This window comes from Ceratotherium simum, chromosome 1, assembly GCF_057802395.1.
Source record: "Ceratotherium simum simum isolate JZ-2026a chromosome 1, ASM5780239v1, whole genome shotgun sequence".
NCBI lineage: Eukaryota > Metazoa > Chordata > Mammalia > Perissodactyla > Rhinocerotidae > Ceratotherium > Ceratotherium simum.
Window position 1 is genome coordinate 59,790,737 of NC_141900.1, and position 121,896 is coordinate 59,912,632.

The 121,896-nt window shown below is 36.8% G+C and overlaps 1 protein-coding gene across 1 annotated transcript; it reads right to left on the reverse strand.

The window, feature by feature from the left end:
* Positions 1-9,947: 9,947 nt before the first annotated feature.
* HIBADH (3-hydroxyisobutyrate dehydrogenase) lies at positions 9,948-121,424 on the reverse strand. Its single transcript, XM_004418886.3, has 8 exons — positions 121,272-121,424; positions 110,518-110,678; positions 102,435-102,544; positions 99,803-99,924; positions 24,912-25,045; positions 22,681-22,757; positions 15,420-15,576; positions 9,948-10,914 (listed from the first exon to the last, which is right to left on the reverse strand). Exons 1-8 carry the CDS (start codon positions 121,360-121,362, stop codon positions 10,756-10,758), a joined length of 1,011 nt encoding a protein of 336 aa, XP_004418943.1. The 5' UTR covers positions 121,363-121,424; the 3' UTR covers positions 9,948-10,755.
* Positions 121,425-121,896: the final 472 nt, after the last annotated feature.

A 121,896-nucleotide genomic window follows, 5' to 3' on the forward strand; every position in this document is an offset into this window, starting at 1 on the left:
TCTTGCCATCTCTCAAGCAAATGGCTGCTAACTAGTAGAAATTTCAGAACATGTGCTTAAATTGGCTCAACTCCTTTCCTTTACTGTTCCCATTTCTCCATAACAGTAGGCTCTGGAAGGTAGGCTCCATAAGGGCAGGGCCTTTGTCTGCCTCGAGCACTGAGGGATGGGAGGCCCCTAGAACATGGCCTGGCTCCAAGGAGGTCCTCCATAAACATTTGCAGATAAATAAATATTTGCGGTCTGAGTCTGCAGTCCCGTGTTTCCTTTTCTATTATAATTCGGATTAATCCTCCTTTATCTCTCAAATAACAGAGAAGGGGAGGAAAACCTTTCTGTAACCAAGTTTTAAACTCATAACTTATTCCCTTCATTATATCCCTCACCATTTGGAGCAAGCAAAACAAGTCTCAGGTCATCATTTTCTCATTAGCTAAGGACAGCAAGGGTTCCCTTTATATGAATATTCTTTCCCTTTCCCACAAAGTAATTACCTAAGATTTCTAGCTAGAAAAAAAACTAGCGCAATTTCCAACCTGCAAATGGCATTGCTCATTAAGGTTGAAAAAGTGGGGCTCGCTGAATCCTATGCAAATCAGTCCTGATGAGCCCTTAACTAATCTGTTTACAAACCAGACCTGCTAGACAGGCCTCAGTGATTTTCTATCAAAGCAAAGCCCTGCTCTTTATGGGCATCTGGCTGTCCCTGAATGGGTAGTTTCAACATGGACTCTTTCCTTCAAAGTAAGATCAAAGGCTTTATTGCTCCTAAATGAGTGCATTATTTCCACTTACTACCTTCTTGTTTGCAATTTGTGTTTATTAACAGCACTGTCTCAGGTTTACTTTGTGAATTACTAGTTTCTGAAAACAGTATGGCAGTTTTACGGACCACAGTATACATTTGTGGAGATTATGTAGCATATAATACATAGAATGACCCATCAGATAGGACATTAAGCAAAGAAAATTCTCTGCAAAGATGACAATACCTGACCATGCAGAATTCATTTATGATTTTTTTTTTTTTTTAAGAAGGATAATAGGGCTAACACAAGAAAAGATTCCCCCACTCTGAAGGGCTGGAGATAACAGTTCAACAGCCTTGAGGTGAATTTTCTTTGAAAATTTAATTTTATTTCTTCCAAAGAGAGCGAGTACGTAAAGCTGTACTGTGGATGAGGGATGCCATCAGTACTGTTTCAGGAGAAGCACAACCAGGCATTTTCAGAAGAGAACAAGCAGATTGTTTAAAAAACAAAAATTCCAGCATGTGACTAATACCACTAGCGGAATCCTCTTTCACAGTCCTTCAGCCAGTGGTCTCCATGGGGCCTGCGTGAGGGAGGACAGAGGCGTCCGCCCTCCCTGGTCCTAACTCGGAGATTAGAATCCTGTCCTTCACTCTCGCCTCCAATTCATCTTAGGAGGATGAAGCTGCCAAGAAAATTGCACCTTTTAAGATTTGTGGTGACACAGGTATACAAGCTTAAGGGTGTCACTGACCTATAAAAAGGGCCAGACTAAACTGCTATGAGTACAGTGCAATGCAGGCAACATCCAACCTCGGAAGGGGCTGCTTTTAATGTTGCTAGTTGGTCCAGCCAGAAATTAAATGGAATGGCCAGGAAAGGCCATAATCAGGGGTCAACCCACTGTTCAAAGCCATATCAGTTTTTAATAGTTTTTTTTTTTTTTTGACACTGAAGCAAGCATAAATTCACGAGGATAAAAACACATTTGTCAGAAACCCATGGTCACGCCCCCACCAACCTAAAATGAGTTGGGCTAAAAGTGGTAACCCAGAAAACAGGGAAACTAAACCTATCATAAATTTCTTTAAAAGTCTCTTCCTGCTTATCACCTTCTAAGCATTCTTGATAGCCCAGTTCTGCCACTGCAACATTGAAAAAAAAATCAGATAATATGTATCAAATAACCAAGTGAAAAAGCATTCCTGCACACACAAACAGTATCAGAAATTATGTTATAGAGGCTGGAGAAATAAGACATTCAGAACACAAAGTCACAAGCACGAAAATTTTTAACTTGGAGACGTTATGACTCCTAGAAATCAGAAGAGGAAAGTGGTTCTGAGCAGCGGCTCATTAGGCTGTTAACTGCACAATAAAATATGTTCTTAACGACCATGTACACTGTATCTGTAATATGACAGTTGAGGTACAGAATACAAAGACTCTCTTCTTCTCCAGCAGTTCGCTTTATCCTGCATTCCAGTGTAGTGTCTGTCTCCTGACTCGCTTGTTAATGTTAACTGTTTGTACCTCCTTTGTCTAAAATATGGACTTTTCATCCCTGAGACAAAGGGTCAATTCTAGGGAAAAGTAAAAGCCAAATAAATGAGTTAGGAGTTAACTAGTAGAGCATACTTACATTAGCACAAATAAGCTATCAGGTCTCCCTGGTCATCTTGGCTCATTAAAGGGACAAAACTAAACCAAGCAAGGAGAATGAATCACATTTGGCACTTACAGAGAGCAGGCCTGGGGTCAGGGTTAAGGTCATTAAGAGGAGGAGACAGACAGGGATTAAAGCTACATTTGCTCTTAGGGTGTCTGAGATCAGAACTCTTAAGGTGAAGTTTCTGGAAAAGGTCTCAAATAGTTTAAAATTACCATAGAATATTTCAAATTCGATCCATAAATGGAGTGAAAATTAAGTTCAACAGGCACAAACCAGAAGAATAGTGAACTTGATATCATCTGAACTCTGCTCCAAGGGGCTGAAAAGCTCCAGCTGGAGGCAAATTAACTCTTTTAGGGCACAAGGCTATCTCTTAATGGTGTTGGGAGGAGTAATTCACCTCCAAAAGGCCCAGACCATTCATTTTTATAAGGAGAACTGGCAACAATTATGCCCAATTTCATATGATTTAAAGGGAAAATAATGAAGGATTTTTAATTTTATGATTTGACAACGACAGGGAGAAGTTTTCTACTCTGATTCTGTTTGGTACTGAAACAATATTTGTTCTAACCTACAATAATCCCAACTCTAAAGCATTTCAGGCATTTATCATTTTTAATGACTATGGCAAATGCCAAATTTTGTCCTTTTGAAGATAAAATGCTACACTCCAAAAGTCATAGGATTTGCATATACAGCCAAGGCTCAGAAACACCCCAAACCTGCCCTTTGATTTTATGAGTGTGGCTATGAGGAAGGTTTCCATAGTCTCTCCCTCTGCCAATGTCCTTATTCTACAGAGAGGCCTGCCAAAATGCAGCTCGTAGCTAAGCTTGTGTGTCAGGTTTATTCAAGTGGCTCATTCTAGATGAGCTCTCTTGCCATCTCTTTACCAGGCATGACGGACTATCATTAATAAAAATGTATTGATCTCTGAATCTATTCCCAGCTATAAAAAAAAAACCCTAATAAATGAGATGGCTATATGAGCAATAAATAATACTTAACTAGAGAGAGTCTAAAAACTGTCAGAAGCACATGCCTCCCATTTTCTTAAACCTTTAACTAAGAGGAATCAGAATTTTAGAGCTAAAACAAACCAGGGAGATCAGCACAATGCCCTCATTTTAAAGAGAAGGAAACTAACCCACGATATTGCACAGGTTAGTGCTGACCTATGGCTAGAACATGGGTCTCCTGTCTCCCAGCCAGGGTTAGTTATGGTAACCAAGACACTCAAAAGCACTCCCTGCAGGCTGGTTGCAAAGCGCTTCTGCTTTCCTCTATTTTCCTATTAACGTTCTGAAAGAGTCTAACTCTAGTCTGAATGCAGAAGTCCTCACCCCTTTTAGGTATTCTTGAATTATTAAATGATGAATACAATTAAATAGTAAAAGGTCATCTTCAATCTCTCTGCCACCCACGAGAGATGATTCCATGCGCGCATCGGTGCGATGGACGTGCTAGTTTATGGGTCTGACACCTTGCATAGAACATTACAAATCCCTATGATGTTCTTAAGCTCCCTCTTCAATTGAACTGAAAGATGGCTAAAAACCCCACTTGGGCAGACAACTCCCCATTGGCTGGCCATTTGAGAATGCTCAAGGGTGCAGTTACTGCAGCTGAGGCTGGTAGTAACTTGTGCTGTTTTCCTGAGCAGCAGCAGGCTTCTGACAGTAGCCTGGGTAGAATTTATGCACACGGATAACGCTACCTCGTTCTCTGCTCAGATTTGCCTTTCTCCCCACATAGACAGTGGACAGATCACACACATTTTCTGATTGCTTAGAAAACAAGTCAAGATCAAAATCCGTGCAATGAGAAGAATGGCCAAAGCACAGGCCCAGTCCATTTGGGGTTCACTTAAATATGGACACAGCTGTGGCTGAGCATATGCTCTATTATCATGGTGTCAGATCAATAGGATAGCAAAAGAGTGTCTTAAACACCTAACTATTCACAGAATCCCTTGAATAAATCAAACCTGTGTTATGGTGAGATTCACCTTATGCCTCAAGGTCTATGTAGCATGTTATAAAGTATCACATTTGGAACTGCTGTGCTCCATCACGGGAAATATGGGCATGCTTTATCTGCATGCAAGTTGATATTTAAAGTACATAAAAAATGAGAATAAAGCTTACTACCAAAAATGCATATTTTTCCCCATAAGTTTCTTCAGTCAAACAGCGTAAGCTAACCCTTTGACTAAGAAAACTTTGTAAAAGATCTACATTCTTCAAGACTTCTTGGGCAGCTGTGTGTAACAGACTGCATCATTTATTACCCAAAATAAAATAAACTTGATCTGCTGAGGAAGAATCTTTAAGAAAAAAGTTTATGCAGTTAGTAGATCACTGAACACAAATGCGATCCTGTAGCTTCCACTCACTCGGTCATTCACACATTTATTGAGCTCTTACTAACTGCCAGGTGCTGAACTCAACACAGGGACTCAAAGCTGAATATGATACATTCTGTGCCCTCAAATAGCTCACAGTCTAGTGTGGAAGACAGACGGGCAAACCGGCAAATATAATGTAATAGGGTAAATGCTATGATACAAGAGGTATCAACGAGGAGCTATGGAAACAGAGGGCAAATGACTCAGCCTGAGGTGGCTAAGGAAAGCCTTTTAGATGATATGGTGCCTGAGCCAGCCGGCCAGGAGTGAAGAAGGGCATTTCAGACGAAGGAAGTGGCACGTGCAAAGGTACTGAGGTGTGAGAAGCATGGCGTGCTTGGGAAATGGCAAGTGCTGTGATTCACCACCTTTGGCATACAGGGTGCCATAAAGGAAGTGAAGGGCAACTGTGCTGGTGAAGAAAAACAGCAGCCAGAGCACAGAGGACCTGAACACCACGCTGAGGAGCTCAGACTGCAACCGAGCCTAGAGGATTTTATACAGGGGAATAACTGGATTGGATTTCAGTCTTAGAAAGACTTCTCTTATAGCTGTGTGAAGGATGAATTGAGGAAGAACCAGATTGCTAGCCAAGAAGCAGCTGCAAATCTATAGAGACAGAAAGAGCAGTGGTTGCCTTACAGCTGTGGGGTTGGGGAAGGAAGAGAATGAGGAGTGACTGCAAACGGTCTGGAGAGATTTTTCCGGTGGGGGGGGGGAGGCGATGGAAACGTTCTAAAATTGGATTGTGGTGATGATTATACAACCCTGTAAATTTACTGAAAGTCATTGAATTGTACACTTAAAATGAGCAAATTTTATTGATGTAAATTATCTCAGTAAAGCTGTTAGAAAAAAAGAGAAGCAATTGCAAAGATACTGAAGTATGCTAGACAAGAATCGATGAGTGTCTGAAGCAGGCACTAGAGATTTAGAATTCACTACGGGTGGGTGGAGGAGAGAGAGGAGTCCGAGACAGTTCCTGGGAACCTGAATTGGACAGGGACCAGGAGAAGCAGGTCTGCTGGGGAGGATGGGGAGCTCAGGTTTTGATACGCTGAATAGCTACCTGTGGAACATACACCTGAGCAGGGTTTTGCAAACTCCACATTATCGATATTTGGGGCAGGATAATTCTTGTTGTGGGACCTGTCCTGAGCATTGTAGGATGTTTAGCAGCAGTGGCCTCTACCCACTAGATGCCAGTAGTATCCCCCTCCCCCAGTATGACAACCAAAAATGTCTCCACACATTGCCATAAGTCCCCTGGGGGCCAAACTGCCCCAGTTGAGAACCACTTATCAAGAGAGAAAGATCTTAACTCAGGACTTTTCCTTAGTTTTTCTTTTTCATGGATATTTCACACATCATAAAATTCACCATCTAAAAGTGTACAATTCAGGGGCCGGCCCTGTGGCTTAGTGGTTAAGTGCGCGCGCTCCGCTACTGGCGGCCCGGGTTTGGATCCCGGGCGTGCACCGACGCACCGCTTCTCTGGCCATGCTGAGGCTGCGTCCCACATACACCAACTAGAAGGATGTGCAACTATGACATACAACTATCTACCGGGGCTTTGGGGAAAAAAAAGGAGGAGGATTGGCAATAGATGTTAGCTCAGAGCCGGTCTTCCTCAGCAAAAAGAGGAGGATTAGCATGGATGTTAGCTCAGGGCTGATCTCTCTCACCTAAAAAAAAGTGTACAATTCAGTAGTTTTCAATACATCCACAAAGTTGTGCAACCATCACTACTATCTAATTCCAGAGCATTTTCATCACCCCAGAAAGAAACTCCTTACCTATTAGCAGTCATTCCCCATTTCCCCCTCCTCACTAGTCCCTGGAAACCACTAATTTACTTTGTCTCTGCAGATGTGCCTATTCCTGCATTTCATACAGAATCATATGGTATGTGGCCTTTCGTGACTGACTTCTTTCACTTGACATAATGTTTTCAAGGTTCACCCATGTTGTAGCATGTGTCAGTACTTCATTCATTTTTATGGCCAATCTTCCATTGCATGGGTATATCACAGTTTGTTTATGCAATCATCAGTTGAGGGACATTTGGATTGCTTCACTTTTTGGCTATTATGAATAATGCTGCTATGAACATTCATGTACAAGTTGTTGTGCAGACATTATGTTTTCATTTTTCTTGAGTATGTATCTAGGAGCGGAATTGCTGGATCATGTGCTAACCCTGTGTTTAACCTTTCAAGGAACTGCCAAACTATTTTCCAAGGTGGTTGCAATGTATGAGGGGTTCCACTTTCTCCAGATGCTCACCAACACTTGTGATTGTCCTTAACACATATTGTTTCAAGTTTCTAAGCAAGCATTTAACATTAGACTATATTGTTTACGACAACTTTATAGATGAGAAAACTAATGGTCAGAGGAGGATGCCTTAATATAGGTCACGCTTAGAGGTCAGGAAAGTCCTTTCCACCACTAACATTTATTATTCTATGTTGAAAAACTGTATAATTAACTACAATACTGCTCTATTCTTCATATAAGATGCTGGCATCTGACAGATGATATTTGTGCTGGTTTTTAGTTTTCAAAGATCCACCCACCTATACCTTTCTCCTCTCAACTACTCAAAGATATCACTTAGCAAGTGTTCTCTTTCGTGCATCATTAATTTTTCTCTATTTGATCATTCCACGTCCATCAGGATAACCCCATATCTCCCATCTTAAAAATATAACAAAACTTCCCTTGATCTATATTCCCTGCCAGTATCTATCCCATTTGTCTGTTTTCTTTAACAGCAAAACGTCTTGCGAGTTGTCTCTACTCATTGCTTCCAATCTCTCTCCTCTCATCCTCAATCTTATTCCCAACACTCCAGCAAAGCAAAACACTTGTCAGAGTCACCAATGACTTCTATTTTGCCACATCCAAATGATTCTCGGCCCTTATATCACTCAACTTACCAGTAGCCTTTGATAGAAATAATCATTCCCTCCTTAAAACACTGTCTTCATTGGCTTCCAGCAGGACACTGCTCTCATTTTTTTCCTACCTTACTGGTCACTCCTCCTCAATCTCATTTGCTGGTTCTTCCTCCTTTTCCCAACCACTAAAAGTTAGAGTAACACGGGGCTTGGCCCTTGGACCTTTGTTTTTCTCTACTTGGATGTCTACTGGGCATCTCAAATAAACTCCTGATTTTTTTTCTCATAAACCTCCCCCAATTCTCCCTAAACCCTTCTCCCACAATCTTCCCCACACGGTAAATGGTAACTCTTTTCTTCCACTTTCTCCACCAACCTTGACTCCTCCCTTTCTCTCTCACTCCATCCATCAGTTACTGGCTCTTTTATGTTCAGAATCTAACCACTTCTTGTCTCCTCCATCATTATCATTCCAGTCCCAGCTGCCACCACGTCTCAACCGGATTATTACAATTGCCTCCCAGCTGGTCTCCTTGCTTCCACCCTTGCCCCTACAGTCTATTTTCAACACAGCAGCAGGAGTCATCCCTTTAAAAAGTAGGTCAGAGGGGCCAGCCTGGTGGCATAACAGTTAAGTTCACGTGCTCCGCTTCGGTGGTCTGGGGTTTGCAGGTTCGGATCCCAGGTGCGGACCAACGCACCACTCATCAAGCCATGTTGTGGCAGGTGTCCCACATATAAAGTAGAGGAAGATGGGCATGGATGTTAGCCCAGGGACAATCTTCCTCAGCAAAAAAAAAGAGGAGGATTGGCAACAGATGTTAGCTGAGGGCTCATCTTCCTCACACACACACACACACACAAAAAGTAGCTCAGAGCATATCAATCCTCTGAACAAAATCTTCCATGGGCTGACTGTGGTAGGACCACCTTGCAAAATGGTCACCCTGATATCCCTCTCTATGTCCACACTCTATGGCTCCATGTTGACTCTGGGCTTGGCTAGGTGGCTTGCTTTGGCCAATGGTACAGTACAGACATGAAGCAAGCAGAGGCTTGAAGAGTGCTGGTTCATCGGGGCTTGTCCTATATTGCTGCTGGGAGCCCTTCTGCCACCATGTGAACAAACTTGGGTTAGCCTCCTGGAGGATGAGTGACCATGTGGAGAGAAGCCCCAACCATCCCAGCTGTCCCAGCTGAGTGAGGCCAAACTAGACCCTCCAGCTCCGGATGAGTTGGCCCAGTGCAGAACAGTAACACAGTCAAGCTAAAGAATCTTGAAAAAAAATAAACATTTATTATTTTAAGCCACTAAATTTGGGGGTAGCAGTGTATCAGTTAGCTTTTGCTGATACATGGCCTGTTTCACTCAGAATAGAAGCCAATGTCCTAACATACCCTCCAAGGTCCTACATGATCTGGGCCCCCTCATCTCATGACACTTCACTTACAGCCTCCTTGTTATTCCTCATATCTAGTGCTATCCTACCTCGGGGCCTCTGTACTTTCTGTTCCCTGTGCCGAGAATGTTCTTTCCTCAGATATCTGCATGGCTTGCTCCCTTACTTCCTTCTTATTCCTGCTCAAATGCCACTTTATCAAACAGAACTCCCCTTGTCACCCTAACAAAATACCCCTGGCACTCCCCATCCATCCCCCTTATCCTGCTTTATTTTTCCTTTTAGCCCTTATTATCACCTGGCATAAGCATTAAACATCTATTTTCTTCACCTCCTCACATATACACACAAGACACCAGAAGTTATGATCTACAAAGGCAGGATTTTGTCTCGTTTGTTCACCACTGTAGCCCCAGCACTTATAAAAGTGCTGGGAATTACTTATCACCAGGAAAATGATGGAAGTAGTAGTACTTTCCGCCAAATTTGGTATCTAGGTCTATCACCTGGAATATTTCTACGGGTTGAGGTAGGGAGAGTGGCAACTGTGCTCCATATTGGGACATATTACATTTAATGAGGCTGAATTCCTATAACACCCACAACCTAGAAAACAGTCAAATGAACGTCCATTAGGATTCAGGTAGAGAGACAGGATGCTGGCTTGCCACTGTCCCATTCAGAGCTTGGTTCCTTTTGACCTCCTCTCCCTTCCCCTTCTTCCCATCCTTTCCCCATTAGTCAGCAATACCAGTTTGTCAGAGCATTTCATTGTTCACCAAATGGTTGAGAAAACACAAAAACTCTAAGTAAAGTATTATCAGCATAGAAATTTATTTGAATTCAAAATAATATGGTTATATTTAGAATAATGTAATAATTATCTAAAGCAAATATCATCTGCTTGGCTCTGAAAGAGGTCTAAAGATGTCATTCACTTGAAGTCAAAAAATATGTAGTAAGAAAGTACAAGGAAGCAAAATATAAGAACAAGTTTGCTGAGTATTGGGAGTTGTTACAAGAGGGACACACTAAGATACTGTAACGGAACCCAAATTATAAGACATGCAGCCAGGAGTTCTCTTCCTCTGTCAACTCCCTGGAAAGTAAATCAGCAACCTCAGTAATGCAAGAATACCACCACTTGGTTAACAGGACAAACTTCCTGAGGAGGACAGGTAGTAATTCACTAGACTTCTCCTTTCCCTAACTCCTTTGCTCACACCAATTTCTTTTCCTTCCTTTAAGATAGGTTTCATCCCGTTGAAAGAGTATTTGGTTTTATTTATAAAGTGGAGTAAATAATATCCTGATTGAAGTATGCAATGATTTAGTTGAAGACATTCAGGGATCAAACTTTTGAGAAAGGTCAGTCAGCTAGTTAGCAGAGACCATCAGTGGCTTGCAGAAAAAAAATTATAGATAATATATGTTTGCTAAATAGATAAAAAGAATAAGCAGTTAAAAGTGGGTGAAAAATCCTGGGGTTTACTGTGACCTAGACAATCAAAAGCAGGCAGGTGACCTTTGATTAAGCCCATTTACTTGTGGAGTGAGCTCTAAGGAGGCTCTGAGACAGAGTTTGGTTTCCAACAGTGTCCACGGCCAAGGTGCAAACTCAGAAGGTCTCCTCCTCTCGTAGAAACTGGAACACGGACGAGAAGTCTTTCTTTGAGTAGCCCTTTGCACACATCATCCTGTAGATCTGATGGGCTTGACTTCCCAGAAAGATTGGGCTCTTTGTGTTGGTAGCAGAGTCTTGTGCTAGTCCCAGATCCTAAATCAAACAAGGGCAGGAGGAAACACGTTGAGACTGGTAGTCAGGGCTCACTCTGGAACTGTGGCTCCTAATGCTTTGGTTTCAAAGAAGGAAAAATGAAGCCTGAAAAAACAAGATACTTAGAAGCACTATGGTAAATTATATATATTTTTATAAGTGCTTTCATAGGGCTGCAAAACTGCTCCAGACAGAAACCTTGATTCCCAAGCGTCCTCTCCACTCCTCCACCCTCCACCAGACCTATTTGTCTTGTTTTGACCTTGCACAGGGGTTACTATACAGGTGAGATCACATAGGGAAATGCTTTCTCAAATCTGCAGAAATCTGTAAGCCTAAGACAAACCCCATTATGGAACTACTGAATATCCATTCAATCTCTCATTCAACAATATAAATATTTAGCAACGTCTGTGTGCTGGGCACTGTTCTAAATGCTGGTGACAGTCATGACAAAACCAAGTCACTGTTCTCATGAAGCTCACTGTCCAGTGGAAGAGTGACAACAAAACAAATACTAAAATTTCAGACAATGACAAGTGCTATGAAGAAAAATAAAGCAGAGTAAGGGGTTAGAAAGTGATGGACAGCAAGAGGTGGGCTGGAAGGAAGAGAGTTCTGTTAGATGAAATGTTTAGGGAAGACCTCCCTGAGGCGAAGACACTTGACCTAAGATCTGAATATTAGGCAGTAGTGAGCTCTTTGGAGAGCTGGGGGAAGAGAGTTTCAGGCAGATGGAACAGCAAAGTAAAGGCTCTGTGGTGGGACAGGGCTTGGATATTCAAGAAATAGAAAGAAGGCCAGTGAGGCTGAATTAGAGTGAGCAAAGGGGCTGGGGAGGAAAAATAGCGTGGGGATGGGCAGAGGCAGAACACGGAAGCTTTAATATGTTTGGTAAGGAGTTTGGATTTTATTTTAAGTGCCATGGGACAATCATCTTGGCAACAACCCTTTAACATCTCAGAAAGCTAATGCTTCATTCCGAGAGTTTCAGAAAAACTACAGCTGTTTAAATACAGATAAAAGTTAACATTATAAATCTTTTATAGTTAAGCTGTAGCTAATGTATATGTACTACCATAAAAATGGAATCTTGTCCAAACTTGAAATATCTGGGATAAATGGAAGACAATGAAGACATGGATAATTGAAACAATATTCCTACATTTCATTTTATTTGTGATTTTATAAGAGCTGCAAACAAGTGGAAAAACCAACTAGATTTTCTTCTTACCATTACCACCCTCATTTCCCCCACCAATGGAAAAGTCAACAAGCAATGAAAGGGGAAGATAAGAAGCAAGACAAGAAATATTTCTACTCTTTGGGGAACATCCTTGATAACCAAGCAGTTACTGATACCATCCACTCAAAGGAGAAAATAAATCAAAGAAAAAATAAGGAAAATTTAAAGAATGACTTAAATCTCTAGCCTCTTGAATATGTACGATGCTACAAGTGCAAACATTATTTTGTGCTTATTTGTATAATTTTCATCTGTAAACATATAGATTTGGAAAATCTACTTAACCTTAAATTGTTCTATAGGTTCCACTTAAAAGCAAGTTTAATTAATACTCACATACCTAACAAATGTGGACAGCTACATTACTGCTTATACCCAGCCAAGCAAACGAGCCTCTTTCGTCGACATCATTTTGCAGCACATCTGCAAGGTGCACTTATTTTTAAATGACAGAGAGAAAATCTACATAGAAAAACTGCATTTAATTTTTAGCCTAGTAATATAACTAGAATATAAGAACTTAGAGTAAGCATAACATACTGAAGAGAAGAAAACACTATCGAGAAGAAAAGTCTAATAGAGTTTTTTTTTAAAGGGGCAAGTAAATATACCAAATAAGAGCTAATAAAACCAAAAAAAAAGGGAAACTAAAATAGCTTTCGTGGCTGCTACCTTAAAGGATGGACATTCTACAAAGAGTAAGGTGATTAGTCTATAAAAGCCTGAGTAGCTTGTCAATCCTGAAATGTTAGAAAAAGAAAGCATCCTTTGAAGCTTATAATATATAATTTAAAACAAACAAATACTCCACTAATCAAAATATTTATGAGCTCACTGGGTGGTTCAAAAAAAATATAAAGCAACTGCAAAAAGGTTTCAACAAATTAATGGAGGACCGATTTGTTATGTTTTACAAGGAAACAGTATATTGTGGGAGTACCAAGAGTTGTCATGATTTTCCATAAGTCGTTCCTTAGTGTCCATCAGAAACTGACTTCTAGGTTGGAGAGTTCTGAAGAATGATCTACTTTTTCTACTAATTATGTTCTGATTATACATACATAATATGTTAGAATTTTATGATGTTAAGACCTAGACATAATGTACAAGCCTCTTCCTCAATGACATGCTAACATCATATCCTCCAGCACAATGAGATTCAATGGCAGTTGAGCAAAATATCTCTTAGTAAGTAAAGCCTTGATCTGCCCAAGCAGGTACAACTGCTTTAATCACTGTAGCACCAATGTGGGATTTTAAAAATCTCTATCAATTTCTCTACACAAATCTAATTAGCTATGGTGTTTTTGCTAACAGCTATCTGAGGTGATGAAAGATTTTTAAAAGTTCGTTTCTAAGTACTCTCATTCTTAACAAAATTAAGAGATCTTCTTCTTTCTAAGGGAAATGACAAGTGCATTTCACAGAGGAAATGAAAGTAAAAGAGAAGAGTAAATATGTTTTACTACTGCACTGTCTTATGCTATTAGTTGAAAAAGCTATACTGTATTATCAAGAAAATAATTTTAAAGGAAGGACATTCACAGTGGCAGAACACTGGAGAAAACAACTAAAGGAAAGGTGTAACGCAGAGTAGGGGACAGCTAACGGTGGAGAGTCCCAAAGCAAAGCCAGCCCTACAGAAGGGCAAGAGCTGGACAAATTCATCCCCTTCTGATTAGAAGCCTCTACTTCTTATTACACTTGACTTGTCAGCTGTTTCTTCTGTTTGAGCCATTAGCAGTATTTTAGGAAACAAATAAGCTAATAGGTCTCAACCTACTTCATACAGATACGTAACGGAAACTGGGCACAAACGTGATTCTCTCCTTCTTCCATGTGCCCTAATAAATCACCCTGCAGCTTTGATGAAAACAGTACACTTAAGGAGCTACTTTCTGTTTCCAACAACAGCCACAAAGCACAATTATAAAAGCCTGTGTAGAGGATATGCAAACCTAAATACAAGGTACAGATTGGCATAAAAATAAATACTTTCTTAAATGAAACATGAAGAGAAAGAAAACTGCAAAATAAGAAACATAGTTTCAAATATTGCTTCACCCAATAAATATTTAAAGTGTGCCGACAATGTGACAGGTACTGTGCCAAAAGCTGGGGTCGGGGGACAAGGACAATCCAGGCAGGGGGAACAGCAAGCACGGAGGTTTGCAAGCGGGAGAGAACAAGAGGCAGAAATGAGTTCAGTATGGCTGAAGCAAGGAGAGGAGGGTGGGAAGGCAAAAATGAGCTGGTGAGGCAAGCCAGGGCCAAATCATGGAGGGCCTTGTAAGACAGCTGGCAGAGATGGACTTGAACCTACAAGCAATTGCAACCATGAAAGAGACTTGGGAGAAATGACATAATCAGGTTTTTACATTTTAGGAAGCCCACTCTTTACCATGGTGTGGAAAATGAACTGGAGAAGACGAGGATGAAAGGGAAGGAGACAAGTTAAGGGCTGATGTGGTCTAATCTAAATGAGGCTCAGCCAAGACACTGGTAGTAGCAGAAGGAGGAACTGGATGAATTCAAGGCCTATTCAAAAAGTAGAATGGACAGAATGTCATGGGGAATGAAGGACAGTAAGCTGAGTATGGTATCCACACGTGTGTGTTATTACTTTTGTAACCCAGGGGAAAAAAGTCAATTGCGGGGGTGGGGCACGGGGAATAAGCTCTATGCAGAAATCTGAAAGTCTGTTCATCCAAAAAGTATTTCCTAACGTTGAGATCACAAACGAGAGGAGGCCAACAATTTGCTTTTCAAATGACTTTACACACAAATACATATATATTCTTAAAGCAGGAAGATGTATTTAGAAATCTAGTATGATGAGAAAGATCCTCTCTTCTTTTGTGATAGGTATATCCAATGTCAATGTATTATAAACCATCAGAAAATTCTTACTGCTTCCATTCTAAGGACTTGGTAAATTTATGATGAAGAACAAAATTTTACCAGCTCAAATTACAAACAAATCCAAGCACAAAAGAAAAATCCCAGCCCATTCTTCTCATCTGAAAGGCCAGGAATAAAAAAATGAGTAAGGTAAGGATTTTTATCTAAGCTGAGTTTTAACGCATTTCGAATGAGAAAGTGAGTAACTATTTTAGTAGTCTTGCCTTTTAGGATAGACATACGCTTTGTTAAAAGGGAACAGGAGGGGGAGAGAGAGAGAGGGAGGGAGGGAGGGACAGGGGGAGGGGAATTAGACTATTAAACATTTTTTCTTTTGGGTAGTCTGCATTTATCATACCTTAGCCATGAGTGTTGTTCCGAATCCACCCTGATAGTTATTAGCTGAAGGAACTCCATCCATCACCCCAGGTACAGGATTGTAACTGTCACTTGACCAACACCGTCCTGAGCTCATATTTAGAATTTTAGCCAATAGTTTTGGGTCAAGCCCTAACCTGTCAAAGGTCAAAGAAAAGAAGTGTTAAATGTCAAAATGTACAAGTCATGCGTGACTTATTTACATATGAGGATGCTCCATCTTCTCTCTCCATTTGTTATATGTCTTCAAATATCAAAGCAGTTTGATGAGAGTGAAGAATCCAATCTTAAATTATAGGGTATTAAAAGCTAGTGATTACACATTTCTGAGCCAGGACATTCTACACTGAGAGAAAACCTTCTATACTATCCTACTTTCAAGAAAGAATACACAATCACATAAAAGTGCTATTGGTTTATCACACACATGGGTCTTCTAGTCTTTTGGACATTACTGCATTTATGTGTCACATATGAACCTTAAACCAATATGATAATCTAAATTATACATTCTTTACTCACAAATGATATATTTCAGAAAGAAATATGGACAGAATAACTATGTATCATGGGAGTCTGTGTGGATGCATTTATATGTATATTTATTCTACTAACTTTTATGAGAATAAATTCAAGAGATGAGTCATGAGCAATGAAATGAGCTTGAGAAGTTATCATTATAAAAGAAGACATTTCTTGCTGCAAACTTTTCCTTATTTATTAAATCTTCATTAGACAATCTTGCTTATGAAGCAAGTCTGCACCAAGTTGTGACATATGCTATCTATTCAGAGACATGCATTATAGTTCTGGGTCAACTGCTGATAAGGTTACTGATCCTGATAAAACAAAGCTTGCCCAAGCGGAAACATCATTTGTTCTATTACTGAGCTGATGGCATAAACGGCTGTTCAATGTGGACCCAGAGAAAAGTGGAACCCAATTGCTATATTACATTGATTTTAAGTATCTTAATGCTGTTTGGGAAGCACAGTTTTGCTAAGTATCACTGAATCAAGTTTCAAATAAAACTTTATACCCAGCAATTTACTGGTTTCTTTCATACAAAGAGCCATTATAAAACAATTGTCATAAAAGCTTTCTGCCTTTTCTTATAACCAATCTCTTCCAGAACAAAAAAAGATTGAAAAAAGACACATATAAATGTTAAACGAATGGTGCATTTTGGCATGCTTAAGTTCTTATTTACTTTATGTGTTCAAAATATACGTCTGTTTATTTCCAAATCTGAATATCACGACCAGTAAAACATTTTTCCAATGCAGAATATGGGGCTAGAGCTAACAGCCAGGGCATGTATGGACTTCTCATGTAATACAACTGTTATGTAATTAGGCTTTCCAAGAGTAGCTGTGGTTCAAGGAATACTATATGGCATGCCACGTATATGAATTCATATGGTGGGCCATGATATAATGAGGGGTTTTTACTAAAGATTATAAGAGAGACAGAAGATTCAATTTAAATCAGCTATCATACATTCTGTTCAATTGTAGAATGCAGAAAGAAACTCAACAGTTTCATTCACTCTTTTACAAAGATCGAAATTTATCACGTGTAGTTTGCTACTGATGCTTTCTTTCCTCTTTAAATAAAATTAGGCTATCAGTATGCTGTTGTAACAGATGACTTAGGAAAAGATAAAGCCAATGTGCTTAGGGAATAATTGTGAAAAGTAAAAACACAAATTAATAATTAGTTAATTTGCTGTAAACTGAAAATATATTCTCTAAGCACAAATGTTCAAGAATATATATGTATTCCGTGAACAGGGAATATTTTTAAAGACTCCAAAATATCACTTTTCCCTTCCATTTGAAATATAATTTAGGGGCTTCCTAATTTAGATTTTCTTTTAAAATGGCACATCACATTTAAAGCAGCAGAGTTACTTCTCTCTATGTATGTATCCAATACATTGACATTGCATATACTCTACTAGGTTATACTTGGCAGTACCTCACAAGTCTTCGTTGCTAAAGAAATTCATGATCTGTCTAAAATACTCACCAAAATGGTGAGCAAAGCTTATTATCCTTTGTAAAACCCTACATTGCATTTTTCTTGAATGTTCGAGGAAAAATACCGGCACTGATTTATGGAAGCCTTTTTGGTAAACACATGATTATTTAGAAGCATCCTGAAGGGCACACAAAAAAATGAGGGGGCAGTTGTTAATGTGCTCACTTTTCAAGTTTGATGCTTCCCCACCGTGCTGATTCCCTTCAGGAGATGGTTACTCCCTCTCCGCTTTTCCTCTCCCCACCCTACAGCAAAGTGTATCATTAAAAAGAGCAAGTTAGAAGTGTTTTGCATTTCATCTTTCTGAGGATTCTTTCACTGGCACACATATAACTGACAGTTAAAATTAGACATGGTATTAAAATCAGTTACTAAAGTCCTCTGTCTTCCACTGTGCCCAAGGCTTGTAATGGTCTGAAACCAGCTAGAATACACAGTAATTGTCATTCAGAGTCTATCCTAGAACGTCATGCTTCACTGGAGAAGACTGAGTTTCCATTTGAAATCAACAAATTAATCCAAGACAGGTATCTGAAAGGGCAAGTTTAATAGGAAGCAGCTACTGGGCTCTCAACCATGATAAAATGTTATTGCTGTTTCCCTGTAAATTGGCTGGGAACATATGATACTTTCTGCATAAGAGCCCCATTGCTGCTCAGGAGATATACAGCTCAAGCCATCAAAAGGATGACAGTCTGTCAGTCCCCATAATAACTTGCCACTGGATATGGTTTGAGAGTGCGCGTGTGCGTGCATGTGGCTCTACAATTGCTGGAATGTTCTCTGATACAAACAGAATGAATTCATCACTCTGACCGCATATATAACGCAACTCAAATAAACGTCACTGTGTCAAATCCACTCACCTTTAAAACACAAGAATTTTAAATGAACTTTTGGGAGAAGTAAAAACGATGCATAAACTATAACAAAATTAAAGAGAATCCAAACATTTGCCTTCACTATAACCAAGGCTTCTAAGGACCAAAAAAGTTTGTTCACTTTATATTCTCTATAAGTATCTATACTACCTGTAGCAAATTATGTCACTAAACTGAGATGTTTGTAACACAGGAACAGATCTGAAAATGACACATCTAAGATCGTGTCAGTTTTAATCAATCATTCGCTCATTCACCAATGTTTACACAGATCTGCTGTGCTTGGAGCCAAGGAGACCACAGGAAAGAAGCTAAGAAGAGGCTGTACCTGCCCTCCAGGAATGGGCCAGTTATGACACACATCCAGGTACTGTTACCTGAGGCAGGAAAAGTGCCTCTCTCCCTCCCTCTCTCCTCTCCTCATCCACTTGACAAATCTTCCCTGAATGCCTTCTGTGTGCCAGGTATGTTCTTAAGATAGGGCAATGAGCAGACAAAGCCAATCCCCATCATGGAGCTTGCATTCTAGTTGGGGAGACAGGCAATAAACAAACAAATAAATATATAACGCCAGCTAGTGAGAAGTGTTACAAAGAAAAAAACTTTAAAGGACAATTCAGGGCCGACCCGGTGGCTTAGCGGTTAAGTGCGTGCACTCCGCTGCTGGCAGCCCGGGTTCGGATCCCGGGTGCGCACTGAGGCACCACTTCCCCGGCCATGCTGAGGCCGCATCCCACATACAGCAACTAGAAGGATGTGCAGCTATGACATACAACTATCTACTGGGGCTTTGGGTGCAAAAAATAAAAATAAATTTAAAAAATATTTTAAAAAAATAAATAAATAAAATAAAGGACAATTCAATTCAAATACTAACCACCACCACCATCACATCAATAACTACCACGTACAGAGCATCTACTATGTGCCAGGAACTGTTGTAAAAGATTTACATGGATTAACTCATTTAATCCTCACAACAACCCTTTGTATAGGTACTATTATTTTTGTCATTTTATAGATGAGAAAAGCCTAAGTCTGTGGCAAAGCTGGGATGCAGGCATTGATAGACATCCAAACTCGCACCATCCTGAGTCTCACTGGGTCATGTGGATAGTGAACTTAACAGTCAATCAGCCAGTCTGATGGCATTTCATCAGGTTATTAAGAAATTTGGTCAAACTTTTATTACGCACCTTTTGCCATTTGTTATATCTATTAAAGTATCAACTAAGAGGCTTCATCATCACCTAAAGGAAAAGACATCTTCTTCTAAGGGCAGCAGCCAAGAAACTAAAATCATGCTTGTGGGATAGTTCTCATCCTGAACAGCCTTCCAGAAGTTCAACTGTTCTAAGTTTCTTATAGTGGAAGAAGACATGATGGTTGTTGCTGGAGGGGCCTGGGCCCCGGTTGGTAATGCAAATAACTTGTTATGCCACCAATATTGAAAAACCAAAAAAACAATTTCTGGTGGAGCAAAAATAAAAACAAAACAACAAAACCCACATTATCAACATTGTTCCTATGTGATGCACAGGTGATGCAAGGAGGGCACTCTCAGTGCCATAAAATTATGTTCTGAGTCCTAACTAAAACCCAATTAGAAGGCAGAAAGGTCTACTAAAAAAGATTCTCAGACTAGAATATGTTGTGTACTAATATTTTTTACGCTTTTTTTTTACAGCATTTTAAAATTTCACTAACATCCATAAAGATTCATGTGAAAGATCATAGGGTCAATAAAAATTCCAAACTGTAAGATTTTATTCTTCTACTTTTAAAAAAAGGGAAACATCAGTGTCCTGGAAAAAACACTGACTTATAGAATGAAATTAATCAGAAATGGTCACTTCATAGGAATAGGTGACTCAATTTGTAAATGTTGACATTAATGCTCTAAAAAAAATTTCACTTCACAGTGAACAGAACATAAATGTGGCTGAACCACTTTGATGCTGTACTACTTTGTGGGAATTTACTACTTGGGAATTTATGCTTGCTGATGCCAATTTTCTCTTTCACCTTGCAAAGCTCAATAAATCGTGGCCGCTCTCTATACTCTATTAGAGAACAATCCTGTCATTTTAAACCACGTCTGTAAACCATGGAGAAAAGACAATAGCAGAAGCAATCATTTTTAGGACTTTCAAACCACTGAGAATCTTTGTAAGATATACTGATAAAACCCTAATGTTATGAAAATAAGCAATTCATTAGTACAATCTGAAGCACCAGAAATTTACAAAGTATTGTAACAGTTAAGTAAAACTAGTGATTTTCTGCTTTGTGTTCAAATACTTTTTTATATATATGTAAATATTATATATATAAATATATATATCAGTACCAGTAATGTATGTAGAGTTTTGTGTTAAACATTTAAAAGTTTCATCTTTCTAAGCATTGTTTTGATCATAGTGGATCAAGTCCAACAGTAAGGGAAAATCTACTTATTGTTTCTGCTCTTAACATTTCTATTTGGAATTTCATCACTGCTCATCTTCTCTCTGATAACAAACCCACTCTAGTAGCCAATGTACACATTTCATTGTATACATTTTATTCATTTGATTCAACCGATTTTTACACTATTCTTTATTAGCTAGTGTTTGGAATTAAGAATTCCACAAGCACTTACCATACAAAAACTTCATTTTAGAATGGCAAATGATCATCTAATAAGAGTTTTGCTAGGAAAATTATCTGAGGAATGCCAGAGGATGCATCACTATGCCTAAGGAACATCCTGATCCAGTGATGCTCAAAGTAAGAAGCAGAATACAAAATAAACTGGAAAAGATAAAGAGGGAAATCTCAGTATAGTATAACCTAGATTCATCCAGGCTTTTACTTTTTCATTATATATTCATTTACATCCAGAAAAATGAAGATAAAATTCTAAAGATGCGTATGCATACTAATACTCTAATCCTACTGTCAACATCAATTAATTTTGTATGCAATTTTGGTGCCAGAAATTTACATTTTCCTCTTCCATGAAATTAGCCTACAGGATGGACATAAAAACAAGTTAGTGGTAACTTGTTTTTCAATTATGATAAGTGACCCATACCCTAAAACCGGCTACAACACAGACATAACACTCTGAACAGCTTCCTATATACTACCAGTTTTATTAAGGCTTTCTACAGATATGCCTTACCATCTTACAGACATTCAATTTTAAAATGTAAATGGTACAGGATATTGATAAACCAATTAGCGCTGATGCAAAGCAAATTCCTCTTTTATCTCAATTACAACATGACAACTTAATAGGTCAAGATAGTTTAACATCTGAGACAAGGGCAATTCAATAATACAACAGCATCTTGATATGGTAATTAAGAGGAAATGTGAATCCATTACTGTGTTTTAAAAAATATCTCAAGCACTTTGGCTCTTTTTATTGCTTTTATCAAAAGCTGTGATAAGAAACACTACTCTGATTTGTGATATGTTTGGTAAGCAGTTTTGGGAAGCATGAAGAAAACACCTGAATAAAGTATCTTGCTCACTAAACATTTTCTAAAGTAAGAAATGTGTATTTATTATATTCATGAAACACAAAACATTCAAAAACTTAATTAGGTGATTAATCATATGTAGCATTCCTAACTCAAAAGATTAAAGGTTAAAATTAAGACATTAACCTTAAACATTCTAAAGGATGATCATCATCGTAGGAAAAACAGATTCCTGATTCACTTTAAGCAAAGTATAAATGCCATTTTATTTTAATGGAAAGATATATCCTTAATGTAAAGTAACAAAACACAGGCAAGTTAAAATGAAAGAGTTAGGCACATGAGTTGCAGCTTTACGAATGCCATCCAGTTTACCCTGAGAATAAACAACCAAGAGTCCTTTTAGTGTAGATTTTGAGGACTATATTTAAAATAGAGACATAAAACCAGTCACGTGGTAGCATATTACTTGAATTGACTATACATTAAAACTGTGTTTTACACAAATTTGTCCTATACTGCCAAAGTATGTTTAAATTTTATAGTAAAAGTGTTTCTTGCATTTCAACATAACAGAAGAAATGGAGCTCCCATATAAAAAGGATAATGTAACTACTAACATACAGCGCAATACATTTTACGGCTATGGCAAAGAGTATTCACGCTCTTCAGGGTCCTATTGGTCATCAAATAAGCAAAGTCTATGAAAGTTCAATAATGAAGTACTTTCAAAATGTTCCTCCATCAACTCATTTATTTCTCATGAATATTTCTTTTCAACATCAGAAAATCAATTAGGAAAGCTCATAAAAATTTTTAGTGTATGAAAATGTGCTATTCAACAAACCTGATTCCAAGATTCATAGCTTCAGCAGTTCCAATCATACTAATACCTAACAGCATGTTGTTGCAGATCTTTGCAGCCTGAAAATAGAGTACACGTTAAATATGTTTATTTTCAAGTTATAACTTATAGGAAGTTGTTCTTTACCCAATTCTACAGGCTTCTTTCTAAAAGTAAGAGCATTCAACTGTTGATTCTCTCAAATGGGGAAAGGAACATGGTACCGTATGCCTCCCTCCCAGCCTAACACGTTATCCCAAAGCAGACTGGGGAGTCTCTTCCACTAGGTAAGAGCCCTGCAGTGGTGACCAAGCTCCTCCTGTAGCCTCAGTCCTATAGGGAATATTGATCTATGTGGCATGACTGCTCTTTTTTTTTCCCCCAGTTTTATTGAGATATAGTTGACATACAGCACTATATAAGCTTAGGTTGTACAGCATAATGATTTGACATACATATATCATGCAATGATTACCACAATAAGTTTAGTAAACATGAATCATCTCATATAGATACAAAAAATATATGTGTGTATATATTTTTTTCCTTGTGATGAGAACTCTACGGTTTACTCGCTGAACAATATATCACAGAGCAGAGTTAACTACAGTCATCATGTTGTACATTACATCCCTAGTACGACTGCTCTTTAAGGAATGGGGCTTACATTCTAATTGGGGAAATGAGAGTACACACTGAATGCAAAGGTAACAAACAAACAAAAACAATTAAGTGGCAAATTGTATGGCTACAAGATAGAGAGCAGGAGTTCAGAGAAACAAGATCACTGAGGGCAGGAGCAGAGAGGAAGTGGAACCTGAAACCATCTCTCATAAGGCCAGGCAGGATTTAAATAGGCAAGAGAGAGAAAAGAGGAGAGCAGGGAAAAAGGTAAATATATAAGAGGGATTAAATATATAAGAGCATATACATTAAACATATATGGTATTAAACATAAGGGATGTTCCTGAGAACAGTAAGAAAATGGACTCATGTGCATATATTTTAAGGAATGGTGAGAAATTTGATAGTTAAGACTGGCGCAAGAGCTATGACAGCTGGGGTGGAGAGTTAAAATTTGAAATAGACCCCTAGGACATAGGAATCTATTCCAAGTTTCAGAATGGGGAAGTCTATGATGATAGAAGCATCTTGATGGAGTTGGTTTTGGTACAGTGTTGGGCAGAGCAGTAAACCTGGCAGCCAGAGACCCATTAGGTCCTCTGAGCAGTAAATGAGGTGAGATGATGAGAGAAAGACTGGATTGTAACGTATGGAATGGACAAAACAGTCAACAATGAGAGGCACTGAAGCAAAAATCAATAGAACTTGGAGACTGACTGGACAAGGGAATGGAGACAATAGATATATCTAAGATAATACTGAACTCTTGAATAAGATCAGAGGCTGCCAGTGACCAGGACAAAGCATTAAGAGGAGTGACGGAATGAATGAGAGTATGTGTGCTGGGTGGGAGGGGGATAACTCCTTTTTTTTTTTTCTGGTGAGGAAGATTACCTCTGAGCTAACATCTGTTGCCAATCCTCCTCTTTTTTGCTCAGGAAGATTGGCCCTGGGCTAACATCCGTGCCCATCTTCCTCTACTTCATATGTGGGATGCCTGCCACAGCATGGCTTGATAAGCAGTACATAGATCTGCACCTGGGATCTGAACCTGCAAACCCCGAGCCACAGAAGTGGAGTGCACGAACTTAACCACTACGCCACCAGGCTGGCCCCAGGATAATGCTTTTGATGTCAGAGTTGTCATTCACCTCTATCTGATTAGAGAATTGATATAACATATTTCTAAATGAAAATTATTTGGTTTTCAAGAAAAAGATTAAAGTGCATAGGTTACTTCTACATGACTGTACTATAAACAGAGTAATTACAAAATTAGATGGAGGATAACAGCAATTCAGACAACATGAGCACTTCGTATAGAAACAATTTTAAGGATGATTTCAGTGGTTACTGGGATGATTAGTCAAAATATGAATGATGGAACTTTTGATATCTTTTTTAAATTAGTTAACTGGCCGATGTCTATTTAATTCCACCAGGAATGATGGAAAACTAATTTATTCCAAATTAATTTAAGAAAATCTGAGCAAATAAAGAATCGATAGATTGAACAGAGTAAGAAGGAATAAGAATGTGCTCAGGAAAGAGAAACGAAGGTTAGCCGATTTTTCATCATCAAGTCAGGGTCATTAGTGTGAAAATGTTACCTGCCCAGTCCCAACAGCTCCACAATACACCACATGGGAGCCCATGCACCCCAGCAACTCTTGGGCAGCAGCAAATTCGTCTTCAACTCCTCCCACCATAAACGTGAGGTTCCCAGACCGAGCAGCTCCTACACCTGAATGGTTTGGGGGTAAAAGGTTAGAAGCAGAAGGATACATTTCTCCAAGTGTTTAAGTAGATAGTAAAATTAGAGAAAATCCCCAAATCAAATGAAAATATCTTGCCTCCAAATTGTATTTATGTCAGACATATGTAAGATACTCTAAATCCCTCCTGGAATATTTTAATAATCAAGTATCATGCAGGTTAATCATAAACCAAGAGAAATATACAGATTCAGTCAAACTCTCCTTCTCAATTCATCTCAAATATTTGGCGCAATCACGGCATGACAGATATGGGAATTTGAAATGTGAATTTTATTATTCCCATGCATCTATTATTCTCCTAAGAAATCTATTTAGTAAGAGAAAGTATGAAAAACGTTACTTGTGCCCTGACCAGCACAGGAGCAGCCAGAGGGGTCTGCAGGCCAAATTTGAATTCGAGGTCTCTGGCTCACTCACTAGCTCTCTGCATACTATCTACAGATGAGATGTAGAAAGAGAGAGACCTGGCTCTTTCTCCCATAAATAAGTAGCATTTCAGCATAAATAAGCATTTCAGACAGTAAGATTCTTTTTTAAGGTAAAGAAAAGGGTTTTTTATTTAGACTGATTATTCCGAGGTGCACTTTCTGATATTATTTGATTTTTCTTTTCCCTCCTGCTATACGCCTTTTGGGCAATTCACTCCTAGCGATATGAGCAGGAAGAAGAAATAAACTTTGGTCTGGCTACTTAGTAATTTTAACAAAGGTTTGATGCATGTTCATTGACTGAAATGATTGGAGAAAACAACTTCTACTTTAGCCCAGAAAACATGGCCTAGACTTGTCCTAAAAAGGGAAGAAAGCTTCATTCATTTAAATTTTTATTAACTATAAAATAAAACCCAGAGTATTATTAGTATTTTTAGTATTAGAGAAGTCTTAATTCATAATTTTCAAGTTAGGTTTTGCTGATCAAAACTAGGAAAGTATGTGGAAGAGTTATATGAGTACAATTTTTGCCTTTACACCTTATTTTATAGTATAGCTAGGAATAAAGAAATCGTAATTGTGTGTACTAGGTATCAAACCTGACCACTAGAATAGACAGCTGCGAGTAAGGGCCTACTTTTGAATTTAATTTATTCAATGAAATACACAGTTTTTACACATAAAAAGCCTAAGTGAGAAGATCCCTATTTCATTCAAATTGTATTTTGCTATTGCCAAATCAAGTAGCCTTTCTATTTTACAATGCATACTATTTTTATCTAATTATTAAAAGCAAAAGAAGTCAGGGGCCGGCCCGGTGGCGCAAGCGGTTGGGTGTGCGTGCTCCACTGAGGTGGCCCGGGGTTCGCTGGTTCGGATCCTGGTTGTGCACCGACGCACTGCTTGGCAAGCCATGCTGTGGCGGCGTCCCACATAAAGTGGAGGAAGATGGGCACGGATGTTAGCCCAGGGCCAGTCTTCCTCAGCAAAAAAAGAGGAGGATCGGCAGATGTTAGCAAGGGCAGATCTTCCTCCAAAAAAAAAAAAGCAAAAGAAGTCAGCATGATGTTAGCCAAACAATCTTGGAAAAGGGAGTGCCCACATGTTATGAAAGCCTGAGATGCTCACACATATGGTTAAATTACATTATTTTGCATTATTTTCAGACACACTTTGGAATTATGTACAGAAACTCAATTATAACAAACGCTTTTAATTAGCCAATCTGTGTCATTTGAACATTTGTGATAACGCGGAAGTTTAAGTGACTGTCACTTTGTTAGTTTCTAATTTACTTTACCAAGATGGTGGATCATTAACATTTTACAATTATTTTGCTCAATTTCTACAGCCATTTTTATTCAAACCACATAACCACCCTTACTCCTAATCCCGTTGATCTGACCTAGAGAAATTAAGTAGACGATTTAAGTCAAAGCTTACAAACAAATCCATCACTACCCATCATAGGTCAATAGCTTTGTATCTAGATTACAGACTGCTAAATAGCTTCAGAGAGTCATTTATTAAAGGAAAATTAATGCTGACAATGGCTGTCAGCTGGTTTTTGTGTGTGTGTGTGTGTGTGTGTGTGTGTGTGTGTGTGAGGAAGATCAGCCCTGAGCTAACATCCATGCTAATCCTCCTCTTTTTGCTGAGGAAGACCGGCTCTGAGCTAACATCTATTGCCAATCCTCCTCCTTTTTTTTCCCAAAGCCCCAGTAGATAGTTGTATGCCATAGCTGCACATCCTTCTAGTTGCTGTATGTGGGATGCGGCCTCAGCATGGCCGGAGAAGCGGTGCGTTGGTGCGCGCCCGGGATCCGAACCCAGGCCGCCAGTAGCGGAGCGCGCAATTAACCGCTAAGCCATGGGGCTGGCCCCTCAGCTGGTTAACTTTTTGACAGGTATACTTTCTCACTTGTTCAAACATATATTTCAAAAAGAATAAGTAAGTTATTTAAGCAAGAGAAGAACAGAAAGGAAACAATAATTCATCTTTTAATTCAGAAGTCTGTGGTATTTCCACTCTCTTCCTCTCAATGTGGTGGTGTAATTATTCCAATTTTATCATAACCTACATTCCAACGTAAGGGTCTGACTAAACTGGGTAATTCTAAGACCAAATCATATCTTTCTACACATATTCTATTCCTCTAACCGTATGACACTATCAAGCCTAGTCCCCTTGCAAAGGCAAAATTAAGACCTTAGTAATCCTAAAATAAATGTACTATTTTGAGCTTAGGAAATAACATCTACAAAGCTGGAACTCTAAAGCTGTGCAAGACATCTTATGGATTTCAGAAGATACAGTATAGATTTTGATGTCTATCAATAATATACAATAAATTTATTCCATTGCCATGCCATTTTTATTCAAGTCCACTTCCTAAAATAAGAAAACATGGAATACACCCTCAGGCAGCTGCTAGAATACTGGGAGAAGTATTTATTTTACCTTATATTGTAGTAATTGTATATAGAAAACCAAAAAATATCTTGTGCTTAACTCTATTACAGGATTTACAAACCTTATTAAAATCTTTGATTTTCATACCGGATTCCTCCACTACACTATCAGCTGCTACAAGATCACCACTGGGGTCTTGTTTATGTCAGCATTCCCATTATCTATCATGGTGCATGATACATTCAATAGATGGTCGTTTGATAAATAAATTTATGAACACAGTAGAAAGAATAAAGGATCTGAAAATGGCATATCTGGTTTTGGGAATGTGCCACTTGCTGGCTATGTGATTATAAACAAATTACTTAACTTCTGAGTCTAAGTGTATAAAACAGGAAAAGCATTAATTACTTCCTCATAGAGTGACTGTGAATATATGAGTGTATATATGCTGTAAAATACAAAATGCTACGGAAATTAAGGCCTTACTACTTTATAACTTGAGTTTGTGAAGTGGGAGTTTTATCTTTACCTTGAGTCCTTTCCTATTTGGTTATCTAAGCTGTTGTCTTCTCTAGAATAATTTTAGCCTCTTTGGCTAAATATTAGCTCATTTGGGCTGAATCTATAAACAATGGAAGTAGGCAGACCCAGGTTAAGAAGTACTAAAGTGGCCCATGGCCAGTGATGTTAAAATTACAGTGAAGACCTCTTGTAAAACCTCTCAATGGCAGCTTAGTGTATGGAAAAGTAACAAGAATGCTGCATTTGTTTTATTCACTTAACGAAATTAACTGGGAACCTATTAAGAATCAAACCCTGTGGTAAGCCCTGAGGTTATGGATGAATAACATATATCCCTGCTCCTAAGAAGTTACACACTTGTGATCCAGCCACCTCACCATCTCTCACCTGGATTATTGCAATAGCCTCCCACTTGATTTCCTTCAGCTCTTGCCTCCATAGTCTATTCTCCATGCAGCAGCCAGAGGGATCCTTTTAAAACATAAATCTCGTTCATGTTTCTTCCCTACTCTCAAGCCTCCAAAAGCTTCCCATCACTCCCAGTATAAAATCCAAAGTCCTACAAAGCCTTCTATGATGTGGCCCTTCATTACCTCTCCTATCTCATTTCATACCATTGTCTTCATTGCTCACTGCTTTCCAGCCACCCTGGCCTCCTTGCTGTGCCTGAAACAGGTCAAGTATGTTCCCACCTCAAAGCCTTCCATTTGCTGTTTCTTTTGCCTGGAATGTTCTTCCCCTAGATATTCATGACTTGTTTCTTTCACTTCATTCAGGTTTCTTCTCAAAATTCACCTCTTCAGAGTGGCCTTCTCTGACCACTCAATCTAATAATCTAGGATGGCACCCCACCACTCTCTATCCCCTTTTCTTGTTTTAATTTTATTCAGAGCATTTATTACCACCAGTTTATTTTAACGCCTCTATTTATTTGTTTCTGGTCTGTTTTCACCACATGAATGTTGGCTCCATGAGGGCAGTGACTTTGTTGGCTCACTCATCCCATATGCACAGTGTCTGGTACATAAGAGATGCTCAGTAAATACAATATTTGTTCAAAGAAAGAGAGAGAAGGAGGCAAGGACAGACGGAAGAGCAAGGAAACGGATGACTACAGGGCTGTGCGACAACTGCTCATAGAGATAAGCATAAAATGCCAAGTATTACAGACAAAGCATCTGTCATTCTAGTAAGTCATTAAATGATCCTTGCCTTAGTTTTTTCACTTATAAAGTAAGATATTAGACAAGATTATCACTGAATTACTTTTAAGCTTGTGAAATTCTATAATTTGGGATTTTCAAGTTCACATATATCCACCTTCCCACGTTTATCATATTAATACACAAAACTAAGACGTTTCATTTTATACAAATAACATACCAACAGTTCCAAATTAGAGAAAAGAGTCAGAAAATGAATTTTCTCATGTAACTACATTAATTAAATCTAACAAGCCTAAATATTTGTGGTTGTCTTTAATGCTTTATCTAACACTTTCCTGTGATGATGTCTCTAGTGTTTCTCTCCCATTACCCCTAGAATCAGAAAAATCAAACTCATTTATACAAACAAATCAAAAGGCAAATATCCAAACCATTCAAAATAGGTGGCTGACCACCCTACTTTTAAAGTAGCAGACATCTATCATTTCTCTTGGTAGTCTGCTTCAATTTCAATCAACTTATAGTACAGTAGCACTATAAATTTAACTAGAATCTCTAAGTCAGCTTCTCTTTCTCTCTCCTTTAAAAAAAGGTGCCGTAAGAAACCTCCATTATCTAAGCTATCTTCCTTCTTTCTTTCTTTCCACTCCTACTTACGGTTGACATAAAAAAATTGACGATTAGAGATACATTTTTCATTGGTTCTCAACCCCAGGAATGAGGAAGAAGCAGTCCTTGCCCTCAAGGAGTTCAAAATCTAGTGTTTGTGGTGGTGAAGGGGTGTGTGTGGATGTGGGTGTGTATGTGTATAGATGTGAGAAGAGATAAGGCAAATTACACAATTATAAACAATAAAAGACAGATGCATACTACAGAAGTATAAATATAATCATGTGGAGGTTCAAAGAAGAAAAATATGATCAGCAAGTATCTGTTCAGTGCCTTTAACAATTTGCTAGATCTTTGTGTTACGTGTAAAGATTGAAGGAGTAAGCATATTTTCTGACTCAAAAAATCAGGAGTTTTCTGGTATTAGGAGAATCTTTGAAATACAACTATTCCAGAAAGTCCAAATTTTAAGGTCAAGGTAAGTATAAAACACAGTCTTCACCCTCAAAAGTTCTAAAATATAATTAGGGAAAAAACACGTATACTCAGAAGTTAATGCCAAAAGGTAGCATCATATACCAAGTGTCAGATGGATGAGGACAATCACCACCAAATCCTGATTCCCAATTTCCTTCCATGTCTGAACCTCTGTCACTGAAAGAATCATGAATTCTCAGAAAGAGAAAGGGTGAAAAAGGAAACTAGAAATTGTTCTCAAAGAGTAACGGTCTTGCTGTCAGCTGTGGGTAGAATTGTGAAAACTTTGATAAGAATATAGGTATTCCGAATCTTTGCAAATCATGTTCAGAGCAGTTTAAAATAACATGAACCGAACAAATAATTTTGTATGTTTTGTATATGGACTCTCATTTCTGCCTGGTATCCAAATGCACATAATACCCTACCTCTCTTCACAACAGATTTGAGTTTGCTTATTAGAAAAAAACAATTAGAAAATGGAAAATCAGACTAAGAACAAATACAAAAATAAAACCCTAAGATTTCACAATGAATTGCAAATACGGATATCAGTATCTTAGAAGTTTTGGCAAACGTTATTTGGGAAAGGAATAAAGCAGCCTCAAGGAAAACATATCTCTTCCTTGAACTGAGTTACATGTTTTAAAAAATTTTCATTTGGAACTTTATGTAGGAGACAGTAAATGAAGTAATAGGTAATGTTCATCATACTTTTTATATCAAAAGCAGTGATAATTTTTTCAAGGTAACTCATTTCTTGCTTTATATTCTTTTCTAATCTTAGCCTTGTACCTGTAATAGAGGTCAATATTAACATTAATCACGTCAGTCTAATATTTATGCTTATCTATCTCCCAATCTTTGGCAGTTTTATTTGATATAAGAACCAAAACAGGCTTAAGTCTCAAATTATGCATCAACATGGACACAACCAGCAGCTGAAGATATTATTTACTATTACTCAGCATTTCTATAGAGTTTCACAGTTCCTCCTATTTTTTTCTATTAAGTAAGTTATTCTTTCTGAAGTACTTGTATGTTTATGTTCAGCAAAAAGGAGAACTACATAACTCCCTGTATCTTCCCTTTTGTCTTGTGCTGTAGGAAGCAATGAACTTTGTCTTTTTTCTCCTTAAATGGTTTCTGATTTTTTTAAGTTTTCTTTTCTTGTCAATGAACTCTAACCACTTCTCTCGTTTCCTCATCTACTCCCTGAAACAAAAACTGCCATGCTATGCATACTGAACTATTTACAGTGGCTGGAATGTGTAATGATTTTTCATGCATCCATGCTTTTCTTGAGCTGTTTCACTGTATGAAATTTGTTTTCTTTCCTTTTTTTTTTTTCCCGAGGAAGATCTGCCCTGAGTTGACATCTGTCTTCAATCTTCCTCTTTTTGCTTGAAGAAGATCTGCCCCAAGCTAATGTCTGTGGCCAATCTTCCTCTATGTTGTATGTGGGTCACTGCCACAGCATGACTGATGAATGGTGTAGGTCTGCGCCCAGGAACCAAACCCAGGCCACCAAGGTGGAATGCGCTGAACTTAACTACTACACCACCAGGCCGCCCCCTCACTTCCTTTTTTGCCTGGCTAACTCCTGCTTATCTTTCAAGACTCAACTCATGACAACTCTGAGAAGCAGTTCATGACCATGAGCTCTTTCCTCTGTTCTTATAACATTCCCAGTGATATCTCTAATAAAGCACTTACACTACTCTAATCAACAATTTTTCTGATGTGTCATGTTAAGATCCTCATGGGCATGAGCTGTTTGAATCTCAGCACCCAGCATGTAGCACATATTTGATTAAATGTTCATTGTCTTTTTAGGAGGTAGGCAGAGAAGAAATCAATTGCTAATAAAATAACCAAGAATACTAATTAAGACTAAGTAAAATAATACTTTCTAGCTTATCAAAAAAGCTCAACTTTGGAGTAGCATGATTCTCCACACGTGTTAACGCATTTTCACTTATGGCTGCATAAACATGCACAAGCATAAGTGCACATGTATGGAGACATTATTATGAAGACTTAAAAAATGAAGAACATGTGATCTGAGTTAAGAGACCTGGAGTGAAGTCAGAATTCAAGGTCACATCACTTGGACAAGCTATAACACCTCTCAATCTTGGTTCCTCCATCTGAAAAGGATGATAAAAACACTTGCCATTCTTAATTTGAAGCTCAAATAAAGAATACATGGAAAGGTATTTTACACAGTTATTATACAAGTGTTATAAAAAAATTTAAATATAACAAATAAATCTACTCAGCTTGAACATGTCCAAGTCTTTGGCCTAACTGTAGCAAAGAACTGAAATTTGGAATTTAGCCTTGCTGAGAAGCCAGAACGAGAGCTATGACAGAAAAACCATTATGCAAGTGCTGATAACCTAGAATAACCATTTACGAGTCACAAATAAGGAGATCATTTCCAATTCTATGACTATTGGAAAGAGGCCTTCAAATCCAGAGAGGGAATAGACGGAAATCTAAAAAGTACAATCAAATTATATTTATCTTTAATACTGTAAAAATCTTGCCACCAAAGCACTTTCATTGATATATATAGCAAAATGTAGTAAATCACTTAATTTACTCAAAAGAACTTAAATGTTTTAACCAGTCTGCTATCAAAAGAGATCAAGAAGAGGACCAATGGGACTTGGGCTGCAATGTGAGCCGTCTTTAAAATGCAATTGTTCTAATCATTTTCTACAGATGCAGCCTCACAAGGGGCTGCTGTCACAGGGACCATTTACGACTTGTTATGGTGTCTCTATTGTTTACCAGCGACATTCGCTGAAAAAGGCGACAGCTGGGACAGAAAGCTGCTACTCAATGAACAATATAATCCCGTGAAAGTAATCAACAAATTTAAGGGTGTTAATTAACTTTACACTTTATCATGTTCAATTAGTTGTCCTTTCTAGAAAAGATTGCCGTGCACAATCAGTTTAGACCGTGCCATGTTTGATTTGTAAGTGATCACTGTTTCTGTTTCAGAGTCCATGTCAGATGTTCTCTCGGGTTTTGGTGACACAGATGAATGGCTCTGCACATGTTAGAGAAGTGATCTGGTTTAACATAAGCCAGCATAACATAACCCCTTGTTAACACTATTTCTGGCATTATCCAAGCTGGCAATGGAAAAGCAAAAACACTCACAGCACTATTCTGGAGTCAGATAAAGTTTAGTTAGTTTTTCCTGAAATAAACAAAGACACAAATACATGGAGAAATAAGCAATTTTTCATCATTATTTTTCAAAGTAAGACTTGTCTTTCAGGGGCATGTTTGGGATCATTTCCTCGCAGCAAGATCTCAAAGCTCTGCTGCATTATGCACAAAGCTCCACTGTACCCTCAGACTTTACATAAAGCAGATAGCCTTTTCCATGGCAGGTGAACAAATGCTAGGGACATGTTGTTAAGTACCGGCTGGTGTTAAATTCTAGAATGTGACTTTTAAATCCAGAAGCTGTATTTTGTAAGTGTGGGAAATGTGCAGGGAATTATATTAATCTACGAATTCTAGGTGCCTTTTCTGTTACCTTTAATGCACCTGTTCCTACTTGCTAATAGGACAAGGAAAAGCTCATGATGGAGCAACAATATATTCAGTATTGCATTTTGATGAAAGTCACTTGTAGTTCCTCTGAATTGATAGAGCTTTGCATCAAAATATTTCATAAGTCATTGATGAGGTGAACAATACACAAAACTGAGGTTTGGCAGGAGGTGTTTATCCTTAAGAAAACAAAAGCAAGGGACATACATCTATCTCTTTAAAAAAAAAAAACAACCTATCTACATAGGATTTTGAAACATCTTCAGAAAGCTATCACTTACTCTTCTAGACTAGCTGTTTCCTGCATAATACAAATTAAACACATATAAATAAACTACAGCTGGTTAGCTAGTTATAGCATACAACAAGACAAAGCTGAACTTCTTCAAAATAGAAAAGTTGTTAACTCTGAAAGCTAATAATGCCCTAAGTTAAATATTAAAGAAGGAAATTATAGGCTATATCCGAAACAGCTGAAACCACAATACACAGCAGCAGAAAACATTAGTTTTCTGCAGAAGATCTGCAGGGAGAAGGGAAGCGGTCGATAGATCCTTAAATTGGAAGCAATAGCCGTTCTTCTATCCCAAGTTGGCAGCTGCTACATTTGCAGACCTGGTTCATTATTTACCCATAATGACCATCAAGCTGCAGTCAAAGTCAGATCACAACAACTGTCAGCAGCTCTTTTAATTAGCCTTGTTTGAATTCAGATAAATATCACAATAGACCTGCTTATGCTGAAAGAGCAACAGAATGTTCCGCATGGAGCTGGGCTGGCTTGAGAAGGACCAGCGCAGGACGGAAGCCATCAGACAGAAACGGAGAATGAGGTTTTTAAAGGGAGGAGTAAATCAGAGTATGAAATGGTTTGCTTTCATTTTGAAAATCACTTAAAAAACCAATTCTCTGGGCCGGCTCCGTGGCTTAGCGGTTAAGTGCGCGCGCTCTGATGCTGGCGGCCCGGGTTCGGATCCCGGGAGCGCCCCGAGGCACCACTTCTCCGTCCAACGTGAGGCCGAGTCCCACGTACAGCAACTAGAAGGATGTGAACCTATGACATACAACTATCTACTGGGGCTTTGGGGGGAAAAAACTGAATAAATAAAATCTTTAAAAAAAAAAAAAAAACCAATTCTCTGACACTCACCGCAGATCGGTGCATAATGCTGGATTGCAATGAAACGCTAGGCTCTTGAAAGCTCAGTATCTAGAGCTCAAGGAGAAAGTTAACTTAATGCCTTTGGAGAACGTGATTTTTAAAACTCCATCTTACAGATAATGTAAATCATTTTTTAAAAGCCAAATAAGAAATCTTGCATTAAACACCTTGCAACCTTAATGTCTTTCTATTTTACTTTCTTTAGGAGTAGCGTAATTTGCAACATTTTTCTGTTATAGGAATCAGATATTTTCCTATACAATCTCTATATATTCCTTGCATTCAGCATTAACAATCACAATGTAAAACAAGGCTAATAACCAAATTCTGAGTAATCCAATCACTGCCATATTCCTCACCACTCTGGGGATATCCTCCCTCTAGTTTATTTGAAAAGAAAAACAAGTGTGATGATCAACTGCCCTCTATTTTATAGAGAATTGATTGTTCATATGTTATAACTAGAGTAGGTAAAAAGAAGTGATGGCCGACAGAGAAGGGAGGGTAGAGAGTAAGGAGGAATAAGAAAAGACAAGATGATAGATAACCTGGTAGCAAATCAGAGTAAACTGAAGATAACAAGAAACTAAAAATTAAGAGAAGGCTGTGCTAATAAGCCACAGTCAGCTAATCAGGAATTATCACCTCTGGAAACCAGCTGGGAATCCCTTGAGAATCTGGACTCTTGAATTTTGGAGTGGGGATAGTTGAAGAAGTGACATTTCTAATTGTAAGCTGGACTTAATGCACTCTGCCATTCTTTCTAGGCCCTCAGCTTTGACGTATCTTTTTGCAACCATTTCCGATGTTGCATAACATAACATTAAGGCAGAGTAACCAGATTTGCATGAGGATCAAGGACAAATTACTGTTTACACAGGGTTTGGATCCCACTTACCATTTCCTTATTGAGTAGAAAAACACTCTTATGGGAAGTAATAAAAAAAAATATTATATTTGTGGTCAACTTCAAGTACTAAAACCTGTGGAATAGAACTTTTAGAAAGTGCTGTGAGACCCTACATGTGATAAAGGCAACTACCAAATGTTGATGATGCAAGTGGGGCGAACTCTTCATCTGGTTTCACGAGAATGAATCACAGCAGAAAAGAATGTTTCTTGCCCTACTTTTTTTTTTTTTTTGGAAAGTAAAGAATAAGCCATATACATCACCCTATCATGGACGGTAGATAGCCTTCTCCCTCCTCACCCCTTAATACAACCTACCTCCTAAATACATGCATAGCCAATAGCTATAATTTGTTTAGTATGCTGAGCACAAAGACAACAGTCAACTTGTCTTTCCAAGTCTAGACTCTGGCTCAATATATCTGAATCAGAATTTATTCTGTAAGAATACCAAAGAAAACCTCACACTCATTTGGACGGCTACTATAAAACAAAACAGAAAATATAACCGGTGTTGGTAAGAACGTGAGAAATTAGAACGCTTGTGCAATGTTGGTGGGAATGTAAAATGGTGCAGCCTCTATGGAAAACAGTATGGCAGTTGCTCAAAAAATTAAAAATAGAATTACCATATGATTTAGTAATTCCACTTCTGGGTATATACCCAAAAGAATTGAAAGCAGGATCTTGAAGAGATATTTGTACACCAATGTTCATAGCGGCATTATTCACAATTGCCAAAAGGTAGAAGCAACCCAAACGTCCATTGATGGATGAATAAACAAAATGTGATATATACATACAATGAAATATTATTCAGCCTTAAAAAGAAAAGAAATTCTAACACATGCTAAACATGGATGAACCTTGAGGACATCATGCTAAGTGAAATAAAGCCAGTCACAAAAAGACAAATACTGTATGATTCCACTTATATAAGGTACCCAGAGCAGTCAAATTCATAAAGACAGAAAGTAGAATGGTGGTTGCCAGGGGCTGGGATGAGAGGGGCATAGGGATTTGCTGTTTAATGAGTACAGAGTTTCAGTTTTGAAGGATGAAAAGAGTTCTGGAAATAGATAGTGGTGACAGTTGCACAAAAATGTGCAAGTACTTAATACTACTGAACTGTACAATTAAAAATGGTTAACATGGCAAATTTTATGTTATGTATATTTTACCACAATTAAAAATGAAATAAATTTAAAAAGAAAACCAAAGAAAAATAATTTCTCTATTGGCAGTATTCTCATTCTCACACACTGCAAAAGACCAGAGTATTTCAATGAGATACTATCAACTTTTAATATACTGATACTGTTTAATATAATGAATTTTACAAATCTTTAATGTAGTTATCTAGAGAAAATTGAGGAAAGCCATACTAGTCTTATAACTTCCATTTAAAAAATAACAGTTAAGAGAAAATAAGTAAATGTACACAGTTGAGGCAAATGGGTAAAACTAAGATCTTCTAATTTTCAATATTATGTTCACTTCACTAGGCCAGGTCGCTCCCCCGAAGACAACATGCATAAATTCTGATGTGTGGTCATCAGAATTTCGTCATGTCTAGGAGACAACATGAAAAAAGCAAGAGACTGACCAAAGCACAAGACCTAGAATCAAGAACTGGTTAAACCAAAAGCATAGGCTAAAGAAAAAAGCAAATTATAAGTCCATAGGGCTTGGTACTTAAACTTAACCCACAAACTGGGTAGTAAGGAAAAAAAAATCCCAACATGTTATACGTTCCACATTTATACATGCCACCACACACAAAAATAAGATACCACACAGGGTCTTGGCATGGTTGGGGTGAAGGGTTGGGATGTAGAATATGAGGATGTAAAGCAAAGTGAAATGGCTTCAAGATTCAAGAGAATAATAATCCCAATGATAATAATCCCAAGATAATACCTGGAAGCAGAGTGAGGGCTATCTGGGTCTGCCTAATTATGAAGCTAGATTTAGAGCAAGAGGCCAGAGTTATTTAATCTTCGTTTTCCCAAGGGCATGAGACATGGTGGTGCCTTTGTATGAACTATAAAACGTTACTCTTCAAGGTAGATCTACCACAAAAAGGCAGCCCCTTTGGGTGAACAAATCAGAAAAAGGCTTTACCCTAAGCAGACAATTAGAAGATGGTAAGAAAATAAAGTTTGGCACATGGAGAGTAAGCTGAATTTCACCCCCAATTCAGGTCTCAGCTGGGCACAACCTGCACAGGTGAACACAGTGGCCTTGGGAAGACTCATTTGACCGAGGTTCTAGCTCCAGTTCTGACACTGACAGTGTTATTTTGGGCACATCAACCAATTTGAGCCTCAATACCCTCACCTATAAAATGAATCTTATCTCCAATTCTACCCATCTGTGAAATCAATAAATTTATTACAGCTAATTCATATATTCATTCAACACTACTGAACTCCTACTACAGTACACAGCACTATGCCAGGCAACTTCAAGGCAGGGTTGTATTTAACAGACCCTAGGCTCAAAAATCTTCCATTCCAAAACAAAACAAACAAAACATTTCCAGTCTAGTGTGGAAACAACTTTTGTCCTCCCACCCTCCCCTCACACAGACCCCAAATTTGTTCTTCCTCCTGTATATCCTCTCTCAGTTAAGCCATCACTACTATCCTCATACACTAGAAACTCCACAGCAGCATTCCTTAAGGTCAGTTCCTCAGAACACTACTTCTACAAGATGTTAATGGATACTTACAGTGATGCGGAAGCTATGTTTTGTTTGTTTCTGGCCAGTAAGATTTCCCATCCTCCTTCTGTTAACAAATCCTGCCCCTCTGGCTAAAGGGTTGTGCTCATCAACAATAAGGGTACCCCATCCTCCGGGCAATAGGAACTAGTCCATGGAGCCAAGCAAATCCAACAAAACCAAAAGAGTTCTGCCCTGGGTCGCTAAACTATGGTTGCTGACGGCTCACACAAAGAGTGTCTGTAGGAAAAGATAATGAGGTTGACATGCAAAGCATAGCAGAAACAAGCAGATAATAAAGACAGAAAAAAGGAGAGCATTTTAGCAGCACCAATTGCTCATTCTAATCACTAAAAACCCTGGTTCTTGAAGCTCTTCTTTCAATCTGAGAGCTACCTCAGGAATTTCCTAGACCCCCTCCCCACCCAAAGTCCCTCAAATTGATTAAAGGTTTGGTGGTCAAATACACACCGGGCTAAACAAAGCTAAACATATGTCTAAGAATTTAAGATATGCAAATATGCACCTTGAATATTTCTAAGACGGGGATAGAGTATGCACTATTTCTCAAATTTATTTGATCACAAAATTCCTTTTTTCAAGGAACTTCCTCAGGATTAGTTTTCTCAGGGGCTATACTTCGAGAAATGCTCGAGTCATTTGACTTCTTCCTACCTTTCTATATCCAGCTACTAATTTCTGTTGATTCTGATCTGAAATTACTCTTTCGGTTAATATTTTCTCAGTGGATTATTTTCTCTCCCTTTATGTTTAATCTTTTGGAGTACCTTTTCTTTTCTTTCTTTTTTTAAAGATGTTTGGGCATGTTTCTCATGGAGTAGAGAGATCACTGGATTTTTAAATTGCAATCTCATGAAAAGTGAATTTGTTTACATTTATTGTGATTAGACATATTTTCTAGCACATTTTTTCTATTTACTTTCATTTTTCCTTGAGCTTTTTCTCACTTCCTCTCTTGCTTTCTGCTGGATAGATAAGTTTTCCAAGTTTCTTTCTTTTTTTTTTTTCTTGTCGGCTTTGGAAGCTATGGATCACTTTTCTATTCTTTTAATGATAATTCTTAAAATTTTTAAGCATACATAATTAACTACAAATTTTTATAATAATATCTGAAGTTTTTCAGTATTTCTATTCTCCTCCCAAACATGATGTAACCTTAGCGTGTTTTAAGCCAGGGGATACCACTCTACTCCCCCACACACCTTATCTTACTGTTGTCCAGAGTTTTAGTTTTACCTTTGTTTTTTTAAGCACACACAAGAACAGGTTTTTTAAATAGTCAATACTTAAAATTTATGATTTTATTTTTAAAATCATTTTGTGTTCATGGTTATTTCTTATATTCTATGCCTTTCTCCTTATTTTCATTTTTCTTCTTACTGAAGTATATCATTTAATAGTTCCTTAGGTAAGGTTATTTTGTTGACTATCTTTTTTTCTTTTTTGTATGTGTAGAATTTCAGTTTGCTGGCTCACTGTGAATGGAGGACTTTTTGTTTAATCCCCACCACTCCCTCACCCTGGCTATCTGTGCTCACTTCTCCCCATATATGATTTTACAGTTGTCTCTTTTGGCTTCCCAGGCTCCAGTTTATGACTGGTTCTTACACTGGTCAGGAGTGGGAGCACCTGCTTTGTGGGGGTATTAGGGACATCACAGATCCAGTCATGGAGCCAGCAGGTGGCTTGGGTTCAGTACCTGGTCTTACCACTGTCATTGTGTCTTCCCATGTCCTGAGTTCAAAGCTTGCGAAAAATTGTAGGCGTAGGCAATGGTCAGCAGGAGACTTCAGCTTTCTGTCTCAGGCTGTGAGCCTGGGCCCTGTCCCCATTACTCACATGGGGTGCTTTCTACCCAGGAACAGAACTCCCAGCCACTACAGCTCAGTTTTGGACCCAGAGCTTAGCTCGCTGATGGCTTTAGTATCACTCAATGTACTATATTTCCACTCTATTTTTGGTCCATGAAGACATGTATCTTATCTTGGAGCATAACTGTTTCTTCCTGATTTTCTCGTATGTTCTATCATAATCATGTGCCACACAATGACATTTCGGTCAGTGACGAATTGCATATATGACGGTGGTCCCATAAGATTAGTACCATACAGCCTAGGTATATAGTAGGCTACACAATCTAGGTTTGTATAAGTACACTCTATGATGTTTGCGCAATGACAAAATTGCCTAACGATGCAGGACTACTATATTATTTTCATGCACTTAGAACAGAATAAGTGTGTCAAAATACGAATTTACTCTACCATCTTAACAAAACATATTTTGTTTTTCTCCAATTGTTTTTTTCTTTCCATTCCCAGCTACTGCTCTGGTTGTGGTTCTGTTCTTCTCTCACCTAGAATATTGCAATAACTTAGCTGGTCTTCCTATGGCTGCACACTCTCCATTGAACCCAATTCTCACGAATCCCGTGAGAACCACTCATCTTATTTGTCTCCTTGAAATCTTTCAATTTCTCTAACTTTCCTCAAGATTAGAAGTTTCTTGCATTTGAAAGCGTGCGAGGTCCTTCAAAGTCTGGTCTCAGATCAACTTTCTAGACTAACTTCTTAGCCCTTGATACCCAAGGCCTGACATTCTAGCCAAACCAAATGACCCCTTCTGTTCCTCAAATATGAAAGATGAACTTTATCCTTCTTGCCTTCCCACACTCGTGCTGTCTCCTCTTCCTGGTATGCTGTATTCACATTCACTCCTTACTCCAGGACCCATCTCAGGCTCTGCTTAGCTAATAAAAATCCACTTATTCTTCAAAGTTCAGCTCCATTGTCATTTCCAAACTCCTCCCATAAAGTACTCAGTAAGCCTGCCTATGCATCCTCTGTACATACTTGATCCATACTCCTGTTATCACATCACTCTCTATTATAGTTGTTCACCCGTTTGCTTCCCCTAGACCATGAGCTCTTTGCATAATAGCCATTTAATAAATTGAAAGAAATCTCCAGCAAAAAGAGAGGTAGAGAAGGTCTTATAACGTAAAAAATAATGACTAGAAGAGAAATAATGAACAGCATTAGAAAATTTTTTCTTGATTTTTAATGAAAATAGAATATGAGGAAAGTCATGAAAACTTGTCTGATATAATTTATAAATACTATTGAGTTCTGTCACTGTAATGTCAGAAACAAAGCCATTACAGTACTTAAAAAGATAAAAAAAAGAGGGTCAAAGGCTAATCCTAGGATTAAAAAGAATAAATCTTGATGACAAAAGAAAAAAAAACTTTACCCACTAAAATAAAAATATATATAATTTACCCACTAAGTTAAAAATATATATAATATATATAAATAAACATAAATATATATATATAAATAAAAACATATGTGTATATATATGGCAAGCCCTGGCAGTCTAGTGGTTAAGATTTGGCATTCTCCTGCCACAGCCTGGGTTTGTTTCCCAGAGAACCACGCCACATCTGTCGGTTGTCACACTGTGGCAGCTGCACGCTGCTGTGATGCTGAAAGCTATGCCACCAGTATATCAAATACTAGCAGGGTCACTCATGGTGGACAGGTTTCCATGGAGCTTCCAGACTAAGACAGACTAGGAAAAAGGACCTGGCCACCCACTTCCGAAAAAATTGGCAATGAAAACCCTATGAATAGCAGCAGAGCACTGTCTGATATAGCACCGGAAGGTGAGAGGATAGCACAAAAAGACCACGCAGGGTTCCACTCTGCTGTACACAGGGTCACTAGGAGTTGGAATTGACTCTACGGCACTAAAAACAAAAATACACACACACACACACACACACACACACACATATACATATATACACACACATATGTATAAATAGTCCACCATTCAGGAAAATATTCTTTTATCAAAGAAAATATGATAAAGAAACCATATTTCATAAAATAATGAATTAGATGTTGACTCCCTATTAAGCTGCAAAAAAAAAAAAAAAAAAAAAAAAAAACCCTGGATCATCAACTGAAAGGCAATTCAACACTATGCCAGAAAATATCCACTAAGTCAAAATCTAGAGACAAGATTATGCAGTATTCACTAAAACAAAATATAAACATGTCCTTGTAAAAATCACATTTATCCTCTCAAGTCAAGTGTGTGTGTGTGTGTGTGTGTGTGTGTGTTTGTGTGTCCTGAAAGCTTGGTTAGAGGGTGAAACCAAGAGTCACATGATCAAGGGTAGTACACCGTATTTTTTTCCTTGCTCTTTCTCTACAGGGACTACACCAAATTAACACCCATAAACACATTCTGAAAATAAAATTTATATTAAAAATAATCATGAAGTAAAATCAGAAATGAAAGAGGAGAGGTTACAACAGACACCTCAGAAATACAAAAGACTATAAGAGAATACTATGAAAGGCTATATGCCAACCAATTCAACAATCTGGAAGAAATGGATAAATTCTTAGAATCATACAACCTTCCAAAACTGGATCAAGAAGAAGTAGAGAATTTGAATAGACCAATCACCAGTAAGGAGATCGAAACAGTAATCAAAAACCTCCCCAAAAATAAAAGTCCAGGACCAGACGGCTTCCCTGGTGAATTCTACCAAACATTCAAAGAAGACTTAATACCTATCCTTCTCAAACTCTTCCAAAAATTGAGGAGGGGAAGCTCCTAACTCATTCTACGAAGCTGACATTACCCTGATACCAAAACCAGACAAGGACAACACAAAAAAAGAAAATTACAGGCCAATATCACTGATGAACATCGATGCGAAAATCCTCAACAAAATACCAGCAAATCGCATACAACAATACGTTAAAAAGATTATACACCGTGATCAAGTGGGATTTATTCCAGGTATGCAGGGATGGTTTAACATTCGCAAATCAATCAACGTAATACACCACATTAATAAAATGAAGAACAAAAATCACATGATCATCTCAATAGATGCAGAGAAAGCATTTGACAAGATATAGCATCCATTTATGATAAAAACTCTGAATAAAATGGGGATAGAAGGAAAGTACCTCAACATAATAAAGACCATATATGAGAAACCCACAGCTAATATCATCCTCAATGGTGAAAAACTGAAAGCTATCCCTCTAAGAACAGGAACCAGACAAGGATGCCCACTGTCACCACTCCTATTTAACATAGTACTGGAAGTCCTAGCCAGAGCAATCAGGCAAGAGAAAGAAATAAAAGGGATCCAAATTGGAAAGGAAGAAGTGAAACTGTCACTATTTGCAGATGACATGATTTTATATATAGAAAACCCTAAAGAATCCACCAGAAAACTTTTAGAAGTAATAAACGAATATGGTAAAGTTGCAGGATACAAAATCAACATACAAAAATCGGTTGCATTTCTGTACACTAACAACGAAGTAGCAGAAAGAGAAATTAAGAATACCATCCCATTTACAATTGCAACAAAAGAATAAAATACCTAGGAATAAACTTAACCAGAGAGGTGAAAGATCTGTACACCGAAAACTATAAAACATTTCTGAAAGAAATTGAAGATGACGCAAAGAAATGGAAAGATATTCCATGCTCTTAGATTGGAAGAATTAACATAGTTAAGATGTCCATACTTCCTAAAGCCATCTATAGATTCAATGCAATCCCTATCAAAGTTCCAACAACATTTTTCACAGAAATAGAACAAAGAATCCTAAAATTTATATGGAACAACAAAAGACCCCGAATAGCTAAAGGAATCCTGAGAAAAAAGAACAAAGCTGGAGGTATCACACTTCCTGATTTCAAAATATACTACAAAGCTATAGTAACCAAAACAGCATGGTACTGGCACAAAAACAGACACACAGACCAATGGAATAGAATCGAAAGCCCAGAAATAAACCCACACATCTATGGACAGCTAATCTTTGACAAAAGAGCCAAGAACATACAATGGAGAAAAGAAAGTCTCTTCAACAAATGGTGTTGGGAAAACTGGATAGCCACATGTAAAAAAATGAAAGTAGACCCTTGCCTTACACCATGCACAAAAATTAACTCCAAATGGATTAAAGACTTGAATGTAAGACCTGAAACTATGAAACTTCTAGAAGAAAACATAGGCAGTACGCTCTTCGACATCGGTCTTAGCAACATCTTTTCAAACACCACATCTGACCGGGCAAGAGAAACAATAGAAAAAATAAACAAATGGGACTACATCAAACTAAAAAGCTTCTGCACAGCAAAGGAAACCATCAACAAAACGAAAACACAACCTAACAATTGGGAGAAGATATTTGCAACGCATACTTCTGATAAGGGCTTAATCTCCAAAATATATAAAGAACTCATGCATCTCAACAACAAAAAAACTACCAACCCAATTAAAAAATGGGCAAAAGACCTGAACAGACATTTCTCCAAAGAAGATATACAGATGGCCAACAGACACATGAAAAGATGTTCAAAATCACTAACTATCAGGGAAATGCAAATCAAAACTACAATGAGATATCATCTCACGCCCGTCAGAATGGCTATAATTAACAAGACAGGAAACAACATGTGTTGGAGAGGATGTGGAGAGAAGGGAACTCTCATACACTGCTGGTGGGAGTGCAAACTGGTGCAGCCACTATGGAAAACAGTATGGAGATTCCTCAAAAAAGCAAGGATAGAACTACCATATGATCCAGCTATTCCACTGTTGGGTATTCATCCAAAGAACTTGAAAACACCAATTTGCAAAGGTACATGCACCCCTGTGTTCATTGCAGCGTTATTCACAATAGCCAAGACTTGGAAGCAACCTAAGTGCCCATCAAGGGACGAATGGATAAAGAAGATGTGGTATATATACACAATGGAATACTACTCAGCCATAAGAAACGATGAAATCCAGCCATTTGTGACAACATGGATGGACATTGAGGATATAATGCAAAGTGAAATAAGTCAGAGGGAGAAGGTCAAATACCGTATGATTTCCTTCATTAAGTAGTAGATAATAACAACAATAAACAAACACATAGGGACAGAGATTGGATTGGTGGTTACCAGAGGGGAAGGGGGGAGGGAGGAGGGTGAAAGGGATAATTGGGTACATGTGTGTGGTGATGGGTTGTAATTAGTATTTTGGTGGTGAACACGATGTAATCTATGCAGAAATAGAAGTACAATGATGTACACCTGAAATTTTTACAATGTTATAAACCAATAAAAAAAAAAAAAAGAGAATACAGAGTTTTAATTTAATTGAGAAAACATTCCACTCCTTCTATAAGCTGCAGTATTTGGAAAAATGTCCACCAGTAAGTCAGTTCACTAATCCTAAGACTCAGTTTTCTCACCAGTTAAATGGGCTCAATAATACCTACTTCTCATGATCATGAAAGATTAAATAAGCAGTGCTTGACACAACAGTCATTCTCCGTCCTCCAGCAAAGTTGAGTCTCTTTTCATACAGGCCATTATATTTCTTCTTGTAAACTGCCTTTCATATATTTGTCTATTTTTTCCTGATTTCTTCGTCTTTTTCTTGTTATAGTTTTTATGTCTACTCTGCTATATATGTTGCAAATATTTTCTCTCAGTCTATCATTGTCTTTTAACTTTGTATCTTGTTATACAGAAGACTTTTTTTTTAATTCTCAGATCTGTTAATTTTCTTAATGGCTTTTGACGATATGTCTTGCTTCAGAAAGTTTTCCTCATGCTAAGATTATGAAAATATTCTCTCACATTTTTCTCTGGTCTTTTCACACTTTTTGTTTCTTAACACTTAATTCTTGAATCCATCTGCTATTTACTTTTGTGTATGGTGTGAAGTAAGGATCTGACCCCCACCAATGGATAGTCAATTGTCCTAAAGCGGTTTATTAAATCACTCACTGTTTTCCCACTGATCTGGCCAGCTTACTCATATACTAAATCCCCATATGGACATAGGTCTGTCTGGGGACTCAATTCAGTTCTTCAATTTACTGCTCATTCTTGAGCAAATACCATGCTGTTTTAGTCACTGTAACTTAATACTATGTTCTAATACCTAGCAGAGTCCTACTTGTCCTATTAAAAAAAAAAACAAACTTTTGGCTATTTTTATTGATTTACTCTTAAAAGCTTAAGCTTTTAAAAAAGAAACAGAACGCAGTTTTGCATTCTAATTTATATATTCTCTCAAGAGAACGGACATCTTTACATGCTTTCCAAAGCAGCTAAATGTCACCTCTCCATTTATTCAGATCCTATTTCTCCTTCATACGCTTTTATCATCTTCTTCATATAGGCCTTGCAGATTTCTTGTTAAATGCATGGTTAAGTATTAGTCTAGAGCTTAGAATCTGGAATAATGTTGTTTAAACTATATTATATATTTACATATATAAAAGAATTATAATATTAATTGAAGAATATAAAATTTGTCTTTTAAAACCATCTTTGCTTGGTTCCTTTCTTTTTTTATTAGGGTCATAATAGTTTATAACATCGTGAAATTTCAGTTGTACGTTATAATTTGTCCGTGACCATATATATGTGCCCCTTTACCCCTTATGCCCACCCCCCAACTCCCTTCCTCTCTGGTAACCACTAATCGGTTCTCTTTGTGCTTGGTTTCTTTTTTGTAATGGCTCTGTTTCAATGTCTTTATTTATTAAAAGTCTAATTTTGCCTCCTCTTGACTCAATTTTGATAACTTAAGTTTTCCTAGAAAACCATCCATTTCATCTAGACTTTCCACCTTACTGCCCTAAAGCTTATAATTCCTTTAATTTCATTCATATCTCTGTTCATTCTATCTCATTCTTGATATTCATGTTTTCTCTATTTTTCTTGGTCAGACATCTTAAAGATTTGTCTTTTTGAAAGACCAGTTCTTGGTTCTATTTAACAAATCTATTTTTTTGTTGTTAACATTTCCTAATTAATTCCGGTTAATGTTCACATTTATTATTTTCTTTACACTGGTTTGTTTTTGTTTTCTTCTAGTTAGAGTTTCAGAAGCTGTTTATTTTAAACCTTAAAAATTATTTAAAATCTCATGAAATTTCTATAAAATCTCTCACAGTTTTAGCTTTACTTAATATGATGTAAACTGTTCTCATTTTCATTAATTTTAGCTTTAAATTTCCTTGATATCAAAACTATTTAGAAGAATATTTTCAATTTTCAAAAAGTAGCCATAGTAGTTGCTAGCACTGTGCTAACAAAGTAACAAAAATTGAGTGGCTTAAACAACAGAACTTTATTGTCTCAGTGCTGAAACTCTGTTAAGTCCAAGACAAAGCATTAGCAGAGTTAGTTCCTTCAGAGGGCTGTGAATCTGTTCCAGGCCTCTCTCCTTGGCTTGTAGATGGCTGCTGTCTTATCCTTGCCTCTTTCATCATCTTTCTTCTGTAGGTGTCTGTGTTCAAACTTCCCCTTTTTATAAGGACACCTGCCATATTAAATTAGGGCCCACTCGAATGACCTTACTTTAACTTGATTACATCTGTAAAGACCGTGTCTCCAAATAAGGTCACATTCTGAGGTACTGGGGTTTTAGAACGTCAACATATGAATTTTGGAGAGACATAATTCAACCCATAACAGTAGCTTAAAACTATTTTTACTGTTTGATGACTCTATAATTAGAGAATGTGGCACACTTTCTATTTCTGAATCTTTTAAGGTTTTATTTGTGGCCAAGTTCTTGGTGAATTTTTGTAAATAATCCATGGAAAGGTAACAAGGAAGCATATTTTCTATTTGTAGGGCTCTATAAATAACTATTAAACTAAGCTTGTTAATTGTGTTAACCAAATACTTTTTACATTTTGTGGTCTTGATCTGTCAAATGCTGAGAGAAATATTAAGATTTTCCATTATAACTGTGGTTTTAAATCAAACTCAAATTTCTGAAGATTTTGCCTTATGTACTCATTGATGTAATAATGCTGTATACATAAAAATATGTAGTGTTTCCTCTTTAAGAGCTGTTCCTTTTTTTCATTGTAAGATATCCTTGTTAATCCCAAATTTTACTGTAAATTTTGCCTTATGTAATATGATGTTGCCATCCATACTTTCTTTATAGTTGCACTTTTAAATGTATCTTTGTTCTTCCCTTTATTGTTGGCCTTTTAATATAATTTTATTTTAGGCATTAGAGCAAAGAACTGAATTTTGTTCTTTAACTCTAGGAATCTTTCTCTCATAGTAAAATTTAAGTCATTCACTAGTGTTGTAATTTAAATTTCATTCCTGGATTTTTATTTTCTACTTTTTTTTCCACTTTTTCTCTTTCTTCTCTCTTGCTGAATTAACAAAGCTATCTTTTTACTCAATTTTCACTCTCTACATATTCTGGAATATTTTCATAAACTGAACTTCTATATCACCAATTCAGTTTTTAGTAATGTCCATTTAATTTATTTATCTAGTGATCTTTTTTTAAATTGTGGTAAAATGTACATAACATAAAATTTACCATTTTAGCCATTTTTAATTGTACAGTTCAATGGCATTACATTCACACTGTTGTGCAACCATCACCAATATCCATTTCCAGAACTTTTTCATCTTCCCATACTGAAACTCTCTACCCATTAAACAATAACTCCTCAATTCCCCCTCTCCTACCCTATAGTAACCACTACTTTCTGTCTCTATGAATTCGGTTACTCTAGATATCTCATATAAGTGAAATCATATAGTATTTGTCCTTTTGTGTCTGGCTTATTTCACTTAGCATAATGTCTTCAAGGTTCACCCATATTGTAGCATGTATCACAATCATTCCATTTTAAGGCTGAAGAACACTCGACTGTATGTATATACCACATTTTGTTTATCCATTCAGCTATCAATGGACATGTGAGTAGTTCTCACCTTCTGGCTACTGTGCATACTGCTGCTAATAATATTAACCCTGATGTACAAATATCTTTTCTAATCCCTGCTTTCAATTCTTTTGGGTATATAGTCAGAAGTAAAATTGTGAGATCTTATGGTACTTCTATGTTTAACTTTTTGAGGAACTACCATACTGTTTTCAACAGACAGTGCACCCTTTCACATTTCCACCAACAACACACAAGCATTCCAATTTCTTTACATCCTGGCCAACACTTGTTTTCTGCTTTGTTTTGTTGTTCATAATAGCCATTCTGATGAGTATGAAGTGTTATCTCATTGTGGTTTTGATTTGCATTTCCCTAATGATTAGTGATATTGAGCATCTTTTCATGGGTTTATTGGCTACTTGTATAGCTTCTTTAGAGAAATGTCTACTCAAATCCTTTGTTCATTTTTTAATTGGGTTATTTGGTTTGTGCTGCTGCTGCTGTTGTTAAGTTCATTTTATTTTTCTATATATATTTTATTTTTGTTTTGGAAATTTTTTTTTAATTTTTAAGTGCTTTTTCTTATACTCAGCTTGCTTCCTTATAATATACTTCCAAATTCCATTCAAAACTTGCCTTTACTTTTTCCTAAAAGCCTGCTTTAGCCGCATCCCAGTTTAATATATATTTTTTCATTATTATTGCATTCTAGTCTTTTTTTCTTATATACTTCGACTAAAGAATATAAATTCTTTAGAAATGTGATTTTAGGGCCGGCCCCGTGGCTTAGCACTTAAGTGCGCATGCTCCGCTGCTAGCGGCCTGGGTTCGGACCCCAGGCGCGCACCGCCGCACCGCTTCCCCAGCCATGCTGAGGCCAAGTCCCACATATAGCAACTAGAAGGATGTGCAACTACGACATACAACTATCTACTGGGGCTTTGGGGGAAAAAAATAAATAAATAAAATTTTTTAAAAAATGTGATTTTAAATTTCAAATGTATAGAAAGGTTTTAATTGTATTTTTTCTATGGATATGTAATTAAATTGCATTGTGGTTAGAGAACACAATCAATAAGATATAGATTCTTTGGTGTTGAAGACTTGCTTTATGGCCCATTGTATGGTCAATTTTTAATAATTTTTCCATATGTCTTGAGAAATACACTTCTTTTTCAATTGCTGAGTATGAGGTTCTATTTATGTCCTGATCAAGCTTGTTAATTGTGTTATTCAAATCTATCATCAATTTTTTTTGTTGTTTGATCATGGATTAACTAAGAGAGGTATACTGAAATGTCCCACTATGATGACAGCCATTTATCAATTTCTCCTTGTGGTTCTACACATTTTTCCTTTTTATATTTTTGAGATTATTTTATTAGGTGCATACATGTTTTTAGAGCAGGTCTGCTGGAGATAACTTCTATTAGTTTTACTTTAGCTGAGAATGTCTCTATTGCACCGTCATTCCTGAGGGATATCTGCCATATGGAATTCTGGTTTCAGCACTCTAAAAACATTCCACTGCCTTCTGGGTTTCATGGCTTCTCTGAAGTCATTCAAATCATTCTTCTCCCATTATGCATCATTTTTCTCTGGCTACCTTCAAGATTTTTTCTTTTTCTCTGGTTTTTGGCAGTCTGATTATGATATATCTGGGCATGGATTACTTTGCGTTTATCCTGTTTCAGGCTCACTGAGCTTGTTGGATTTATAACTTTGTCTTTTGTCAAATTGGGGAAGATTTCAGTCATGTTTTTCTTGAAATATTTTTTTCTGAACCACACTCTTTCATTCCCTTTTGGAACTTCAAGGGCACAAATGTTAGACCTTTTGATATTATCTCACAGGTTCCTAAGGCTCTGTTCATTTTTTTCAAAGTCTTTTTTCTCTCTGTTGTTGAGAATGAATAATTTCTATTCATGTCATTCTACCTTCACATTCACTGATTCTTTCCTTTCTCATATCCCCTCTGCTTCTGAACATATCCAGTGATCTTTTTTCAAATTTTGGGTTATTTATTTTTCAGTTATAAAATTTCAATTTGGTCCCTTTTTATAGCTTCTATTTCTTTACTTATTGGAAACATGGTTATAATAGCTGTTTAAAGTCATTGCCTGATATGAAACATCTGGGTAATCTCAGGGTTGGCATCTTGATTGTCTTCTCACTTGAGAAACTTATCAGACCTTCCTGGTTCTTTCTACATCAAGTAATTTTTCATCATATCACAGACAACTGGAATATTATATGAGACTCTGGGTCTTGTTCAAATTCTATGAAGAATATTGTGTTTTGGTTTTTGTCTGTTTTAATCAATCAACTTAGGGTCAAGCTGCAAATTGCAACCTGCCTTTTGTGGGCTGTGGTTACAATGTTAGTTCAGTTTTCAAAGTCTACAGTGCTATTGAATCTGTCCTACATGTGCATCAGCCAGGGGCCAGTCTGATACTTGGGAGGCTCTCTACCCCATGGTTAAGTTCTTAAAGCCTTTAGGGTAAAATTCATGCTGTACAGCTCCAAGGTGGACCCAACAGTTCATAAAACATTATGGGATTCCCTTTCTTGAGCTTCCTCCTATCTGTGAACTTCCTCCCCCATCACAGACACTCCAGTAGCCCCATTTTCAATCCTCCCCTTCTGGTCCTCTACCTCTCAAGTCCTGCGATTCCTGCAACTAGGTCTGTCTCTGGGGCCAAGGAGCAGAAGAATAAAGAAAGTAAAAAGCAACAGGGACTCCTCTATACTCTTTGGACCATAGTTCCTCTGGTCAGACAGAAGGATTCCTCTCCCTCAGATTTTTAAGTGTCTGCACAGCTGCTGCTGCCACCACAAAACTGCAGTTTCAGAAGTCAGGCTTGCCTTGTGGCAGAGCTGGGGGAAAATAAAAGGGAATTTCCCCCACTCTCTCTGTCTCATAGGGCCCCTCTTCCTGCTCCTTAGACTACAAAATTTCCTTTTCCTAGAACTCCCTTTGTGTGTACCTGAGCACATTATCAAAATTCATGCAGCCTTTGAATCCAGGCTGGGAGACACAAAGCGGGGGAAAGAGGGTTTCAGGAAATTCACCAGCAGAGCTTTTGCACTTCAGGTTCTGTTCTGCTCCTCCAATCTATCTGCTACCGTTTACTTGTCAGAGTTCTCAAACAGCTGCTCCATCCATTCTGTCCAAGGCTTCTGGTTACACTCAGTAGAAGAAAAAGGGTAGAGTGTTTTTACTCCATCTTAACCAGAACTGGAACCTACCCATCATTCTTGAAGAAAAGTTTTACTGGATCCAAATTCTAAGTTGACAAGTTATCTGTCAGTGCTTTGACAATATTGTTCCACTGTCTCCAGGCTTCCACTGTTGCTCTTAAGAAGTCTGCTATGTTACACAAAAGACTACATATTGTATGAATCCTACACACATATTTACATGTTATTGTTACATAATATTCTAGAATAGACAAAACTGTAGTAACAGAAAGTGAATCAGTGATTACCTGGAACTGGGGGAAGGGAGTGACTACAAAGTGGCATGAGGGAACTTTCTGGGGAGATGGAAATATTCTATATTTAATTGTGATGATGGTTACATGACTATATATGATTGTCCAAACTCATCAATCTCTACAGTTAAAATGGGTGAATCTTATTGTACACAAGTTATACCTCAATAATGCTGGAGGGGAGAGTCTCGTATCAGTCTATTGTTCTTTTGTAGGTAATCTGTCTTTTCTTTCTAGCTGTTTTAAATATTTTGCTCTTTATCGTTGGTATTTTGTAGTTTTACAACCACGTACTTAGTAAGATTTCTTTTTCTTTTTTTAAACTCCTATTTGGTATATCTTGTGTTTCCTATTTCTGTGGATTTGTCATTCTGGAAAGTTCTCAGACATTATCATATTGACCATTTCCCCCCTACTGCATGCATTCCAATCAGATGCATTGTTTGACTTTTTCTTTCTAGCCATGTATACATGTCTCTTAACCTTCTTCCATATTTTCTATCTCCAAGTCTTTCTGCACTACATTTGGGTTATTTCTTTAGGTCTCTCTTCCTCTTTGCTAATTCTCTCTTCAGCTCCCATATGCCATTTAACTCATCTATTGACTTTTAAATTTCAATGATTTTTTTCCCAAATTTGATTGGTCTTTTCTGATATTCTTTTTCCTTATTCATTTATTTTCCATTTCATCTTTTATTTCTTTAAATGTTTTATATATAGTCATTTTATATTCTATTTTGGGAATTTCAGTATCTGTAGTTAGGAATTAAATTTGTTTGTTCCTGTTGACTCTTGCTCTGGTGACTTGTCTTTTTATGTGTCTGGATTTTTTTTTTTTTTTTTTTGGTGAGCTCATATTTACTGTGCTTAATATTTGTGAATTCTTAAGAGTCCTGGATTGAGGAGGGCTTTCTCCAGAGAGGATTTTTATTGTTTCTGTGGGTGACAAGCCCTACCAGTCCTACCAACTCACAAGCCCTTAAATTTATTGGTTGGGTGTTTTCCCAATTGGGTGAGTTGTTTAAATCTGAACTCTATACCCATGAGGTCAGACCTACTGTTACAAAGACTCAGTGGAGACTAATATTTTATTTCCCAACCTATAACCAGTACAGACAGACAGATTTCCTAATTAGTCCCCTTTATCAGCAAGCAGATTATCCACAGGCCACTCTTTTCCCTGAGGGTATGGCCTCTGTGTATTTTGGCTTTTTGTGGGGAGAGCAATGGGAAGCACGGGTCAGCTTTCTCACTTTGTGTGAGCACAAGGCTTAGTTTCCTATTATCCCCATGATTCTTTACCCATGAAGATTAATCCCCAAAGCCTGAAATCAACATCTGCCCCCAGGGCAGCCAGAGTTTCTACGTTTATCACTCTAATTTCAGGTTACTATTCAATTATTTGGTCATTGAGGATTTCCCCTATTTTTTGAGGAATCTGAAATGCATTTAAAAGTATGTTTGTTGTAATTTATCCAGCACCAGGGCGTTTTATGGCAGCAGGATATTTTAACATACCTAATCCACCATACTGCCAGAAGCAGTAGATGGCTATGTAAAAAAATAAAACGGGTCCTTAAATGTCAAAGGAAAGATTGATTTCCATCCTATTTTTATGCCAGGATATCTTTAACTCTTTTCTGATAATAAAACAGGTTTCATCTTTACCATTAGCACCTGTATTACACTAAAAATTTACAACAGAATGTTGCTTTTACGGCATTTACTTTTACAAGTGAAATCAAGAAATTTCATCCAACTAGACATAGCAGTCAATCAAGTTTATGGACACTTTCTGTGAAAGTAATCTAAAAGGAAACATTAGGTACTTGGAATCGCTAGATCACTTTAATTTTGCGCTTTATTTTTTTTATTTTAAACATCTCATTAAAAAATATGTACTACACACAAATCAAGTATTTAGTGAATATCTTCTACATACAAGGAACCCACTCTTGGCTCTTCAGAATATATACAAATAATTAATACTTAATTCTTGCTTAAATTAAGTTTTGTGATCCAGACAAGTTACTGCACTATAAAATTAACTTTAATACAAAGAAAATTAATTGCCATAAAAAGGTTAAAATGTTCAAAATTCAAAGGAGGGAAACATCACATTCATTTGTGGAATAAAAGATCAGATCAATATGGGCTATGAAAGATGATTAAGATTAAGCTGGCAAGGAATGACTTGAGGCAGAGAGAGAAATTCTAGGTGAAGTGAATTGTGAAAGCAAACAAACAAAGGTGTAAAAGTATGGGATCTGTTCAGAATACAGTAAGCAGTTGAATTTGGAACAATTAAAACTCCAGATACTCACTCACACTTAACCTTCTTCAAATATGCCATGCCCTTTTCCAATTCCTAACCTCAAAAACTATCTCTTTTTCTTGGAATGTTCTTACCCAGCTCCACAATACATGGTAAACACCTATCAGTTCTTCAGGAAAGCAACTGGCCTAGAAGTCAGATCCAATAAATGCAAATAGCCCAAACTACAGCATCAACTTATCATGGAACTGGTTTATATCTCTGTTGCAGCAATTATCAATCTGCACCGCAATGCAGTATCTTGTTCCACGTCCAGTATCTTGTTCCACGTCCATCTCACTTACTAGAGTGTGAGTTCCCTGAGAACAAGGACTATGATTTATTCTAGCACAGTAACAGAGATGCATATTATTCTAACAACAGGAATGGAAGACGGATAGGAGAACGGGAAGGAGGAAAAACCTGTAAATTTCCATGCAAGAATTGAAGGAACTTGGGCAGACAATGAAGAACCACAATATGTCACTGGCTGATGAGAGAGAAAGGTAGCAACAGACTCTAAGCCTGTGTGGTGTCCAGTAGAGGAGATACTAGCCACATGTGACTGTTAAACACTTGAAATATAGTTAGTTCAAACTGAGATATGTTCTAGGTACCAAATACACACCAGATTTAAAAGACTTATGAAAAAAAGAACGTAAAATATCTCAATAATTTTTACATTGATTAAATGTGGAAATTATAATATTTTAGATATACTGGGTTAAATAAAATCTATTATTAAAATTATGTTCACTTGTGTTTCTTATTTTATTAATGTGGCTACTAGAAAATTTAAAATTACCTATGTGGCTTACATTATATTTCTACTGGACAGTGCTGCTCTCCGAGTTTGAACCTAAAAGATTAGAAAATTTAAAATTGTACTATACTATAATTAGGGAATCAAGAGGAAGACCTAGTTTTACAGAAAAGATGAGGTTGACTTGGAAAATTAGTCTGACTTAAGGGGTCCAACAGATAAAAATGCAGGTCTAGAAAGCAGTAAAGTCTATGAGGGGAATATAGAATTAGGAAAACTCTACAGAGATGAGAGAGTTGACATTGTGGAAGAGTAGGTGAATTCCCACAGGAAAATTTAGATCCCACAGCTTAGAAAGAGAAAAAAGAGGCAGTAGGTGGATTTTCTTAAAGGGCAGAAAGGGCTGGCATCCTGGCCAGTATCCCAAGCTGGATCTCTGAAATCATTTCCCACAGAAACATGACACTAATAGTATTATAATTTAGGAATATTCTGGGTTGAATACATTTGAAGTCCAAAATAGGGACCTAAATATATTAGAAAACATTGTTTCCAAGGAAAAGTATATTCCAAGTTCAAACAGGTAACTCTCTACATGTTGGATTTATAAACAAACAAACAAAAAACCCTGCAAGATAGTTTTTATCATAATAAAGTGCATACATAGGTTTAGGCAGGCAAAACTTTTTAGTTATTACTCCTCTAGGAGAGAAAAAAGAATTGGTTATGCAAACTTCTCGTTCTAATAACATGGAATTTATATACTGTATTCAGCCACTGGAAAGAATAACTGAAAAAGAGCTGAAAAATATCAAGTTCAAAATCCACATATCCTCCATGTTTCCTTTCATTTTTATAAAAACACAAGAAATCTGTAGCATTATAAGCAAAAAGTTATTTTTAACTAAACTCTCAATTTCTTCAAAATAGAGCTATGCAAATATGAGGAACATCATTTCTAAGTATAAAATACATTTTCCTCTCACTTCGGAGATTTAATAAAGAACTGTTTGCATTCCCAGTGATATTACAAAGCAGGTAATCAAGAAGGGCAAGTTGACTATTATTTTTCATGTATTCAGACAAAACTCATTTTGTGAAAAAGATTTCCAGCAAAAGGATATCCCAACCTTCCCTAATATCACAAACCTTAGCATTATAAAACTAATTTTTCCAGAATAAAATTATAAAGCTAGACACTCTGCCAAATAGGTTTTTTGTTGGAAATTTTAGTACTTTCATTTGCCAAGAATCCCTGGACTCAATGGACATACAATGTAGTTGAGGAGAGAAGACAGGTACACAAGCCGTTATAATGCGAGGTGGAATGGTAAGTGCAATCCCGGAACGGTGGTTCACAGGAAGGGTCAGCTCTACCTAAGGAGCACATCACAGGAGCTGGCATCTACGTTGGGCTTAGAGTTTGACAGATAAAAAATGAGGAAGAGATTAAAATCCCAGTAAAAGTAAAGTATAAACAAGAACCAGAGACTTGAGTAAATGAGCTACACACTTAAGAAATAGTTAATGATCCAGGTTGGCTAGAAGTTAAGGCATGTGGAGGGAAGTAGTAAGAAACAAGAGCAGAAAAGTAAGCGGGATGCAGACTGTCCGGGGCCTTGAATGGCAGGCTGAGAAGAATGGGCCAGCTTGGGTGAACAACGTATCAGCTGTGTGCCTTGTGCAGACAGAAGCAGACGTAAGAACAGCGAGTACATATAAGCACAAAGCAGTGGCCTAGCAGCAGGAGTAGTACAGGCAACAAGAAGCAAAGGAAATCTGAGCAGCAATGTGCTGATGTACCTGCTCTGAACGCACAGGATTGTTTTCAAGAAAAGGAAACACATGTGCATGTGTTGTTTTTTCCCTATGATTCCAGAGGCCTCCTCTTGGGCAACCAGCCTAGCCTTTAAGGAAGAAAACAAATTTCTGACATGTGAGTAGGGAAATATGCCTTTTCCTGAGTGGATTCCGGGATGCACAGGCTAAGAAGAGCCATCTGCTTGCCCCAGTGGTGCCGGCAGCAGCAGCAACGGCAGCACACTTGCTTGCACACATACAATCTTCCCTTTGCTGGTTGGCTTGGCCCAAGTTGCCCACCAATGAGATTCCTTCAAGACATGCAGCAAGAGTCACATTCTAATACTCACTGAATCAAGGCTGGAAAGCTTGAGAAGAAATATTCAGTCACTGAGGAAATAAAGTGGCTGATTCATATTAAAGTGGAAAAGGAACCCAAAGGAGGGAGGAAAGAAACCAGGTGAGACAGAGCAGAGAGCAGGGACGGGAGCAGGAGAAATCATGAATGAAGCATGAAGACTTTAGACAAGGGGAAGAGGGAGGAATGGATCAGAACCATTAGACCTGTGATCACGTAGATGTAACTTTCATTTACAGTGAAACTATTTTCAAAAGAACTTTTGGTCCGTGAAAGGGGTGGAGGTGGTGACAAACTTAGTTACATCTCATAATTAGTAATTAAGACTAGATAACAAAGCCTTTGGCAATGCACTACTCTAATGATGGAGGACCAGCATCTGAGAATATAATAGTATATTAGCATAACCACATATGCAAAGTACATAGAACTACTGCCACAGTTAACTTGTCATTGAATGATTAAATATGAATTCATAATTAGAAAAATCCACTCGCTAATTTATTGGCTCTCCTGACCTTTCTGGTTCATTAAAAGTTGATTACTAAACAGTGACCTCTAGTGGCCCATAATTTTCTAATGCTATATTGTTTCCCAGCATAGATTCCAAGAACCTATTTACCCCAAATAAAGCTGTTACTTTGAAGATGTTAATATTCCTTTTCCCTATAAAGGGAAACGTCTCTTTCACCTATTCTTCCCTCCTTAAAATACATGTGTAACAAATACAAACGCTAAAACACTCTCCTCCTTCTGCCCAAGTATCACACATTCAGTAACAAATCGTGACTGAGCACCCACCTATAAGACCCTGAGCTAGGTGTTTGGGGTATTTTATTAATACTTGGAAACTGACTTCATTCATTCTATACTATCCAATCAGAAACTAAATCAACGTTAATACAATACATACATGAGACATGCTAAAAACCCATTTTAATTTAAATTCAGAGATACAAGTAATTTCAGATTCACTGCATACAAAACTACTGAGATTTATCTTAAAAGGCAATTGATTAGCAATTGAAAAAAAAAAATCTACCTCATTTCTTAAATTTTTCTTAAAGAAGAGGCTTTTATAACAATGCTTCTCAAAAAATCTACTTCTATGGCACATAAGTTAACTTTCCAAGCATCATCTCTCCCTGAAAATGAATACATATATTTTTTAAGTATCCATATGCCTATAGTAGTAATTTAAGTTAAAAGTAAACCCAACTTAAAAATCTGTAAACATATTTGCTTTTATTACTTGCTACCCAGGCATAGTCAATACTAAAACCAGGTTTCAGAAAAGCTCACAATATGAAGAGGCGACTCTGGGTATGTTATCAAAAAAATTATACATCCCTTCATCCCCAAAACCAGTCAAGGTATTGATCCTGGTTCTCTAAAGTAGTGGCTATGCTGCAGCTTCCTTAGAGAATATGACTAAGCCTCCAATAAATTTAGGATGTAAACAAAAGAAACATATATATTTCCTCACGTACTATTTCTACAGAACACACGGGTGTGGGGTGCCAGTTGTATTTCCATGATGATTTAATATAGTAGCTGGATAATGAGTTATACCTTCTGCAAGAACCGAAATCACCATTTAATGCTATTATCAACAGTTCATGACCCACCAGCAAGAAATGTCAACCTGATTAATCTAAACCTGCTGACCTCAAAAAAAGAAACAACCTGGGGCCGACCCGGTGGCGCAAGCAGTTGAGTGCGCGCGCTCCGCTGCGGCGGCCCGGGGTTCGCTGGTTCGGATCCCGGGCACGCACCGACGCACTGCTTGGCAGGCCATGCTGTGGCGGCGTCCCATATAAAGTGGAGGAAGATGGGCACGGACGTTAGCCCAGGGCCGTCTTCCTCAGCAAAAAAAGAGGAGGATTGGCAGATGTTAGCACAGGGCTGATCTCCTCACAAAAAAAAAAAGAAAAAAAAGAAACAACCTTACTCGCTGTTATTAACATCTACTATTCTTTGGTATGAAAATATAAAAACCAAATCTTTAAAGAAAAACAATATTTTTAGAGAATTTGGTATGCAAAGTTTGCTAAGTGAGAGTTGGTAGGGTTCTGAAAAGGTAGAGTTGAAGACAATACTTAAATATAAATATTTGTTACAACAAAGGGAAATATTTACTTGGAGATATATGATTTTATAACTAGGTTAGAGTTAGATATCATTTTGGTTACAAAGTTCACTGTTAAACTCTTACTTCTTATACACAAGTTTCAAAATCAACCAGAGATAAGATCAGAAGGATCTAAAAGCACAGATTTTGGAATGCCATATTTCCTTCCATGAGCATAGGTATAAGAGTGCTGGTATGAAATACTTCATTTTCTTGGTGTAATTGTAGTATATCCACTTGTAATTCAGCCTGTTTCTGTTTTACACAATGGGCCATTTTTGATTGGATGTAAACCTGAAATCAGGGCATTTCAGAGTAGATTATTTAATGCTGTTGTTTTTAGATTCCTATGAGGTAACAGAAAAACACACATCCTATCATCAGGTTTCAGAAAGGCTCATTAAATCACAAACTGGACAGTGATTTTTACTAAAAACAGAACCAAATCTTCTTCATTACAATAAGCTGGGTTTTCGTATCTACAAAAAAATAAATTCAACCACTGCTTCTTCGCACCTGGTTGAGAGATTGGGACTCTAAGAAAAGCATCTGAGAATAGGCAGAACAAGTCAAGATTCTCTACAACTGAATGCCAACCTTTTTTAAATTAATTAATTAATTTTTTAAGTCAGGCTCTATATGGTATCCAAAAAGGTTTAACCTGAAACCAGTATTAAGGAAACAATCAGACAAATTCAGAATGAGAAAAATTCCATAAGACAACTGATCTGGACTGCAAAAATGTCAACATCACGGAAGATTTTTTTTAAAAAGGGAGAGTATGGGAACCCCTCTAGATTAAAGAAGGCTAAAGAAACATGACAACCAAATGTAAAGCACGTACCTTTATTAGACACTGGATCAAAGAAAAGAAAAAAGCCCAGTTATTTGGGGGATAATTGAGAAAATCTGAATATTAGGCTATTTATTAGATGACACTGCCATCAATGTCAAATTTCCTGGGTGTTGACAGTAGTCTCGGAGTTATAGAGGAGAATGCCCCTGTTCTCAGGAGATTTATGCTAAAAGTATTTCGGTGTGGGTGAATGGTTCGGCCAAAAAGAAAAAGCATGGGCGGGGGGAGCTGATAAATTGAAATTAGAAATAAAACAAATAATTAGATAGCAGAGCAATGATCTACATATAAATGGAATCTCTATACACTTATTATTTAGAAATATTTCATGAATTCTATTTTTGCTGTCTTTTAAAAAGGCAGGAAAAATTCTCACCCAATGACCAATGGAGAGAAATACTTGCATCTTGATTTACAAAAGATACTTTCTTTTTTTGTGTGTGTGAGGAGGACTAGCCCTAAGCTAACATCCGATGCCAATCCTCACCTTTTTTCTTGAGGAGGATTAGCCCTGGGCTAACATCCGTGCTCGTCTTCCTCTACTTTATATGGGACACCGCCACAGCATGGCTTAACAAGCGGTGCGTTGGTGCACGCCCAGGATTCGAACCTGCAAACCCCGGGCCAGCGAAGCCGAGCTCATGCACTTAACCGCTGTGCCACCGGGCCTGCCCCAAAAAGATACTTTCTTAAAACATCTGAGTCACACTTCCATAAACTGAATAATTCTTCATTAATTTACATTATTATATTGCTGAGTTCCTTTGTATCTCCATTTTTACAAATAAGTTTGCATATGTGCTTTCTGTCCCTAGCAGCTATGAGGTGGCCCTGGCAATAGCTTCCCACGTAACTAACTGCACTAATGGTGTTTGTTCTAGAGCATTATGTATAAAAATTACCTAGCTGAGTTCCATTTTAGGGTTGTTTTACAAATAAAAACTTAATCGCCAAGAAAAGAAGCTAAGTATCTGTATCCTAATACTATTTGACTCACATCAATAAGAAAAGCTGAAAGTAGGCCTCATAGACTGTTTCTATAACACACTGCCATGCTATTGAGTTATAGCCCATGAAAATCCATAATGCTTACTTCCATCCTAAAACCACACTGCATGTATATTGCATATGTACATTTTCAAAATACACAGGATTCCATTTGGATAGCCACATTTCTATAAATTAGGACTTGCAGAAAAGAGACATAGAACCAAATTTAAATATATGTGGCTGTTTTTCCTACGACTTTTCATGAAATAGAGGCATCAAGAAAATAAACATTCTTCCCCTGATTTTAATGAAAGAAATACTACCAATTATAGTAAGATCATAATAGACATTACTCAATATAAGAATCATCATCCCTCGCCTCCTTAATAGATAAGAAAAAATGATGGAGCGGGCATTTGAACCCAGGTCCTCCGAGCAGCAGTGCTGGGTAACAAGCAGCTCTGGATTTGTACAGATCCACTCGTTCGTGAAACTGCCACCAATGAAATCCACTTGAAAAGAAAAGCTTGAACACTCAGAAAGCAGAAAAATCCCAGCTCCCAGTAACCAAAAAATACCCAACTAACTATGATTATCTGCATAAGAATTCTAGAAAAAATTTTCAGATGAGCATACCTGTAGAAACTCAGTAGAAAACTCTTTAAAGCAATTTTTTGGTGAGCAGATTTGAGCTTCCAATTTGATTATAAAACAGAGGGGAAGATGATTCATTAGGCATGTTTTGGGCTCTTCAGATTTTATACTGTAATTTATATTTTTTCTTTCCAGAAAGATTCATTCATCCATTCGCTCATCTATCCGGGGGCCTACTATGTGTCATGTACTGATCTAGGCACTGAGAACACAGCAGTGAACAAAACAGAAAAATCTCTGCTCTGGTGGAGCTTCTATTCTAGGAAGTGGTTCTCAACCCCAACTGCGTATCAGGAACAACTCAGAGATTCTAATTTAATTGGGGAGAAAGCAAGAGAGGTAGAAATCAGAGCAGAAGTGAAGAGTCTGCCTTTAGACAGACCCTGACGGTTCATCCACTCTGACAGGAGGGAAGGCAAGGTATATGTGCGTAAATGCACGTAGGTTAGTAGATGTAGTGGTAGGATAATGTGGAAGCTCTTTCATGACTGTCTATTTTCTCCACGAAAGTAAGAAGGAAGGTCATCAGCTGACACTGGGGAAGGGTACTAGAGGTTTGAAGAGAGAAGAGAAGGTATGAAATAATTGTTCGGTGACGGAAAGGGTGAATGAACTAAGAAAATGAAGAACTGTCAAGCAGCCTTAAGGGCCCACTTGAGATTAGTGATCATTAATTTAAAAGTGCACCCTGGCATGCAACCTGGTCATCCATTTACTCCAACCATGTTCAACTACTCATGGACAGGTGCAGGGCAAATGAACAGTTGGATCTGACCAGGAATGAGGTCAAATTCAACAGAGAAAGAGGAACAAGGGAGCTGACGACAGATAATCATGTACCATATGGAACATAAACTGGTTAGGAGAGGAAGTGAGAACGTGAGGAGGATAGGGACAAAGAAGAGGCTATTTTGGGGCCAGCCCGGTGGTGAAGTGGTTAAGTCCACACACTCTGCTTTGCCAGCCCAGGGTTCGCAGGTTTGGATTCCGGGTGCAGACCTATGCACTGCTCATCAAGCCATGCTGTGGCAGCATCCCACATACAAAATAGAGGAAGATGGGCAAAGATGTTAGCTCAGGGCTAATCTTCCTCAGCCGAAAAAAAAGCAGAGGCTATTTCATTATTCTGCTTCAGTTCTAGCTCCATTAGAAATTGCCATTAGCTGTATTGCTTATCTTCCTAACATTTGAAATTTCCTTCTTTTAAAATTACTCAATTCTTTTTCTTTTACAAAAGGTCGATTTCTTGATTACTTTCACTCAGGAATAACCAAAAATAGCCTAAAATGTTAGTCTCTTTTACAGTTCAGGAGAATTTAGTATTTGCAGGTCTTTCAGCACTTAAAGATCAAGACACAGAATATCATTTTTCCATTCTTACCAAAAAGAAAGAAGATTCTGTTGTAAGAAGAAATCTGGAAAGAGAGACCAATTCAAATAGATTTGGCTTCTTATGGTTTCTCTGATAAAGGCAGGTCCTCTAGAAGAAATGTACTTGATTTTGTCCCCAATTTTATTTAAAGTGAAGCATATTTATTTGAGAGAAGATAAAAGAAGAGGTACTTGTTTTCTCTCTTTGGATATAATTAGTATTTGAGATTAGTGGCCAAAAAGACTTACTGCTTTGATTTAGGATTTAGAGTCTCTTTTGAACAGAATTATCACTTGACCACCTATTCCTCAGTTGGTAAGGTAATCCATGCTTCTTTATTCTCCTTGAAATATTATTGTGTGCTTTATGAGACCACAATCCCTTTTCTACAACTCTGTTACACAAAAACCTCTAAAAGCAAAAGAGCGTTGTTTCACTCACTGACAGCAAAACCTTACTTTAACTGATGTGAAGTTATTTACAATCTTCATTTAGTCTTAGTATGAATATTCATATATTCCACTGCAGAAATAATTAATGTGTTTGATTACAGAGGGCTGCCCTGGACCCTGCTAGGGATATTACATAATATATGGTAAATACAAGGAATTATCTTTCTAAAAATCGAAAACAAAACTCACATGGCTCCAAGAGCTTTAAGTAAGGGATTATGGACCTATAGTGATTTTTTTTCTTTTCCTATTTTATGAACAGGAACCCAAAATTTTGGCTAAGTCAGAGAGTTATAATAATTCACTTTCATTTACTGACTGATTATGATGTACCAGGCACTGTGCTTTCTATACGTTATTTTAATTTAATTGAACACTGGGGAATGAGTCTTTAAGTCCCAGAGATCTTGAAATTTATGAACCTTAATCCAGGCTTTTCCCCACCTCAGAATCCATCCATCTGGTCTCTCAGAGTGAGGAGCTGGGCTAGCTGTTCCTTGTGTTCATCTGGTGGTTTTCATTTCTCTTGAATCAGAGGTAGCATATTACATGGTAAAAAGAACAAACCATGGAGTCAGACAGGCTTGGGTTTGAATTCGCTCCACCTTCACAAATCACCAGCCCTTGTTCCTTAACCTCTTTTTTTGATCATTTCTACATCAGTAAAATGGGGTAAGGACAGTACTTACATCACAGGGTTGTTGTGAGGATTAAATAAGATAATGTACGTAAAGCATCCAGCTATTTTACAAAAGTAGCTGGCTGAGGACTTATTATGTAATTGCAGCTCATTAAATATTAGTTTCCCTTACCTGTCCTTACCAAAAGGCATGTGTATGACACTATTTACTTCCTGTGTTACAGCTATTATTCCACAAAACTTTTTCACAGAAATAAGATGATATTCACATGACACACTCTTCTTGTTTTCAAAGGACCCTTATTTTGACTTCAAAGGAAGCTTTACTAGCCATTGAATGTCACAGATACACTGCTAGTATACAGAATTTTAAAGCTGAGAGAGATGTTAGAGGGAAGTAAATATACTGAACAATTATCATATGCCAGGTATATTACCTCATTCAATTCTTTAAACAAGCCTGAGAGGTAGCTATTGTTGTCCTGATTTTTAAAATAAGGGGGAGAAAAATTCAGGTTAGGTAACTTGGCCAATGTCACAAAACTAGGAAAGAACAAGATGTCTTCATCAAGAGCCAGGAGGAACCCAGTATCTCGTGATGCAGCATAACACTCTCACAACTTGTTAAAAACTTTCTCTACCTTCTTTCCCCAGAGAAAACTCCTTAATACCTTACTGTTATAGAATACATTCGTAATAAACACATAATTTTTTACAAAAATAGAATCATATTGTGTATACTGTTTTATAACCTGTTTTTCTACAAAAATACTGTAAAATTTTTTCATATCAAATATTAATCATTTTGATTCATATTATGAAATTTAATCCCTTATTATTAATTCCCTCCTAGTGGACACTGGGTTATTTTAAATCAGTGGTTCTTAAACTTTTGGTCTTAAATATTATTGAGGACCCCAAAGCTTTCGCTTATGTGGATTAGATCTATCAGTATTTACAATATTAGTAATTAAAACTGAGAACAATTTAAAATATTTCTTAATTCACTTAAAAATAACAATATTAAACTCACTACATGTTAACATATTTTTATGAAAAATAATAAGACTTTACAAAGCAAAAAAAATATTTAGTGAGAAGAAGTAGCTTTGCTTTACAATTCTGCAAATCTCTTTAATTCTGACTTAGTAAAAAGCAGCTGGATTTTCAGACCAGATTGAATGCAGAAGCAGATATACGTTGTTTTGGTTGAAGTATATAAAGAAAAGCTGGCCTCGTATAGATATGTAGTTGGAAAAGAGGAGTATTTTAATAACCTTTTCAGATAACTGTGGATATCCCTCCATGATATTAAACCAAAACTTGACAAATGGTGGTTTAGTAAAGGATAGTTGCAGTGTGAAATCTAAAACTGTCATCAATGAACTTTTTTAGTCCGTTATATTAAAATCTGTCTATTTTGCATTTTGAATGCATCTTTTACCCAGGCATAATTCTGCAACACCATAAATGGTCTTTTGGAACATAGTGGTTCAGTGAGTTATGCAGATATTCCAAATTCCCAATATACAATATTAGAAATTCACATTCTTTAACAGTACCACAAATCTCATCATACAAGTCTTTAGTATTAGGAAGCTGTCAGACTCATAGAATCAGATACAAGTTCTCAAAAATTCTAATTTTTGCTTGAAAGATCCAATTTTACCATTGGCAACAAATACTGTCAGTTGCTTTCCTTGAAGTAACAGGCTCACTTTTTTCTTTCTCTATAAAATGTCTTGTTAGTCATTCTTTTAAATAAAAATGTTGTTCCACGAAAAAGCAGATAGTTCAGCTGGCAACTCAATCACAAAAGTACTTTTCCTCAAGACAACCATAGTACCTATTGCAGCAGAAGTGTTTTATGAATACTTTCCATTTCATCACATGGAATGTAAAAAAAAAATACATGCAAAGATCAAGATTTAATAAAATTAATAATTTTTATTGCTTCATCAAGGACATTCTTAAGTGAAACCAGAAGCATGTAGCAGTGAAGAACACAATGCCACTGTCTTGATTCATGCTAAGGGCCAATAGTTTTACCCACCATTACTTTTGCACTGTGGGTAATAATAGTATTATTATGAAAATAATTTTGACCTCGTGGCCCACCTGGGGGTCCATGGATGGCACACTGAGAACCAGTGTTCTTGACAATGCTAAAAGTACATTTTTATAGCTAAGTCTTTACATATATTCTTAATTTGGGAAGATAAATTCTTAGAAGTAAAATTACCAGATAAATTATGATATATATATATAGATCTAGATATAGATTGATCTATATATACAATTTTTTAAGCTTTTGCTGCATACAACCAAACTGTTCTGTGAGTTAGCTGAAATAATTTACATCCCCAAGAGCAGTCTATAAAGCTACATATTTCCCCTACTTTGCTAAGAACAGACTTTTGTATCTTTGCCAATTTGAAGGTTAAAAATGGTAACTCCTTTGGACTGTTCTTACTGCTGTAAAGTCCAAGTTGCTCCAGTATGAATTATTTTCTTCCACCAGAATTTGGTTGTACTAAAAGTAAGTGAGCTCGGGGCTTGTAACAGCGAGTTTCTCATTTTACTGGAAAATGCTTCTAAGCAGAGTTTTCCTGCCCTTAAAAAAAGTTGCATTGTCTAGTTACATGATTTTTTAGAGTAGAAATGTTATAAGACAGCAAAATTCTCAATCTAAGAACACAGATGTAAACTTTATTAATAGCAAGCACAAAGCCAGCCTTCTTCCATGTTTATTCTAATCTGAGAAGACGGGTGGTTATTTAATTCCTCCACATAAACGCAGTCCACCTGGATGTGGCGGGGAGGGGGGGACCTGAACAAACTGACTTCATACCAGTTCACTCATTTTCTCTGCAGTTTATTCTTTAAACATGTTGTTTTTTCCTATGAGCAATAAATCCAAGATAAATTATTAAATTATCACCGATTTCCTAAAAAACAAATATGCCCTTGTTGCATATATGCAAAGAAAAAGGAAAAACATGAAAAGCAATATTCTTTTCCATCTCAACTGACAGCCAACATGGGCTCTCAGGAAGGTGGCCAACTTGGTTTCAAGGTTTTAAGAATACAACATAATCCAGAATGACTGCAGTGTAGAGCAAATGTGTTAAAAAAAAAAAAAAAAAAAAAAAAAGGCCTGTTCTCTTTGAAAAGGAGGAGAATCACTCTGGGAGGTGTGAGCTTTGTGGCTGCAACGGTGACCAACTCTACTTCCCTGGGACAGATTTCTTCAGTTTAACAACCCTCACTGGTGACTTGTGACATTCTCCTGCCGGTCCCTGCAGGTCCAGTACCCTGACAGGCCATTATGAAAGGCTCTCTAACAGGGCCACTGGCTGTCAGAAGTCACCAGCTGGCCTGCCACAGCCTTGCAGTCGCCAGGGTCCAGCTGCCAGTCTGGGCGGTGCTGTCCATGCTGAGCAACGTGCCACCCAGCTGCTTCGTGGTCACGTCCATCTGGAGCTCTCCAGCTAGACAAATCTCTATGCCTGTCAGATCTCTTCAGCAAGCCTTGTTATGCAAATTCAATTACTCAAGTGTGCCCTATTACCGCTGGCTAACTGCTCCTAGAACCAATCTCACACTGACAGTCAGTTCACATTTTTTGCTCACCAAAAAGTACCTCATTTATTCTTGCTTTGCTATTCCCTTGTATCATTAAAGCTGAACAGCCAAAGTCCACGGTCTTCTAACCTCTCTGCAGTGGGCTACTGTTCTCCACAAAGAGCTCAGAGGAAAATTAATTACAAAAGAAAACCTTTTAATCAGACATGAAGTGGTGTTAAAGCTGCAGCCTCCCTACACTTGACAGAGATGATTTTACTACCAGAAATATGAAATTTAAATCTTAATGACTGAAAGGAAAATCTGGTATAACAAGTTATACTGGACCAAAAAAATGAATTATCAGAAGAAAAATGCTGTAGCAGTACTTTTACTAATACCCACTTTTAAACAAAAAGGAAAGAAGTGACAAGAAATTTCATCAGGTAAAGTTCATGTCGATGGCTCCTTGTCTTGTCCATATTCTCCCCTACCCCGAACCCCCTCCCCAGCCATGCACCCCCACATGCACTCCCTCCCCACATTTTCCTCCCTCCTCTGTATGCCCCCTGTTCACTTCCTCCTACAGTTAGGTTTCTTTCTCTTTTAATAACTCATTTTAACCAACTGATAATTTGAAGATTATTTGGGATATGAGAAAAGATTCCACCCAGGCTAAAGCTGTAATTCAGATTCTCACCCAAATAATGTCATTATAAAATTAGACATTTTAAACAACTGAGAAGGTAAGAGAAAAAGATGAGAGTATCAGTAGTTGCAGTTCCAAACTCGAAGTTTCTATGATCTGAGTTAGGAGGGAAAGGGTCTAAGTAAATGTTTATGAATCGTGCAATGATACAAAAAGCACCACAAATTTAGCTAAAACAAGGTATTACAGAGTGACAGAATGATACTTGGACCCCAGTCCCCAAGGAATGTTTCTAACACAGGAACGTTTAGGATCTTTACTCTGAAAAGAACAATTCACTATTGATTGCAAAACTGAAAGAATGAAAAGATAGCTAGACAGGCACAAGCCAAATTTAAAATGAGTTTCAGGTTTAGAGCCTGTAAGACAAGTGAGGGACGGTTACTGGTTTTTTCAGTTTGCTTCATTTTCTAACTGAACCTGGAAATAAGTAAGGAAAGGAGGTCTAAGATAAATACAAGGCAGGAGATTTTGGTAAGTCTCTCTCTCTCTCTCTCTCTCTCTCTCTCTCACTTTTAATATCAGTATATATAGTATTTTATATCAGTATATATAGTATTTTAAATATAGATAATAAAATATATAGTATTTTAAAATACATCACAAAATCATCTTATCTGATAAGATGATTTACTAATTCATAATTCTATAATTTTGCTTCTAGAAATTACTAACATTTCCTCAACTATATCTGAGGGATCAACACTCTAAAAGCATAAGATGTTATATTCTCTAATTATTTTTACTGTTTTACTGTTCTTGATCAGATGGGCAAAAGAATAGTGCCTATATCCTTGGCCTTAAACCCGAAAACCAAATTGTTTAAGAATTGCTTCTCAAATGCTTCATTTTTAATGATTTTTAAAACCAAATATCTTTTAACTTTTGAGAGACAAAAGTTTTAAAAAAATTCACACAAGTTAAAACTGAAATAGAAAGTAAATTATCTTACTCAAGTATGTAAAAGTATAAATATATTATGTACACAAATTAGAAACCATTTGTAGTTGTAAGAACAAATAGCTATCCCACAGTAATGAGACTTTTTAAAATGTGGCAATGCAATATTAGGAAATAAAGTAATATTGAAAATGTGTACTTTTATCTAACGAAATATTTTTATCAGCATATTATATTTCCACTTACAAATTAAAAAAAAGGCAAGTATACTTCTATTACATTTAGAAATCACTAAAATGCTTATACTTTTAATTTGGAGAAACCTATGATTTATTTTAGTTGTTTTAATTTTTATGTGGTGATAGGGTTCAAAATACACTATCCCAAAATATGGTGCCTTAACATATTGAATATTTTAAGCTGAAGGAATCTGACAAACAGTAGATGCAGGAAGGAGTCTCTGACTTTCCCCTTCTCCTCTGAAGCAGGTCTTAAGACCTTCATGTGAGAGGTGCCCTCCCCATACCCAGAGGAAAAGAGCATCCTTATCTCCAGAGTGACTCAGAAAAATCCAAACGAACAGGCCTTGCTAAGTCTCTCCTGGTTTACTAACCGTAGCTCATACTCTGCTGTCCTATCAAATTTTTCCACCACTTTTGACTCAGTATGAAAACACTCAGATTTAACCATTTCTTTGGGTCTTCATTTCCTTATGAAGGTTTCCTGTTAGGTAAAACTAATATTAAATAAATTTGTATGCTTTTCTCTTGTTAACCTGTCTTTTGTCAATCTCATTTACAGGGCCCCAGCCAGAGAAACTAGGAGGGTAGAAGTAAAAAGATATTTTTTTCCTCCCCTACAGTGGATTTTCCCCCAAATCTTTATCTACAAAGTAGAAAACCAGTAACTAGGATTCATCACTAAACTACTCTGCTAGGTTTTCAAATTCTTATCAACTAAATAAGAACTTTACTTTTTTCTTCTTAATAATTTCAACAGTGATCTTAATAATAATAGAAGTAACTAACACTATTGAGCACATAATAAGGATCAGATAGATACCTTGCTCTGAAGGCAACTCTACGAGGTAGGTATTATTTATAACGTCCATTTTACAGATGAAGAAACTGAGGCACAGAAATGTTAAATAAGTTGCTCAAGGTCATATGGCCAGTATGCAGCAGAGAAACTAACTCTGAACTCCCTACCTCCAATTTATTGTAGAAACTAGGAGAAAATTAGCAATCAACCACTTGGTGTAAGACCATCACCAGATTGTAAATGTAGTCCAGGGAAATACTCCTTTGAATATAAATTAACTGAAGATAGTTATGTTCCCTGAGTGGTTTTCTCTATGGCAGGGGTTCTGTGGTTCACTTCTGGAAACATGTGAACTTGCCCAAGTCTATACAATTAGTAAGTGACCTGAACTTGAGTCCTGAATCCAGAACTCATGATCTTCCCATCACACCACACTGTCTCTTCTCAAAGCTCTAGAAGTCCTGTTTTGTGAATCAGAGTCAGAGTTATGATTTGGGTTACAACATTCCCAAGTAAACAGTAATGTATACTTTTCCACTCCGATTACATTAGAACATTCTGGTAAAGGCAATCCTGAAGTCAGGATTTTAGTGAAACAAAAAAAAGGAAAGATAGAAATCTAATTATTTGATTTTCACAAAAAGCAAAGGCCTTACAATGGCATTACAGAGAGGAATATGCTCACTTGGGGAGATTCAATGCTTACATTTTTACAGACCAATGAGAGCTTTCATTTTATACATTATTTCATTTAAGCCTCAAAATAATCAACATAGATAGACTCAGTATTAATACTCTCACCACTTTTATTTACACCCAGAAAAGTCCTGGCTCAGAGAAGTCGAACAGTTTACCCAAAGTCACACAACAGGTAGAGAAAACAATGTAACTCAAATCTGTCTTCAGATTGCTAATATAAGCGCTTGTTTCACGATACCCAATTGGCTTTCATACTGTAATTAAATACTCTGCCGCCCCACCAGTTAATCAGAATTTCCTTCTTATGCAAATCTGTCCACTGTGCAAAGCAAAAATACTGGTCTCCAAATTTCTAAATCATCTGAATAGTTTCTTCTTGATTCTTTCAGAAGCATAAAGCACAAATATAAACGTTTCCCACAGAATGAAGTCAGCCAAAAACAAGCACTGTTCTTAACAGACTTCTGGTTCGCAGATTTTAAAGGGAACATCTGCTGTTACTTAACCAGCACCCATCTGACCCCTTTGGAGCTTTAGCTCTATCTACACCTCAGTTGTACAGCACTCCGAAGGTATCTGTTCATTCCTTCACAGTCCTCGATAAAGATCTCACTGAATTCTGTAAACTAGAAATATCACTTTCTTCAAAGTCTGGTCATAATACTAGCACTTGCAATTAGACAAGCACTTTCTTATCACTTTTAAAAGATACTACCAGGAATGGTTAAGTGAAATTATATTTCTAGTCTGTCAGTGAGGCACTCTATTTGTCTCAATCCTTGAATATCTCCCTCAAGGAACGGAGAAATGGTTAATGGGAGGAGAAAATAGCTCAGGAAAAATGCTAATACTGCAAGAGAACCACCTTAGTTTTTCTTTTTAAAAGACTTAAATGATAACACCATCATATTTTGGTATTAAATGGTCTCATGTACGTCTTAAATTTTAAGCTTAGCTTTCAGCTTTTCTAAATGGAAGCATGACATAAATTCAATTGAGTACAATCAAAATTATCATTTAAAAAATTCTCCACAAATCTCAAGTCTCTCCCTGGAAGTAAATTATAAGTTTGGTGACAACCTGAGCCCTGTCAGCTCACTTATATGTCACAGAGCCCACTGCAAGTTCTGACTGCCTCCAGTGAATGACATAGGCACTTTCATTATTTAGTTTTATTATCTGCAAGCATTTGCATATGACACAATGTAAGGCATTTACAAAGATGGTAGTTTCTACAAAGTATAACTAAATCTGCCTTCCTCAAACTTAGTCTAACAACTTACTTGTTAGCCTGGGTAAAAAGATATTTTTTAAATGGAATTCTGGGCTTCTAAAAACTATATTGCTATCTTAATTTCTCATGCTCTCCTTTTCTACCCCCTAATCAACATAATGCTTTCCCAAATATGGCAATCCTGGAAGAAACTTCATGGTAAGTGTCTTACCAATCTGGCCCATCTCACTTCTTGCCACTTCTCCCTCCACTTACAACCAGAAATGTCAAAATCCAGAAATATCAAACTGCCATATTTCAGCAAAACCTTGTGCTATTTCATATTTCTGTCCTTGCACATGCTATATTCCCTTTGCCTAAAAATAAGCCTCCCCTTCTCCCCTTGACAAACTTCTACTTATCTTTAAAAATGTAATTTAGACCTCACCTATTCCAAAAAGCCAACCATGAGATGGTTCCAAACGCATCAATAACTTCATTTTGCATGTTTTGTATGTTACATTTAGTACAATGTGTAGTTTTATGAATAAGCATCTGCCTGATCTAATACATTATGACAACCTTGAAGGCCCATTCAAGGTTGAAGGCACACCCCCCCCCCCCATTCTTTCCTCAGCACTCAGCAGAGTACACTACACAAGGGAGGTGCTCAATCAATGTCTGCTGGATGAAAGGATGTTGAAGAATAAACAATAGAAATCTGATAAAGAGAGACTGAATTTTCAGGTCAGGAACAAATAGACGAACAATGAGAAGAAATGGAGGACAAGGATAAAAACAATAAAACAAACTACTGAGACCAGTATTTATTTTGGATTTTTTTTATCCAAAAACCCACACCTCCACCTGGCTCTATCCATCCTATGAGTTATTCTTGGTGAATTTTATAGGCTGACTTCTTGTAATGCCTAAATCTAAGGTACTTTTAGGAAAACAACCAATCAATCAATCATGGTACCATTTTTCTCTGACTCCACAACCACAACTCTAGCTTGAACTACCATCCTCATGTGTCTAGCCTATTGCAGTAACCTCCCAATTAGTCTCTCAGCTTTTACCCTCACTCTGCCTCTAAAATGTTTTCCACACTACAGCTACTGTGATCTTTTAGAAATCCAAATCCAATCATTGCTGCCTCCCTGCTTAAAATTTTCAATAGCTCCCCACTCTTCTTAGCATCAAGAACAAAATGAGTAGCATGACTGAAGGGTCTTGATAGTCCAGCCTAAACTCTCTCTTCAGCCTCATCCAACACCATGCTTCCCTTCAAACATGCCATCCTCTGCTGGGAATGTTCTTTCCCTGTGCCTAGTCAATTCATTCCCTTATTAGAAGTGACAAATCAATGGTTACTTTCCCCAAGAAGACTTTCCTAACCTCTAAGAACATCTCCCTATTTATATACTCCTATAGCCCAAATGTATCCCCACTGCATCACAGTAACAACAATACTGTACAGGGGCCGGCCCAGTGGCATAGTGGTTAAGTTCGCATGCTCCGCTTCAGCAGGCTGGGGTTCACAGGTTTGGATCCTGGGCGCGGACCTAGGCACTGCTCATCAAGCCATGCTGTGGTGGCAACCCATATACAAAATAGAGGAAGATGGGCACACGTGTTAGCTCAGGACTAATCTTCCTTAGCAAAAAAAAAAAAAAAAAAAATACTGTACAGCTTTTTGTGATCATACAATTAATATCTGTCTCCTCTCAACTGGACTGTAAGTTCCGTGAGAGCAAGGACTGTGCCTATTCTGACTGCTTACGTTCTAGTGCCAATGTAGTGTCTGACCCATACTAGAAACATAATAAATATTGGTTGAAAAAATGAATAATGAAAACACACATTAAAATAAAAATAATGGGACACTTCCTGAACATTAAAAATCTTCCTGAAACCAAAAGTTACCACTGTATTTAAGATCAAATCCATAAAAGCATTCTCATTACTGTCAGGAACATGACAAGGGCACCTGTTATCACTACTACATTCAAAATTGTCCTGGAAGTACTAATTACAGAATTAGTAAAGAAAGAAAGAGATCTAAAATTTAGAAAAGAAGAGGGAAAATTATTATTATTTTTAGAACTGGAAAACCCAAGACAACCAACAGAAAAACTACTAGCAAGAATAAGAGAATTCAAAAGAAGTGGAATTCAAATTAATATATAGAAATCAATACTTCTCATATTTATAAACAACAACAGTTAGAAATATAAGAAAAGAAAGGGCTCTATGTACACCAACAACAATAACAAAGATAAAAAGACTTTGGGGGGCTAGCCAAGTGGCACAAGCAGTGAAGTGTGCGCACTCCACTGCGGCGGCCCGGGGTTCGCCAGTTTGGATCCCGGGCGCGCACGAAGGACGCACCGCTTGGCAAGCCATGCTGTGGCGGCGTCCCACACAAAGTGGAGGAAGATGGGCATGGATGTTAGCCCAGGGCCAGTCTTCCTCAGCAAAAAGAGGAGGACTGACAGATGTTAGCTCAGGTCCGATCATCCTCACAAAAAAAAAAAAGACTTCGGAATAAACTATACAAGAAATGTTTAGGATGTACAAAAAGAAAACTTTAAAATCCTAGAAAGACACATAAAAGAAGAAATGAATAATGAGTAAATCTTACTCTTAGATGGATTTAGTTTTATAAATATATAAATTTTCCATAAATCAATCCATAAACTCAGTGCAATCCCAATCAAAATAGTAAGAGAATGTTTTGGGAGAAACATGATAAAATAATGCTCATGTCTATTTGGAACAATAAACAAGCAAAAGTAATCTGGAAAATTCTAAGAGGGAAAAACGACCAATGAAAGAAGACTATCCTCCCAGACAGGAAAATAAAGCAAAAGAAAGTAAAAATATCCTACTTAGGAAAGAGTCAACAATGATATATCGATAGAGGAGTATAGAGAGCTCGGAGTAGACCCAAATACATATGGGAATTGAGTGTATAAAATTAATAAAGTATTTAAAATTAATGGGGAAGATGGACTTTTCATTAAATGGATTTAAAAAAGAAAAAGTAATCTAGAACTCTACCCTCATTCCCTCTACCATAATAAATTCCAAATGAATCAATGATTCAAATTTTTAAAAATGAAATCATAAAATAATTAAAAGAAAAATGTGTAAATTTTCTTTTTTTTTATTTTACAATATTGGAGAGGGTAAGGCCTCTCTTAACAGGACATAAAACTCTGACGCCATAAAAGTAAGACTGACAAATTCAACTACATAAAAATCAAAACTTCTGTATTTCAAAAAGTACTATAAACAAAATGAACAGAAAAAGGACAAACTGGCAGAAAATATGTGCAACATATATATTTCCCCACACCAATTCACACTCATTAAAACATAACATTCCTAAGAGCAGGAGGGTGTGTGTGTGTGTGTTTTCTCTCTTTGATGTATTCCCAGGCCTAGACTAGTACTCAGTACATGGTAGAGAGTCAATAAATATTTGTGGAATAAATGAATGAGCATCTGACATTCAGACATATCAATTAGAAAAGATCAATGCCCAGCACACTCTAAGCACTCAACAAATAGCTACTGAATGAATGAATCCAATGAAAATATGCCCAAGGGACAGGAAGAAGCAGTCACTAAAAAAAAAAAAAAACAAATAAATGGCCAATAAACATTCTTAAAATGCTCAAACTCATAATTTGGAAAAAAGAAAGAAAGAAAATCAAAACCACATTATGCCATTTTTAAACTATCAGACTAGAAAAGAAATGTAAAGATAGTGTTGGCAAGAGCATGAACAAATACTTTCATACATTGTTGACGGAAGCACAAACTTTGGTGAAAAACTTGGCAATGTCTACCAAAATTTAAAATACAAACTCTGACCCAGAAATTCTGTTTTCGAGTTTCTCTTACTGATAAATTCGCATATATATGAAAAGATCTATGTTCAAGAACAAGCAGAGTAGCCTTTTTGTAACAGCAGAAATCTGTCCACAGAATACTTTGCAGTAATTAAAAAGTATAAAATAAATCTATTACATATTAGAAGACAATAAATTACATTAAATGAAAAAAATAAATTGCAAAAAATAACTCTTTTTTTAAAGTGGGCATATGCATACACATGCAATAAAATATTTTTACACTATTAAGACAGTCTTGGATTACAATATAGAGAAGCTTAAAGAAGAAAAAGGAGACAAGGAGTCTTCATTTCATTAAAAAAAGCTGAAGAAAAAGTAAGCAAAGAAAATGAAGATAAAGGCAGGAATAAAAGTACACAGAGGAAGATTTTAAAAAGAGAGAGAGGGGGCCGGCCCAATGGCGTAGGGGTTAAGCTCAAGTGCTCCACTGTGGCGGCCCGGGGTTCACAGGTTCAGATCCCGGGCGTGCACCGACACACCATTTGTGAAGCCATGCTGTGGCGGCGTCCCATATAAAGTAGAGGAAGATGGGCATGGATGTTAGCCCAGGGCCAGTCTTCCTCAGCAAAAAGAGGAAGACTGGCAATGGATGTTAGCTCAGAGCTAACCTTCCTCACAAAAAGAAATAAATAAATAAAGAGAGAGAGAGAGAAGCAGTAAGAAAATCTGTTGGCCCTGAGTCTATATTTATGATTCATATCCTTACTTCCAAAAAAGATTTGGAGATAGTTTACAAGATGACACAAACACATGGACTATAAGCACTAAAAGGAGGGAAAGCAGGTCTCTCATGTTCACCCTTGTATTCCCACTGCCTAGCAGACAGTAAGGACTATTTAATGTGTTAAGCTAAAGTTACAAATGAGAACGAAAATCATATAGAAAAAGGGAAGGCTGGGAAAAATGATGAGGATTACTGGTACCAAAATCTAGCTCTGAGTTTCTTAGCAGCCTCAGTAAAAAGAAAAACATGATGCTGTGAGTCAATAATCCTCCAACAGATACACAAGCTACATCACTGTGGGAGGTACTGCCAGGAGCGCCCAAAACCAGACTCTTTTGCATCCTGTACCTCAGGTGCTGTAACCACAGTCAAAGACCTGAGTGCACTCCAGGCACCACTGACACCAACTAGTACTCTGATGATGGTTCACTATTTTCCCCCAATACCAGTAAAAAGAGGGGCTTAAGATTGTGGACACTGCTACTATCCTTCCCTATGTTGCTCCTAACTATTGAAGCTAGAAATACATAAGATCTAGAACATAAAAGGATAACATAAAAGATAAAGGAGCTGCAAGAGGGAGTTTCAGATCCAAAACTTACAGTCAATTTTCAATTACCTATATTAATGTAAGGAAGTATTAATGCAAACAACTGAAATGTGAGGATAATAAAAATCTGCAAATCACCCCACAGACTCAGTTCAGGCTACAACGTTATTCCCAGCTTCATCACAGCCAATATGGAGTAAGAATCACTCAAGAAAGAAAGAAACTGTCTTCAAACGCCAGGTAATTTGGTTAGAACCTCCTGTTTTTAGTAACAAGTTTATTTGTTGGGAGGATTCAATCAATCAAAAATTTATTTCAATACCGTAGCTAAGTGGTGGCTAACATCTTTCAACTCCAATTGTAGATAAATCACAGGTTTGCATAAAAGCTATTAGAAGTACACAATTATCTAAAAACACTAGTATATTCAAATGAATCAGAATTAAATTTAAAAAGGTGTGGCTGAAGAGGGAAAAGCCTCTTAGAATACTAGAAATATGCACAAGGAAGTCTTTCTAGCAATAATACTAAGTATAGCTATGGTTTATAAGACTTCAACAGTGTGTCCCTCGAATCATCTTTCTGTGAACATAAGAGAACTGCATAATTTCTCCGCTTTCATTCTTCTTTTATAAAATAGAGATAATCCTTCATTACGTGGACATCTCTCCCTGTATGCTCTGAGGAGAAAGGTTTATTTATTTCATATTTATACTGTTTATCTTATTTCAGACAAAACTGATCACTTCTAGTTTTTATTTCTAAATTTTCTTTTTAAAAGGAAGAAAAAAAAATCACAGGTATCAATGAGAAGTACACATTATTATTGTTGATCTGCTTACAGGCTTGTTGCTCAATAGTTTGAATACTATGATTCCATTTTCTTCAGGAAACTGAAAGAAACAGTAATCTTGCAGGATCAAACTTCCACCAAGCAGTTTTAGTACAACATTTATCATACCTAGCAAAACCACTGAAGGACAACTCCATCTGCTACAACAAAACAGAGAAAGATAAAGGTCTCCAAACACTTAATAGCACTTTCCAAAAAAAGGGCCATAAACCTACCACCACTGAAAAGAGAAATGCAATCTGCACTTTGCAGACCTAGACAGGAATTGCTTCAATACTATCTTTTCCCCTCTTCCTCACCATAAAAACTACCCACTCCTAGTTGTGATGTACAGATCTACATCCCAAGGCTCTCAGGAGATTAGGAACCCAGAAGTACCAACAAAGACAGGAAACAAGAACTTCTTTCCCACACAAGCTTCATCACCAGTTCATTTCAATAATTACGTATTGAGTGAACATTAAAAAGAAAAGCAAAAAGTATGTCCACTCAGAAGCATAACCAACACAAAGTGGGTACAACTCAAACTAGACATATAATAACACAATCACCCCTATCAAAGGAAGGTTAGATGCAGAAACATCTTAAGAGACTATGAGAAGGATCCCATCTATCCATTCTTGCTCATTACTGGGAGGGAATAATTAAGGAACCTTTCAGAAAGCAAACACCATATCAAAGACATGTGTTCACATATGAGTATATACCAATAATAGTCCGTCATAGCTGTGGTTTTGGGTCCAGAGAAAAAGTTTATTAAATGCTTCCTTGGGTCTAATTTAAAGAAAGGTTAAAAGGAAGGAACTTTATTTAAGGAATTTCAGTAGAAAACAGAAAAAAAAAGATGCAATTGGATACATTTTTCATCCTAAACTTCATTTTGAATTCTTTTCGTTTATACTTTTTATTAGTTTTAAAAATTATGATTAAAATTAAGCAGGAGAAAGTAAAATAATGCAAATAAAATTAAATAGCAATTATTCAAAAGATTAGAGGTGTTTTTAGGAAAGGTTGTGGTTTTTTCCCTCAAAAAAAGGTTTGCATGAAAACCTATGAGTAGATGCTTGTTGGTCTTCTCTTTGTAATTGTGTATAATGTGGTATCATCATATAAAAATTCAAGAACATTTAAAATTCAGACATAAGTAAAAGGAAGGTATATCATCTTCACTTTTATTGCCCATGAAAAAAAATTCAGAGTTTAGGTTACTATAGGATGCAGCAGAAACAGAGAAAAATAACCTCATTTCTTAGACACTAAAATTTTGTTTTGACAGGGTAGAGAGAAGAGACAGGTGAAGATGTGCATCCACACAGATGCACATCTACGATTCTTGGTGGGAAATAAGTGGGAAATAGTAAATGGTTAGGTGTGAAACCACAAACAGCTCATTTTCACAGTACCTTTTCCCAAAACTCATTCCCCAGTAGTGACTCTCATATCCACATGACACATACTACAAGTTAAAATAAAAGTCAACAACTCTTTTATTTTGGAATTTATTTGTAGTTTATTTTGCTGTTCAACTGTATTGCAAATATACTTTTTAAGGGGTGCTCAGCGTGGATATAAAAATTACCATTCTGAAGTTGTTTTTTCCTTTTTTTTTTAACCTTACATCCACATATAATTGATAATATATACAAATTCCCTAGTTCTCTCCCTTAAACAACAAAAACAGAATGGTCCTTCTTCCTTTAGGTTTCTTATTTTTCTTCACTCTCATTACTATAGTTTTCCCATATCACCTCCTCTTGACAAAAACACTGTCATATGTTCACATTAGCATACTTCCTGAAATATCACAGCTCACTCTTTTAAATTCACAACCTCAATCTTCAAAAAACACATCACTGTTTAAAACTGATGTATAGATAAAGATCCAGAACTGCCCATTTTTTTTCTGATGAAGAATCTCATTATCATAGGCCACTTTGGTTAGAAAAGATAACATAACTGAAGTCAGGCAAAGCTAAACTTGACCTTCACCCTGTCATAATCAGATGACCCACTAAAGGTCCCTTCCAAACAGCCAACAACAGGAAAAGAAAGAGCAAAACTACACAAAAATAAGATTTGGCTAAACTCCAGTTTTCATCATTACCCAGTTGGACAATTTTCTGACCAACAATAATCATTATTCCCTGGGAACTTTACCCCAGTAAGGGTCAGGGTCACAATATCTTTTAAAAAAATTTTTTTCCAGAAATTTCTTGCCAATATTCTCTACTCTGCCTTTTCTACCCTTTCCTTTCACAGCAATCCATCTAGTAAGCATTTCTGGAAACAATTTGGTATATAACAAGCTGGGAATCTTTAGAATAAGGAGAACAAACTGAAATGAAAGAAGCTTCATATGACTTCCAAAATAACCTGGGAACTGGAACAAGGCTCTTCTTTAGCGCTCCAAGCTATAATAACACGAATACTGGTGTGTTTTTTCCCTGTTGAACAGACCAATATAAGGGGAAGCCAGAAGATTCCAAACTGCTGCCAATCACATTTGGAGCTAGAAATCTACGAGGATGAAACTAGACATATCAGACTATTTAAACACTTGAAATTCTCAATCTTAGAATATGCAAAACAGGAGGTTGGGTGGGGTTCAGTTTGTTTTCCAAATACGCACTAGCATTTCGCACTTCAGCATAATATGACCTTTTACAAAATTCAGAGGAAAACTGGCAAAGCAAAATGTCATAAACATCAGATTTTCTTATAGCCTTCAATGAAACCTATAGTTAAGCTATGACGAATATGGGTTTGTTTGTTCATTTTTTTTTAACATAATGTGAATTAGGTATAAAAAGTATCTTTCACAGAGTTATCTTTAAGATTAAACTATTAAAACATACATATAGACCCCACACTACTCTTAAAGGCCTTCTGCTAAAAGCTATTGGGACAGATTTCTTTTAGTAATATGACTAAAGAATTATGTATATTGAGAGGGGTTAAAAATATTAAAAAGATGAAAATCGCCAATTCCCAATACATTATAATAGTAACGTCAAATTAGACTAACTAGCGTACTTTATTATTATTATTACTACTAAGCAATAAGCTTTGATACATTGTTAGTCGTGTTAATGTTGAATATTATAAACACAAGAGAAAAAGTATACATGTACACTGAAACTCTCATTGATATTTTGTAAAGGCCAATTTTGGGTATTTAAAAAGTTGTAAAACTACATTTAACTAAATAATTTATTTTGGAAAATAAAAATTTTAAAATACAAGTTAAAAGGAAAAATATATATGAAACTGTCCTATATGCTCATACTCTGGCTACGTAGCTAAATAAGATACCCTTTGGCTCTTTTTTAATATCCAAGTTTTAGAAGACCTTCCAAGGAAGTTCTTTTAGGTTTAAAACTCCTGGTTTCCACTTCTGGTTCCCCATTTTCTCGTCCCTTTTATTCCTGTAGTTGACTAGATCCAAGCATATAAGATCCAAAACAACAACTGCTTTAAATTACCTAAGTGGACTTTTTTAGTTGGCTAATAATTCTTTCTATATTTTGATGGGGGCGGGGGTGTCATTAAATGGTGATATCAATGGAGCATGAAAAAGTATTTCAGTTGATTTTGTTTCTAAATAAAACAAATGGAAGTCTTTTCATTATTCTAGCCACCAAAAGAAATTCCCAATTTAAAGGTACTAGTCCTATCATATTTTAAAATCCTCTAAAATGTCTTCTTTTTGCTACATCAGGCTAATTCTTATAATAATTGCATGTTGTCATATCATCCCTTCCTAAATGAGCCTCAATTTCCTCACTAAAAAATGAGGATGACCTACATTTCATGAGGTTGCCGGAAGGATTAAATGGTTTAAAATATACAAACCACCCAGCATGATAGCCTGACACACCAAAGGTACTTAATAAATATTAGTTGCCTTCTAGAAAATTCTGTATTATGAAACTTTTTAAAAGTGATTAAAGCAAAACTATTTTGAATCCACTTATTGATAACGCTGTGTGCATTTTTATGCTTTCCACTCCATTAAGATTGTCAGATTTTTTTCCAAGGAAGGGGGGGTGGGTGGGAGAGCAGCAGAGAAAAACTGAAACAGAAAAACAACACTTTCCTTAAGTATTTTTTATAAACTTGACTTTTTATCCCTCTCAATACCTATTTTTCCAAGAAATACAATTTTACTCAGTCTTTTAGTTTTTAAGAAGTCAAGTCTAAAACTAAGAGCAGATATCCTATGCCAAAAGTACACCTAAAAAGTGATAGGGTAACTTGGTTGCTGAACATTTTACAGTATAACGCCTCAGTCTCTTTAAAAAAAAAAAAAAAAAGACTCAAGAAAACTAACGACTAAACATTCTCTCACAGTTATGAATTATTTCACGCCACCTGAAGGTTTCACTTGGTTAATTTTACATGCAAACATACTTTCTCATTCTTTACTCTCAATCCTGCTGGTTTTTATGCCAAGAATCCACTGATGACTAAACTCTTTGCATCCCAGTTCACTTCTCAATACCTCCTCTCTACCCTAACACCCACCCACCCCCAAGAGATGCCCGGCATTGTTTGAGCGGAGTGGAAACAACACCCTTCCACTGCTGGTTAATTTACATCAGATACGGTCAGGCCTGGGGAGCAGTGAGATTTTTTCCCCCCTTTCTTCTCCGGCTTCCCTCTCTCTTTTTTTAATTTAAATTACTCTTTTTAATTTAACAACTTCTGGATGTTTTATTACCTTGGCAGCTTTACTTTTTCTCTGGATTGACTAAGAAGGTAAGTTTAAATAGTTTTTGTCAGGTTAATGTCTTTTCTTTTTTTACACAGGTATCTGACAACCAGAATCCATAGTGTTAAAACTGCGAAGATTATGTTGCATTTTACCACGCTAACTCATGTTCAGCACAATTTCATTGTTTTTTGCAACCTGAATATATAAAAAACAAAAATGTTACTTTACATTTACAGCTAAATTGGCTATTCTCTAATCATCTTTATCAGTTGCTACACATGTGCTTCTAAAGGATATGGTGGATTTGATGCTTGCTTTTGCTGTTTTATTTTTTTTAGAAAACCATACAATATTATTTATGCAGATACAGTAAGTCATTGTTTCCTTGACTAATATTTATAGAAAAGCACTAAAATTATTTAATTTTTAAAATCGAATATTAAAAATACTATAAAGTCTAACTGCCAGCTTTTCTTTGAAAGCCACATTAACTCTCCAACTCAGCAAAGTTGCAGCTCTTTAAAAATTTTTCAGATATCTGAAAAAGAATTATAACTATCTTTAATAAAATTTATAATTAAAGCCATCTCAGAGACTGAAATCCTAACTTTCCAACAAAGTTCACTGAATTAAATATTTCATCTAAAATCAAATAAGTTAAACATGTTCCATCGACATAGTTTAAAAAACAAGGTATGCAAAGACTCTCCAATATAGGCAAATGATACAAATAATTAAGAACCACATTTGAAATTTTAAAACACTTCTACCTATGAGTGTGAGGAGATTTCCGAGTTTTAACTTTTAACATTTACTTTCTGCACTACTTTCTCTTCCCTTCTCATCCTAGCTCCTTCTACACCCCCAATATGTACATAAAATAGATCATTTAGGCCCGTGGTATTTTAGAACATCGCCCCTCCTCCTCCACTTAGACAGTCTTGCCTTTTATATCTGTGTGGAGGTTCCCATGGCAACATTCACTTACACCAATACTATTTCCAACTGAAAGAGAGAAGCCAAAATCTAAATGTTTCATTACTAAATTACACACATTCTAACGAGTAAGGATTTTTTTGACTAATTTTTTTAATGAAAAAGAAGATATCTGGAATTTCAGCAAAACTAGTCATTTAATATTACAGAAAAAACTATATAAATAGAGTCATTGTAGGCAATTATATATATGCATATTATTACATGAGATTCACATATGCTTACTCTTATTGCATAAAACTGATATGCTGAGCCACGAGGCTTACTCAATTATAATTACGAATAGTAAGTATAATCTTTACTAATCTAGTCTACTGTATCAAATTCATTTTTTTTTTTTTAAATCTTCGCTACATAGCTCAGGAAAATCCTGGTGAGAAATTCTAACAAAACAAGCCAAGAAGCAATTCATGGACAGCAGGAGGCAATTCCAGAACACAGGCACAATCTATAAACAGAAACCACTACAGCTTTTTGATGTTAAATAAGTAGAAATATCAGCATACAAAAAAGCTAAGAAGCAGACTGTTGTATCAAGTTTAAAAGTAAAATATTCAGGGTCAAATGTCATGAGTACCTTTGTCTAGACTACTTTCAAATGTGAAATTTTCATAATTTTTAAAGCCAAGTTCTCTCTTTGCAATACTGAAGGCTGTATATATTTAGTTTTAGTACAACACATATTCCAGACAAGTTATTCAAAATATAGGGGAGGGGAGCTTTATGTTTTGTGTGTGTGTGTATGTGTGTGTTTTTAAAAGCAGGAACATCAAGGTGGGAGGTCATCAAACATTTACTTTGAAAACATACATTTCTTAAACAGGTTGTGCACACTAAGAAGTCTCAGAGAAGAGGCAAGAGTATAAAATGAGTAACACTTTATAAAGCTTTTTGATAAATGATCAAAGCTACACATTAAACATCTCTCTGCATAGTGAATACATTTTTTAAGAGAATAAAAATCAATTGAATATTGAATATTGAATAACTGAACCTTATTATTCTGACAACATATCATAGCACCTGGATAGCTGTATTAAATAATTTAATTGTTACTGTACAGTTTATTAACTTATACATATGGGTTCATAAAAATAGAACATTAATACTCATTTTAATGAAAACAATCTTACTTTTCTAAAATTTATAATGAACTTTTTTTGTTTTTTGCTTTTATATTATCACTTTCTTAAAATGAGCTGATTCAAAAGACTATAAAGACTCCCTCAAAACCAGTACAGGAAACTGCAAGAATTTACTTTCCCAAAAACAGCTTTTAAGACATGAATGTGAACTGCCTAATGAATCTCATAGTTAGGCTTGTGAAAAGGACCAACTTGCACCTTTCAGAGGTCTTTCCCTCTTTTTAAAAATTCCCATACAGTGAGACCCGCTGACACTTTTTTTTATAAGGGCTGGGGCAGGTATGAGTGTGTGTGTTGGGCGGGGGATCTACCACACTGGCAACATTTGTGAGGGTCTTTATAGGCAGGATCCCCTCTCAAGTGTTTAGACAAGTAAAACAAAAAAAAAGCAAATAACCAACTGTTAACAGCAATCCTCTGCAAATGTTTCAACATTTTAATATACTTTCATTTCAATATTCACCACCTAAAAGCAAACACTTGCAGAGTTCAGAAATCTTTTCAGTTCTTTGGAGATATTAAATCAACCTTGATATTAGATGTATTCTTAAGCCAACTTCAAAAGCAAATTCTAGAAAAAGTATTACGACCTCTCTTGAACAAAAAAGAATTTTAAAATCGTCCCTTTATCACAAGCAGGTTTGGATGCAATGCCACCTGGTGGCACAGGAAGACTCTTAACTAGGCTTAGGTTTTAACAAACTGAGCTGTTCTATGAAACACAAACCATCCCTTTTGACTACCCTCCTTCCAAAGAAGTTATTCATCCCATAGTTTAACAATAAATAATAAAGTTTATTTAAAAACTTTAAAATTTTTAAGCAATTAACTGCAAGTGACAATTTCCTCAGTGTTTAAATACCATTTAAAAAAAATAATTTTTTCAAAAACCTAAATTGTACCAAAGCTTTAATTTTTAAAAGATAAAATGTTGAAGATTTGGGGGGTGGGTAGAGATGGAATGACTGAGCTGCTCTGTAAAATTACACTGTATAATTAATTCCATGGTAAGAATGTTTTTATGGTGTGTTTTGGTGACCTTTTATTACCATCAAGTTCACAATGCTGGTGGGCTGCCTTTTAATCCCTCCGCAGACAAAGGCCCTAAATAAACACAGATCCCTTCCTGGGAAAAAGTCCACTCTGGTTAAATGGTAAGGAAATGAGTAAATCATTAGTAATCTTTAAAGCCAAAGCTATAAACTCAAGTTACCTTAAGTTGAAATGAAAGTGTCCTGCAAGAGTTTCAAAGTTCTGTCACAGATAGAAATCTCCAGCTCTTGACTCCAGACTAGGCGCCAGCTGATAAACAAACAATTTAAGTCAAGAGCTGGAGAATTCCCAGCTTTTTCGTTTAATGGCTTTGGCCAAGAGTATTTATTGCCTCCAGTTTTATTCTCACTTAGCTCTAAGAGGAAATTTAAACTCATCATTATCTTAAAGCCCCATATGGGTAGCAGTCAGCTCACCTGATAGAGCTCCTCTTACTCTACCAGTTTGAGTCTCTACTAGGAGTGATGTAATAATGTACACTAATTAACTATAGTTTTAGGTTGACTTTTTAACAGGCTAAATAAATTTTGTTCAACACAGTTTATATTCCCACTTGGGGTAGTAACAATTCCAAAAAGGTTAATTTTACAGTTTTACTCCAAACTACCAGCTAAAATGGAAAAGGACAATGTAAGCTCTCTCTTATTCCCCCACATGCTCCCACCCCGCCTCCCCTCTCTCACCTTTGTCCACTAGCCCTTGGATATTATATAAAGTAACTTTTCTGTATCCAATGCAGACTATTCCTAGTAACTTCAAAATATCCATCTATGTCCTAACAGTGCAGTGTGCAAGATTTAAGATGTAAATGCCCGATCATGAAAAGCTGTTGATTTTATATGAGACCTAATAAGAATATAAAAGTAAAGCCCAATTAAAGATCATGAGATACTATCAAATATTTCTTAAACGCTGTTTTTAAAAGTTTGCTGTTAAAGATTACATATCTCAAAGTCAGAATTATGCTGTTGGTCTTCTTCCTTTCTCAAAATTATCATTTACTTTTAGAAAAACATCTCTACTCAGGATTCTATGTCAAAATACTTCTTTTAACTATCTGAATGTTTACAGATATTTGACAATTACAATAAATCAACTATCCTTCTTCTAGCTGTTTAATGAAAAAAATCCTACAAGAAAATTTTTATAGCGTAAAGTAAAGGGTTAATAAAATATGGCATTAATGAAAGAAAAATTCTTTCCCTCCCACTTCTTAATTTTCAGAAAGTTTTACAAACCTATCTTGGCTGGAAAAGCCAATTAACTATTTCAGTGTCTGCCAAGACTATTTTTCTACTATTTTAATATATGTACATAGTACATTAAAAATGTTGGCCACTTGAGAACAAGTATTACCCTCACACACAAAAAATTAGGGGAGATGAAATGTAATTAATGATAAAACTATTTGTATGCCTGGCCTCATATTATGTTTCATTAAAAAAAACCTCGCTCCGAACAATGCTCTCTTAGAGACTGCAATGGATAAGCATTCTGATGACCACAACAGTAAATAACTCAATAAAAAAACATGTCAGGTACAAATCTTAAAATTCTTAATACTCTTCTAAAACAGTCCATATCTCTCATATCACTGGAGCTAACTTGAGCTAAATACAAAACAACATGAACAGAACACTTCTATCTTGAGTAAAAATCACTTAGAGGCAGAAGAGAGAAGGTAAGTCTGCCTCCATACCACTGGCTATGGTGGGAGGATGGCTACTATAAAATGTGCATGTAAATTTAAAATTTTCACAACTAAAACATCCAAAGTAATGCAAAACAAAATAGAATCACGGGGCAAATATACACAGAGAAGGATTTAAACTCAATGTACTTTTTATCTGTTAACATTATCTAACTGTCTTTCTTTAAGAAAATCAGACATCTAGAATACTGCAAATAAGTCTGATAACGGTTTGATCATGATGACACAGCCCTTGTCAAATTCTTAATTCCATGTCCTCCATGTCCTTCACTCCCAATGCTATCCAGGGATCACAAGCACAACAAAATAAAGACATATAATACATAAGGTATACTGGAACTAATTTCACAGTGCTTAGGAATCAATAGATGTTAATGAACAATAAATTATAAATAAGTAATAGCTTCAGGAGATTTATTTGCTAAATCTACTTCACCTTTATATAAACACTGCTAGGCAGTCCTGAACTACGTGAGCAGACCCAATTGTGTCTGGTCTGACTTACATCCTGAATGGCAATTAAAGGACATTAAAAATACCCTGGGATTACTTCAGGCAGGACCCCTGCCTTATCCATGCACTTTCCAACATAACCATGTGAAGAGAACACAGTGTCCCTCCACCACAGGACAGAGCCTGGCAAGAGCAACCCCAGTAATGGTTACTTGACTGGAAATTGCAAAGCAATTAAAATCTGGCCTGCAGATTTGGAGAAGAGGGAATCGCAAACTGCAAGAGAGTAAAATTCTTAGAAATAAACTAGGTTGTTGTTAGCAATAATAATTATTACTAACAATAACTGACAGCAATAATACAAACACTGAGTGAAGTGATCACCTTGCCTTCTCTGACCCATTTTTCTACTATTTTCTTAGGAGACAAATTATCATTGGGCAGTGAGTCAGCAGTCTTCAAGAACTCATTAACACCGTATATAGGGTCTCTTGTCCATGGCAACTGTTCTAAGGGAGTCTTAGGCATGCCAAAGAATGTAAAAAGAAGTTTTTATGGGCATCTCTTCTTTGGGACTAATTTCAAAGAAATCCTTGGAATTTATTTACCAAACATTCTGAACTACTTGTTCAAACTGGAGAAAATCCCAGGCAAAGGTATCCTCCAGAGACAAAAAGGTTACTTAATGGACACAGGGTGATAAGCAAAATTATGGGTAAATGTAAATGGCTAACATAATTAACTCATTTCTGGTGTATTGGTATTGATGAATCTTATGTCATTTCTAAGGAAATGGATTTGTCCATCAAACAAAGTTCAAAGAAAATTTTAATTATCTGAGTTACTAAAGTTTTAAATACCACCAAATCAGACCAAGGAGAGGCTTATTTTATTTAATATTTTTCAAGATAGAATAATTCCAGTCTCTCATACAAAAGTCAATGCCACAAAGTACTTTTAAATTTTATAATAAAAATAGAAGTTGATAATTTTAAAAGAACTAAAAATCATCATAGTAGTACAATTCTTTGAAGCCAAGAACCAATGAAAGTGAATTACCTTTAACATGTTAAACCAACTTATCTCAAAACACTAAAAAAACACTCTTACTGAGGTAAAACTAAAATGTAAGAACATATGCTGCACACAACACTACTGGGTAATCAACCAGCTTGTGAGAACATCAAAAAAGACCTATTGTGATAGCCCTTCCCCCTCCACACATTATAAACCAAGGGAAATTCAGTTATATAAAATTTGGTAAAAGAATTTGCTTTTGGACAGAAATAGCAATAGTTTAAGCCCAAAGCCAAGTAAAATTGCCAAGTTATAAACCTCTCTAAGAAAATGTTTTAATGGAAATGCCAACAGACCCTTAACTATAATGGTATTATGTGCCAAAAATATAAATAATTTTTGTTTTTTGTGGTCCCTTTACCATAAATTAGATACAGATCTGGTGGAAAAACAGTAGGTATCCAGTTCAGTGAGCAGTAAAGGCCAAGACTGCACACAGGATTTTAAAAACAATAATGGAGTCTGTATGAGACCTTCATTGAAAAATTTAGCAAACAAGTCTAGTGCTCTAAGAGAAACTCCTTAGTAGGTTTTGTGCTTACTACTCCATATTCTAAGAATACCTCAAACAAATTACTAAAACTTAACCCAGCCCAGTAGAGTATAAAATTTGGTCTCCTGGTAGGGAACTGTTATACAAACACATACACACAAGTTCAATTATTTAATTTTGACATTAATCCCTAACTAGAGCAATACAGTTTAGCAAATCAATGAGGCTTGCCAGCATGGAAAGCCTTGGGCTAACTACAAGTGCCACTTCAGAGTCACTTCAACTCAAGGTCTCTGTGCATATCTACAGACACATTAGGCAATCAGTGAGTTTATTCTTCAATTATTCAAGCACAGTTAAGTGCTGTAATTATGTCCTTGGAGCAGACTGAACAGTATTTGGTCATTAGTCACAAACAATAGTTTTTAATTTGCTTTATGTCTAGCATTTATTATACAAGAGAGCTGATCAAATTGGAACTAACTCGGTGGTAGCAGACCCACTCCACACTAAAAAAAATGTGTGTATCCAAAATGGTGTGACTAAATAACATTTGACATTAAAGAAGAATTACAGGGCCGGCCCCGTGGCTTAGCGGTTAAGTGTGCGCGCTCCGCTGTTGGCGGCCTGGGTTCGGATCCCAGGCGCGCACCGACGCACCACTTCTCCGGCCATGCTGAGGCCGCTTCCCACATACAGCAACTAGAAGGATGTGCAACTATGACATACAACAATCTACTGGGGCTTTGGGGGGAAAAAAATAAAATAAATAAAATCTTTAAAAAAAAAAAAAAGAAGAATTACAACTTTCATAAAGATGTAATTTACACAAGACAGATAAATAGATTAGGGCACATACTTATGAGGTCAGTGTCATGGGCTAATTTACATAAAGCCCAGTTAGCTTTACTTTGACAACCACAAACTGTTAAACAAAGGCATGGTATTAGACATATGGGGAGTCAATTTATAGCTGATTCAATTTAACAAATCTGAGCGAAACTACCTGCTAAGTCCTGGTAATACAAAGATAAATGTTCCACAAACATACCAAGCTTCTTCATGCCTCAGAGCCCTTACAGAATAGCTCCCTCCAGTGAAACACTCTTCCCCTGGACCTGTGCATTCAGATCTCTGCTTAAGTGTCACTTCCCCAGAGAAGGCATCCTGTCCTCTCTACGTAAAAGGGCCCTCCCTTAGTCTGTCTCCTTAACTGTTTACTCTGCGTTTTTTTTCCTTCAAAGCACTTACCATTGAAATTATTTTTGTTTATTATCTCTGTTCCTACTAAATCATAAACTCCATGAGGCAGAAGACCTTGAACATCTTTAAAGCCCTAACCTAGTGCCCAGAACATGCCTAGCACATAGGAAGTACTCAATAAATGTTTATTGCATGAAATGAAGAATGAAGCATGTCCCTTGCAATTAAGGTGCTGTTAGCATAACAGAGATTAGGTAAGAGTGTATAAACAGAAGACAGTATATAATCTTGTAAGAATTATATAAATATAGTAATTTTAAGTACAAGACATTTCATTGAACAAAAAAATGAAGACCTTCAAGTTTAGAGTTACTTTCTCTCTCTAAAAGTTCCAGGCTCTCCCTAATATCCAAGTGAACTTCTTTTAATGTATTAACAGAAGTACAAAAAAAGATGAAACTAAAGATGATAACAGAATTAGATGAACTAACCAATTTCCTTTCTTTCTTGCTTAAAGAATATTTACTAAAGAACTACCAAATCTAATTCCAAATTCCATTGGTTCCCTGCAGATGTAACTGGGAATCATCTTTGAGTTCCCTAGTTGATCTTTAACATAAATTTTCCATTTCCAAAACTAAAAATCCTCTGTTGCCCTGGAATCAGGTGTATAAATCAAATTTGGTGTTGCTCTCTCTCTTTAAATATCCAAAGAGGTGAATATAAGATAAAAGTCAAAATAAGTATTAATAACTACCCCAGATAGGACAAAGACAGTGTTTCCCTACAGTGCCTACCGTGTTGCTGTGATAAAACTGTTAATGAAGAGTTCTCTTTCTAGTTGTTAAGTATTGGGAATACTGCTGTACTGTATTATTTTGCATTTTGTAATTATTTGCAAATCATTTTAATAGTATGTTTTTCTAAATTCTAAATTTCTAATGTAAAGACCTCCTCTTTAAGTTGTTCTGAATATTATTCTACTTCTTTTATACTAACCCTACCACTTTGATCATAGTCACAATTCCCAGTGGAAGCATGTCTAATAGTACAATACAGTCATGTGCTGCATAATGACGTTTTGGTCAACAACAGATCGCATATACGATGGTGGTCCCATAAGATTAGTACCATTCAGCCCAGGTGTGTAGTATGCTATATCATCTAGATTTGTGTAAGTACACTCTATGATGTTGGCACAATGACAAAATTGCCTAACAACGCATTTCCCAGACCATATCCCCTTTGTTTAGTGATGCCTGACTGTATAACATTTTGAACACAGTAAATACTTACTTTCTGACTGATGTTAGCATGTAGAGGCAGTTACTTAGTTTAACTTCAGAGAGAGGTCAATAATCTGGAGATAAATAATCTGGAGAACAGTTCAGGAGTTGAGAAATAACTGCAAGAAGGCTTAAAATATTTAGCATTAATCTTGAATTTAAAAAAATAGAAGATTCTTGATTTAATCAACCAGACTGTATTAAAGGCCCCCAGGAGATATACACTGGAGATAGTAAGTTGAAAAAGACATAGAATCTGCCCTCTTCAGAGTCTAGTAGTGGCAGAAACAGGCACAAACATAAGCACAATACAGTGGTCCTTGCAACAGCACAGATACTATACTATGAGAACATAGAAAACAGCCTCATTATTGCTATACAAAACAATCCTCTCATCCCTCTGCTTTCAGGTATAATCATGTTCAACTCCAAGTCCTTATACCTCAGAACAGATTCTGTCCCAGTCAAACTCATACATGTTACGGATATGTCAAAATATCACTTTACTTTCTCTTTTTCTGGAGATTTATTTGATTAGACAACACCAGCCAGCTGGATCCCCAACAGGAAGGACCCAAAAACTCTGGTTCTATCCCAACCCAACTGCAGAACAGAAGACTCCTCATAGCCAGATAATAAATATTCCAGGTTGGGGTTAACACAATAGGACTGATCTGATCTCTCTCTGGGGTTCTCCAGATTCGAGAATAATGGCTTCTCAACCACTTCCTCTCAAATGACTCTGGAACAGAAATGTTAGGCCCCTTCCAGATTAGAAAAGAAGGCAATTCCTCCCCTCAACCCTCAAAGGTCAGCTAGCAAGACAGAAGATAACAGCACCAGCCACTGGGGTAGATAAAATTGTTAGAAATGGAGTTAACAGTAGGCAACTGCTATGAAAAAGACAGAAGGCCACCACAGGATAGGAGTGAAAGGAAGAAGGTCTGGCGGAACGTGGTAAGAACCTTAGACTGAGCTGGCAGAGTAGGATTCTAGTCTTAGATCTGCTATCAAACTGGAGAACCCCGGGCAAGTCACCTAACCTCTTTGGACCTCAATTTGCTATCTACAAAATAACAGAGTCAAATTAAATCATCACTCAAGTCCCTTCTAATAATAAAATTCAATTCTAAGAGCACAACAGACACTTAAAAACTAGACACACTATTTAACCCCAGCAGTCCACAAGAACACTATAATGACATTTATTGCATTTTCACCAACTTACTTTTCCAGATCTTACTAAATATGGGTATCTCATATCAGCTCACCAAGGTAGCTACTTAGTTAACATTTAGTCAGACATTCCCCTTTGTAATCATAAATATAGAGACATAAGTCAGGGACCTGTTTACAGAAAACATAACTCTTTTCTGAACTGTCTTAATAAAACTTCATTTTAGCAACTTAGCTTTGGCATTAAAGTTGGCCTTTATGCTAACTACATTACAATAATCCTCCTTCAGAAAGGATTTATAACACTTATACTAAATAAGCATAAGTAGCACACTAATTGATACAATAAGTAACAAACACTTCTACATAATTAGGGAAATATCAACTATATTGGCTCCATCAGTTATCAACTGCTATATAACACTCACTCCAAAACTTAGTGGCTTTATTTGCTCACAATTCTGTGGGTGAGCAATTTAGACTATCGTAGCTGGGCAGTTCATTTTCTAGTTAGCCTGAGGTCACTAATGCAACTGCAGTCACCTGGGAACTTGACTCTGGCTGGATGGTCAAGACGGCCTCACTTGCATGCGTCGTGATTAACACATGTCTCCAGCTGGCTAGTCTAGGCTTTTCTATGTGGCAGTGGACGAGTTCCCAGAAGCAAGAGGGGGCAAGACTCAACGTACAAAGTACTTTTGAATTCTTTGTGTTACATATGCTAACATACCACTGGCCAAAACAAGTCAGATGGCTAAGCCCAGAGTCAATGTAAGGAGTGGATACACAGTGTGGATTCAAAGATGTGAGTCATTAAGCACCATTACTGTAACAGTGTACCACATTAGCTGTTTACTAGTTTTAGCCAAATAATGAGAATGATTTTATAATTTAAAGAACAGCCTTCCATTTAGCAATTTTTATTTTCCTCTTAGAATAAATCAGAACTTAACAGAAAATAATATTTCCTAATTCAGTAGAATATTAAATTAGTTTTACTCTTGAGCAAATGATTCTTTTCTTCAGTCCAGCCTTTCTAGTCTTCAACTAGAACAACAAGTTGACAACTAGTCTTCAACTCTGCCATGGACCAACAATGGGATCTTGAGATAAGTTCTCTGGGTGTTACTTCCATCCTTGGTAAAACGGGAATATCACCACTTGTTCTGTCTATCTCACATGGTTGTTTTTCCAGTTGAACTCAACCCAAGTTTTTAAACATTTATTAAAGACTAATTACGTTCCAGGCATTGTGCTGGGAAAACAGAGACTAAAAAACACACTTCTACAGTGTATAAGAATGTGAGTAATATTTTAAAAACTGGAAATAATCCAAATGGGAACATAACGTGAGGTGAAAAAGCAAGTCACAGAATACACTCATTATGATTCCATTTCTATAATGTTCTAAATTATGGAAAATAAACTACTGGTTAGAGATGAAAACATATGGGGCTAACCTATAAAGAAAAGCATGGGAATGAGCCACAAAATTCAGGACACTGGTTCCTTCTAATCAAGGAGAAAAAAAGAATAGGATGGGGAGAAGCACACAAGAACCTCAAAGGTAACAGTAAAGCTCTATTTCACAAACTGGGAGAGGGATATACATGAGTTCAATGTATACTTATACTTTATACCTTTATATATTTTATAAATATTTTGTATATATATTCAGTATTTAATAAAAACAACTGGAAAAGAAAGACTTCACTTTCTGTACTCAAAAAGCTTAAACTCTAAAGGAGGAAGAGAATCAATGCCTATAAATGTAATGTGGGCTTTGGTAAAGGTATGTACAGTTTGACAGCTTCAAAAGGAAACACCAAATCAGCTGAGGCATGCCAAAGGACTTTATAAAGTAATATCTATACTATAAAGTGATAACTATACAAGTATAAACTTGTATATACTATACAAGTATAAAACAGTTATTCACATTGGTTTCAGGATGAAGTTTAAGCATCATTTGCTTTTGACTAAAAAAAAAGTCATACAGAACTTAAATAAAATTGTATTATTTGTAATGGGGAGGAGCTGCTATAGGGTGGGTCTAATAAATACCAAAATGAAACCTGGGGAAAACCTTCAATCTACGACTCCATGGCTGGTAAAATGATACAGTAATTATTCTTTTCACTTTATTCCCCAGAATAACAGTTAGCAGGAAGCAGAGGAAAAGGCTGGACTGAAGAAACCAATCACTTGCTCAAAAATATATACAATTTTAAATTTATTTGGGTTAAAAAACTTCTCTTTAAAATGCTAACCACAGAATAAGAAGTATAATATTTTCCATTTATATTTTTAGAATACTACCATATATGTATGTAATATCTCTATATGAATACATGTCAATGCATTTTTTAAAAGTCTAGGATAAAGAAGAGATCAGAGGTATGGAGAAAAGGAGAAAATGGGGGGAAATTTTTAAGGTTTTATTCAAATTACCTCAAATATTCCATGTTTCAAGACTGACGAATAGAGAACTATATAAAATTGTGGGCCCATCTTGGGTGTCTAAGCCATGCTTTTCCCAGGTAACTTTTCCTTAATTTTATTTAGTTAAAATAAAATGATTTTAAACCAGCCTATTTAACTTACAGAAAGTTTCCTCTATTTTAACTGAGAAAGTGGAGCTATTTTTAATCCACTATATTAAAAATATAAAAACAATAACTGTGAGAAGAAAAACATAAGTTTCTATTATATACTGGCCAATCTCATAATGATCATGTGTCAACCAATGAATTGTCACAAACCATCTCTACACGGAGCTTTCAATCTACAATATAGCTCAGATTCAGGTGTATTCACTATTATAAACTAGCATTTTTGCACCCTAAAATCACAAACCAGGGTTTAAAAAATAGCTCACTAAGAACACAAGAGTAATTTCAAAGTTTTATCACATAAAAGACTATATTTTAAAAAATAAAATAATGTTTAAAAATCGAATTGGTATTCTTCACTATCAAATAATAATTTCAGGCTTTACTCTTGAAGCAAAAGAAAGTCAACCAACAGCAAGATCATATGTACCATACAAATTTTCAAATTCAATAACAGAACCACTCAAAGAAGAACTGTTCAGTTTATTAATTCTATTTTATAAAAAAACACACCAACACCAAGCTTAAAACTGCTTATTAGTATCTTATGACCAAAGTGCCTATACCACACTGTAAATCTTTACACCTAAATCCTACTTAACCAATTCAATATAACAATTAGAGGGGCTAACAGTTATTTATACCTCCACCTATACTAAAAATATGTTTGAGATATAAGATACCCTTACAACAAGACCATTATGTTCTTTATGAAAAAATAGAATCTGATTTAAATTATCATATTTTGTTTTCTTTTAATTCCAAAGCCTACAATCAAGCTTAATGTAATTGGAATAAAATTGCTATTCCACTGCCTACCGCTATATTGCTGTAATTACGTACCCGTGTGTGTGTGTATGGTATTTGATTACAGTAATTTTGGAAAACGTGGAAATTATGACACATCATGATACCCATAATCCTGCCATTCCAAAATATCCAGATACCCACTATTAATATTTGATATAGTAATAAGCTGTTAAAATTTTATTAGTGGGTCTCCTTGTCCTCTGAGATGATCATATGATTTTTAAGTATGTTAATGTGATGAAATATATTTATAGATTTTTTAATATTAAGCCATCTGTGCATATATAAGATAAACCAAACCTGGTTTTGTGTCTGATCTCTTTTATACATGGTTGGACTTAGTTTGCTAATATACATTTTTAAAGTTTTTACTTCTATATTCATGACTGATATAGACCTATAATTTTTCTCTCTCATAATGTTCCTGTCTGGTTTAAATATCAGAGTTATACAGGTCCTATAGAATGAGTTGGGAAGTATTTCCTCTTTTTCTACTGTCTGGAAAAGTTCGTATAAAATTGACATGATCTGCTCCTTGAAATTTTGGTAACACTCATCTGTAAAATCATCTGGGCCTAATGTTTCCCTTGTGAAATGATTTTTTCTTTTTTACCACTTCTTTAATTTCTTTAATAGTTACAAGATTATTCAAAGCTAATTACTTCTTGAATCTGTTCTGAAAAGTTAAATTTTCTAGGAATTGATCTATCCCTACCCACAGCAATTTGGACCAAAAATTCACAACTTTTTAAAGTTGTGACATCTTTTTATTTGAATTTAGAACAAGCACTGTATTTTGAGAGTACTAAATAACGTAAGTTTTGTTTTGTTTTTATTTTAGTTTAATTAATTTATTTTTTTGGTGAGGAAGACTGGCCCTAAGCTAAGATCTGTTGCCAATCTTCCTCTTTTTCCCTGAGCTAACGTCTGTGCCAATCCTCTATCTTGTACGTGGGATGCCACCACAGCATGGCTTGATGGGCAGTGTGTAGGTCCGTGCCCAGGATGCGAATCTGTGAACCCCGGGCCGTCAAAGCGAAGCACACAAACCCAACCACTATGCCACCGGGCCAGCCCGTTTTTATTTTTAATGAGGGAACTGAGAATCCTGTAATAGGTCTAAAAATAACTGGATATATCTTGGGTACCACAAAACCATAATTGCTACTTTTGACAAACAGAAATAGATGTGCATATGTCTTAGCTACACTTACCACCAGAAACAGGGGCATCCATGAAAACTGCTCCCATTTTCTCAACTTCTTTGGCCAATTCTTTCGAAATCGCAGGATCAATAGTACTGGAATCTATTAATAGTGAGCCTTTCTTCACTTTTCTAAGTAAATATATAAAAATATAGTTTTAAAAAAACTATAGTTTTATAGTTTTAAAAATACAGTTTACAACTCTGAATAAACATTTCACGCAACTGCCTATAGAAGCAGAATCTGCTAAAAGCTGCCAGATATCAAGGAGGTCTTTGGTTTAGTATTAAAAACATTATTAGAACTGCTTCAAAATCTCAAATTCATTTTCAGATCAATTATAGTTCACAGTACACCCAAACTCTTTCAAACAAACCAAAATAATCTAATAAACTATGGGATATAAATTCTGGTTCCAGGTGAAATGCACACTAACCATAATAATATAAGTAAGCTAAGATGTAAGCAATTTAAAACACCTATTAACTTTAAAAGGGCCATTTGGTAGGATTTCAATTTTTGTTTGTAAAGTAGCTAGGTCTCTTTAAAAAGTAATTTATTTGTCTTTAACAAGCCATGTTGCAAATTTCACATATCCATGTCATTTCCACTAGGTAGAATAAACATAAGCAATTGAAATTTAGTCATTTGCTTCAGGATGGCATATTCTTTAATAACTGTAACTTTTTAAAGTTACAAAATAAAACATCAAACAGACAGAAAGGAAAATATAGGAATGGACCTGGAAATCTCCTAGACCAAGTCTTTTTGTTCTTTATGGCAAATTTATATATATCCATTGGTAAAGGGCAGAAACAGTCTTTTCATATATCATATTTTACGTCAATATTTAAAGGGCATTCTTATAGTAAAACATTTTTATTTGTACTGTAAGTACAGAGTATATCCCTACATAGTTTCCTTATTATCTATAATCTACACCTATCTTCACTGGCTAGGAAACTCTGACCTACATTATAATTTATTTAAAGGGCTATGACTAACCTTTAATTCAAACTTCCCCAAGTTCTTACTACAGATAAACTAATCTAGAGGACATTTAATCCTAATTATGATTGGAAAATTAGAAATGAATAAATATAAATATTGAAGGGGAAAACAGAAAATCATTTCTAAGAACTACAAACAAGAAAAGAAAAATCTTCCTATAGAAAAAAATAGCACACAAAATGCTGTAAACAATACTTTTAGATATATGAATTGATCTGGTCCAAATTCAATGATTGGGTATATATTCCCCAGAAAAGAAATAACATACGCCATTACAGATCACCTCAGTATGCAGAGTTTTACTTTATGCAACCTAAAAAATGAGAATTAAGTTTACCAGTCTTCTGTGATATTAACAGTTTTAAGATCTTAAATCTTTAAGCAAATGGGAAATCTCTCAAAAATGACACATGCACTGGGTGTGGGGAAATGATACTGACCCAGAAGAAAATAAATAACCACCCATGAGACGCAAATTACAGTTCAACATAAAGCCAAACTCTTTCAAAGCACTCCCTAGACAAAAGTGCTCTGGTAGCTGGCCACCATATACCTTAGTACAGGATATTAATAAATGTAGTATTTTGTCTCCACACAAGTTTTTAGTAGCTTTTCCTTGAGCGGCAGAGCAGGGCCATAATTGGAACAGACCAGGTAACGAGACAGCTAGGTCGTCTCAGGACCACACACACTGTGGGCCTGAGGGCTCCATCCAAAATGAGTGTCTCTCAACCTTCCCTGAAATCTAAACATTTATCTTATCAGTTTTCTGCCTAATATCCAAGTGTCTTTTGCTTCCAAGTTTGTTAGTTTTCAAAAGCAATTCAATTTCCCAAAACCTCAAATCTCATGTACTACAGCTTCAAGAAATTAAACCCTTTCTTTTAGCCCTTCATGTTTCTACAGGGCCCACCAGTTTGTTCTAGCTCTTTGCTGAAATTCAAAAACAAAACAAGTTAGGAACATGAACCAGTAAGACCAGAAAACTAAATTGGGAATTCAACCGCTGTCATCCCAACATAACCACAAGGGTTTGGCAATAGGCAGCAATTAACCAAAAGGTTCTCAAAGCCAGGGAAGCTAGGCACTGGCTAGGAAACTCTGACCTAAATCATATTTTATTTAAAGAGCTACTGCTAACCTTTAATTCCAACTTCTCAAAGTTCTTACGACAGATGTACTAACCCAGAGGACATACAATAACTTTTTATTGTATAATAAAATGTTAAATAATGGTGTTCTTTCCAATGTTTGGTTTTATTTTTCATAGAAACCTTTCCCTGAATTTCTATAAACCATAAGAAAATTATGCTTGTAACATCTGTACAGTTTAAAATGCAAACTTTAAAAGTCTTTTAAACATGTTACCAATGAAAGCATAAGTTTAATGCAAGAGTTATAGGAAAGAAACAGTAGCAAAAAAATTTATTCCCAAAAGTCACATACTTGACTTCAGTGAAAAAATAAACCCTTTACAATGAGAGAGAAACCACACCATTGACTTTTAAGAAATAAGAAAACAGTATAGAAAAGTTTAACAAACATCATTGTAATTTCCTAACAGTTCTAACAAAAGTGAAGTGCATGAACTATCATAACAAGAAAATATCCACAGTTGAGAAATACATACTTTAGAATTCCATTTGCTCCAGAATAAGCTTCTATTGCATTGATACTGGTGGGCAACACTGTAATAATTCTGTCAGCTTTTTCGGCTACATCTGCTGGGGAAGACACTACCTTTAAAAAAAATTGCAAAGGCACATTATTTAAATTAAAATGTAAGCAGTTTCTAGAGCACAAGTAGGATCCACTTTTTATGCATGCCGATAACAGTGACAGTGAATAAAAACTAATCCTTGTTTCCAAATGACAAAAAATAGCTTATTGCCTGAAATACAGAGTCCATTCCTTACACACATACAGATGCAGTTTCTATGGAATCAAATCAACTGTTTATTTTAAAAAGTGTGAAGTGAGTTGAGGGGGAAAGGGCAAAACCCAACAGTCCTGGGAACAGACACACTTCTCATGGATTCCTCCAACTTGGATTCTTAAAGCATACTTTTTGGTAGATACTTTGACTAAGAAAAACATTCTAGTACAACAGAGCTGGTAGCCAAAGTACAGGATTCACTAGTGATTTCATGGGCAGCAAAATCCCCTAGTAGATTCTCAAGCCCCAATCACCATCATCCTGCAGTCTCTGTTTTCAAGGGAAAAAACAAAATTAAGCCTGTTTGAGAAAAGAAAAGGTCAGGACAAGGACATGAGCACTTACTGCACTGTGAGTACCACCACGAAGGCTGAGAGTGTGGGGTACCAGGACTCATGTGGAAACTGTATATACAAGAAAGACATACGAATAGGCATCAAGCTGCACTCTCATTTCAACCCTCATTTCTGCTTTAACGACGACCACAAACATACTGTAAAGGAAAGCTGCTCTGTCTATTCTCTGAGTATGTAGGTGCATACACGGGCATACGCACCCTCACTCACAGTTCCCCAGCCCCCTGCTGTCTCTCATATAGTATACACCTTGATATACCTGGCCAGCCAGTCAGCAACCAAACAGCTGAGAGGAGACCAGGAGCTCACTCTTTGGCTCCAACTCTCCTTTGACAAAAAGAATCCATCACCACAATTGTCACAAAAGCTCCTCTAAATCCTTTTCTCTCTTTAAAAAAAAGACAAAGGACTATCAGGAGGTTAATTGAGGATTTCTCCATAGAATAATTTACATATGTATTAGAAACTGACATATTTTCTACTAGGAAATGTGAAGTGACACGTAAGCATCTTGGGAATGGGAATGCCTTTCATGTGGTGGAAGTTTACATAACATTTTCTTTTTGTCTTTGATGGGCAGTTGTTGAAAGTGAAAGAATGGGAAGCCAAACACAGCGTGTAAACTAAATATTACAAGCTAGAAATCATTACATTTCAATTTTCTATAAAAGACTATTGGCTTCTATATCAAATTCTAGATGAATGTAGTTTTAATATAAAGTAATTTCATAAGTCATACTTTAAAATTTCAGGCAAGTATCCTCGCAGTTTGTGTATTAACATTAAATGATAATATAAAACATCTCAGATCCTAAAACAAAAAAAAGATATTCTCTGTCTTTTAATGTCCTAAAACAAAAAAAAGATATTCTCTGTCTTTTAATGTTTCATTCTAAAGGCAATACAGCATTTCAGAGTCTACAATGTGGCACATTCAACACGTATATTTTGATATATGGGGATTTGCCACAAATAATTCTGAAAAAAAAAAATTTTCTGTCAAATTACAAAGAAACACTGAAGTTAAATGAAAACCTTTCCTAAACCCAAATAAATACTGAGATTCAAAAAGAGGCAACTATTTCCTGGCAAACAGTTTAAGTTTACTCAAGAATAACACAGCTCATTTAAGATGAGGAGATAAGAAAACGAAAAGTTGAAGGAAGAGTCATAATTCTCCACTCCTGGACTGTATCAAGAATATGGGTTACATAGAAAGCCCCATCTGTTCATTTCTACTTAAATGAAGTAATAAACACAATGCAAAACAGTGGCATACCTTTCAGCGGCCTTTCCTTCTATCGCAGCTCCATCTCTCTAGATCTTTCAGGGACTACAGTAAGCCCTGAGGTCTAAGAGTCAATTTCAGACTTTCTCTTAGGAATTGAGAAAGTCTCTTCCATTGAAGGAAATTCAGTTCCGTCTAGATAACTCCTTGAGAGTTGCCCTCAGGGACACCAACAATTAATTCACAGGTCTCAGGACACTTTACACCTCCAAGCTTCTCAGGCCCTTGAACTGGCAATGCCAATTCATGCAACTGCCAAGTGCATGGGGCGGCCAATCAGCCCCCTGCATTCCTAGCATCTGCTTCTTGGGATGCTTGGGTTGCCAGAGTACTGCTAACCCCTCAATTATAGAGGAAAGCAGTGTCAAAGCTCACAGATCTGGAAAAAACACACAATGATAGTGATAGCTGAAATGTCACCACTGTACTGGCCACAACTGCTCCATATCTAATGACTACATACATTTGGTACATTCTAATAACAGTCACTAATTTGTCCTACAGACAGCATGTTTATTAGACAGATAGACAGACATGTATGTCCAACTATTCAAATCATCTTGCCTTCCATGTGACGACTTCAAGACTCTAAAATAATTGACTGACAAAATTTGGCCACAACTTAAAAGCTGGGGAAAAAAAAACATCTGATTGCCAGTCTGACACTAACCACAAAAGCCTTTAGGAGCCAAACTAATTAGAGTCCCTTCAATTACATTTGCTAATTGAATGGATAAGCAAAGACAGCATGTATCAGTGAAAAAAAACACTAATTTTGGAAGCCAGAGACGCAAGTTTAGTTGTAGCTGAGCCACTAAGTCATGTGTGATTTTGTACAAATCACTTAACCTCTCAGGTTTCAGTGTGAACCACCTACAGAACTTTTCCCACTGTGTGTTGGGGACAGGGGTGGGAATTGCAGACAGGAAGCAAAGCCAAGTCTTCACTCTTTACTAATCTGGGAAGGGCAGCTACCCAGAACCCATCTTCTTTCCTTCCTCACAACCACTTACATATCTCAAGGAAGAGGGAAAAAAGGAAAATCTAATAATTGAGTCTGTGTCCTAGAACCTTCTAATTTCTATTCAGGAATCTGAGAGATGGTCTTCATGACTTTCATTTCAGACTACATCATTTCTGTGTGCTGGTAAGCAAAGATTATACACAATATTTATGTAGTTTTCTGTCAGGAATGAAATGGCTCTTGTTAATTACTTATTATTTTTTCCTCCTCAAAAACTACTTCAGGGGCCGGCCCCGTGGCCTAATGGTTTAGTTTGGCATGCTCCACTTCAGCGGCCCAGGTTTGCAGGTTCAGATCCCAGGCACAGACCTACACCACTCGTCGGCCATGTTGTGGTGGCAACCCACATACAAAATAGAGCAAGAATGGCAACAGATGTCAGCTCAGGGCAAATCTTCCTCAGCAAAAAAAAAACAAAAAAAAAACCTACTTCTGCACTTTGTTAGTCAAAATACAATTTTAATAGAAACTTTCTTGTAATATTAATTAGCCTTGCCACCTGAGACACATCTAAAACCTTGCGATATCTAACGATCTGTTTTATTCTCCATAGCACTAAGTGGACTACTAGACATACGGTAGGTACTCAGTCTATCAGAAATCTCTAGAAGCCTGGAGACTGAGGCTTCCACTTTTAAAGAAAACTGTTCCTCTGTCCCCATTCTTCACCTGGATAAAACCTACCTATTCTTGTGCTTTCTGCCTAAATGTCTAGTCTTCAGAGAGAACTTCCCTAACTGCCCTCTCTCCCAATGTAATGCATATTTTACTAAAAACTAATGAGACTCTACTTTTTCTTTCGACTTACCACAATCTGGCATCACATATTGTGTGATTTGATAATCTAACACCTCTTATTGGCCCCCAAAGGCAGGAACTGTGACTATTTTGTTGTGGGCTATATTCCCAGTGCCTGGCACATAGAAAGTAATGAAGAAACATCTGTTAAATTAGTAAATCAATAAAGGTCCTATCCCGTTTTGTTAACAGATTCTACGTGGCCTTAACCCATAGTGATCAGAGCAATAAAAAGTAGCTTTTCTTCACAAAGAAGCAAGAGATTCTGACATTGTCACTTGAATGGAAAGCATTAGAAAAGGAATAACAGCTCTGTACAGCAGAGGTGAAACTAAGACTTACAGGAACTAACTTAGAGCTAACACATACAGTACTTAACAATATGCCAAACACTATTTTAATCTTCATTTAATCCTCATAACAACTCTCTGAGAAATGTTATCCTAATTTCACACATGAGGAAACAGAGATATAGAGACCTTAAATAACTTGCCCAAGATTGCAGATACTAAGCGGTAAAGGAGGATTTCAAACCCATGCATTTTGTAGATTCTCAATACTTGCTGTACTTGTTTCTGCGGCTGCCACAACAAATTACCATAAGCATGATGGCTTAAACCAACAGAAATTTATTCTCTCACAGCTCTGGAGGCCAGAAGTCTGAAATCAAGGTGTAAGCAGTGCCACGCTCTCTCCACAGGAGGATCCTTATTTGCCTCTCCTAGCCTCTGGTGGCTCCTGGGGTTCTGTGGCTTGCCACAGCATAACGCTAAAGTCTGTCTCCGACTTCATATGGCCTTCTCCTTTGTGTCTCTCTGTGTGTTCTCCATTTTTGTCTCTTGTAAGGACACTCATCATTGCCTTTAGGGCCCACCGCAGATCCAGGATGATCTCATCGCAAGATCTTTAACTTAATTACATCTGCATAGAACTTTTTTCCAAATAAGGTCACATTCACAGGTAGTGGGGGTTAGGACTTGGACATAACTTTTTAAGTAGCTTTACTGAGATATAATTCACATACCATACAATTTGCCCAAAGTATATAATTTGATGGTTTTTCACAGATATGTGCAACCATCACCACAAGTTTAGAACCTTTTCATCACTTCAAGAAATCCTATATCCATTAGCCATCACTCCTCTGTGCCTGCCTGTCTCCCCCTATCCTACCCCTGCCCACACACGCACCCAGCACTGAGCAACCACTAATCTACTTTCTGTCTCTACAGATTGCTCTATTCTGGACTTTCATATGAAGGGAATTGTATGGTATGTGGTCTTTTGTGACTGGCTTCTTTCACTTAAGTTTACAAGGTTCATCCATGTTGTGGCATGTATTAATACTTCATTCCTTTTTATGACTGAATAATATTTCATTGCATGGGTACACATTTTGTTTATCCATTCATCCACTGATGGACATTTGGGTTGTTTCTATCTTTTGAATAATGCTGCTATTTATATACAAGTTTCTATGCGGGCAAGTGTTTTCATTTCTCTTGCGCATATACCTAGGAGTGGAATTACTGGGTCATATTGTAATTCTAAGTTTAATTGTCTAAGGAACTGCCAGACTCTTCTCCAAAGTGGCTGGACCATTTTACATTCTCATCAGCAGTGTGTGAGGGTTCAATTTCTCCACACTTTTTTTTTTTTTTTTTTTTTTTTTCTTTATTTTTTCCCCCAAAGCCCCAGTAGATAGTTGTATGTCATAGCTGCACATCCTTCTATTTGCTGTATGTGGGACACGGCCTCAGTATAGCCAGAGAAGCGGTGCGTCAGTGCGTGCCCGGGATCCGAACCCAGGCCGCCAGCAGCAGAGTGCGCGCACTTAACTGCTAAGCCACGGGGCCGGCCCTCTCCACACTTGTTATCTGACCTTTTGATTATAGCCATCCTAGTGGGTGTTGTAATCTCATTGTGGTTTTGATTGCATTTCTCTGATGACTAATGAAGTTGGCACCTTTTCATGTGTTTATTAGCCATTTGTATTTCTTCTTTGGAGAAATGTCTATTCAGATCTTTTGCCCATTTAATTAAGTTACTTGTCTTTTTATTTTTGAGTTGTATGACTTCTTTATATATTCTAGATACAAGTCCCTTATCAGATATATGATTTGCAAATATTTTATCCCATTCTGTGAGTTGTCTTTTTACTTTCTTCGCAATGTTCTTTGGAATGCAAAAGTTTTTAATTTTAATGAAGTCCTATTTTTAATTCTGTTGCTCATGCTCTTAGTGTCGTATATAAGAATCCTTTGCCAAATCCAAGATTGCCAATCCAATAAAGATTTACCACTATGTTTTCTTCAAAGAATTTTGTAGGATATCAACCCACTGTATACCCACTCACTATACAATCCATTATTATAGATAATTATATTATTTAATTCTAACAAACTCCGTGGGTGCAGAACAACACCTTAAAGAGAGAAAGAGGGGGTGGTATGTGATCAGTGGCTTGACATTACGGATCCCAAAGGAATCCAGGCACTTTATTTTCTAGTAGTCTAGTTTATAAACAGATAACAGGTAGCTACATTTCAGAATCATCAAGGCAGACGCTGCACACATTCTCTAAGATGTCTCACACATTAATTTCATTAATTAGTGAACGTGCATCATATAATTGAAAGAGCAAAAGCTTCCAAGTCAAAGACAGACCTCTGTTCAAATCCTGGCTCTTGCCACTCACTCACTGTGTAACCTTGGGGATGTTACTGAACTTCTCCAAGCATCGGTTTCCTGATAATACTTCTGTTACAAAGATAAAATTAGATAATATATACAAAATATTTAGTAAAAGACCTGACACATAGTAGGTACTCACTAAATATCAGCTTCTTTTCTCTCCTTTGAAAAAAATAAATATCTCCTTCACTCAAGGATAAGTCTTTGAGTCTGTCTTTAAAAAAAGTAGCCTTCCTTCACATCTACCTAAAATCACCAACACTGAAAAATTAGAATTTTGTTGGGAAATGGAGGTAAAAAGGTAACTTCAGAGTATGAGGCAATTCAGGCAGAGAATCAGAAAGCTCTGGAAATCTGGGAAGAAGCAGAAAAGAGACTTACAAAGGGGTGATGATCATTTCAGTTTTCCATAGACGAGCTGTAAAGTCTACAGGCATAGAGGGAAGAGTAATGCCATTGGTAACAATTCGAAAAGCCCTAAGCTTCTGCTTTGCCAGACCAGGGTAAATCAGTCTCCTTTCAATTCCTACCTCTCTCTTACTAGGAGAGGTAGGAAAAGGAAGAGAAATGCATGTGATTTTTCATACACACACACACACACACACACACAATGAATAATTTCTGGAACGTTATTCTCCAAAATGCCAAAGTAATTCGTTATTACTTTGATTAAATTATGTAATTAATTGAAGATATTTTGTCTGTTTGGAGACCAAATACCATTTTTACTCTTACAAACAAATATATAAACCACTGTAAAGTACCAACATCAAATAGATGTGTTATCCCCAAAAGTAATATCCATCTCCTCAAAATAACAATTAATTCATCCTAGACTGAATATCAACTTCAACTGTCTACCATCCCTGAAGATGATAAAGGCCATCTTTCTCAGATTTTTTACTAAAACAAAGAACTGATCAAATCTCTCCAACAAGGCTACTAAGCCCCTAAGCTACTTAAGGTCATCTGTAAGCCTGCTCAACTGGTGGTACAGTGTCAGTATTCATAGACTCTGTCAGCATAAGCAGCCAGAACCCTACCCTGAAAAGTTCCAAAAAGATACTCACATCCTCATACAACACTGCTGCCCTCCCCATATGGTACACAAACCACAGAAGGGAAGGAATTGGAGGATACCCAGTTCTGCAAATGGCCTTTCTAAGTTGCCTAAACCTGCTCTTTACATATGCATTGTATCTCTCAGTATTTATTTCAAGTCTATTATCCAGAAGTTGACTGTTTAATTTTATTCTTTCTCTCACCTTGTTCTATAGTTCTCAGGAATTTTTTTAGTAGTCTCCAGTTCTAGGATTATATTCAGCCCTCAGTTACCACTCTACAACTTGTACAAGAAGAAATTTCCTTCATATCTCAAAAAACCAAAACTCTAAATTCAGTTACTAACACATGGTCTCCTGTATATATATATATGTTTTACATATTATATATAATATAAACATATATAATTTTATATATATATATAGAAATAAAATTAAGAATGAATTAGGTTTACAACTCCACTGGGTATACTTCTTTCTAAGTTGTTGTCACTTATTTGAATGTATATTCATTTTAAACATCAAAATCTAAAAAAATCTTAAGAAAACGACTTACCTGTTCACCCGCCTCTTGAAACTCTTTACACGCATCAGGGAACACATCATAAATAACAAGTGGATAGCCATGTTTCATGAGATTTTTTGCCATTGGATTCCCCATGTTGCCTACTCCAATGAATCCAACTGGAGTCTTAGAAGCCATTGACCTAGAACACACTGATTTCAAGACATTACTTTCAATAAGACGAGATAACATTTTTTATTGTAAATATTCATTCAATATTAGTAAGTCACTTGTTATTTACATGTTTTCTATTAAAAAAACTTTTTAAAGGGTAGTTTTAAACTGATGATCTAATCATATTTAAAGATATCAACGATGTGCAGGCAGGCTAACTTCCAATTATTTAGTTCTCCAGGAAACAATCATAAAATTTTAAGCAATCTCTCTTCTGTTTTCTACCTCTTTAACATCCCTTTACCATTTTTAACAACAAACTTAATAATGTTATCGTTTATAAAATACCTATTATGTACTTTACCTATTATGTGAAGTATTATAGATTCCTCTTATCTATTATCTCCTTTAATAATGTGTATAAAAAACTGGAAGTATTCAATAAAACTTGTATCTTGGACAAAATCCAAGAATGGAAAAGCTTTTTACCTTCCCTCCTCCACATTTATAGAAATCATCCCCTCCAATGGTATAAAAAACAATCTTAATAAAATGTTAAACCCAGGAGAATGTATTTCAACCAAAAGTCACCAGTTTATAAATAGGGTCCTAGGAGAGAGGAGGGGGACGCTTCCATGGCTTTAAATGGCAAGAATAACAGTCTCAGGACCTTAAGCTAACAACTTCTGCACTTTCAAAGAAGAGGCATTTACATATGCAGAAAAAAAAAATTGTTCTTTAAAATCTGTACGCAGGTTTTGTTTTATTTGATTTTCTTCTTTTTCACAAAAGGTTTTTTGAAATTACACTGGGGCACACAATTCAAAGCACTGCTTTTCACCAGAGAGAGCAGAGAGGCTTTGCATTACCATGAAAATAACATCAGACACTATTTCTCCGTCTCTAGATTTAGAACTCTACTCAAGAAACAGTTACTGGGGCCTGCCCAGTGGTGTAGTGGTTAAGTTTGCCCGCTCTGCTTTGGCAGCCTGGGGTTCGCAGGTTCGGATCCCAGGCACAGACTGACGCAGCCCTTATCAAGCCATCCTGTGGCAGGCGTCCCACATATAAAGTAGAGGAAGATGGGCACAGATGTTAGTCCAGGGCCAATCTTCCTCAGCAAAAAGAGGAGAATTGGCAATAAATGTTAGCTCAGGGCTAATCTTCCTCACCAAAAAAAAAAAAACAAAAAAAAAAACATTTACTGCATGAAGTACTATGACAGAGCTCAGAGAAAGACACAAGCAAGATACTGTCTTGCCCTCGAAAAGTTCAGAGTCTAGCAAGAGAAGAAAGAGAAACAACTCCACCTGCTCTTTCCCCTATCATTTCTCAGCTTTATTCTTCCTTTTCCTTTCAAGGACTCCAGTTTTACAACTGTGTAGTGCATCAACTAATCACAGTCACCCTTTTAAGCTTCAGATGCTTTCAACTCATGGATCCCTGTGCTTCTTTGAACTTAATCTAAATGTAATGAGATTTCCTAAAAGCTAATTATTTGAAGCCCTAATGCTTAAGAACTAGAGGTCTTCTTGGGTTAGAAGCATACTTAATTCCTTTTAACTTGATTTCTTTTATTGGGTTAAAAGCATATTAATTCCTTTTAACTCGACTAAGACAGGTAGTTACTGAAAGGTCTGGGCAAGAAAAATGACATGGTAAGACCTATACTTTAGGAATAGAAATGAGGCAGCAGAGTACAATGGATAAACTGGAAGAAGAGCCTGGAGGCAAGAAGACCAATATAAAAGTGGCAATAATACTCTAGGCCTGTCTTAGTCTCTTCAAGCTGCTATAACAAATATACCATAGACTGGGTGGCTTAAACAACAAACATTTATTCCTCACAGTTCTGGAGGCTGGGAAGTCTAAGATCAAGGTGGCAACAGATCCATTGTCTGGTGAGAGCCCACTTCCTGGCTTGTAGATGGTCATCTTCTTGTTGTACCCTCACATAGCAGAGAGCAGAGAGGACAAGCTCTCCTGTCTCTTTTTATAAGGACACTAATCCCACTGGAGAGGGCTCCATCCTCATAACCTAATTACTTCCCAAAGGCCCCACCTCCTAATACCATCACATTGGGGATTAGGATTTCAACACAGGAATTTGGGGGAGACACAAACATTCAGTCTATAATAACGTCCGAGTTAAAAAAGGGTAGTGGCCACAGAAAAGACAGATGAAAAATATTTCCAAGACAGAAGTAAAAGGACGTAGCAGTAGATTGGTTTATGGGCTAAAATAAAGAAAAAGTCAAAGATGACAGCAAGAAAATAGTGATATCAATAACGTAAGTGGAGAAATCAAAAAGGAGAGATGGCTCAGTTTTAAATAGGTTAATTGAGCTGGCAATGAGCTTAAAGATGTCCCACAGACTGTTAGAAATATTATAACCAATTACAATCATCTCAAGGATAAGAAGAGAAAAAAGAGATATTTGGTAACTATCTGTTACGAGGTGAGAATCGAAACTGTGGGAGTTGATAAAAATCACCAAATGAGAGTAAAAGAGGTTGAAGAACAAGCCCAAGGAAATGTCAACATTTAGAAGTCAAAAAGAAGAAACCAATCCTGAACTGACACAGATGTTAAAATTAGGAGACAAGTTATTATAACTGTAGTCCATGTGTTCCAAAAGTAGAGATACAGAAGATATAAAAAAAAGACCCTGAGGCCGGCCCAGTGGCGTAGTGGTTAAGTTCACGTACTCCGCTTCAGCGGCCTGGGGTTTGTGGGTTCGGATCCTGGGCGCAGACCTACGCACCACTTGTCTAGCTATGCTGCGGTGGCATCCCATATACAAAGAAATTGAGGAGGATGGGCACAGATGTTAGCTCACAGCTAACCTTCCTCAGCAAAAAGAAGAAGATTGACAGAGGTTAGCTCAGGGCTAATCTTCCTCACAAAAAAAAAAAAAAAAAAGACCCAAATAGAATTTCTTAAGATGAAGTATAAGATGAAAATTACAGTGGAATAAAAGCAGACTAGATAATGCAGAAGATTAGTGACTTTGAAGACATAGCAATAGAAACTATCCAAAACAAAACACAGACAGAAAAAATAATTTAAAAAATAAAAAGAACACTAGTGAGCTCTAAGTCAGCTTCAACCAGCCACATACACATGTAATTGGAGTCCTCAAATGAGAGGAGAGAGAAGTGAGGACAGAAAAAATATGAGACGAACTAATGAACAAAAATTTCCAAATTTGATGAAAACAATAAACCAAACACATCCAAGAAGTTCAATGAACCCCAACACAAGAAACATGAAGAAAACTGTACCAAGACACACCATAACCAAAATGCAGCCAGAGGAAAAAAGACATTATGTACAGAGGAACAAAGATAAAGATGGAGGCAGATTTCATGTCAGAAACAAAGCAAGTGAGAAGACAGTAGCACATCATCTTAAAAGTACTAAAACAAAAACCTGTCAAGCTAGGAATCTATACCCAGTGAAAATATACAATTATAAATATTTGTGTATGTTAAGGGGTATGAGGAAACTTGGGGATGACAGATATGTTCACTATCTTGATTGTGGTGATTATTTCACAGGTACATACAAATGTCAAAACTCATCAAATTGTACACTTTAAATATATGCAGTTTATTATAAGTCAACTATATTGCAATAAAGCTGTTTTTAAAAAGTCAACGTTTATGGAACAAATAAGAGAAGATAGTTCTTAATTAAAAGATACTAGAGTGATATATCAACCAAAGGCAACATGTGAAGTTTAAATGGATCCTGATTTGGGGAATCAAAAAGAAGCTATAAAAGACGTCCTTAAGAAAATTATGGAATCTTAAATATTAACTGTATATTAGATGATACCATGGAATTGCTAATTGTCTTAGGTAATGGTGGTCTTTACTCTTAGTCGACTCATACTGAATTTTTTAGGGTTGAAGTGTCATGATGCCTGAATTTGACTTTCAAATGATACAGGGGGGATATGAATATATTTGGAAAGAAATAAAGCAAATATGGCAAAATGTTAACAATTGTTGATTCTAAGCAAAGAGTACACAGATGTTCACTGTATTATTCTTTCAATACTTTATGTTTGAAATTTTTCATAATAAAACAAGGGGAGGGGAAACGTAGCATATTTATATGGAAAAAATACCACAAACATGAAAAAGAGAAATAACTAGGAAAAACACTTGCAACACACAATAGAAATAGGGCTACTTTACGTTATATGCAAATAACTTTAAAATCTGGAATAAAAATCCAATTTTTTAAAAGTAGGCAAAAATTACAAAATGACAGTTAACAGAAAATACGTAAATGAAAAAAAAATTGTGACAAAATACTCAACTTCTCTAATAATTAAAGTAATGCAAAACAAAGCAATGTAATACCATTTTTCACCTATCAGATAGACAAATTTGTTTCTCTGATAAAACTCACTAGTGGCAAGGAAGAACTGATGAAAACACATACTCTCATATACTGTAGAATTATCCATTAGGTCAATCCTTTGGATGGCAATTTGAAAAAAATGATCTACATTTGAATTTTATCATAAAATTTAAATTTAAAATGTGCATACTCTTTGACCCAGTAATTCCATTTCTAGGAACTTATACTACACGTGAGGGGTCAGCACACTTTTTCTTAAAAGGTCAGGTAGTAAACATTTTCAGCTTTGTGGGCCACGAGGCCTCTGTCACAACTATTCAACTCATCCACTCTAGTTTTAAAGCAGCCATAGACAATATACAAACAAATGGTTGTGCTTGTGTTCCAAGACAATTTTATTTACAAAAACAGATGCCCAGCTATGGGCCATAGTTTGCCAACCCCTACTGCACACAAACTCAGAACAACACAAAAGTATGGTTTATTATAGTAATGTTTGTAACAGCATAAAAATTGTAAATAACTAAATACACATTAACAAGTCACTTAATAATTCATAATAACTAAATATACACTAACAGGACACTTGATAATTCATAGAAAATCAATACAATGAAATATTACGCAGATGTTCAAAAGAATGTGATATATCTATCTAGAAGAATAAGGAAAAATTCTCCAGGATAAATTAAGTGAAAAAAAAGCAAGATGCAGAGCATTATATATAATAACACACACTGTATGAAGAGAAAAAAGAATATATATGCATTAAATTTTTCTGAATTTCTGTAAGGATACATAAGAAACAGTTACGTCTAGAGAGTTGGACTGATACGTCTAGAGAGTTGGACTGATGGGTCAGTTAAGAGAAAAGACTATTACTTTTTATTTTATAACCTTTTGAGTTTTTACCATGTGCAAATAACTTTTGTAACTACTTTTACAATAAAATGAAATGAATTATACACAGTGAGTGTTTAATAATGTTGTTATGAATGAATGACTAACTAGAGAGAGGTTTCATCAAATGGGCATATGGGGATAAAACTCAGTTCTGAAGCAATTACAGAGTAAAGATGGTGATTAAGCGGATCCAGCAAAGGTAATTTGTTTGCAGCAACCATTAAACATTGTGGTTGACTCTCCGATATCCTTTCCTCCCAGACCCAGGGTCAAGTTCCAAATTATCTAAAAATTTAATTACATATTATATTATATATATTGGTTAGTAGAACAAGAGTCAGAGGGGAGTTATATTCACCAGAAGACTAGTTTGGCTTTTGAAATATTGGCACTATATTCCTCGTGATGAGATCTTAGAAGAGCTGCAGTAGAGTGCTGATAGCTGTTGAAGTTGAGGTCAAAAATAATGAGGCCCAGATTCTGGATGGGCCAATACAAAAATCAATGAAAATGAAGTCTGTAATGATGGGCTCAGTTGTTCCTTTCATTTTACCTTTGTGTGTGGCAAAGTTAGAGAAAGGGTAGTATAATTAGATGATCTGATATCAAAAGAGGTTATTTACTGATGGTGATAATATTTAAGAACTTCTCTGAGTTTAGAAGACCTAGATTCCTAACCAGGCTAGATCACTTCTTAGATGTATGCCCTTGAACTAACAAGTTACTTAACTTCTCTAGACATTAAGTTTTATTAACAACATCAACTAGTTCAGAAGGTTATTGTAAAGACTACTTGAGATAATACATGTAAAGCACGCTAAGTCAACAACTATAGTCACACCTTGCTTAACAGGGATACCTTCTAAGAAATGTGTCATTAGGCAATTTCTTTGTTGTGTGAACATCACAGAATGTACTTTCACAAGATAGTATCACCTACTACACAGCTAGGCTATATGATACCAATCTTACCGGACCACCATCATATACGTGGTCTGTCATTGACTGAAACATCTGTTATGCAGTGCATGACTGTATTTGCTACTTTTACTATCAATGGTCAGGAAGCAGCACTGGGGTACAAGTCATGTGCCAAATGCCCCTTTTTGCCTAACAGGTTTGAAGAGCCAGAGTGCCAAAAGAAGAGATAGAGACTACTCTGGGGGATGCCCCGTATCTGAGAAACACAGCTTTTAGTTAAGGTGAAGCATCAGAAGGAATGCCTGGATTATATAGAAGAATATGCTCCAAAAGGGGCAGAAATTCAAATAAGTACAATGGAATCATTACCCTAGAAACTTTCAAACTTAAATAATACATCTTCCTTTAAGTAAATCACATGCACTAATGTGTGGAAATAGTAGAGTTAGACCACAGCTAAAATCAAACTGGCAGAAAATCAGTCAATACAATACAAAGGTGACACTGGTTAACTGGTAAAGAAACTAGCTAGCAAATATGCACAAAGTTCGTTTCTAAACTTATAGATGTAAATTTACAGATTATGTCCTCTTTCTACAATGGGACATGGGCAAAATTGTCCATATCTTGGTAACATGAAGTGCCACCAAAAATCAGGCTACTCAAGTTTCAAAGTGCAAAAACTGGTAATAGGTTAATTATTTTACATTTCCAAAGGTTTTTTCCCCTAATCAAAGCAATGAATTTCACTGTAGAAAACTGGAAAACATGAAAAAGTATAAAGTCATACGGGAAAAAGTTAATCTCACTACACAAAAATAATCACTGGGGTCAGGCCCAATGGCATAGTGGTTAAGGTCACACACACTCCACACCGGCAGCCCAGGGTTCGCACTTTCGGATCCTGGGCATGGACCTACGCACCAGTCATCAGGCCATGCTGTGGCGGTATCCCACATACAAAATAGAGGGAGACTGGCAGAGATGTTAGCTCAGCAACAATCTTCCTCAAGCAAAAAGAGGAAGATGGGCAACAGATGTTAGCTCAGGGCCAATTTTCCTCACCAAAAAAAATAATAATAATCACTGTTAGCATTCTGCATAGCCCTTCTAGTCTTTTGAATGCATTTTTCCATTCTATTGTGAGATTATATTGTATATACAACTTTGTGTCCTACTTTATCACATAATATTATAAGCATTCTATGTGCTTAAATACTAAGAGTTACTGAACTAAGAGTGGTGGTGACTTACTCTATAGAGGCCTTTATTGTTTGGGTCAAGTTATTTTAGAAATATAGTACCCCCTTATCCATGGTTTCATTTTCCACAATTTCAGTTACCTGGAAAATTATGATTACATAGTCTGAAATCATTAAATGGAAAATTCCAGAAATAATTCATAAGTTTTAAACTGCGCACTGTTCCGAGTAGCATGATGAAATCTCGAGCTGTCCAGCTCCGTCCCACCTGGGACGTGAATTATGCCTTTGTCCAGCTATCCACGCTGTATACACTATCTGCCCATCTCAGTTATCAGATCGACTGTCATGGTATCACAATGCTTATGTTCAAGTAACCCTTATTTTACTTAATAATGGCCCCAAAGCGCAAGAGTAGTGATGCTAGCAACTCAGATATGCCAAAGAGAAACTGTAAATTGTTTTTTTTAAGCGAAAAGTTCTCAACTTAATATGGAAAGAAAAAAAATCATATGCTGAGGTTGCAAACATCAACTTTTATTACATTATATTGTTATAATTGTTCTATTTTATTCTTAGTTATCGTTGTCAATCTTTTACTGTGCCTGATTTATAAATTAAACTTTACCATAGGTATATATGTATAGGAAAAAACAGAGGATATATCAGGTTCAGTACTATTCGAGGTTTCAGTCATCCACTGGGGGTCTTGAAACATATCCCCCCAGGATAAGAGGGAACTACTGTATTCTCCCTATGTAATTTCGCAAGTTTAAGGGCAACTTTTAGTCCCAAGGCCATGTGCAGCTTTTCAGAGCTTCATGTGCAACCCTAAAAGCTAACATAAAGGGGAAAAAATGCCAATATATATTTTATTTATGCTACACATTGCTTTGAAAGTAGATTTCATACACACAAAAAGGGCCAATAATAAAAAAAAATTTTATTCCCATTTCTGTACACGATGCTGGTTAACTTTCCCATTTCACCTTTAGTCAGGAGGTCACTTTAAGATGATCTGATACAAATTATTTTTCCATGTACATGTTAATGAGTCACGACGACTGTGCAGGGCCCACATCTGTAGATTTTTTGATCTATACAAAGAAGTCTGAACCTAATTTAATTACCTTTAAGGTAAAATACAAAACTTACTTTTATTAAATGGTGATGAAATAGTAATATATGTATAGCTTAGTGGTTCTCATTTTTCTATTTCCTTTTTGATGCTTTAAATACTTTAAAATTAAGATGTGCTATTAACCAGTAAGTTTTAGGTCTCATTATTTTTAAAATAGTAAATAACTGTATGGATTTTTATATTACCATCCATATGATGTTAAACATCTTAAACACACTATGGAGTCAAATATCCCATCAGAACTCAGAACACTAAATAATGTAACTATTTGAACATGGTCTTTTTTCTTAATGTCCCTAGACTCCAAACTTGCATGTAGACTTTTTAAGATTCCAATGTCAAAAGAGTTAACACTTTTGTAGTAAACTAAAATTAACAGAAACATATAAAACAATTCCATGAGTGAAAATAATTGCTGAAGTGTTTTAAACAATCATCACAAAAAGATTTAAAATTTATCATAAATCTGTATCTGTACTTCTTTGAGTCAGGGAACCCAAAGAACCAGATTACATGCCAAAGTAGTTTAACCAGCATTGTGAGGTAGGCCCTTCCAGTTTACAGAAGCAACTATTAGTCTTACGCTTCAGGCTCTTCTACTATGAATTCTAAGAACTTTCATAACCCTAAAGGTACATCAATGGTTCATTAAAATATCATTTGTACGCCTTGTAAAACCACTAAACAGCACATGTGTCTTCCTTGGCTAATCAAAACTGAAAGAATTGTGCATTCATGTGAAAAGTGGTGCTGCATTAGTACTGTGGAAACGTGACTAATCGACTTTTTTTTAAGCATCTCCGAAGTGCGAGGCATTTTTTGTAGCTCAATACATGTAGCTCAAATAGTGGTTACACTCAAGTTTGGCATATTCTGTGAGTTTGTATCTTGTTAGTGTGATTCTTATCAGACACCTGTTTTTTTTGCATCACTTGGAGGCTGCGCTTCTAGAGCCAGAGAGGAAATGCTCTCTTCTGCTTAGGTTTTACTGAAGAGGAGGAAAGGGAGCTGTTAAGAATTCAATTCCCAGTCTGCTATTTTTTTAAGCAAAGATCAGAAAAAATTAACACCAATGCTTTTTTAAAAATCCTTGCTAGCAAAGTATGACCTTGCTGAACAGTGCACTGTTACAACTGTCAAACTTTTAGAGGAAGACAATGGCCATGTCCCCACAAAGCAATCAATTTTTCAATTAAACAAGAATCCTGGTGTGTTTGAAAGTGCAGGAATGAGGAAGAATCAAGGACTACTTTCTAGACCCTGCTGGATACCCCAATTCACTTATCCAACAGGCCTCTGGTTCTTCATCTGAAAGATGAAAAAGATTACATCTCTGTGGATCTAAAAACTGCCTCCTCCTAAACACGACAGTTAGCTTCCATAACTTTTGATGGTATGGGTGGAGGGAGAAAGGATAGCTTGGGCCACAATTTTGAGGACGTTGAAAGCGTTCTGGTTAATAATTTGACAGAAGTACCATCCTCAGGTAGCACATTTACAGAGGCGGGCGGGGGGACGGGAGGCCGCCTTGCTAGTCAAGGGTGACTTAAGACTTTGCTAGAATGACTTATCACCTAGTTTGTATTGGCACCACTTGTGTAAAACCATTTTATACTATTAAGATAGTTCAACAAAAATCAGGCCCTGCTGCCGGAAGGCACGCCCACCCAGGGTGCACCCTGGGGGCGTTGAAAGGCCAGCCAGCGCTGAAATGCCAGAGGTCGCCGGGGTGGGTGCGGGGTCGCCCCTGGGGCTGGGCCCTGAAACTGTCCTCGGAGCCCTAACTCCAAAGAAGCACACCATGGACCCAAATACTCCTCCCTTTACCCCAAGCTCTTCCCACCCCTTCCTAAGTCCCGAAAAGGACGCTGAACGCCATCCATCTGAATCCCGCGCGGGGGCAGTGAGGGAAGAACTAGCGGCGCAAGCAGCAGTCGCAGAAGAGGCCAGGCCTTGAGACCAGCCAGAATGTTGGGTTTTAAGCCCGGACTTAACCGCAGCGCCTCCGTGAAAAGATCTCTGCGGCCGTCAGGGCTCGACAAGCGGGCAGCAGGAGGAGGGACGGGGTAAGAAGGCGCGAGGTCCTTACCCGGTGCAAGGCTGGCCGCTGCCGGCTGCTGCCGGCGGCTCCAGTACCGGAGGCCGGAGGCGGCTCCACGGAGCCGTAAGGAGGATGCCATGCTGCCCCCGCCCCGCCTCCCTGCGCTGACCTCTGCCGCTCCCGGCTCCCCCACTGACTCCGGCTGTGTGCTGCGGCGCGAGCGGGCACGACCGCGGCGTGGGGCCGCGCGCGCACGCGCTCTGCCTCTCGGGGCGGACGCCCACCTGCGAGAGGAGGAGCGCCGCGCTGAGAGGCGAGGCCCTGAGAGACAGGGTCCGTCAATCCCCTTACGGACAGGAGAATGGACCAATCAGGATTACCAGGTCCTCCGCACTTCCCGAATCACCAATAGGAGGCCTTTTCGAACCTCTACGTCAGGCGCTCTGGCTCCCCCCCCCAAGCTCCTCCCACGTGGACAGACAGCGGGCGGGAGTCCCCTTGTTTACCAAAACGCCGAGTGTTTGTGGGAGGTGGTGTCCGTCGCTCGCTACCTCCTCCTCCGAGAGGCTGACCCCCGCCCCCCCCAGGACGGCCCTCTCGGAGGGCTGTAACTGCGTGTGTTGCCTGCTTGCAGGCATGGACAAAACTTGGACTCGCAGCACGTGCTGCGATT

Excerpts from the sequence above, each read along its gene's own strand:
- HIBADH (XM_004418886.3), bottom strand. The coding sequence starts at position 121,362 with ATGGCATCCTCCTTACGGCTCCGTGGAGCCGCCTCCGGCCTCCGGTAC. Across the intron at positions 99,925-102,434 it reads GGAGCAAATGGAATTCTAAA|AAAAGTGAAGAAAGGCTCAC; the intron begins GTATGTATTTCT and ends ATATTTACTTAG. Across the intron at positions 22,758-24,911 it reads GAGCTGTTGGGACTGGGCAG|GCTGCAAAGATCTGCAACAA; the intron begins GTAACATTTTCA and ends CTCTATTTTCAG.